Source organism: Apus apus, chromosome 5, assembly GCF_020740795.1.
Source record: "Apus apus isolate bApuApu2 chromosome 5, bApuApu2.pri.cur, whole genome shotgun sequence".
Lineage (NCBI taxonomy): Eukaryota > Metazoa > Chordata > Aves > Apodiformes > Apodidae > Apus > Apus apus.
In genome coordinates, this window is record NC_067286.1 from 33,384,169 (window position 1) to 33,496,705 (window position 112,537).

Below are 112,537 nucleotides of genomic sequence, written 5' to 3' on the forward strand. Positions count from 1 at the left end.
TCTCATTCCTCAACACCTTACACAAATGAAAACTGACCGTATTTAATGTTAACATAGTCAGCAGTCCTATTAAAACAAACTTGAAATATCATGTAGTAAAACTGTTTATTTTATAGGATTAGAATGAAGTGCCTATTATTTTCAGTTATTTTAGAAGAAAATGTAGATGACTAAAACAGACTAAATACACTAAAAAATGAGTACTTAAGAGAAGGCAGCAACTCAGAAGAAAAAATAGGAGAAAAGTTTCTTGAGACAGCTAATGAAATGTATACCTATCTTTACATATATGCTATTTAAATGGTATTTTAAAATGTATTATTAAAATGTATTATTCTCTCTTGCTCCTAAAAATACACGTAAGATCAGCACTCATCTAGGAAATGCAGAAGTTCTTCTGGCTTTTTTGTCTCATGGCTACTGCTAAGTTTAAATTCTTACTGCATCTGAAAAACATTACCTGCCTTCCACTTGAAGGCATTCACACTGGTGTCAAGATGCATCAAGATCTTTTGCTGTGCCACCTCCAGTGAAAGGCTGTCAAGGTGAAAACACTACATGTCATCCTAGCTTCCCACGCTACATCCAATTTTCATTTACTCTTAAATTCCCACAGTACCTTGTGACTACTGTATTCCATCAAGGAAATTATTATAATCCATGTTTCCTTTAAAAAATAAAACAAAACAAAACACAGCAAAATAAAGAAATACTGAACTTTTCAGATTGTGCTATCTGTAACCATTTTCAGCAGAAAGGAGACGTGAAAATGAGACATTTCCAATAGATACAGACTACTAATTTACTAATTGCACATGTTCTTGAAGGAAATTTTGCCAGGAATGGAAGACTGGCATCCACCAGTTCCAGTGTCACAGCTGTAGGACTGCTCTTCCCCTTTTCACAGTAGACAGATTTCCCTTTATACATACTTCTTTAAATAACTTACATTGTGTAATCCTCAGACAAGCAAAACTTCCCTTGTTCATGCCTTAGAGGAAACAAAGTTATTAGCATATTATTGCATAAGCATATTTTTCTTCTATTCGGTTTCAGTCTTTCATAAAGCTCTAAAAACAGCTAAATGTAGAATTAAAAATATTGGAATGTGAAGAAATTATTGTTTCAGTAATTTCTACATCCATTAATTGATAGTGTTATGACATATATTTGGGTAGCTACAGAGATACTTAACTCTTTCCATTGATTCTGCACAAAGCTATCCATTTAAAAACCTGCAAAGATCAAACAATTCCTACACTGGTTATGTTAGTCACAGAAAAAACACCACCCCTGAAGCTGATTTCCTGCTTGAGAAACCATAAGGTAATTGCAGAACAAAATATATGTTTTAAGAGGTCCTCCACTTTCAGCAGTTACTGCATTTAAGTGTATCTGATGCATAGCTGCTTGTAAATGTGCATGTCCTGTCACGCTGGGTATTCTGGTTGATGTACGCAGCTAATACTGCTGGATGTGATGATGTAGCATGAGGCACCACAAGCTGCAGCCTTTAATGTAAAAATTTTCAGTTTCAGCTGCTCCAAAGACCATGTATTTGAGTAAAGAGTAGGCAGCTGCTTTTTTTTTTTTTTTTTCCAGTCAACTGTCATCTTTACTAATTCACTTTCCACCTGCTGCTTTTTTAAAAGATTTAAATCCTTCCCACTCTCTTCAAGTCAGTTACCAAGATTCAAACAGGGATAATGTCTGTTATATGACTGACAATGAAAAGAACAATGTGAAAAGAGCAACATGTAACTTGTGGTACACAGCAGACTGGTTTTGTGTTTGGTTTTGTTTGTTTGTTTGTTTTAATTTAGAATACATTAATTGTTATTTATTATTTATTTTCTGGTGATGATGACTTGTAGTTTTCTACTCGTTTTTCAAAGCCAAATGTTCAGTGTATTTTAAGTCCAATATAAACTCAAGTTTTTCTACAATTAAAATTATGATTAATTAATGAAAATAGCTCAGACTTTAACACCCTAAAAATACATTTTCAGAAAACAGCCTAATTATCTTAATTTTCAGCTTCTCAAAGTATTTAGGCAATACTGTGTTCAGTGCTGGTAGGCCTGTGTGATGCTGATTAGAGTTTCATTTCTGAAATATAATAAAAATGGCCTTAAACCCAGACCTTCTAAATGTCCATATTAAAGGTTTCTAAATCTAATCCCCAAGAATTTTGCTTCATACCAGGGCCTGAAGTCAGCTGTATGGCTCTGCCAAGCTGCCCATCTCCTCCCCACTGTTTGAAACCTTTCTGTATGTGAAGAGCTTGAGCACAGGGAGCCAAGTAGAAGTAACTCCATGGTTTGCTGGTCCTGGCTTCCCTTCCATCCCCACTTCACTTGCTGCACCTCTGAAATACAGGCCTGTGATGGAGGGACATGACTGCAGGGGTGGCTCTATCAGCATTACATGGCCAGCCACGAGCCAGGGTACAAAGGCAAGGTGCACACAGGAGAGGAGAAAAGGGATTACAGGGTTTCAGGTGCTGAAAATGATCCCACCAACAGCACCACTGAGACTTGGGCCCCTAAGTTAAATAGGTTTTATAAAGTTGACTTTAATAGTACTTAATCATTAGAAGAAGAACTGTAGGGTTTTAGGAGCTGCTTGAATTTAAATGCCATTTTGACTGATTATCTCAAAATATCTAGGACCTGATGCACAGCAACAGTCAGCACTAAGAATAGCTGGTGTAGTCACTAATGGGCGCCCCCAGAGACCTCGATTTGCCAATCAAGTGCAAAGAAAAATGAAATACCGAGTGACTGGCACTTTTGAAAACAAAGTGCAGATGTAGATTTAAGGTTTTTAATGCTCTGATTCAATCCATTTAAAGATTTTAAAACCTTGTGGGCATGGATATGAAAACGCTTCTCAGCCATTATCATCAGCACTCTCTTGTTTTTCCTGGTTCTTATTGATTATGTGCCTAATGGAGTTGTAAATTAACAGCAACTTCATTAAAATCCTTCTGGCTTTGTACTGTTCTAATATATTTTTATACATATACATTTATAAGCATTTCAATTTAAGCTAAACAGAACTCATAAGATCTTGATGAAACAACTATAGACTTTAATACTGTACAACCATGATTTTATAGAAGTTATAACACAACTTTTGATACCCATATGACTTTTGACGTGCAACTAATATGGTTGTTTACATGCATCAACTTTAGACACCTTCTATCAGTGAAGTCAGGTAAGTTGGTTCATACTACCCAGGTAGAAGCAGAACTTAAGTAGGCTTATTGGCCTAGAAAAATACAACTCTTAGATGAAGATCTTTGTCAAGTGATGTAAAATCTGCACATTGTACAATAAGTAGAGATAAACTAGGATCTTAATTCAGTCTATTGCAAATGTTTTATCATCATGAGGATTTCCCCGTAACAACTAAATTCCTCGTATACTCTTCTTTATATAGCAGCTTTCCTTCTAAAACATCAAAACATCACACAAATGATGTGCCACTCTTGTGAAAATCCATCCTTCTACAAAACTAAGGGTTGACAGCACAACTGGTGTAAATATTTGGTTCGGGTTTTTTTTTAGATGGATTAAAAAAGGCTCCCTTCTTATCCTTTGGATCTTTCAATTATTTATACTTTGCTGGCAGGACAATCCAAAGAGCTTTTAGGGTGATCAAGGCAATAAAGAGCATGTATTACAAGGGGAGATGAAAGAATTGGCTTATATGGAAATTCAGTTGTCTAGAAAGGCATTAGTTAGAGATACCTTTCAGAGACAAAGTATGTATTATTTAGTTTAAGGCTAATAATAGTCAACAGACTAGTATATGTACTTGGTATGAACACACTTAGATTGTAAATTAGAAGAAAATTTTCAACCATCAGGAAATTAAGCTTCCAAAACAGCCTTAAAATAGGAGTAATGGGGTAAATATCCTCACTGGCTTTAGGATGACACCTTTTTACTTTACATAAGAGATTTCATGGTTGCCTATAAAAGGGAACTAGACTGAGTGACTCAAAAAGTAATTTCTAATGCTATGTTTCCAAATTCCACTTCTTTGTTTGAGTGGGGATGGGGCAGAGAAGAATTTAAGTAGAAAAGTGAATCATTAATATGTCAAATTTTAAAAGGAGAAATAAGGTAATGGGTTTATATTCTCAGCCATCTCAACATAAATACAGAGAACAGTAAGTGAATGTACAGGAGTAGGTACCATTGCAAATAAATACAGTAGAGTAAAATTCATGTGGTGGCTTTAAATGCCTGTGAAACACATACCTATACTTTATTGGTCTTGTAGAAAGAAAATTTAATAGTACTTTCCAATTTACATTCAGCCACATTAAGTTTCTATACAGGTGAGCAGGCTTCCTAAATGATACATATTAATGGGGAAAGATAGGGATCTTCTGTAAGGTGATGCAGACCATCTAAAGTGGGGCAGAAATTTGACTTCTGACACAGATGATATGAACAGCCACACAGAAGTCCCTTCTTTATGTCATTGACTGGAGTCTTCTAAATTTGAGACCTAAAATGGAGAGCAGAAATCATTCCAATTTGTTTTCCTAAATAAAATCTGTGATAAATAAAATCCATAAATAAAGAATGCCGCTAGCCTATAGACCTTATTGTGAGAAGGCAGAGCTTTTCAAATGTTTTGCTACTTTATGGGAAGTTGGCCATTTCCAGTATCATCAGATATACTTTAGGAAAGTGGATCCTATCAGTGGATCCAACAACTAAGATGGAACAGTACAACAGCTATGTAATTTAATTTTATTTCTACTTTCTTTTTCAAATTATCTAGATACTAACGCAATTGATTTCCTTAATATAAGTGTTTATGCTGAGCTTGCTTATGTGCCTCTTCAGTAGCATTTCATGCCAATGTTCACTTGCTAGATATTATAAAATACCCAGTAACTGAAGGGAAACAAATTTCAGTCTTATCAGGAATGTCATTCACATCTGTGTCTAGTTGTGTCATCTGATGCATGGATATTGTTTCTCTGCACAAGAAATAATTTTTTTCTTCTTCTTTCTTGTTCCCTATTGGGAAATGAGCCCCTAGGTCCAGAGCTGAGGATGGAATGGAATTTCCACTCTGCAGCATTTCTCTGAAACCACTCTTGGGCTCTGAATCTCTCCTCTGCTGGTAATGGAATCCCACACACAGCCAGTCTATACTAATGATTTTAGTTGCCTCCAACACCACTTATGACTAAGTGCAAAACCCTTTCTTCTACCTCAGTAACCCCTGACACTGCTCAACCACAAGTCTAACAAGATAACCAAGCTTTTTTCTTCTGAGGACTTCTTCACAGTGGAGCTAATTATACGCAAAGACATGAACACTTCCTTTGAGAGGAAGCAATGAGGACATTGTGTCTGTCTGTATGCTCAGGAGCTAAGAGTGCTGCACAAGTATGTGCATCTAAGCTAGCTGGGAGTTCCTTTCAGTATTTTTACAGTCTGAGGGCTGGAACAGGAGAAGATTATAAACTTTAAAAAACTATACATATTCTATTACTTGATAATGTTACATTTTGCAGAATGTCGCCTACTGTTGTCAGAGTACAGGAGCCTACTCTCAGAAATGTGTTCATTTCAAGCCACATTTGAGAAATTTACACATCTGAGAAATTTACAGTATGAGAGTTCTTGTTATGCAAACTCTTAATCAAGAAGAAAGCTTACCTGTTTTTTAGTTGAAAGTTAATAATTCTGTGTCAACATAGTGCAACCCTAGTTCTAGCCACGAGGTCGCTCTACTATGGGTTTGTCCCTCCTCATGTGCAAGAGCTTGCAAAGTTTCTAAGCATTTCTTCACCTCTCATACATTGCAAGGACAAAGGGTGAGTTGCTTCTATGGAGTTGCTTCAGTTTGGGCATTATTGTACCTTCCTAACCCATGTAACTATACTTGGACTTTTTAGTTGGCTAGGCTAGTAAAGATATCTTTTCATTACTTTTACCAATTGATTTTCCTGATCATTTCCCAAAAAACATTCTTTAGATGTTTAGGCTGTCTAGTTTAATCTATTACTTTGTGTAATAGAACATCCAGTGAATGATGGGCATTCTGATTGCCTTGACTGTCTGACAGACTCCTACACCATTGGAAATGCTCTACAAATCCTTTACTTGGCATGTTCTTAAAAGATGCAAAGCTGCACATACACTTCATGAGAATTCCATAGGACTGGTCTTGGATGTAGCAGCATGTTATCTTTCCAAATATTTCAGCAGAGAATCTAAGAATGTCAGTGCGTAGATCTTCACATTCAAAACTGGAGTTAAGAAAGGAAAGGTAACCTCAGCACATTCTTCCCCTTCTCTTCAGTAATGTCTCATGAAACGGGCACCAGAATCACCCTGATAATACCACATTATTGTGTGACAGTGTGCACAGATATGTTGCAGGGCAAGCTCTCAGTAAAAAAGCATATACATATATTAGATTCTAGGGTGCCTAGCAAGGTCTTCATAGTCTTTTATGTACACATATTGAGATGGTTAATACAAACTATGACAACAAACACTGTAGCTTTTTTTGTTTTAAACAAAAAGGCTAAAGCAAATTATTTCACATATCATGAATCAGCCAAGTTCTGAAAACATCCATTGGCATGAGAAGTATTTTGCCAGGGAAATGTACCAGAAACTTAGCATAAGGTGATATAAATAGAAATTTCTACTGAAATTTAAATGAAAAATTGTCATTATTCAGATAAGTGTTTTTCCAGAAAAACCTGGGTTTAGAGGGAAAAAAAAACCACCAAAACAAAACAAAACCAAAAAGCACCAAGTCTCTCTGTCTCCTGGCTGGTGTTTAACTCATTCCTAACTGATAGCCCTTTGGTCTTGTGGACACTGGTATGGATATACCTTTCTCTCTGATTCCTAGTCTTCCAAGCCAAACAGAATTTTGCCGCTTTTGCTCACTGTGGCATGACCAACACAGATGTAGCTTCTGGTTCCCATACTGCTTGTCCAACTTTGTTCCTTGCTTTCTTATCAAGGTGGAGATGAAGATGTCATTGTCCAAAAGGATGTGATATTCACATTATCCAATGACTTGCACTAGTCTGGTAAAGAATAAAGCAGTCTTGCACCTCACCAGTCACATGTAACTTGGACCTAAACCTTGAAAATATTAAAAAAAAAAAAAAAAAAAAGAAAGAATGAGATTTTTAAGATTTTTTTGTGCAGGCCAGGTATTGTGGAAATGTCAATTCTAATCCATCCAATGAGGTGCATATGCTTAAAACAGCAACTCAAACAAAAAATCAGAACTGAGAACTGAGAAAAACAAAGTAGGAACTTACTTCTTTACATTTGTATTTCTACACTCTACATTGTGTATTGATTTACATCTACAAACTCAATTATTTCATCAAATAATGAAAAAAAAATATTAAAATTTGGCAATGTCTAGGAATAATTAAAAAAACAGCCTCCATTTAAAAAGCTTTTTTTTTCTTTTTTTCTGGCAGTTAATTTACAATGTCTCTATTAACATTCGAGTTATTAATGTTCTGATTTACAACCAAACTTATTCTGGATTACACACTACCCTAGTCCAATATTTAATTTAATACTCAATTACTAATGCAATTAACTGTAGTTATACGTAGCCTATTTTTTAACACACCAAGCTTGGAGTATAGGAGATTAGTAATAGATCAAACCCCATCAAATTATGGTATGCAATATGTAAAACATCATATTGTTGATTAGATATTCTTTGTAACTGAATTTTCCAAAGACCCAACAGGAAAAAAAAAAAGAAAAGAAAAGCCATTTTTAGCATAGATATACAAGAATATACATTGAAAGATTTAACTACGTTCGATAGAGAAGAATACTGTTCAGCAGTAACTTTAAGAAAAAATTGTATAAAATTGTATAAATTAATCTCGGTGTTAAATGATCTGAGTTATTACATGTAAAATGACCTCATTAAAGCAATATGACTAAAAGTGGTCATTCTTTTGTCTAAAATTTAATGAATCAACTTAATTAAAATATTCTCTTATTTACTAAGCCACATGGAGTTTCTGGTGTTTTTACTGAAATGCATTAAAATGGTAGACCTGCTGAATTCTTTTTATCTATATATTTTTTCAGCCTAAAATGACCAGACATTACCTTTGTGCAATATATAAACAACAAATATTATTTTCCTTTAAAAATAATAAAATAATTCAGAGAAGTAATAAATGCTTATCCTTTGGTAATCCTTTTAAAAATAGCTTTTAACTAAAAAGAAAACACCTCGCAGGCAAGTGTTATACATTTGGAATGTTCTACTGCTTTCAACAGTCATCCTATTTAATAGCTGAATATTATTCTCCTCTACATAGCAGTGCCTGATCATTTTGCCATATGCTACTGTCTCCTTTTTAAAAGCTCTTTCTCTAATGGCCTTTGACATTTCTTTACAGAACTTTCTGTTCTTTTCCTCTCCTTCCTTTTTAGTTCCTATACATACTCAGGCTGTAAAGGGAACATCTATTTAAGATCTCTTCAGAGCCTAAGGATATGTATACTTCATTGGGCCAATGCTGAGTGACATAGTTTCTTTAATCAACCATTACAAAGCTCAGAAACACTGCCGATAACTTCCAAAACTTTAAATACTTATCTATAGTAATCTCTGAAAATGGCTTCTTCCAAATCATTACCTCTTTGCACTGCTGCTGAAAGGTATGTAGTAGAAATTGTCTCTTGAATATGTAGTTAAATATTGAATGCAAGGCTCCCTAAAAAGGCTTTTTTTCTGTGTCAAATATATAATTACATTTTTCTGGAGAGGGTGAAAGTAGATCAAAATAGGAGGATATATTGTCTAGTCTTTTCTTGTCTTATTTTTTGACATCTTGTAAGAAAACAATATTCAGGCCCGTGCATTATATCATGCACTCAGCAAGAAATGCACCTAATTGGTTTTGACATTCACCCAAAAGCAAGACAGAGGTCCAGTTCCCTGGTCTTTCATCTGAATGCTTTTGTATATATTAGTGTGGAAATCAGAATACAGATTACTACTTTAGCAGGTTACAGTATAAGGCTGATTTTTTAAATTGAATTTTTTAAGTGTTACTTATATGCTTAGGTGGCTAAATTTAAAGTAATCAGTGAACACAGCTCAGAGAGTTGTGGTCAGCGGGGCTGAGGCCCGTGACTAGTAGTGTCCCCCAGAGGTCAGTGCTGGGTCCAGTCCTGTTCAATATATTCATTGACAAGCTAGACAAAGGAACGGAATACACCCTCAGCAAATTCTCTGATGATACAAAACTAGGTGGATTGGCTGACAGGCCAGAAGGCTATGCTGCAATCCAGTGTGACCTGGACAGGTTGGAGGGTGGGGCAGGGAGAAACCTAGTGAAATTCAACAAGGTCAGGTGTTGAGTACTCTACCTGGGGAAAAACAATCCCATGCACCAGTACAGGTTAGGGGCTGACCTGCTGGAAAGCAGCTCTGGGGAAAAAAAACCTGGGAGTCATGGTGGACAACAGGCTGACCATGAGCCGACAATGTGCCCTTGCAACCAAGAGGGCCAATGCCATCCTAGAGTGCACTAAGAAGAGGGTGGCCAGCAGGCCAAGGGAGGTTATCCTCCCCCTCTATTCTGCCCTGGTGAGGCCTTGCCTGGAGTACTGTGTGCAGTTCTGGGCTCCCCAGTTCAAGAGGGACAAGGAGCTGCTGGAGAGAGTCTAGCACAAGGCCACTAAGATGATTAAGGGTCTAGAGCATCTACCATATGGGGAAATGCTGAGAATGCTGGGTCTTGTTCAGCTTAGAGAAAAGGAGTCTGAGGGGGGATCTCATTAATACTTATAAATATCTAAAGGGCGGGTGTCAGGAGGATGGGGTCAGACTCTTCTCAGTGGTGCCCAGGTAGTGGTCTCAAACTGGTACACATGAGGTTTAACCTAAATATTAGAAAATACTTTTTTACTCTGAGGGTAACAGAGCACTGGAACCAGTTGCCCAGCGAAGTTGTGGAGTCTCCATCCCTGGTGTCATGGTTTGGGCCTAATAGGAGAACAAAGAACCAACCATATGGTCGCTCACTCAGCTTCACCTCACACACACACACACACACACACTGGGATGGGGAGGACAAAGGCCAACTAGAAGCTCATGAGTCAAGACAAAGGGCAAGAAGGGTTCTTCACCAACTAAGGTCACAGCCAAAACAGACTCGACTTGAGGAAAAATAACAATTTAATTTACCACTAATCAAATTCTCACAGGACACAGACAAACCAAAAAGCACTGCTTACATATGTTACTCCCACCCCTCCCTTTTTCCCAGACCCAAATCACTTTGTTCCCCATTTCTCTCCCTCCTTCCCCCCAGTGGTACAGGGGGACAGAGGATGGGGTTTAGAGTCACTTCACACTCTGGTGGTTCCTGCTGCTCCTTCCTCTTCAGGAAGAATGATTCCTTACAGTCCTCCCCTTCTTTCCCATGGGGTCCCTCCCGTGGGAGAGAGTCCTCCATGAACCTCTCCTTCATGAGTCCTTCCCATGAGATCAGGAGCAAGCTGCTCTAGTTCAGGCTTCCCACAGAGTCATGGGCTGCTTCAGCACAGGCTTCCTACAGAGTCACGGATTGCTTGGAGAACAGTCACCTCCCCTGGTGCAGGGTCTTCCACAGCTGCGTAATCCAAGTCCACTGGCAGCAAACACAAGTTCTGCCCTCCTGGTGTCTTCAGGGAATGTTCCACCACATTCCTCCATGAATGCAGGGGGACAGCCTGCCATCTCATAATAGGTTGCAGGGAAAGCTCTGCTTGGGCACCTTCTTCCCCCTTTTCCTCACCAGCCTTGGGATCTTCACCCCGGCATTGCCTTTCACCTCTCCAGCACAGCTCTTTATTACTGCTTCCTCTGCTCAGGTTTTATATCAGTTCTTTCACATGTTAATCGCTGAGGCGCATCTATTGTCTGTCTGATGGCTCCTTGGCTGGTTTTGGAGCTGGGGTAGCTCTTTAGCTTCTTACAAGAGCCACCCATTGGGCCCTTCTCCCCCTACCAAAAATACCACCAAACCAATCCAAACCAGCATACATGGAGACATTCAAAACCTTCCTGGCCATGTTCCTATGTATTCTGCTCAAAGGGACCCTGCTCTACTAGGGGTGTTGGACTAGATGATCTCTAGAGATCCCTTCCAACCCCTACCATTCTGTGATTCTGTGAATTGAGGAGATTACAATGTACAGAACTGTTTAGGCACAGACTTGGGTAAGAAATCTCAATTGTGCCACTAAGCACATATGGCATACCACCTCAGTAGAAGGGCCATATAGTTCCTTCCTTCTCCTCTACTGTCATGTTGTTTCCATCTATTCTTTAAAGAGTGCATAATTTATTTGTTTACATATGAAGGGACACATTTATGACTTCTTAAAAGACAGGAAAACTCTCCCACAGGAGTAGGAGAGCGTGGAAGAGAAAGAAGTGAAACCAAAGCATTATTTCTAATAGGATAAATTTTGCATTTAGAACCAATGCCTTTTACAATAAGAAATGTGGTTTTGTCTTCTCTACTCAGTGATGCATGCCGCACTGAACTTTACTCCCTTCTCTTCCTCAACTAATTTGTTCAATGAGTTAAATATAATGCTTGATTGTCAAATTTCTTAAAAAAAGTGTCTAGACTTATTTGTCAGGTGTTACATGCCATACAAACATCTGCTATAAAAACGTAAATTTTTCATGACACTTTTCTTACTGGCCTAGTGTTCACTTCATAGGGACCCTTGTTTGCACTTGTAGCTAGACTGAGAGGAAAACAAGTTAAGTTTTCATCTTGTGGATTTACTATTTGAAATACAGGTGGTTTTCATTTACAGAAAAGCCTGGTTTGAGAATGGGACTTCAGCTGTCACTCATTTAGAATTCAACTTTCATTATCTATTTCCTTTTATTTTATTTATTTGTAAGGTTTCCCCATTTTCAAACCAGAAACAAGTGCTTTCTAAAGCACAAACCTAGGCTATTCTAGATGTCACAATGTTGTAGCATATAGCATTTACATGTAAGTTAGATTAGTTTGGTTAATTAACTCATATTAAATCCATCTGTCACAGGTGCTTTTTTTTCAGACTCAATATAAGACAACAGATGAGTTAGCAAGTAAGTTGGTGAGCAAAATTTGAATGGACAAAACATAAAAAAATTTGCAAGACTGATTCACCTTTAAGCAGTCATTCCCAGTTTCCATAATTAAAGTAACTTGAAGGGCCATTCTTCATGAAAATATGGGCACTTGCCTTAAATTATATCTATGAGAAGCATATGCAAAACCAAATAAAATTGTTTTACTATAATTAACCCAACTGCTAAAATTTCCAGTGTTCACCTTCTCTTTGTAAGCAATGGTATTAAAAGCAGAATGACCCCCTTGGTTAAAGCATATGACAAAACAGAATACTGTAACATTTAGTTCATGAACAAAACATAGAATACTGTAACATTAAGTTCATGAACACAAAAATTCTGGCTTAAATCCAATACTTCAATAAATATCAGAAAAAAAGCACTTCTTAAATATCTGTGAACAACCTGCAGCACTTCATAGTGTAAGAAAAGTTCTGGTCTGACTATTCAGGAATTCTGACTAAATAGAAACTACTTGCACATGACTGAGACAGTTGAAGAAACTGGTATCTTATGATGAGATTAATACTCTGGTTTTTTGTCAGATTTTACAAAATCACTACCTGACAGGCACAAAGATTTCTCAGAAGTGCACTTTAAAAACACCTATCATATCACAGATTTTAGAAGCCTACATTCAGCTGTGTTAAAATGACACAGCAGACCATGTAAGGACAGAGTAAAACCACAGCTAAAACACAATATTCCTGCTTTTTTTTTTTTTTTAAGTAGGGTAGTAAGTGCAATGCTTACAGGGTTAGCATTTTGTAAGTGTTACGACACTTATAATTTTCCATAACAAGAACTTACTTTTTCTTCTTTCTAACTAGCAAACTGCAACTATTTGACCTGAAATTCTTCATGCCACTGTTTTCCACTAGCTGTGTATTTCTGTAATTTTCAGCTACCACAATGAACCATCTCTGAAAGTAAAATTAAGAGAAAATACATTGCATTGTCTGTGTTAAATAATAGACTTCATTATACTGAGAAGATTAAATAATAAGATCAACTTATGCACAGTAACAGCGGTATAAAAAATATTTTCATGCTTTGTTAAATTCATTGAGATGGTGGTGTGGATTTGCCTGCCCTGATTGAAACTTGATAATTTTTGTAATGACTACAGCCACTTTTACCAAACAGCAATTCACAGCTGAACTCTTTTGTCTGCCTAGGCAATGGTCACTCATCTAAGTGTCCAACACAGACAATTCAGGTTGATTGCTCCTGGACTCATGAGGAACCGCGTGTTTCCCTTCTAGGTTAAGTCAGAGCAACAGTTTGTAAGTCATCCTGTGAACAGGAGGACTTAACTGTGTATGTTGGAAAAAAATAAAATGTGCACAAAAAAGGCAGTTGGCTGACTTAGTTCACAACATAGTCCCACAGTCAGCTGTAGAGGTACAAGGCAGGGGACATGACTGCAGCACTGGAGTAATGAATGTCCAGGCATGGGAAAGACAAATGCCTCGGACTGGCATTACCACCAAAGCCCTGTATAGTGGAATTAGAGCCTGTGGGGACTACCCTCTACCCCAAAATTCAGGGGGATAATAACAGTAACTGGTAGAGCAGCTAACAAATTATACTAACTCAGCCATATTGTCTTGTGAAGTCCTTTGCATAAGTTGCGTAACAGCACCATTTCAGTTTCAATGCTTAAAAGTCACCTTGAAATAAAACATTGCTTGGCTAAATGTCTCTACTTGTTAAGGACAAATCAAGTGAAAAGAAATACGGTCTTTTGCTACAGCTTAAACTAATGTTATAGAATATTATGGAGGGTTTTATATTAAATTGCCTCTTCCATACAGTTCCTCAATCTAAGTATCACTCAAGACACAGAAAAAAAACCACAACAAAAACACCTATGGTCTGACTTGCAGCAGAGCTGAGTTTCCTAATCAGAAGTTAGTAGTAAGTATGATTTTAATATAAATTTTTTAATACTTGGAAAACCAGATTATGGATATCTTTGATGGGGCACCCAACTGATTTAACTGTTTGGGTTTTACTGTTGGTATTTGATATTTCACATATGCATCATAAACACTTTTTATTTCAATCTTTTCTAAAATTAATTAAGTGATAACAACAGAGATTGAATTTTATCGCTTGTATATTATTCCAGTCCTTACAGTCATCCAGGTCTTCCTGGATATTGCAGCCTTCTTCTGTGTTAATGATAGACGTATTTTTTGCTATTGGCAAACTCAGTTATCACACTCTTGTATCACCATACTAAGGTTAGTAATGAAATTAATAAACAAGAACTTTTAAAGACTGACCCTTGAGGGGCTCCAGTAATCATACTGTCATAACAGCACTTTCCCTTTCAATGTCATTGTTGTCTTAGCTAGCTTCCTCCCTCGCGATATAGTGCTTTCAATAATTAGTGAGCATTGATTATCATGTGCACTGAATGCATGGATATTAGGTACGAGTCCTGCAGAAATAGTATGATCTTATTTAGGTAAAGACTGTCTAATGATGTATGCTTACCTAGAGACTAAAGTAAGGATTTATAGAAATCCAGGGATTTTTTTTAATAATTAAAAATGTCTTTTTCTACTATGCTAACATTATTTGCAAATGCCAGTCATATCTGAAATACAATACTAAGATGTGTGGAGTGTTAGACTCTGGGTTTTTTTCTATCAAGGCAAAAGTTTTCCTTTCAGAAATAATGAAATATTTTTGGTGTTTCATTTTGAAAAATCATGCCTTGTTTCATTACTGAGCTAAACAAAAAGCAATTGAAATGACCCAAATATTACATGAAATAAATGAATACAATTCTTAATGACACACAAATAAGTTTTTTTTGGGAATCCAAACCAAGAAAAAAATATTTTCAGGAAAAAAAAATATATTGGATTGGCATAAAATGTACTTTCTGATTGTTTTGATTTTGCATAGGAACAACAACAAAAAGTATTTAACCCACCTCTAGTTTTATAGGCAGCATGAATTACAGTGTCCTTATGTGCTGACCCTATCTCTTTATTGTTCTTTTAACTCAGGTTTTTTAGGACACATTTTAAAATTAAATAGCAGCATGACAGAGGCAGCTCTAGTTTTAAAGCTCAGATTGTGTCATACTATCCACGAGCATTAATTCTGGAGAAGATTGGACTAATGGAGTAGTGATAGCACCTGCAGATCTTTCCAGTCTCTGCAAGCAAACATTTCATGCAAGGACAGCCACAGTGCCATCAGCATAAACAAGCCTGTAGTTCTAAGATGAAGACATAGAAGCATGTATCAAAAGCCATATGAACATTTGAGGTAAAGTTTTTGTATCAGTCCTCAGAAAAAGCTTGGAGAGCTTTGAAACAAAGATAAAAAATTCTTATGGGCAAGCAAAAAGGTTCACCTAAGCCAGTGGGGAAAAAAATAAGTTGAGGAAAATCACCCAGGAAACTATTGTATCACACGCATATGGGAGAAATAAAAAGTTGTTTACTGAAATGGGAAAAAATAAAATAACATGTATTAATTAGGGAATGTGTGCAATATAAAACAATATCTGAAGGCATAAAATGTTTTGGTTTGCATCATTACCTACTGGCAGAAATATTTCCTGAATAAAAAACCCTTCAGATTTGTTACTTATTTACTTTAAAAACTTCTATTTCTAACAGGTACTTTATACGTCAAGTGATCACACGTACCCTAGCAACCAGGATGTTTTTGAAATTCTGCATACAAGTGCATGAGTCATTCTAAAAGATGTAGTAAGTCTAATAATGAGTGTTTAATGAATGGCAGACCCAGTAACCTACGAGATAGATTTTATAAATGTGCAAAGCTTGATAAATTAATTTTGTTCATAAATGTGCTGATACAAAAGGATAATTCTGTACTACTTCTTTTCCAAAACAATGTTAAGTTATATTTTTTATGTTGTCAAGTTATTTCCCTTATTTATAATCTGAAGTGTTTTACACAGCGACTCCTCAATTACAAGGATTTGTTCTAAAAACGTACAACATATCTCTTATCCTGCTCAAAATCTGAAAAAGAGTCTTCTCTACTCCATGTACAGTTGTGTGGGTGCAAGTGTCAAATATCTAAGTTACAGAAAACATTCATGATGTGTGTTTTATATGCCTTCCCTGACACCAGTTTCCTGATGCTTCAGCTTTGATCTTCAATATACAGAGGTATTATCTGTTTCTTAAAACAGAATGTTCTGTAGTTACTGCACACAATTTACACAATGTGCTGCTTCAAAGATCATCACATTAGAAAGAAAAAGGTGGAAACAGAATTAAGCCCCAAAGTAAAATTTCTTTCCACCTAGGCGATCTGAAAAGTCCTGTTTGCTGACAGTACTGTTGCATTCATTACAGAGTTGAACTTGGGATTCTTTTCTAAGCACCCATTTAAGTACAAGACACCCTCTTACAAAGTCTACAACAACACATAATTTAAGTCTTGCTTGAAGTACTCAGTGTATTATATAAATGCAAGGTTCCAGGTTGAAAGGAAAGAGCATTGATACATTCTAGAATGACAGTTCCCACATTCCTAGTACAGTCAACATACCTGCTCCTCCTTACTATTCCGATCTCTATTAATTAGCGTAACTGTACTCATTGCTACTGCATTTCAAACTAATTTGCATAGAGCATCAGTTAATGCCAGTTTAAAGGGGTTTTTTTTAGTACTCAGCCATTAATTCATGCTGTGTATACTAGCTATATCTTGTCAAAGTTTTTTCTCTTAAAATTCTTCTTACAAATGAGGAACAAACTCTGAATAGTTATCAAACAGTCAGGGAAATTAATCAGAAGTTTCTGAACATTGGAAATTCCTAGAATAGTGCATGAAAGAGAAATAAACCTTTGCAGACATACTGTACATAAGGAGACATAAAGTAATTAGAGGAAGGAGGTGGATTTGTCAATATAAAATTTGTTTCTGATTTAACAGAAACAGAGAATGAGAGACATCTACTTCAAACCAACCTCAGGTTTCACTGACAGTGAGTAATTTGCACAGGCTTTGTGGGATCACTGTTACATTAGTCCAAAGCACATAATGCATTTTCCATGAAAAATAAGGTTACATCAGTTATCGTTAAGCCAAGGATGGCTTTTTAACAGTTCAGAACCCTTATTGATAGATGTTAAACTTGAGGCTCAAATCCATTATTTTAGACTGTACTGAAAGAAAAGCAGAGGTAAACAGCATCTGAGAGGCAGTTTGAATGAAAACCTGTCTCTTTTTCAGATGTAACTGAATATAGGGTGTGGTGTGTGCTTACTGTTTCCTCATAGGACCCATCCCTTAGTCTGTTTACAGTAAGGTACTGAGCAAGCTAGCCTTTCATAGCTCTCTTGAACTCACTTACCAGTACTTGCACCACCAGCAAGATGTACCAATTAAAAATTGTCCACAGAATCAACAAACAAATCACCTCTGCAGGAAGATTTCAAGTCAGCTGTGAACAGCTCTATTATCTGGTGTATTAGTGACTGAAGTCCTCAGATGTTGTTTCTGTTTTGGTTAATTATACAGTAATCAACTAGAGGAATGCTGCAGTAAGTATATTAATTGATTTTTAGAGTCTTTCATGGGCATTAGCATGCTAAGCACTGTGAAGACTTGGACAAAGTGTTTGTTCTTGCCTGACTGAACTGTGTCTAAATAAGCAAAAGGGGAAACGGGAGATGAGAATTTGACCCAAATTACAGAACTGATTAATAGTAAACAAAGGAATCAAAAATTCATGCATTTAACCGCAATAAGCAGTAGATTTCCCCTGTAGAACCTGCAGGGGAAACAAAATACTCCGTTTTTTCACTTTCTACAATGTGGATAGGATATTGGATCCTAGGTGCCACAGTTTTGATCTCTCTGGTTTTGCCCCTTGTTTTCAGTCTGGTTTCCTAAGGAAATAAAATTTCTGTAGTCATGGTGGGCATGCATGGGTGCCTGCACATGTGTTGCAAACTGTAGCAAGATTGGACACAAAGTATTAGCCTCAAAGAGAATGTAAATAATGGATTTTGGTCTCAAAGGTACTATAATGCAAATGTGAAAATAGGGGGACAATTCTAGATGCCTGAGGGTAGTCTGAAAGCAAGAAAATTAATGTGATAGAAATAATGGTACCTTTGTTTTGATGTTAACTGAGCCGCTCACTGAACTCTTTAGTTACGTGTTAGAGTTTTTCTCTGCATTAAGAAAATTAGTCAATAAAAAATGTCACAAACCAACGGCATCATAGAGGCTGCCCGAAAACAACAAAATGGAATCTCAGGAAACAATGCAAACATTAGGAACTGGAGCTTAAATGAAGAAAGCCAAATACAGTATTATTTATAACAAAAGAATGAACTAGAACTGCTCGTGCATGGATGGCATGTGGATCTCTTTTTTCAGTCTGTGGGTATCATGTTCTTCATAAATAGCACAAGACAATTCACATTTCCTCCATGCTTCAGAAGGTAAGACTGGTGGTAGCAGAAAGCCCTACTGATACTGTGGTGAGATACCCTGCCAAGAGTGTGGGAATGACATTGGAGAGAGGATACATATATTTCATGTGAGTACTGTTGAGCAGGTCAGAAATTATCTTTCCTTTTCTAAAACAAAGGTTCCAGTATAATTCAGTTGTTCAACCTCACTACTGTGAGCAGCCTTCAACCAAACCAAAGCACACGATTTCCATTTTGTCACACAAATTCATTCAGCACAAGCATAAAACAGAAGAAGAGAAGCTAAAACTCTGACTTTTTTTGCATGGGAAGGGCTAGGAAATGTTTTTATTCTGGTTGCTACAGTTACAAATATAGACAATGCTGATTGTGCAATTACACATTTAAAGCGGGTGGTACTTTCAAATAGTAGCAGTACAACTGCAATGAGAGGAAGTGATGTAATAAAGGAAAGATGGAAGCATAAGTCAACAGCACATTTATGATGTGTTTATTGGATTAGGATGAAATATTTGAGAAAGGAAAGCTGGTTCCTGGTTAAGATATTAGCATCAGATTTTTGACATCTAAATTTAATATTTTGCTCTTCCACAACTTTCTTTTGTGACTTTGACAATGTCATGCAGTCCAGATACAGTGAAACACAGTGTTGACTAAAAGTTATGAGCAGTAACAAACCATTTTAGGTGTTTGGCCAATATGAAGAATGCAGAGCCTTTAGTTACTCAGACAACAGGCTGCATTCTGAAATGGAAGCCATCGAACATTGTTAATAGCAATTCCTTCTGAAATACTATCTCTTAAATTACATCACCTGAGTGTCATAAATGGTCTCTGCTGAAAAGAGATGCTTCTTTCATTTGAGGTTCTAGAATCACGCCTGTGCTGATTTGGTTCTGGTATGGTTTCAGTAGCAGGGGAGGGACCCCAGGGGTGACTCCTGCAAGAAGATACTAAAAAGCTCCTCCAGCCCAGGTGGGGGGCCTCTAGAGAGACAACAGAAGCACCTCTGTGATTAACATATGAAAAAACGGATATAAAACCTAAGCAGAAGAAGCAGTAATAAAGAGCTGTGCTGGAGAGGTGAAAGACAGTGCTGTGGTGAAGATCCGGAGGTTGGTGAGGAAGAAGGGGGAAGAAGCTGCCCAAGCAGAAGTTTCCTTGCAGCCTGTGTGGAGATGGCAGGCTGTCCCCCTGCATTCATGGAGGAATGTGGTGGAACATTCCCTGAAGACACCAGGAGGGGTGAATATGGACTTGCAGCCCATGGACTTGGATCTGCAGTCATGGAGGACCCCATGCCAGGGGAGGTGACTGTTCCCAAAGCAGCCCATGACTCTGTGGGAAGCCTGAACTAGAGCAGCTTGCTCCTGATCTCATGGGAGGGACTCATGAGGGAGAGGTTCATGGAGGACTCTCTCCCATGGGAGGGACCCCGTGGGAAAGAAGGGGAGGACTGTAAGGAATCATTCTTCCTGAAGAGGAAGGAGCAGCAGGAACCACCAGAGTGTGAAGTGACTCTAAACCCCATCCTCTGTCCCCCTGTACCACTGGGGGGAAGGAGGGAGAGAAATGGGGAACAAAGTGATTTGGGTCTGGGAAGAAGGGAGGGGTGGGAGTAACATATGTAAGCAGTGCTTTTTGGTTTGTCTGTGTCCTGTGAGAATTTGATTAGTGGTAAATTAAATTGTTATTTTTCCTCAAGTCGAGTCTGTTGGTGGTGAAGAACCCTTCTTGCCCGTTGTCTTGACTCACGAGCTTCTAGTTGGCCTTTGTCCTCCCCATCCGAGTGTGTGTGTGTGTGTGTGAGGTGAAGCTGAGTGAGCGGCCATATGGTTGGTTCTTTGTGGGCCCAAACCATGACATCTCCTCAAGACAGATTCTCTTAAAGTGCAAGGAAGTCAACACTGTTTTGTAATGCAGTTAAATTCTTGCTCAGATGCCAGGAGCACTCATAGTGCTCTAGCCCTTGTGGTATCATTGTATAAGATGCTGGGTTAATTTCCTTCCATTATCTGTGAAAATTAAAATCTTACCTCAATGGAAAAATGTTCTAAATATCACGCTATAGGATATTTAAAAACAAAGGGTGCTCTCATTCTCTTCTATTCAACAATTAAAGCACCTTGTGTGTACAGGGAATGCACACAGCAAACATTACAAAGCAAACTACAAGAACACTTTCTTGGGAAGGGGAGAAATTAGGTTCCATTTCTGTTATATGTAATACTTAGTAGTCCTTGGATCAAGCTTTTCATAGAACATACCCGGAGGAGCAAACAGTCTGTGGATTTCAATTGTTAGGGGCTTACTATACTGTTCAGAACCAGAGCTTTAGATGCCACTAGACTGAGGAAGCAGATATGTCAGGGTATAACAAATTTTAAATTTGATCTAAAGAATTTGGAATACAAAATACTCTATGGACAACTGAACCATTAGTAAAATCACAATGTTGGTAAGTCCCTACCTGCCTCAGGTTCTGTGTGATTAACTGCATTAAAAGTATGAAAAAATCCAAAATTACCACCATATCACCATGGAAGATAAAAATACAACTGACAAAGGTATAACAAAGACAAACAGCTTCAAACTGAAAGATTCCCTTAAGCAATTTTAAAATAATTAAGCTTGCAAAAAGCATAGCATTTAATCAGTCAAAAGACAGCGCAAGGAGTTTGTATAGTGGGAAGTCTTTGTTGTTTTTCAAGACATATTCCATAAACTAATTGCAGAGTTCTTTGAATAACTGTCATCTTAAATAATTTGCTTTGTGAGAGCCAATGAGAAAGATGAACTACAAAGAAATAAAAAAGGAAAAGGAGATATTTGCACAAAAGATAAAAATAAATTAAAAAAACCTCCAATATCTTCTGGTCTGTGAAAGAGAAGGCACATAATTGAGATGAGCTTGTTAAATGCTTCCAAAACCACTGAGATTGGAGTTCAAGAAACAGGAGAATGAGGTGAATGATGAAAGTACTATTGAGGGATACAAGCAGTGCTTGAAAATGTGGCTGTATACTAACTTAAACTGTATGTAAGTAAACACAGGCAGTTAAAAAAACACATCAAAACAAAAGAAAAAAAATCAGTGAAATAACTATGTGGCCTATGTGGCATACCTAAGCATGTTCTGCAACCTACACAACTCCAAGGGAACAACTTCCTATAGAAGCAGATCAAACACTAAAATTGTATCTCTTTATCTGGGCATCATCACCACAACTATTACCAGAGCAGACACTTGGACATTTTTTTGAACGTATGAACCTACATACTTGCCCAGCTTCTCATGATGATGAGCAATGCTGTAAAGTCAGCATGGCAAGTGAATGCTTCCCGCTGGTGGGTCAAATTGAATCCTTGGTAACTAATGCATAAATACACTGTGTATCACAGAAGTCATAAAAGCTCGGTAAAAGATGCATAAGGTTCTGAATGTCAATCAGCAATTACTCCTACAAGGTGCTACTATCTAGTTTTTGCCACCAATCCTACAAAACAGCTGAGGGATCTACAGACCTATTTTGTTTAATAGCTTGTACTACTTTTTCATTGTCACAACCACAGACCGAGACAAAAGCACTTAAATAACCTTCCTGCCTGAATAAAAATAGTTTGCACTTTGTAAAAATAGTGATTTGAATATCACATCTTAACATGTCCATTTAAGCACAATTTTCCTTCTTGTAATTTCTCTCCACTACGGAAACACACATGAAACTTCATTCGCATTCTTAAATAATATTCTGCAAAAGATGTTGAGAATAATAGTGGTTGGCATGTTCTTAAAAGCGATGTAAAACAATCTCCATTAAAAACACTAGTGCAGTTACTCTGACTCATTAGCTGCACAATTTATTGAAAATGTTTTCCCTTCCTCCTCTTTGTTTTCTGACCTTTTAAAGATAGATACCACTAAGATTCAACTCAAATTTTAAAATGTGCTTCTACTTGACAAAGAAATAGCACACAACATTTTTTTTTAATCTGTGAGTCATCCTGAATAAACATTAATAATCCTTCATTTCAAAATTCCAAGGAAGTGATGAAATTGGACAGGTAGATAGGAAGAGAGAAAACACACCCAAACAACCACTTTTCAGACAGAAATAGAATCTCTGACTTTCACTACCGTGTTATTTTCAGTTTGTCATAAGACTTCACTGTGCATGTTTGTACCACAGGATTTTAAAAGCTTTTGTGTTATGGAATGGTACAGTTAACTCTTTTTTACAGATGATTGAATGGGCAAAATAAAAAGCTGCAAATGATCAATTTTTAAAAAACCTTCTCCTTGAGGCTACAAAAAATTTTGGATACTTTATCAAACCCTCTTGTATCCTGACTACTAGAAATCTTAGCACCAAAGGTGCTCAGCATGTCTTGAAGATTGTGCATCATTTTCTAAGTTAGATGTTCACAGAGACACCTATAATGAGAGATTAAGTTTCTGAACCTAACAATGTACTTGATCTAGGGCTTTACAAGAACCCCTTAATATTGCTCTTCAAGGAGCACTTGATTAATTTTTAGCATATTAATTTTCAATCTGTCCCGGTTTGGCTTTTTAAAATCAGAGTGGGTTTAAATTCACTGAATATTCACTTAATATTCACTGAATTGGTGCATAAAGATCTTCAAATTATGTGATTAGTGATAAGGTACTGAACATTGATTTTGGTATTTATTCACAATCACATTCTGTTCAGTACTGCTATAGCAACTCTCTCTGATTAAAACTGAAGCCAGCAATAGATAACACTTCTAATTCAGAACAGTGACAGTAATGCTTGACAATATTACTATTTTGAGAAGACCTTTGAAACAGAAAACTTTACAAAGTGCTTTAAAGCTGGGAAGGTAAGGAGGTATAAAACTGGGAGAGGAAAAGATCTTAGGAGTTTAGGAATACTTGTTTCATTGTAGGTCTAATTAATTGACATTTCCCTGTATTCATTTTACATCCATCCACAATGGACCAATCAAGGACCAATTGCCACCAAACAAGGTGGTAATTATTTCTTTGCTTATTCAAAATTTTCTTTATTGAATTCATGTGCCTGATCCTGTTACCAACATGAGTTATTACAAAGTGTCTATTAAATCCAGCAAATTGAGGAACAGGTTTTACATTCCCTTCATGTAAGTAAGAGTCTGACAGTACCAATATAGGAGAATTAAGTATTCTCCTATAAAAAGTCTGAGCACACTTTTGCCAGTATTTTAGCCACCCACCTCTTCAAAGTATTTTCTCTATTAATTTTTAATAACCCTAAACTATAGGGACTGACCAGTGCTATCCTGATTATATTCTTCAGGGACAAAGTGGAAATTAAACGAAGTATTGTTGTGTGTCACAATTTTTGTAAACAGCTTTGAAACAAACATTTTTTTCTAACTAGCTTCAAATATTTTATGAAATATCAGTTCTGTTCAACTGTAATGTGTCAAATTCTTCAGTCAACCACCCTTCCTTTTGCAGTACACGTGGAGCAAAATGCCTCCATGTCAAGTCATAAGTACACAGACTAACAGAGAAAGAAGAAAGCACATGAAAGTCATATGGAGTCCTAGAAAGATTAACCTTTCCCTTCATGCCTACACATGGCTGATAAACTTAGTCATTGCAGCCAACAACTAAGACTATATATTTTTTTCCTTTTACATAATGGTCAACTTACTGTTAATTCTTGCATCAACAAAAGAAGACAGAAAGCCCTTGGCAGCCACTGCTATTTTCTGCAGCCACACTGCCTTTACTCTTAGTCCTGTTCTGCTTCCTTCTGATCTCCCAGCTCTGGTGAGTTGCTGGAATGGATGTGAGGGAAGATGATCTCCCTCCACTCTCCTCTCACTTCCCCTCTTCCCCAGATGATTCGCAGACTGAGCGTAACAAGAGAGACAGAGAGAGGAACAAGCAAAACCAGGTGAGAAGCATAAAGAGCATTTTCCTTGAAGTGATGCAAAAGGGGAGTCCCACAGCAGAGGAGTATGGGCCTTGTTTATATGGCGTATCATGTTTGCTTACATTCTCAGCACTCAATCCAGTGTTCACTTCAGATCAGCACAACCTAGCACTTCAGGGCTAAATCCCCTTGGAAAAGATTCCTGCCCTTCAGATGAGATCAGAAAGGGCAGAGAAACACCACTTCCTACACACCCACATCCTGTGAAACCCCTGTCATTACTCCTCATTTCTCCTCAAATAACTGTCACTCCTGCTTCTTCACATAATCCCTACCACTGATTTTGTCACTGCACATAACAAGGGCAGAATCATAAATACTGACCTTCAACACTGTAGCAGCGAACTTGAATTTTGCCCACTCAGTTTGGAAATTTTGAAGCAGCTCTGTCAGAGGCAAACCACTTGGAAATCATGTCTGTTTATTTCCAACTCGAAGGAACACTGTAATTTTAGCTGCTATTTGCTAAATAGAAAAATTCTAAGTATTATATTAAAGAAACCCCCATCCCCTACTTCTGCGAGCCAGCTTTCACCCTGTGATACTTTCAAAGGGATTGTTACATCCACAATAATTGATCTGTGAAACCACTTTTAAAAGGTTAAAACAATACACTTAATACTTCCCTAGTGAGTGGCCTCTTGCTTCTTGCTGCCGACCAAGAGATATCCTGTAAAGGAAGTAGCTAATCACTGTCTCCTTAGAAAATGTTTACAAAGGGAAGTTCGGGATGATGTCATCTACATCCTCTTTAAGCAGCTGGTTTGTTCTTTTAAATTGGTTGGTGAACAAAAAGAAGGATTATTGGTAGTATTGTTATGCTCTTCCTTTCTGTATCTTGAGACTCACTGTTTCTCGACAGTAGTTGATTCAACAGTACCAGATAGTTTTCACCTTATCTATCCATATTTTAACACAGGCATTATAAGAAAGAAGGTGTTGCAGCTGGGGTCTTGAGGGGCGTGGGAGGAGGAAAGGAAGAAGATTAATATTTTGTGCTATTCTTACAAAAATCAATTGGTAAATTGTATGTACACATAAGCATCCTGATGACTGAACCAAAACTGATCAATTCTGAAAAAACATAAAAGAAAACTATTTAACTATGAACTACTGGAGGGAAACAGAAGTTATTATTACAATGCTCTTGGACTTATAGTAAAAAAAAAAGCTTTTGTCTTTCCCTGATGCCAGAATTAAATATGATTTTGGTTTTAGTTATACAGAATACAGATTTCAGTTGGCAATACTGTTGTCAGTTATTATTTTGGGACAACAATACCATTACCTTTCATTGTATACTGCAGTATCATACTGCATTATCGTAAGAGTCCCACTGTGTGCTCCTTCTGAAACAGCTGGACATTATTGCAAGGTAGGCAGATGATCCTTCTAGGCAGATGATCAGTGCTTACTGTATTTCAGCAGTATTCTTCTAAATAGGAAAACATCAGAATTTTTAACCAATAAAAAGGCTGAGATATTACTTGTAGACTTAGCCTCAAAGCCACACAAACCAAAGTATGCTTCTACTCAGAAAAATGTCAGCAGCTAATAACTTTTTCTGACTAACCAGACTAGATGTTTTTATATGTTATCTAGTTATATGTTAATTGCTTTTCTTACTGGAACAATTATTTTAGTCCACTAAAATTTTAGTCTTCCAGGTTAAAAACAATAAAAAACCCCACAACCAACAACAAAATCTAACAGTTTCAGTTACACATAGCTGACAGTGCAAGACTGTTGCCAATCAGCAGCTTGCAAATCATCTGTACAAACAACTAATGATAAACTTAGGCATAGTTCTTAAAGTAAAAGTTACACTCTTCAATGACTTTTAAGTCCACTATGGAGTTCAGGGTAAAAACAGAAAGAGAAATTATTAAAAAAACATAAGATATCTACATTTTCCTGGAATGGCTCACTTCATCTTGCAAGATTTGTATGAAAAAAAGGAAAAAAAGTGAAGAAGAATTTGGCCATTCTGGGGAGGACTCACTTCTACTCAGAATCCTAATCAGGGTTCTGATGAAACTCAGGTACTGATGCACTGTTTGCACTGCCTCATGCATATATCCATCTATCAGAGTCAAATTTCCTGGACTGAAAGTGAAACCTCTCATTTAGGTTGCAATATCATACACTCAGATATACTGTGCATCACTGGAATATATGTGCATTTTCACGAGCATAAATATAGTTACTTCCAGAGCATTACTGAGCAACTGGATAAATTCTCGTCAACACAGCTGTAAGTCAAAAAAAGACTTTATCAATCATCTTCATGAAGTACAGTGAGATTGTTTTTCCCATTTAAAAAGGGGAAGCAAAGGCACAAGGGAAGGCCACAGAAGTTGAGACAATTAGAACCTTTTTCCTCAAAAAAACTAACTAGCATTACTCAGTATTTTGCACGATCAAAGTACACATTTTTCTTTAATTTTCACTAGTGAAAATTCAGATTTCTGCAATTTCTGCAGGTAAAAGAAAGCTCAGGCAGCATCCAAAGCCTGAGGAATACAGCCAATAGGTACATAGAAAGCACTCTTCAGCATTGTTACTGGAAGGGCAAGGATCTAGGAGAGTCCGTAGAAGATGCACAAGCAGTTTTCAAGTATCTCAGCCATGAGATCACAATTTCACTTCTGCAATCCTTCTTCCCTAGTAAGTGCAAGGCATCTGCCTTCTGTAACCAAAGCAGTTGAAAATGACAACGCCAATCACTATTTCTCCTTATTTGCCTCTACTACATATTCATGCTATGATCTGAATGGGAGCTGAGGTGCTAGGAAAGAAACTGTACCATGTTTCATAGTTAAGGGCAATATTGACACCCATACACACAATTAATCTCCTCATTTTGGAGTACCCAGCTCTTCAAGGGCCATCTCTACATGGTAACACTGTCATAACTGCAATGGCCATAAAGACACAGTCAAGACAAGATCTATAGATAGAGATAATACCTTTTATTAGGCCAACTAGTATAATACAGGAAAATGTAGACAGATTTCCAGATGTTGCTATTTTTAAAGTTTAGTAAAGCTTTCAACATAATTTCTTACAACATTCTTGCATTCAGTTTGGGACACTGAGGTCTAGATGGGTGGACAACTGGGTATTGATCTAGTAAAAAGCTGTTTGATTGGTTAGGCTCAGAGAGTATGGGTTGTACTTTAACTGGAGGCTGGCGGTGAGTAACATAGGGGTCTGACCTGGGATTCATCCATTTTAACAGCTATCAACAGTCTGGAGGAGGAGTCACAGCGCACTCTCCTCGAGTTTGCATGCAGCATCAAACTGGGATGACAATGCAGTACACTTGAGGGCTGCCATCCAGAGAGATGCAGACAAGATGGAGGAATGGACTGACAGGAACTTATAAGAAATTCTGCAAGCACAAATGCATAGCCCTGCACCTGGGAAGGAAGAGATCCTTGCATCAGTGTAGGCTGGGGACTTAAGATCTGGGGAGCAGCACTGCTGAAAAAGAGGTGGAGGTCTTGCCAGGCAGCAAGCAGCACAAGAGCCTGCAGTGTGCCCAGACAGCAGAGAAGGTCAACAACACTGCGGACAGAGACAGCAGTCTGTGGGAAGTGATGACACCATCTCTACCCAGCATTCTAGGCTGAGTCCATTTCTGGGTCCCCAGTACCAGAAGGACATTGACAAACTGGAGTGAGTTCACCAGACAGCCACCAAGATTGCTGGAGGCTGGAGTGCTTGCCCTGAGAGCAGATGCTAAGGGACCTGAGCCTTTCCAGCCTGGAGAAGAGATGCCCTTAGTGAGGATACAATAGCAGACTGACTGTGTTTCTGAGAAGGTTACTGAGGAGGAGCCAGGCTCTTCACAGCAGGACATGGCAGGAGTTTGAGAGACAACAAATAAACAGAAACAAGAGAAGATATTTATTGGATATAAGGATTTTTATTTATTTATTTACTTTTGTAAACATAAGAACAGTCAAACACTGCAACGGGCTGCACAGAGAAGTTGTGCAGTCTTCACACTTGGAGGGTTTCAAGATCCAACTGGATAAAGCCCTGGCCTGGGCAACCAGGTCTAGTACCACAGCTGCCCATGCTTTGAGCAGGAGGCTAGACCCTTCCAAATACAGACACCTTGTGTTTATGTGATTCTCTGAAGAAACCCTCTTCAACTCTACTCAAAACCTTGTCTTTTTCTTACTGTACCAGTTGGTCTGACAAAAGATGTTGCCTTTACCTACAAACTATGTCTTGCCTATAATTTCCAGACTAAAAACTACAGATGTTTCATCAAGTGGCAGCATGTTTACACCTACATAGATTGTTACTAGGACTGGATTCATTCAATCCATCCCACAGACCTTTGGCATTTGAACTGACAAAATGACACACAGAAGCTGTAATAATCAGCCTGGGTGTTCACTGCCAAGTGGTGAGGAACCCACAGATGGCAAGTAACCTAAGAAGTGCTCTACCAAAATCCAAAACCAGTGAAACCTAGATATTCCATGCTCCACTCTATGTTCTGACAATTTTCCTAAGCTTTTCCTTTTCCTCTTCCATGAATTCTAGTCCTGCCTCTTTTCCCAGGTTGCCCAGGAAGGTGGTGGAGTCACCATCCCTGGAAATATTTAAAAGAAATGTAGATGTAGTGCTTAGTGACATGATTTAGGCACTGAACGGGTAAATTAGGTTATGGTAGGGGGATTTAGGTTATGGTTGGACTTGATGATCATCAAGGTCCCTTCCAACCAAGATGATTCTATGATTCTATGATGATTGATTACACCTTGTCAGTTCAACACTGACTCCTGGACACCAAAAGGTTTAACAGAAGCAGCCTTTACAGAAGAAATGTCAGTATAGAGGCAGATTGGATAGGAAGATCTCTTAGTAGCATAGCTACTAACTTTGTAAGGTGACTTGCACATAATGTACACCAACCTATGGTCCTTAGACGTAAGAAGGCAGTGGCTACCGGGTGCTCTCAATTCCTTCTATTCTTTCAGAAAAGCTGGAACCTCAGAGGTACCTTATTGACAACCCAAAGCACTCAAATAAGATATGTCCATTCTTCTAGAACACTTAGAGATGTTTAAAAAGAGGATTCACTTTCTTCTCAATTTACTATCCACTCTCTCAATCCTATATTCTTACACTTTCAGGTCCCATACTGCAATCATGAGTACGATTTTTATTACCTCCCAATTAAAATGAAAGCTGTAGTTGTCCAAAAAGTCACACTAGGACATGCATCATTGGAGATACTTGTGATAAAGTCACAAACATTAACACTGTTACAGGTCACATTGCTTCAGAAAGTGGGACATTCCATCCCTGGCCACTAGGGCAAACGTGCATCAAGAGCAATATAGCAAGAGAATTACCATGATAACTCACTGTGGTTATCAGACCAAAACGTTCATTAACACTACAACTTTCTGAAAATAGAAATGTTTGATAAATTAGTGAAAGTGCCCAAAGCCTAGATTATCCTGATCAAAAGTTATGACCTGAGCTTGGAACAAAACACTCAAAATGTTCTATAACTCTGACCTGGTTTGAGCCAGAACGAAGCCAATTTTCCTTTTACTATCTTTTTTTTTCTTTACAGAACTCTGTTTTAACTAGCAGCAAGTCTTCCAGCTAGTGGACTGATAATACTGGAATGTTTATGTTACTACTGAGATGCCAGGGTCACTTCTCTACTTGTTGAATCTGCGGCCTCAGGTGCTAAATGAGCAGAAGAGTCTGCTGTGGCAGAAATTGAGCTAATATCAGTGGCGAAATAAATTAAATAATTAATACTGTATGGAAGAATGTGTTTCAATTTTAGTTGGGTTGGGTTTTTTGCCCTGATTAATTTTTCTGTGCAACTCACCATGTGGTTGTACAAGCTCTATTATTTGGCCTACTGTAAAGAACAGGAATGTGTGACCAGCAGGACCAAGGAGGTGATCCTGCCCCTCTACTCGGCCTTGGTGAGGCTCCACCTTGAGCACTGGGTGCAGGTTTGGGCACCAGAGTATAAAAAGGACATTGAGGTGCTGGAGAGGATGCAGAGAAGGGCAACTAGGCTGATTACGGCTCTGGAGAACAGGTCCTGTGAGGAGAGGCTGAGGGAGCTGGGGCTGTTCAGCCTGGAGAAGGCTAAGGGGAGACCTCATTGTTCTCCACAACTACCTGAAAGGAGGTTGTGGTGAGGTGCGTGTAGGCCTTTTCTCCCTGGTGACTAGCAACAGGAGAAGATGAAATGGAGTGAAGTTGCCCAAAGGGAGGTTCAGACTGGATATTAGGAAAACTTTCTTCACAGAAAGAGTGGTGAGGCATTGGAACAGGCTGCCCAGGGAGGTGGTAGAGGCACCATCCCTAGAGGTGTTCAAAAAATGGGCAGACGAGGTGTTTCAGGAGATGGTTTAGTGGTTACGGGTTGTAGGGTGGACGGTTGGACTTGATAATCTTGAAGGTCTTCTCCAACTTTGATGATTCTGTGATTCTGTGAATGGGGATCCAGGAAAAATGGCAAATTAAATGAGCTTAAAATAGATATGAAAAAATAACTTAATGAAATTATCTTCACTCCACTTCAAGGCCAAGCTAGGTTTGTGGACTCACACTAACTTGGTGGGAGAAAAACAGAACTTCTAAGATCTGGTTTGTGCTGAGGCAGTAAGTTGGTCCTTTCACTTGGTTCCAATAAAAGCCAATTTATAAGTTACTATTGTTGCAAGATCTTCCAGAAATTTGACCACAAGAGTACAAAAATACTGGCTGAGCATGTTCCCTTGGGAGCAATATGGCCCATCCTAGCCATCATCATCTTGCAACTCTGTTAGCACAATTCCTTTGGATCATAAATTGCATTTTTAAGTAATAATCTATGGATTGAAGCTCTGAGAGCAGAGTATCTTGCATTTCCACAAGCAAATCTCCAAACCTCTGATGACAAAAAACAGGCATGAATCTATTTTACAGCAGGAAACCATTTCATCTGATGAATGTCACATTCAAGGATCAGTATGTCAGACTGCTGTGTGGGCATGTAAATCACAACTGAATTTTTGTATGACATTATGTACTCTAAAATTTACATATTTACCTTCTGACCACAAAGATTGAGAGCATTCTTTCTGTCAAACCACCATTTATTTGCATGCGTACACATGCACATGAACTTCTCAAGGAAATTGTGTAAAAGAGGAAGCAAAGATAGCTGGGATGTACTTCTCTAAAGTAGAATGCAGCCAGGAGACTGGCTTAACAACATAATATCACAGACCACATGACCACTGGTCTTGGATCTATATTAATATATGTGTTTCTTAAACCACCATGACCTTCAAGCTCTATGCTAGGAATAAGTTTAAAACTTACTCAGAAGAATGGCACCTGCTGAATCACTGCTGTGATTTCCAGGAGTATGTTGGGTTTTTCCTTTTACTTGGAGGTGTTCAGCAAAGCAAAGGCTGGGTTTGCACAGCTCCTGTTGTGATAATGGTAGTTACCACTGCCTCTGAGAAAAGGCTACTGAGCTTGTCCTTTGCAAAACTGATCATTTTGGAGAGCTAAAGAGAAACGTGCCCTGGTTGTTGGCAGAGAATTACTTTGAATACCTGAACCTTACCAGTTAGTCTTAAAATTACAGTAAGTTTATGAAAACTGTCTGGACCTCAGTGCGAGGCACAATGGCATGATGATGCCTGAGTAATTTTAAGAACATAAAGTGAGCTCTCAAAATAAGCTGTTGACAACGCAGGAGCTGAAGAGCCCTGTGACCCAGTAGTTCTGTACTGTGCCATTGAATCTACTTCTCAACAAAAGACCATGCGGTCATACAGAAAGTTACGGGATATGGAGTGAGTTTGCCCTTTCTGATTTTCTGCCCTGTCATTTCTCATCAGAAGTGAGAAAGTAGTTCTCAACACTGAGTTGGAAGAGTTCCCAGAAACTCGTATTTACGCTAGAAGGATCATGAAAACCAGAGGGTCCCCTTTCCTTGCTCTGAGATTAAACTGGAGGGACAGCGTAAAGTGCGAATAAGCAGAGAGGCTTTAAAATAATCGTTACTGTGGATACCTCAGCTTTGTGCCCCCACCCCAGCATCGCGCCAGCGCTCGCTCCCAGACTCCCGCAGCGAGGGGAGCACGGCGCGGTCCTGCCGCCGCAGAGCGCACCGCCCGGGCTCCCCGGCCGCCAGCCCGGCCCCCCGCTGCGCCCCGCCCGGCCCCGTGCCCGGCGGGCAGGTGGGGGCACGGCGGGCAGCCCGCCCCTCGGCCGGCCAGCCAATCGGCGCGCGGGGCCAGGCACGCGTGGGTCCACCCCACGGGCGGTCACGTAGCCCCGGGTAGGGGCTCGGCGGTGGCCCGTGCTGGGACAGGCAGGGGTGTTGCCGTGGGAGCCGCTGGGCTGTGGCCAAGAGCTCGGCTGCGCCTGTCCCCCGGCCGGCACAACCTGCCCCAGGCGCCCCGGCAGCGGCTGTCCCCGGGCAGCGGGTGGGCGCGGGCCGGTGGCGTGCCGGCTGTCGTAGGCGGGCGTAAGCCCCGGCGGCGCAGCCCGCCGTGGGGAGGGGGTTTTCCCTGAGGGAAGGGAGGGCCTGGCCTGGCCAGCCGGGCAGAAGTTGAGCCGTGGAAAAGTTACGGCGGTTTTAGAGCCAGGCGGTGCGAGCAGGAGAGCGCGTTTCGGTACCTGGTAAATCCGCTGGCTTCAGAGAAGAGCAGCCCCGTAGCTCAGCACTTCCTTCTGCCGATAAGATCTTCGCCTGCGCTCGTCACGGGTGGCGGCTGCTGCTGCCGCTGCCCCACTTGAATTGGTTTCAGACTCCTCCCGAGACGAAACGGGGAGCTGGAGAGCGGCGCGGCGGGAGGAGGCGGGAGGCGATGTGCGGGGCCGCGCTGCACCCCCCGGTCTCCTCCGCCCCGCGTATCCCCGCTCCCTGCGCTGCTGGCAGAGCCGGCCGGGCGGCGGAGCCTCGGCTGGCGCCGACATGGGAACCTTGGGGAAAAGGAGCGAAAACCAGTGAGTTCGCCGTGGCTGTTTTATTCTCCTGTGTCCCCCTGCCCGCGGCGGCCCGGAACGGGATGGTGCCCCGCCGCAGAGCACGCTGCCGTCCGGCGGTGGTGGCCGCCGGGGGGGGGTGTCTCCGGGGCACACGCCGCCGCGCTTGAGAGCGTGAGGTGCCCAGCCGGGGCGGTGGGGTCGGGTGAGAGGTGCTGCCGCCACCGCGGGGCTGGCGTGGGCTTCGTAGTCCGGGCGGCTGGGGCTCCGGGGGGGCCGGCGAGGCACTCCCGGGCGGGAAAGAAAGGGGAAAAGAAGCGCGGGAGGGCTGTGAGGGGGAGGATTTTGTTTCGTACCTTTGAGTGCAAGCGGGCCTCGGTGAGGTCGGGCTGGGAAGAGCCTCACGTTACGGTCCCGGCGTGACAGCCGAGCGGGAGTGGCGGCTCGGCGGCCAGCCGGGCTCCGGGTACCTGCGGCGGCGGTCTGCGGCGAGGCCGGGAGCGGGGTGTCCGCTTCTCGCCGGCCAAGATCCGCCTGTCCCGGGTGTCAGTTCACGGACTGATGGGCCGTTGTTTCTGGTTTCTTCTCCACCGCCAAGTAGTCTGCAGTGGAAGTTCAAGGGGCTCCTGTCCTGTCCCCCCACTCCGTCGCCCCCTCATTTTCCTCCCCCCCAGCTTTAATCTATTTTTCATGTCAAGTAACTGCTGGAAGGGGATCTGTTCTAATGAATGGCTGGTTTCCGACATGTCACCGGCTGCATTTTGCTTGTCCAGTGTTGCTAAGTCGGCCACAGTGTAATTGTAAACTTTTTTTGGGGGTGTGGACAGGAGTTTTTTAGCACTCTTTTCCCATGACCTAAAATACCTTCTTTCCTCAACTCCTACTTTACTACTACTGTATTGTTAGGATCCTCTGCCCTGTGTTGAAGAGGTATTGGAATAAAGTTAGGAGAGGATTTTTAGCTGGTAAAAAGAAAACCCTGAAAGCTGATCAGGCCTCTGTTCTTTTTATATGAGAACAGGAAGTCAGATCACAGAGCTAAGGGGGAAATTTAGAGAAAGGGGGAAGGGAAGAGAACATTCTTTGCATAGCCACTGTCAGGTCAGCTATGGAGGAGCTGAGTGATGGTCACTACTTCTTCAGGGTCAGGGCTGTATTTTCCTGACTTTGAAACTATGGAGGTCTGGGGTTATTGGGTTGTAAGTGGCATCATGTGCAGTTTCACGACTTCCCCAGCATACAAACGAGACAGAAATTTAAGATAAGGCTGGAAATGGGATGAGGTAGGGTCCAGTCTGTCTCCATAAGTCATGTATGTTTCCAACTAAACCTAGGAGTACCTCTACAGGGATGCTTGTGCCTTTACATTCCCTATCAGTATGTAATATGCACACTGGATAAATTTCTATGCCTTTTATTCCCAGAACTGTCAGTTTATTAATAAAATTTTGCATGAAAGTTGTATGAAAGCTTAAGATAGCATCTCAAAGATGTGGGACTCATTTGTTTGGGAAGACTGCAGAGTGTAAATTGTCCCTGAAATAAATCCATGTTTTATTGAAACAGCAGTGGTTGTTGCCATTTCTGAACTGTATGATTTACTCTAAAGTCAATTTTTTAAGTGATTCCTGTTATTCACAGGCAAAAATGCTTTGGCACTTTTCATTTATATAATGATGTGCATATTTACTATTACATACAGAAGAACTTGTATGCAAACAATGAACAGCCTTTAATATTATCTGTAAACATACACATTCTTGAAGGGTAAGACATTATATGATCAAAATACAAGCCTAAAACTAGATACGTGCTTTATTTTGGTCTCTTTTACCTTAATAATAAAGATATACTTTTAGTCATGTATACAAGTTTAAAACAACTTGGTATGAAATAATAGTATTGAATGGATGTAAACTATTTTTTTTTAATTGTGAAGTACTCCACTCTAAAGTTGCAGTGATATTTTGTTTACTTAATAGTAATTTTCCAAATTAAATTAATAAAGCTAGCCTACTGTTTTCCAATGTAAGTGGTATTTTATTCTAGTTCCATTTTTTTTTTTCTCCTTTACTTTTGGGAGGTTGCACAAGAATGTGTTGGTAGATTATGATTATTGCATGACAATATTCCCCTTAAATAGTTTGAGGGTTTGGGGTTTATTTTTTTCTGGTGAAATGGTAATGTAAACAGAGCCCCCCAAAAAAGAAACAAGACTTCTTATAATCTTGACGGGTCATTCATGGAGCTGTTTAACTGTGTGCTCTACGATCCACATTTAACAGAAGAAAAAAAAAAAACAACAACACAAAAAAACCCCCTCACTGAGCAGTCTCTTTGGTTTACGTATTAAGTGGGAGGGTTATGTCTTTCAGCACGCTAGCTACAGAGAGTAATTGTCCTTTAAATCTCTCCTTTCCCATGCAGCATAAGTTTTACCACTCTGTCTTCTTTTACTTAACTTCACTATTCTGCTTTCTTTAGGCAACCTGCCCAAGCACGAGGCACTGCCCCTGAATCTGCACTTGAGCTGAAGCAGATCAGTCATTGCTCCAGCCTTTCAAACCTTACCCAGGTCGCGATGGTGCCGTTGGGGCACTTAGCCAAAGGGGCCACTCTGGAAGTTCTTCTTGAAACCTGCATCCAGTCTTTTGGTGAGTGTCTGGAGGTTTTTAGAATTGTATTAATTTCTGTTCTGGCTATGTTTAGGTCACTTTCTAGTGAATTAGATTTGTTTATTAGAGGACTAGAAAGGTGTACTGAGGTTTTTCTATACTGTAGGTGACTGCATATTTCTATAGGTTTGTGGATCTGTTAATGCATATGTGTGTAGTATATGCTAAGAGATTAGTATGACCACTGCTTTTTCTTGAGAGAATAAGACAAACACCAGTCATCTACACTTCTATGTATTTTTTGTTGTTTCTTCAAGAACCAATGTGGCAAACTTTAGCAAGTAATCTTTATGTTTTACATATTGTGGTAATGTTCTCATAATGTGTGTAAACAAGATGTTTATATTAAACATTTTGAAATTACCAGGGCTATTTTTAAATTAGATGAAATAACACTGGATTGCTTCTTGCATTATTGGTATTGATTTAAAGTTGCTACTCTACAAAAGAGAGAGAACCCAAAGAAAAATCAACTGTATACTTTTTTGAGGCTAGCAGTTATCCATTTGTCTTTTTACAATAAGAATTTTGATATATGGACAAGCATGACTGTTGCCTACGCCTTATATCCCCTAGTCTCCTTTCCCAACTTTTTTGTTAGTAAATGTGTTTTTTTTCTATTATTAAAATATGTTAGTACTGAAGACACTCAAAATGATACTGAATAATTTGCTTGTAAATAGTGCATCTGTTCACACAATGCTGTCTTTCAGTGCTGTGAGCTATTCTTAAAGCATGTGGCAAAGTCTTACTTGCAGAGTTGTCCTTAGAAAATAAATGTACTTGAACACCCACAAATCTCTAAAATAATTAATCTAGATAGTTAAATAGTAACACGTAGTGGTGATCTAATGATACAGCAAGTACATACTGTGTAAACAATGACAAATATTTCACGTTCATTGGAAATGCTTTTTTTTTTTGTTACCTTTAAAGCCTTTTACTCAGCATGTGTAGACAAATGTGTGTCTTAGAGAAGCTGATGACACATGTAATTGTCAGTACCTTTTTTTTCTTTTTGGCTTCTTTTCTCCTCCATTTAATTATTATAAGGAACGTATCCACTGAACTGCTATAAAGTCCTAATTTCTAAATGAATGTTGATTCATGTTTTTATAGATTTTAGTTCTCTAGCAGTGAGATAAGACATCTAAAGCATGTATAAGAACTTTATACAGTTTTAATATTGTGGCTACTTGACCAGTATTAACAAGTCCACGTTTTTATAAAAAAAAGGTATTATAAATGTAGCATTATAAAAAAAATCTAGCAAAATTATTGCATTTTCAAGTAGTGTAGTGAAACCCTGAATGGGAGATTACTGTTGGGCTAATTATTTTAATACTTTTAAAATGCTTTATGTATATCAGCATGCACATGCTTAAGTGTTCTTAGATTCGTGGACACCCATATATCATAAGGACTAAAGTGCCAAAGAAAATCAAGTGTACCTGTCCACTTCAGCTGTATATACATGTGAATCTTTCTAAAGGGTTTCATACTTCAGTTAGAAAGTTTATCGTAGTTGTCTTAATAGGGTTTTCTTGAGCCTTGACAAGTGGTATGTAGGTCTAGCAAAGTGAATTGTAGTGAAACGTAATCTTAAACTCACTAAGGACCTCTAGAATTTGATGTGTGCTGCAGAAGTTTAGACTCTTATTGGGTAATTCATAGCAGTGTGTGTATTTGTACATCTTCTATGACATGATACATGTTCTTAAGCTATATTGGAATTTTCTGGTAAGGTATTTATACAAATTGTGAAGTGCAGCTGTTACAACTATAGATAACCTACGTAATAAAGTTCCTTAAAGAAGGTTCTTGTCGCTACCAACAAAAACACTGTGCAAAACTCATTCACATCATTATACTGATAAAGGAAGACGGAAAAAACTTTAACCTGGGAATTTGAGGAGGCATGGGGTAGGGAGAAAAAGGGTAGAAAAATGCATAGTTGCTGAATGATTACAAGTAAACCGAATGAGCAGGTTTCTTTCCATGCATAGTACTGAAGTAAAGCTATTACCCTGTATTCTAGTAGTTGCATTCAGACTAAGGTTAGGTCTTCAATATCAGATATGCTGACTTATAATATTTTGCATATTATTCTAGAAATTAATTACTGTGATCTGAGTTTTATTAAAATACGGAACCCCCTAAGACATAAGCACAGATTTCCTTTCTCTGTTTTAAGTTCACTTTCTGGAATAAGTCCTTGATTCATTTGCTGTCCAGGGTTAAGGAGAAAAGCAGCCAGTAGAGATGATAATGCATCACATTTTGGAATATATACTGCATCATGTTAATATTATACTGCACTTGTTCATATTACATGTACAGTTGCAAATATAGTTCCTGTATTAAGTATGCAGCTGAATTTATGTTCCTGGGCTCAATTACACAAGTCTGGAAAAAGCAAATAATGTGTAAGAGTGGCTGTCAACAATGGTGTGCAAGGGGAAGTTGGGAGCCTTTTGCCATACTTACAGAGATTATATAATAAGAATGTATAACCAAGAAGGTATTAAGAGTTTACAGCTGTGAAGTTATTTATCTTACAGTATGGATAAGGGGAAAAAGTGAGAAAGGGGGATATGCCAAGTTGAAGTTAAGAGTGAGAAGGCTAACCTTTGCCACAGAGTTGTAAATGGATTCCATGATGTAGAAAGAAAATTTTTGTTCAGAGAGCCAAGTTACTCCAAAATCTATGCTACAGAGATGAGTAACAAATAGGATCTTGCACTTAGCGATATTGTCTGTGAGTCTCTGTGAGTCTACAGGAGTGCTGGGTAGAAGGTGATGATAGATTGTAGACTGAATAGTGTTGTACCTGCTAATTCCAAAAGTAAAGAGTTAGGAAGCTTTTTTTTTTTAAGAAAAGACCGAAAGCTTATTCAGTGTAATTAAATTAAATTAAACATCCACTTTGGGATGATTATTTTGTGCTCTTTCACCTCTCAAATTTAGCTTGTACTGATGAATGATAGGCATGTGCTTTAGAGACAGAAACAGTGAGGGTCATATGAGGTAGTGTGAAGTCATGTAGATGCTCACTAAATCTGAGAGATCAGCATTGCACCCCTGTTTATTCAATAGCACGATGAGAAAGGATTGCTGGAAGTAGAGATTTCTTCAAGTCCTATGAAAGGTTGCATCAGGATGAATAAGATGAATCATCCTGCAAATGAATTGCTAAAAGTAAAGGCAACAGAAAATCTGGATGTAAGCTGGGACAAAAGTTCAGGAAAAAAAGAGCGTGACAAGAGATTGAAGTCAGGAGGTGTCTTAGAAGGGAATATTGGTCCTGAGATTACAAGACCTGTAGAGACTTGAACATGCTCTCATCAATTAAAGAGAAGAGCTTTGGTTATATAGGACAGTGATTCAAAACATGTTCTACATAACTGGAAAGTCCTCTCAACACTTTACCTACAGGATGCTGTTAGTGTTGTGACCTGGATTGATAAGAAGGGCTGTAGAGTGCAAGTCAATGCATCACATGGGGATTGCCTTAGGAAAGAAGGGGAAGTGTAGTGTGTAAGTGGAGCTGACAATAACTTTTCCAGATAAAAACGTGATTGTGTGGAAAGAAAGAGAAGTCATAATAGGGAAGTAGAGGAAAAGTGGAATCAAATAAGGGAGAACAGTGCATAAAGAAGAAGAGCAGGAGCTAGCGTAACATGATTGAAAAGACTAGAAAATAAAGAGTCTGTAGGAAGGTTAGGTTCAGGGAAGCCTCTCCATTAGGTTAATTCTGAACAAAAATGTTGCAAAGAGAAAATTAAAGGTAGATGTTCAGTTGCTAACAAGATGGCTGAAGCTATGAGTTCTTGGCTTGGAATATGACAGCTTCAGGAGGGAAATAATACATTCTGGAGAAAATCTCCATTAGTGACTGTGATTCTGGAGTGGAATTCTAAGTAGAACAGTGACTTTAACCTCCTGTATCCATGTTTTTCCATTACATAGTATATAAAATGTCTGGAAAAGAATGTACTTCTGACTGGCAGACAGTCTTCTAAAAGTCAGTGTAGCTTTGTCTCCTACTTAGTTGCTAGTTGTAAAGACACCTATCAGCTTTGTTGTTGAAACCAGCAGAGTACGGTCTAGTTTGCTGGTCCATGGCTGTGTTGACTACTTAATGCTTACAGTTCAGCAGAACACAGGAAACATCTGCTTAGTAGCACAGCCCTACTTTTTGCTAGCTCTGCTTATAGCAATCTTTCTTAGACTACAAAAATGCATATTAACATATATTTAGTCCAGAAAATGTTACAGATCAGAGAGGGAAAATGTGTCAGCTGTGTTCACTTCACTGGATAGCTTGTCAACTGTGTATCTGCTAACTATAGAAATAATAATAGTTCATAACACTTTTCATCCTAAGCTGTCCTCGTGCTACTATGAGCTTCGTGTTCTGACTTAGCAAGGCAATCTCTATTCTAACAGATACATTTTTCTTTCTATTTATACCTTCACTATATGTTTGTGTATGGTAAGGGCTTCCTGTTTCTTTCCTTTTACTATAAGCATCTGTATCTTTAAATGTATCTTTTTAAATCTTGAGTAAGGTTTAAGTGTGCTTTTTTTTTTTTTTTTTAAATCAATACACCTTCCGAAGATTCGATTAACTATTTTAACATGCGTTCAGGCTTATAGAGCATGTAGGGTCAGAGAGCCTTTTCCTTGCCCACACAAAACATTTGTTTAAAATGTTTATACAGAATCCTAGGGGTTGGAAGGGACCTCGAAAGGTCACCTGGTCCAACACCCCTGCTAGAGTAGGGTCACCTAGAGCACATCACACAGGAACTTGTCCAGGTGAGTTTTGAATGTCTCCAGTGAAGGAGACTCCACAACCTCTCTGGGCAGCCTGTTCCAGTGCTCTGTCACTCTCACAGTAAAGAAGTTCTTCCTGATACTCACATGGAACCTCCTATGCTCCAGTTTGCATCCATTGCCCCTTGTCCTATCACTGGACATCACGGAAAAAAGCCTGGCTCCATCGTCCTGACACTCACCCTTTACATATTCATAAACTTTGATGAGGTTGCCCCTCAGTCTCCTTTTCTCCAAGCTAAAGAGACCCAGCTCCCTCAGCCTTTCCTCATAAGGGAGATGTTCCACTCCCTTAATCATCTTTGTGGCTTTGCCCTGGACTCTTTCAAGCAGTTCCCTGTCCTTCTTGAACTGGACACAATATTCCAGATGTGGCCTCACCAAGGCAGAATAGATGGGGAGGAGAACCTCTCTTGACCTACTAACCACGCCCTTTCTAATACACCCCAGGATGCCATTGGCCTTCTTACCCACAAGGGCACATTGCTGGCTCATGGTCATCCTCCTGTCCACCAGGACGCCCAGGTCCCTCTCTCTCCTACACTGCTCTCCAGCAGGTCAGCCCCCAGCCTGTACTGGTACATGGTACATGCAAGTGTTTAAAAATTCTGTTGCAACTGGGACAAAATGCATCTTAACTCAGTGTCAACTTGCTATCTCCCTGCTCACTCTGCAGCCAAGTCCTGAAACTTTTGAGAACTACCTAGCAAAGAATTCTAAGAATGCACTTGTAAGTCATAATTTATACAAACACTTGTGTCTTCCTAAAAACATCTGAGGGTCATTTAAGAGCTGAGAAATCTCTAAGATCTCAAAATTTTAACATTATAAAGGTATTTCTGACCTTAGTTTTTGAGTGCAAGATCTTACTCATTCACCTCTTACATTTGAGTTCTGGAAGCACGTTTACTGTAGCACACAGAAGACTTACTCTTAAGTGAGGTGTTTCAGTTACTGCTGGGCAAGGTGAATGTGTTCACTGAAAAAAAGAAATCATGAAGAATCATTTTGAAATGCATGTCACCATGCAGTGTCCCTATGTCTGGTTTCTTAAGAGATATGTAAGAAAAGGGCTTTAGGAAAGCAACTGAAATATTTCCCAGAGCATGTAGTATAATTCTGTCTGGAAGCTCAGCCATGATACACTGCTTCCAGTGGAGTTAGTTGTTTATACTGCTATGTTGATCTTCAATTAAAAAAAACCCAACAACTTAAAATAAGATTTAAACCCATGGCTAATACTTTTCAAATAAGTTAAAAATCATAACTTCAAAGATTAGCAATGTTCTTTATAGAATTTATGTGAACCTAGTGCAATTTGCAACTTCTAATGGTCATAATACTCTTAGACAGCCATGTCTAAGAGTAAGTTGTGATGTAAATTGTTCTGCAGTGCCTGATCAGTGCTCAACTAGCTTCTTGCTGTTACGTGTGATAAAGTGAGAAGCCACTGGAAGTCTGGAAGCCACTTCCAGACTGATCTGGACAAAAAATTCCATGGAGTTGTTTTGAGAGAAATCAGCAATCTCACAAGGGTGCTGGTTGCCTCTCAGGTGCTAGCTGCCTAAAACTGTACAAGTTAGTTAACATTTTCTAGAATAAAAATAACTACGTTAGCAGAGCTGTCTGTTTCTGTGAACTGATAATATTTTTATAGCTGACATTACATCAATATCATGCAATAATACAGAGAGTCTTAGGAATTCTTTGAGAGCCAGGCAAGTATTGCATCCATTTTACAAACAACGAAGCTGGCAATTTAGAGTTAACTCATTAGGAGAACAGTATCTGTCTTATCCTGTAAAATACAGAAAATTTGAAAGTTTTATCCAGTTTTTCCCCCTTTTTATCTAGAGAGACCCATTCTACTCTTAACATAAGTACATTCTTCTAGTCTAGTTAAAATGTACAGTAACTAGTAAAACATCACAGTTCAGGTACTGAGTTTATCCATTTACCATATAGCAAATTCTGACATAGAATTCTGACTCAAAAGCAGTTATGTCTTTCAAGGCATATGTGTGCCCACAGAAGGCCAGTTTGGTCATTTACTGATTTCTGCTAGGTTAGACTGAACAGTCATTGTGTATCTCAGACTCCACAAACTTAGAGGCTTCTGCCTTTCACCTCTGTAGCCTTGGCTGAATGTTGAGGTCGCCAGTCCCCCTAAAAGTAGTAAAAATGTTGTTCATGGTGTTGTTCAGTATTAAAATGTTGTTGATCATTGCATGTTAGGTAATCTGGGTGCCAGTTGGTCAAATACAGTGCAGAAACTTTAGTATTACTTGGCAACAGAAGCTATGTTAATGATCAATTAATGACATTGTGGGAACAGAGAAGTCATTACTGCTCTGGAGAATACTAAGTACTGTTTAGCTAACTCTTCAAGTTAATTTGGATTGTACGAAAATGAAAATAGATTTCTTTTTTAACCTGATGTCTCTGGAAAATTTTTTCTCAAGGAAAAGAAACCTTAGATATCTTAGCTGCATTTTAAAGTTCTGTTTAGCTAATTTTACTTCAGTCTTTTCAGTGTAATTTTCCAAAGTCAAGAAAGAAGTTATAAAAGAAAATTAAGAATACTTAGGACTTCTTGCTTTATAAAGCAGTCTCTCATTTACTTGTATTTACCTCAGGGATATGGCAGAAAATTCTGTCTTCATAGCACTAAATATAAACTCAGAAAAAAACCCAAAAACAATATTACTTTTGTTTAGCAATGCAAAAAAGCTTAGATAACAATAGAAAATAATTCTTCTGATAATTTTTTATTAATTATTTCTTCTCCTCTATATAAGAAGTTGTAGCAAGAAGTCAGTCACTTGTTCTTTACACTTCCTCATTCATTTTATTGTCTATGTTACTTGGTTTTCTTTGTGTATGCTTTAGTGTGAAGTCTTTCAGTGTTTTGCTATGTATTCCAAAGTGTGAAGACACATTTCTGCATTGTTCTTCTAAAAGTCTGAAAAAGAAGGGGCTTCCCTTAGACTGTTACATAGTACAGTAGATCTTTCTATTATGGAGGACAGGCTGGAGATTAAAAGCTAAGATGAATTAGATTGAACATACCACTTTTTTCCCCCCGTTACTGAAGTAGGAAGGTGCAAGTGCAACAGCTGGCAAGCGTCAAACATAAAAGAGTACCTGTGGGGGGCTAGTAAGGTTTAGGAATCCCCAAACACTGCAGTTTCAATACTCAAATGTATGTAGAGGTCATGTTAAGAAAAAATCAGTGCCTCATGCCATCTATATTGTGATGAAAGATCATTTAGAAATATGCCATAATACCTTTCTTTCGAAATACAGAACTCCTCTGGCATAAAACAATAGTGTGAGATGTGAATAAGTCTTTTTCTATTTTAACATTAACATTTGGGAAAAGGTTCACCTTCAAAATACTCACTTTGGGTATGGGTGAGATTATCTTCCCTTTCCTTGAGCAGAACCAGTTGTTTATTGTCGATTTAAAAAATAGTACTGGTTTAGGTTGAGTAGCAGAATGCTATTTATTAATAATACTAAGAAATGCCCTGCAACAGTTGCAACAGTACTTAGGGGAGGCATAAGGATCCTGCTTTCTGCTTAGACCACTGGGGCCAATAAAGCTTACACTTAGCACACGTGGGAATGTTTCTCTTAAAAATTCGGCATACTGCAGCTAGCTTGCATCAGCAGTTGGGGAGCTTCTTCTGTATGCAGATATCTGATAGTGCTACCTGGTGAGTAGGTATGTTTTAAGTTTGGAGTGAAGCTGCAGGGTTTTGTTTTTTTTTAAACTTTGGCTCTTTTGATTCATGGTGAACAAGAGATGTTTCAGTCTAAGGATGAACTGTGGTTTAACCCCACAGCCATCAGCCAAGCACCACACAGCTGCTTGCTTACCTCCCACCTCAGCAGAATGGGAGTGAGAAATGGAAGGGTAAAAGTGAGAAAACTCGTGGGTTGACATAAAGACAGTTTAATAAGTTTTTAAAAAAAAACAAACAAAACCAACAACCAAAAACCCCAAGAAAAACATGTGATGTGAAAAGCCCTAATTGCTCATCGCCAGCCAACTGATGCCCAACTGGTCCACAGGCGATGGCAGCCCTGGCAACCTTCCACCTAGTTTTTACTGCTGAGAATGCCATGATAGGGTACGAAGTATCCCTTTGGTCCACTGGGGTTAGCTGTCCCAGCTGTGTCCCTTCCCAGCTTCTTGCCCATCCCCAGCGTACTCCGTGGTGGGGCAGTGTGAGAAGGCATGCCTGAACTGCTGAGGTAGAAGCAAGTTTGCCAAAGAGTCTAAAATCACTAATTAGAGAAATTTATCTAGCAGTTGGAGCAAAGACTAGGGAGCTGAGGTATGTAAGGGAGGGATACCTGAAACAGTAAGTTAGAAGTACTACAGCAAGAGTAGTGATGGAGCATGTATCAGTAGGCCAGGAAATGGGATCTAAGCAGTCTGCAAAGATCTCCAAGTCCCTGAGAGAAAAGCAGCTTGGTTTCTGCTAGTCTGTTACAGATTGAACCTTTGGATGGTGCTGACTTTGTGCTTCCTTGGATCCAATGTGCATGCCCCAGGATCAATTGTACAGTTAGAAGTTGATTAGAAAACACTGCAGTTGTGGGATGAGTAAGTGCTAAGCATGCAGCTGGGGTCATTGGCCTCAGAAGTTTCTGATTCTGTTCTGGAAGTCTTAGTTGTGTTATCTATCCATGCTTATTCCAGCAGAACTGTGTTGCCAGGCATTACGCTTGAATTATTCAAGAGTTACCTGCTGCTCAAAAGCTACATGTAGCTCCAGTATCGTGATTTAAAGCTTTGAAAAAAGTCTTGAATGCTCAAATTATGTTTTGTAGGGCTTGGAGAAAAAGACTATTTGATTTAAAAGTTCTCATTAGATTTGCTAAAATTGGTGTTTTAAACATGCTGTAGAATAAGTATGGGGGGAAGGCATTACCTTTTTATCGTGTTCTGTGTACTTGATCTGAATTTCCAAGGCTAATGGAATGCTTTCCACCCACATTTCATTTGGTTTCTCTCAAAGTACATTTTAATTTCTCAAAATCATCCCATTTCCCCCTGACAAGAGCTTTTATCTTCTTGTTTTTATTTCAAAGAATTACCCACCCAGAGCTCTTTCTGCTAGATGTAGCTTTCCAAAAGCTGTTTCTGAAAAAGGATAATTGCTTTCCCTGGAGATTTTTCTCCCCTAATGTTCTCTACCCTCACACAGAACAGTCTTACCCTTTTCGGATGCTTATTAAACTCACTTGTGTCTTGGATATATCTGCATTGTTAATGCACATTTGGAGGAACAGAAGTGGATCGTGGCTCACCTCCATTCTGTAGGGAGGTTGAAGGGAGAAGTAGAGTTGGAGTATCACCAAGTCTGTAACGTTTCTTCCATCTTCTGTGTTTACTTGGCATGTTTAGGGTTCTTTTGCTTCAGGATTGATCACAAAGTAGCATGATTCTTTTATCTCTGGAAAATACTGATTTGTTCTAATTTTAATTTTGGTGTTTCTCCTCCTAAAACCAATTACTCGTGTAAATAAATTTATGTATGACTCATTTAATAGTATGTATTGGAAATAAGCAAATAATAATAATAAAAAGCTTTAGCACAATTCCCGGAGTATTTTGGTGTTGTCTGCTAAACATGATAGCATTCTTGTTGCATGAGGGGGAACACCCCCATCCTTTATAGAATTAAATGTAAGGTAGAGAACTCAAGACTCCACTTGCTTTCTGCAGCTGCTAAATTAACAGTCATTCTTTTACATAATGAGTGTGTCATCTTTGTAAGGACATTGTAATTAAGTTATTTTTGAAAGATACTAAGCATGTTAAATTATTATATGAAATAAAGAAAAATTCACTAAGGACAAGCGTGCAGTTCTACATGTGGGGTAATCAGTTGTAAAAACAGTACAGTAAAGTCCTTTATATACAGCATTTCTGCACAAAAGGATTTCAATGTGAAGATGGATTTTAGAACTGATGATTTAATTGTATTTAATTATATTGTACTACTGCAGAAACTTTAAGGAGATAAGTGCGTGCACAGAGGGATGTTTGTGCTGGTTTAATTTTTTTAATACATACATTATGTATGTACATTTACATATAAAAAGTATATGTATGTACAATTATTTACATAATATTTAAAATAATACCCTAACTCTGATGTTAAGACCACCTCTGAAGTACTATATTCAGATTTGCTTCATAAAAGTGCAAGCTGCAAAAGGTTCAGAAAAGAACATCAGAGTTGACCACAGATCTAGAAAATCCAGCTTCTGAGGAAAAAAATTACCAAATGTTGTGGGTTTTAGCTCAGAGCAGAGATAAGGAAAGCAATCCTTAAACAGAGAAAATATACTGATAGGGGAAGAAGAATGTTTTTTTTTCTGTTTTCTGGGAGCCAGGCATAATGGATTGAAGCCTCCCAAGTTGCCTGAAGTCTTTGTTTATGCAGTAAGGAGAGCTCTCTAACAACAGAGATGCTCAAGTGCTGGAATAAGTCACCTACAGAGCTCAAGTGCTGGAATAAGTCACTACAGAGCCTGTGAAATCCTCTTCACTGTAGAATTTTAACAACAAATTAAACTGGTTCTGAAGCTTACTGTGTTTGAGGAAGCTGGTTCTGTGTTGGAGCAGGGGAATAGAATACACTAACTCCTAGCCCTGATTTCTGCCATAAACTGAGTTTTCACCTGTCATTAAAAAATAAAGGCTATTTCCAACTCAAAAAGTAAACACTCTAGTTCAGTTGAATCTGCTTGCTGACCCTCAATGATGGTGTTGTAACTGATGAGCAGGATAGTGGCTTCTTAAGAATCTGATTCTGACCAAATGTGATCAGTTTAATGAAGAGAGTTAAATGGCAACTTCTCTTACAGGGTACCAAAGTCCAATGTGGCAATAATAAGCTTGTAGTAAGAAAACATGTGTTTCATAAGTTTTTAGCTGAGAGAGTTTCCTATTTTTGAAAGGAAGTTGCAGGAAGTATCCATGAAATATTTGTGAAATATTTAATTCAGTTTTGGTTGCTTCTCACCATTTTAAGCTTATCTCATAGTACTGCACCTTGCATGTGAGGCAGAGACATTTTTTTATGGCTGTTCCAGTTCAAGTCTAAACCCTAGTACGTACTCTTTCACGTACCTCCATGTTTTATACATGCGTTTCATCAAGATCACTGAGAACTTAAGACCCTAAGAACATTAGTTCTGCCAGTTTTCAAATCACATGCTGCTTTTATAAGATTTTCAAACATTTATAACATCATTCCCACACTATCTTCTTTAAGTCACCAGAAAAAAACTACTGTAGAAATCTTGAAGAATTCTGTGCAGCACATCAGAATAGCAACCCACGACTTCCAGCTTGGCACTTAAGACCACCTGGCAATTGCTTGATGCTTTCTTGCTTTGCATTGTTTTTAGTGCTACTTTTCGATGCTACTTTTCATTAACCACTGGAAGACTTAAGGGAGTTGACAAGGAGTTATTCATGTTCTTAGTGGCTTAGTCACCAATCACATGATGTCAGTGCTCTGTGATTCACTTCAGCTTCATTTCAAATTGTACACTAAGTGATAGAGTTGGAACCTGCTTATGAAATGAAGACAGTGCTTATGAAATAAAGGCCTCTTCTACCTAGAAAAGCTAAACTTTTCTTTCTTGCAAAATTCAGTTCAGTTAAAACATCCTTGACATTCTTCCTGTTACGTTATTGCACTCATGAGTGGGAAGGTCTTGGTACAATGATCTTGTTTACTGAACATACTCTTTCTGTTAAATATATTTGCCACAGGTTTGGTGGCCATCAGGACCTGGTGAAAAAGCAGGCAGTTTACTCTTAAAGCCTTGCATACTGGCTTTTGAGTACTTCAATTCTTTTGGCTACTCTAGGAACAAGTAATACTCGTTATTTCTAAATCACAGATTACAGGGAGCCACAAATAGAGTGGCTGATGGGCCTAGATTAGGATGTTCTTACCCTTGTGTGTTCTGAGTCTCACATATGCAATGGAACTTTTATAATTGTAGTTTTTAATTGCTTTGTGTTACCATATGGATAATAAAATAGCCTTCAATGTCTTTGTGCTTTCACTCATGAAGTTAAACACTGGAAAAGTGTATTCAACTCCTGCTCCCTTATTTCTTTCAGAGAATATTTATTAAAAATCATAGTGCAGTAAGAACACTTAAAGCAGGAAAAGCATGCAACCAGTGGGTTATTTGTATTTTGTTGCAGTGAAACAAAGCTAAGGCTTCTGCAATATTTTGCAGCTATCTTTAAGTAAATTGACTAACTGAAACACACCCATTCCACTTTATTTAGTATTCACTCGGTGGTTTTTTGCTCAGCAGGGTGTGTGGTTAGAAACAGGTATACAAACGGAAATGAAAATGTGTCTCAAAGTTTTAAAACAGACTGCTGGAGGTTCAAGAGAGTGCTGCAGAGGCATTCAGCTACACTCTTGCAGCACAGGAAAGCCCTCTTACTGGCTCCACCATTTGCACAAAGATTGTTTGCCATAACTTTTGTTGCTTCCTTAAAGGCAGCTATGTTTAGCAGGTTAGCTCTCTGAAAAGTGACCTAGTGGTTGGCAAAAGATTTGGTGACAGTTCTGAAACCAAAACTGAGCTGGAGTCTTTTCTCACCTATGGCCCATTTTCACAAGTTTTAACTCTGTGGATTTTTTTGAATTATGAGTTTCAGAAATACAAATGGGAGAGAAATCAGACTCAATTTTTTTTTTTTAATTAACATTTGCTCTATCATGATGTATGCACTTGAAAAGTGCTTCCTTTTAAAATTATGCAGGAAGATTACATTAATTGTTTGATATTATATGTGTTTGTGAAATTGTGTGCTGCTACAATTCCATTTAGGCTTGCCGTTCAGCGCAGAACTGTGCCCAGAACTTTCAGATTTTTAGATGCAGAGTGCTTATTTTAGTTTTTAAACCATTACTAATATAATGTTTTCTTTGTGGAGATGAGCCTTTTATTTGAGTGAGAGAATGGAGGGCACAAAACTTAGTAGTGCTTTCATGAGTGCAAAATAATTGCATGTTGTGGTAATGAAGTCTTTCTCTGTTGTGAGATACTTAGGTCTGGATGTTGTGAAGCATAAATGCACTTTTGTTATGCAAGAAAATGACCTAATCACTAATATTAGGCAGAACATACTGGTTTTCTCTGCATCTTTATGAAATGGAAAAGAGACCTAGAGGACAGAAATTCAGTTTGGAACCTGGTGCCAAGTGGTATCTTTGTTAAGACATGGCAGAGGATTTTGGAATATGCACAGAGGAGAAGCTGCTGGGAGAGTTACTTGCTGTCTTTGTCAGCTTCAGATGATTTACATTGAGCACTTCTGAAAAGCTGGTGATTTAATTAAAGCTGTATATACTTAATAGCAGGTGTGCACATGACCATTTGGTTTCCAAGTTAAGCATATATTGAACTGCTTTTCTGATTAAACAAAGACCTTTTGGATTGAGGCTTTGGAAGAACACCAGGTTTTGTGAAATGGATGAAAATTGATACAGGCTTTTGTGGGTGTCATGGTTTCACTGGGATGGAATCACAGGCTAGCCATGGAGGGCAGGCCATTAGTAGCCCTGAGCCAGCCAGGAACTAAAGCCAGAGCACTGACCCAAGGTGACTCAACAGGCTGTTCTACAACACTGACCTCAGGCTCATTATGAAGGGGGAGCTGTGCTGAGGGTGGGCAGTTCTGTTTCCTTGGGCTCCTTCTTCTTTGCCTGTAGCTCCCTCTGCTAATGCTGAGGACTAGGCTGAGTATAAGCTTATATGTTTTATGTTGGTGCTTGTGTTGGTTTTGATATTTAATGTCAGCTTATATTTCAATTCACAAGACTTCTCTGCTCTTCCCAGTTGCCCTTCTCAGCTGGGGAGAGGTCATCAGGTCAGAGAGCAAACTACTTCAGTTTGTCCCTGAATATGGACTAAATAAAGGCAGTGTGCAAGGCCTAAAATAATTGTATTCTTCCTGAAGACACTAGAAGAGAACAAAATACCAAATACTAAATGCTTGAGCAAGTATTGATTCCTGATGTCTTAGCATTCCTCTGCAATTTTCCCACTTTTCTGGCTGAATACTTTACTGTTTTGTCCTCACTGCACTTGGACAGTTTATATCCTAGAAGGATTCTTCAGGTAAAAAATAAAATTATCTGAGAATATGAAGAGGGAATGCATAAACTTTGGTTCATACTATAAGACTGCTATCTTGTAGTGTAAGTCAAAAGGCAGCTCAAGAACTTTTAGTTACTTGGGATCTATACTGCTCTCATTTATAGGGCTATAGGACAGGCAGATTTTTCGCTTGCCCATATCTCTGTAGGTAGAATTGCTCCTTACAATTTCAGTGTAACTGCAGAAGGTAGATTTAAAAAATGGTTTCTCGTGTTTAGTGTTGAAGATCTCCTGATGCATAAAGTTCTTATTCTGTGCTTGACAGTGCCGAGTTGGTGCATGTTCACCTAGGCTCTGCCAGAATTTACTGATCAGGATTTTTCTGCTTGTCTTCCCTGAGAGGCTGACTGTAGTAAGATATTTCAAGACTGTTTATTGTATTGAGTTTCCTCCAAACCTACTATGCTTTTGCTTGAAGAGTGAAGCTATCCACACCAGCTATATGATACTCAGTAGGGCCTCTGCTTCAGTCAGCTAAAATAGTAACTTCACTTCTAAACTTCAGATCTAGGCCATTCTGAATCACTGTCCTACTAAACTGCGTCTAGTTAAGATGAAATATAGTCAGCCTGCCTGCCAGCTTAAACTAAATTTGATGGAAAGATAGGAATCTCAAAGGATTATTTGGGGAGAAGAGAAACATCCAGATAGGTGCCCACAGGGGTGTCGGGGCAGCTGTGTGAGCTCAGCATTGATTTGATTTGCTTTGCGTTCTGGCCAGTCAGCCTGGATTTGATCACAGCATTTATTGCTTTTGAGTAGCTGATAACTTTAATCATGAGCGAGGAGTTACGGTATTGATGTGGGGAAGAGAAAAAAAAAAGATGTTCAGAGGAGAGTACAGTGGTAAAGGGCATGAATAGCGCTATCGTGGAGTGAAGAACAGAAGACAGAAATCTAGAAGAAATAAGGCTTCTAGTTCTACCAAAAATCCGGTGTAGTGTTGGAAAGGCCTGTGCTCTGGATTTCTCTCTTCACATTTGGTACTTTCCTCTAGAAGAGCATGGAAACTCTTGTTCAGTGACTAACATGGATTATATTATTTGTAAGTGGGATAAGTTTAATGTTAGCTTTGGTGTTGTTCTGTTTGGAAATGTGTTTTTTTTCCCCCTGTAGTAATACATATAATTTTGTATGCTGCAAATGTGCTGTTTCATCTGTCTGTTCTGTTTTGCCTTCTTTTGAATTGCTTTTGTATGTTGTTTGTGTTATTGCTATTTTAAGTGGTAACTACATTTATCCTCATAGACCATGCATTTAATATTATTTGAAAAGGTAAATTTTCTTTTGCTTTTGAAATGATATCTCATTCCAATGCAAACTGTTTAGGTTCTCTCATGGCAAGCTGTAAAAAAACATCATCTGTTAATATTTACAAACACACTCACTACTGTGTTTGTTACAGAAATGGAGACTTTCTGAAATGTTGTACTGCATTTGATTGCATTTGATCTTTTTTGAATATGGGAAAAAACACCACGACCCAGAAGAGAGATGCAGTCTAAAAACTTTCTTCAAGTGAAATCCTTGTAAAGCATAGTTCAAGGAAATGTATCAGGACATTTAGGTCCTCCAGCAGCACTACACCCATGTTAATCTTTGGGCTTCTGCATAAGTTGTATCTTGTTCCATGAGATCCTAAATTATGCATGTTCTTTAGTGTTATGCCTCACAAACACTTAAGAATATCTCCATGCTGTTTGGGTAAGTCTGGTCATGCCAATGACTGGTATGGGCAGTAGCTGAGTTCTTTTGCTCCACAATTCATTAATTTTTTAAAAAAGTTTATACTAATTTACCTATAGCTACACATTTAAGTGCATTGCTAGGCTAAGAGAATTATGTATAATTATCTGGATATTTTGAGTGTTTGAGACACAGCTGCTTTTTTCTTGCCTTATTTTCTTGTTTTGGTAAGGGTCTTACGCATCTTGGTAGTGACGTATGGTTATTGTTATATAGCTTATGTCAGAAAAATGATGCACCTCCTAAGTTAGGAAGTTACTGCTATCTTTGAAATAGCATAGGTGAGCAGGCCTGAGTAGAATTAGCATTCTGAAGAAGCCTCTTGCAAGTTGTTTGCCAAGGTATACCAAGATTTCTATATGCATATGCCTTCTTTTTTTTCAGATTTAGAGGGAAATGCCTATCAAAACAAACAGTTGCTAAAGACGATTCTGGCCATGCATCAGTTAATCATCTCCTCTGCAGACATGCTTCAGAAACTCATTGATCTATATCCTTTGTAATATTCATCTGCTGTTAAGGTAATATTAGATAACTTGACAACTTCGAAATGGGTAAGTAGAGGATATTTAATCAATGGGTGTATTGCTAATTAAACAATATACAATAGATTTTGGTTGTATAGTGTGTTTTTGTTCAGTTTAGGGTTCAGTTGGTTTGGTTTTTTTATGTTTGGCTTAGTTTATGATCCACAGAGAAGATGAAACTCCAGATTTTAAGTAGGATAAATCACACCCCACTGGCTGTGCAGGGAATATCTAATATGTGTTACATTAATGTAGATACCTCAGTTAGTTTGTGTGAACCTGGGCCAAAGTTTCTGATCTCTTTCTCTGTCTTTCTAGCCTCCATACAAGTAGAAGAGCAAAGAACAGAAGTGTAATTTTTGAAAATATTCTTATTGTACCACCTGTAGATTAACATTTTCAATAAGTATTATTTCTCACTTACACACTCAAAATTACAATGCACTGAAGTAAATAAAAAGCTTTTCCTTCCTATTTGTTCCCATTTTGAGGTGACTGCCTGGATTCATACTTGTGTTTTTGGCTCATTAGATTTTTCACAATGAAACTATTTGATCGTACTGGTGCTACTAGCCTTTCTTAGGAATTTTTAATTATTAAATATATTATCTGACTTCTTAGCTTTACAAAATGGTTACTTTTAATTAGATGTGTACAGTAGAGGAAACAGACCTGACATGCTAAGAATCTTTAGCCAGTTTGGTACAATTTAATTTAGATAATCCTTTATTCTGTATCTTGCTGTCTTGTAAAAGGAGCACCAGTTACTACAGAGTTTCAATTGTAGTGTTGAGTTCTGACTGTCCTGCTTCTTCTCCACCCCCCAGTGTTGGATCAAGTGTGCTACACTACAGCTGTGCTGCAATGTTGTATTTAACTTAGACTCATGCACTCTTTGAAAATGGAAGAAAGTAATTGATTGCATGTTTCTGAAAAGTAATATTTGCTACAGTGAGAGAAGTGATTCAAACTTTTATCAGACTGGCATATATTTTGCAAGCTTGATTTTTGACTCTGTGGGTAGATCTCTGTAAAGACATTGAAAGTAAAGACAGTTTTAAATTGATTAGATAGTTGAAAAACATCCCAGTTCCACCATGTTCCATCCCATACATTGTTATTTTAGGCGGTTATGGATGACTTGTCAGCCATCTAACCTCAGACATTCAGTTCAGAGACCTTTTAAATATTTGGGAACTTAGGCCTCACTAGTTGTATAGTCAGCCTAATTAAAGCACTTGATATGAGTGCTTAAACTGTGGATGCTATGTCCCCTCAGTTGCAGTAGATCTAGGCTGCATTTAATTTCAATCATGTTGTGCAAGTATCCAAAAGGTATGTTCACCAAATTATGTTTTGTAGTACTGAAAATATATGCAATCTACAGGAGAAGAACGAAGGTAGGCATAATCATTTTCCAAACGGATTTTCCATGTCTTCAAAGTACATTGGCTACAATATCAAAGCATGTTTTATAGAGGTAGTAGACTGAAAACATGGGTGTGTCTTTCCAGTCATCACAGCAAGTCAAATGAAAACTGTTGCTGAGTTAGAAAATTGAGGTTAGCAAGGACAGACATTTCACATTTTTCTCTACCATTGTATGCAACTGGCTATGTTTAAAAGAAAATAGTATTTTTTTAAAAAAAAAGCTTCAATGAATTGGGATTAACTGAAAAGGATTTCTTCATAAAAGCAGCAATTGATAAATTTGACATTACTCTTTCAAATTTTAGTGAGATGTGCAAGTGCATGAGTTTTATTAGAAATTGTGAGGAATATTACAAAGAAACACAGGTAAGAAGCAGAATCGTTTGACTACTTAATACTGCTCAGTATTTGGGCAGCTATTTCAGTATTACTTATAGTAGTAATGTTTACTTGCTAATGATCTTGGAATATACTTTGTATATAGTTGTGTAAAAACCTCATCAGATAATATATGCCTTCACTAGAATGATTCCTATTGTTTACAGTTAGTTAGTATCAAACATGTTACATTTCCTATCATTTGTGAATGTATGTGGTTTTCCTTAATGGTTTTCTATCTATCTTAATGCTTTGGAAAAAAAATCTTCCACAATGTGTGTAAAGATATGCTATTTTGTGAGGTAAGAATAGTCTTTCTTAGGAGCTATTAATCTGCAGCTATCCATCTGCCATACATAAAAATGCTTTTACATATCTTAAGCTGACATTAGAAAGAGAAACAACTGGACTGATTCAGCTTTTCAAGGGTGCATGTAGATTAGATATTGGAAAGAAATTCTTCACTACGAGGGTCTTGAGACACTAAGATGGGTTTCCTGAGGATGTTGTGGATGCCCCGTTCCTGCAAGTGTTCAAGGCCAGGTTGGATGGAGCTTTGAGCAACCTGGTCTAGTGGGAGGTGTCCGTGCCCATGCTGGGGAGTTGAAACTAGATGATCTTTAAGCTCCCATCCAACCCACACCTGGTTCTCTGATTTTATTGTCTCAAAGCAGACAGTCGGTTAGGTCAGGGTGCTTTGCTGTATGTGATCTGGGAACATTTTGCTTCTTGGCAGATTCATACATATATTCATCCATAAGAATGTTCATTCCCATTTTTCCTACAAGCACAGATTTTTACATGCATGGGTGTAGTGGGTCTGGCTGGGATGTAGTTAGCTTTCTTCATAGCAGCCCCTGTGATGCTTGTGCTTTGCATCTGTGAGTAAGACACACCAACATTTTAGCTATTGCTGAACCAGTGATTACACAGTATCAAGATTTTCAGTTTCTCACTCTGTCCACCCAGGCTCAGGGTGAGCTTGAGGTTGGGAGGGGTCACAGTGAGGACAGTTGACTTAAATTGACCAAAGGAGTGTTTCATGCCATATGGCATTATGCTCAGCAATAAAACTTGAGGAGTAGGCATTCCAAGGTAGCTGTTGCTCAGATACTGGCTGGGCATCTTGTGGGAGATGGTGAGTGACTGCCTTTGCATCACGTGTTTGTTTGGCTTTTTTCTTTCATTCAGTTACTAAACTGTCTTTATCTTGACCCACACATTTTTCTCACTTCCTGTCCTCTCCCCTGTTCTCCTGAGGGGGAGAAGTGGGCGAGCATCTGGGTGGGTCAGGGTGATTGACCCTGGCCAGGATCAACCCACCACAATGGATGACAAGTCACATATAGAAATTGAAATATAAAATGTCTGAATGAAACACTTTGAGTACCCAACAGAGAAAATTGTAGTTCTCTGAAAATAGTTTGTGCATGCGAGATTGAATCACCTGTAAACTATTAAATAGATTTAAATTACTGTTATGTAGAAGTTTGTGAACAAAAATCTACATGCGTATTATCTAGTTTTAATGTGAAACTAGAAATTTTAATATTTAACTTATTGAGAATGTATATGTAGTTTAGTTCTATATAGCATTAAGCCAGGTAGTTTCTAATTCTGAAATTTTGATTTTTTACAAAATCAAGGTAGCCTATCAAACATGTAAAAGCAAGACATATCTCCTGAAGGTGGTGAAGAATAAATACACCTCATAAACAGAAGTAACTATCTGATTTTCAACCTTACGGATGTTAGACCAAACCCTTTATTTTGTGTTTCTGTATTTTCAATGTGCAATAGGTACTGGATTACAGAGTTCTGGGTTATGTTCAAAATGGACTCTAAACTGTCCACCACTATGGAAGAATTTCAAGAACTGGTTAAAGCTAGTGGTGAGGAGTTACACTGTCATCTCATTGACACAACTCAAATGTGAGTGCCAATGTCTCAATGTGCTCAGAAAACAAACTTTTGCTCTTAATTTCATTTATCCATATATATTGTCTCTCCAGTATAGCAAGATAGTGGTTCTTTAGTGGGTTAATTTTAGTAAGTCTTATGCTATCTATCCCTACAAGAGTTTGTACAGTACTATAGATGAAATATGTATTACACAGAGGAACAGACTGACCTTCAAGAATTGCTTAGGTTTTATTTCACTGCTGTGTAGACTTTGTGCTGATTCTCAAGGCTAGATAACTTTTACTCTATCCAGGGAATTTAGATTTTGAAAAATCCTTGAAGTCAGTGAGAAAGGAGAATACATTTTGGTTGGGTAACCCATGAGTTAAAAAAAGTGTGTTTACATATTTAACACTGAACTTAAGTGAGAAGATACAGTTTATTACATTGTCAAGGTCTTGATACTATTTTATGTGATTTTAGTTATAAAATTACTTGTTCTGTAGAGAATATACATCATATAGTTCATTCTTGGGAAGCGAACCTTCCTTGTTCTATGTAGTTGTGTGGAACCATTTAACAGTGTCAGTTCATGCTTTGGTTAGAAATGCACAGGCAAAAGCACAGCAGAATTTGGCATACATTTTATATCTGGTTATGAAAGAGGACATTTAGTTTTTCAAATACAATTAAATTTCATTACTCCATGAATGAATAGCATTGGGGGACACTTCATACTGAGGCTGGTCAAGGAAATCTGTAGGAATTACTACATGGGGGAGCACGGGATGTGTTCAATGAAGACAAGTTTAGGGGCAGCAATTCCAGAAGTGCAGTGTATAACCTCCTGAAGTTTAGTAATATAGCTGTGTTGTACTTATGTACTGCATCAATATAATAAATACTAAAAGTAATGTTTTGGCATATAATCTGTCATGCATGAAAGGAGCTTGCTGTTTAGAAATTAAAATAATTCACTTTGTATTGCAGTAAGGCATGAAAACAATGTCACTTTTGTATTAGGGAGGGAGAAAAAGTTTGATCTTCAGAAAATAACTCTGAGTAATTCTGCTTTAAAATTTGTCTAAAAGAAATTCTAGGGATTGGCCTAGAAAGCTGACACAGCGTGTAAAGGCCAACACTAGTAAGAAACGGAAAGTCTCGCTTCTTTTTGATCACCTTGAGCCAGAGGAGCTGTCAGACCACCTTACCTATCTTGAATTCAAGTCTTTCAGGAGGATATCAGTAAGTTATTTACTTTTATTTATTTATTTTAAACAAAGTTGGGAAGGATGTTGAAAAGATGGGAGAGGGATAGTATTGTAAGGTTAGCTTTGCAGTGCAAGTTGTTGGACAAGCTGAATCTGTATCTAGACTATTTCTGTTTTACTAGTGTTGAAGGTGGCCAGTGGTACTTATTCTGAGTTCATACCTTTTTGCTGCAGTCATTTCAGAGAGGAAGATTGAACCTTTTAAGCAGCTGTGGAGCAGATTTGGGGCAAGGTCAGTAGGAAGAGGAGTACACTATTTTATCTTCTTTCAAATTATCAATTTTTGTTAGAATAAATGGTGACACTGGACACAGGAACAAGTAGTCTCCTTTGGCTCAAATCAGTAATCAGGTTGAAATGAGATGAAGGAAACTTGGAATATTCTCCTGGAATGTTAAGCTCCTGTCGCTGTAGGATACAATGCAGCATTCCTGTGCAGTGACTAATGGACTGTCTATAGATGTCTACTGGATTATGCTTGCCATTTTTTATTGTGTCTAACAAAACAAGGGATAAGAAAGCACTTGAGAAAATGCCATTTTTTTTAATGTAAGGGTGCAGGGGTGAAATATTTCATTAGACAAGCTTTCAAGTATACAAACAATCCATAAGGTTTTCTCTAATTCATGTTTTCTTTAATTTGATTTGTTTTCTCAGCTATGTCGGTAGCTGATAAGATGCTAACTTCCCAATGCACCTTGACTTCATTTGCATCCTTGTATGCTGCAACATTGATTTTAATCAAACTTTATACAGTTCGCACATGGAAAGGAAAAGTTGATATTAGAGACCAAAATCTAAGATGGCTGCAAAGTCAGCATGATGATAACAGTGAAAGCAAAGTGGGTTTATTAGGAATTTTTGTTTGGTTTGGTTATTTACTGGGTTTTTTTGAACACTACAATTTGAAGATGAAGTCTTGCAAGGAAAGGGACTCTCAATAGTTTGTGAAGGATTTCACAGTTATATATTGATGCACTTTCTTTTGAGCTGACAGTACATGACTCCTCATGTTTTGTGTGGAATTCAAAAAGCCACAGAACCAAAATCATGCAAAGATTTCTGCCTGTAATAATATACAAAGCTTATATAACTCTTTAACATTTTCAGGCTCTTTGCAGACATGAAGTAATTAATGATTAATGAGCATAGCAAGTATGATTGCCGTTGGAGTGTCAGATGAGTCATAAGAGTTCCAACAGTACTCTTTTCATGCAGGGTCTCTGCATATGTTTTGGTATTTACCAAGACCTTGGATCAGAAAATTAAGTGCAATTAGTAAATAGCTGTATTAATTAAGTCTTTGCAGAATGTGTTCATGATATGTTAAGCCACAGAATTCTTTTATTATTCTCACATGGCAGCAAATACTGGAAGAAAGGCTGCAAATGACCTGCTGTGTTATCAGTCATTGGAATAACTATTCATAGGTTTGGTCATTTGAGAGTCAGAAAGGGAATACTTGATCCCCTGAACATACACAACACACAGCAGAATCTTCCACGAGACACCATGTATCTTGCAGCAAATAAAAATGCAGGGGGTGTTGTTCACAGAGTAATGACTGCAGGTATGCTGGTATTTGGAAACCATTTTAATTTTTAGTTACAAAATACAGGGAGGCTACAGTCTTTTGTAAGAATCTGGATTCTGCTTTCTTTTTGAGGCTCATAGATTAGTAATTGCAATACCAGACTCTTGCATTATTTAAGTACCTGGACTTCTAGCTGCCTCTAGCCATCTTTTTACAGCTGATCCCATTAATAAATTCTTGCACCAAAATTATTTTGATACTTCTAGTAGTATGTAAGATATACATTTGTTCAATGTTAAAAAAAACCCAACATTTTCTGAAGGAGAGAGCTGCTGAGACCAAAATACAAACTAATCAAACTGATTCGTAATTTTACTGCAACTGCTATGAAATCCATAATTATGCAGTCAGATAGTGAAAAAATATCTATCTGTATAGTGTAGTTGCTTGAATTTCAAGATCCAGCCAAACCTGGCTGGGGTTCAAAATTCAAACAATAATTGTAATTAAGTACCATGTAATCTCAGAGACAGCTCTACTTAATAACGTTAAATTTTCTTCTATTTTTAATTTAATAAGGGGAAAATCCAGAGATGCTGGTGTCATATCTGCTTTTTAAAGTGTTAATAGTTCTTAATAAATAGATGGAGAAAAGGTAAAAAGTGGAGAGAGAGGGAGAGCAAGAAACAAAAGTGCAGCCTGACAATTTATGACCTTTTCTTAAGGATCAGTGCCATTCAGCATACCACTGTGGTCTTAAAGGAATTAACAGCTATGAATGTTTTTGGTAAGATGTTAATGGTCATAGTAGTAGTCATAGTAAATAATGGATGTGTAAATCCCATGTCATGTTTTCTGATGATTCAAATTCTTGTGTATCTTGTTAATGGATAAATCAAGAGAATGGATAATCATTTCAGCAACAAAAACAAATGATTGCTTCTCTTGGATCTTAATGGGAAGAATAGCTTAGAAAAGATCCATTTGTCACATACAAGAGTCTACTGAATAATTTTAGGTTGCTTCGGTTCCATGAGAGATTCTCACAAGCTGTATTAAAACATAAAGGCATCTGTAGCCCTCATTTTTAATGGTCTTACCTTAGTTTCACATTAATCTCATTGAACTTTTTTGTATTAGTGTAGCTTAATTCAGAAGTATGCCCTAGCTATGTAAACTGAACACTTCCTTAAAGTATCACTGAATTACTAGATTACGTTTTAAATTTAGTTTAACCTTCCCTGCAGAAGCCTAGATTTAATGAATGGAGCCCCTGAGGCTGGGAGGAAAGCCCCAAGTCTACTCATCCTAGTGGTTTGTAAGAGCCAAGGCTCCCAAGATACACATGATGCAAATTATGTGATCCAAATGATGGCAAATAGATACTTTCAGGTAATTCAATTATTTGAAGCCTTCTGCTTTGAGTGGAACAAAATCATGACAAAGGAGATATTTCAGTTTTACTGATATTTAACGTGTAAAAAATATAATTTACATGTTTCATTAGAAAAACAGACCTGTATCTGCACGCAGACCATGAGGTACATAAAACTACAGATGATTTTTCATTTACACTTCCTTTGGATTTTTAAGTTCTCAGATTATCAAAACTACATTGTGAATAGTTGTGTGAAGGAGAATCCAACAATGGAAAGATCAATTGCTCTTTGCAACGGAATCTCTCAATGGGTGCAGCTAATGGTTCTCAGCAGACCAACTCCACAGCTTCGGGCTGAAGTGTTCATCAAGTTCATTCATGTTGCACAGGTCAGTTACATTTTGACATGTGGTGTTTGTTTTGTTACCTTCTTAGACAGCGCTTTAGTTGCTTTTCCCACACTACTGCTGTAGGCTTACCTGGAAGTGCTGGCACTGGACTCCTGGTTTATACATGCAATATGCACATCTGTGTATGCTGTGGTTTCCTACTGAGTGTTCAGATACTGCAGTGTCTTGGCACCATGACTTTCTGAAGGAATTGTTTTCACTGAAAAACTTAGGCTTGCTTTTGAATCAGCTGGTGAGATTCCAAACTGTGACTGCATACCTTTCCAGAGCATGAACCACTGGTATGCCTTTGGCCATAATTAGAAGCACTTCTATCAGATATGTCTTACCTGGATAGAAGCAGAGTTATGGTCCTATTGGTAATCTTTGCATTTCAATTCATCTGTATAACCAAGATAATAGGCAGTATTTCCTACCTGTGGTAGACTGTGAGAAGAGGGAGAAGTACTAAGGAAGTATTTGGAAGAATGACTGTATCTGCAGAATTAATATCTGATTTAATAATGGTAGAATAAGTACATGTTACATCTAGTAAAATCACAACTCATTACTAAAATGAAGCCAAATGGACAGTGGCACAAAACTTGTAAGACTTTAGAGGAAGGCAACAGGGGAAAAGTAGAATTTGGATTTGCATATTGAACGTGAGCCTTTAAAAATTAAATACTGATTTTTGTATGTCAACACAGAAGCTCCACCAGCTGCAGAATTTCAATACATTAATGGCAGTGATAGGAGGTCTGTGTCACAGTTCCATTTCCAGACTCAAGGAAACAAGCTCATGTGTTCCTCATGATGTAATTAAGGTTGGTATTGCTCCTCTTAAGTTTTACAGATAACATAACCTTTAACTTTTTTGTCATTGCATACACAAAAAACCAATGTTATTTCATTGGATATGATGGAGAGAAAGAGGAAAAAAAAAATAAATGAAAACTTCCTTTGGTTTTGGAGGGTTTTTCTTTGTTGTTTCAGCTCTACAATATGAGTAACTCCAAGTGCAGGAGTTACAACCCCACTTCCAACCCCACCTTTCTTCAAGATTTGTATATCTTCTCTAATACTCTAATACTTCTCTTTTAATACTCAGATGTGAGAAGCTGCATTTTCATTTACATGCCATAGTACAGATTAGCATTCAAACACGAAAGCAGAGAATTGGATCCTAGAATATTTGAGAACATAACGTCATCGATAGCAACATCGACCATCTTGAGTCTCTGGAAGGCTTGCACAGTGCTCCACTCTTTGAGTTTGAAACTGAAATAGCTGTTTTTCTTCATCTGATCTTTCCCTTTGACAGATTTTATCTAGTTCAGACTTGAACAAACTTAGCCTTAATGCACACACATTATAATACAGTGGAATGTTAGCAATTGGTTGTAATTTCCAATAAAATACTGGTGAAATACAGAGGGATATATTTTTTGCTGAGATTCCAGCTGCTAAAACTGTGAAGGAAAGCGTGTTTTTTTAGCAATTAAATGGCTTCTTAAGAGATTACTTCTTAAGAGACTAATATGCTTTATTATTTTATCTTGTTTGGGGCCTGAAAGATTTCAGGTAGGTATCTAATTAACCTGTTTTGATCACATTATGATCAGCTTGAATGAACAGTGAATACCTGGTGTATAGATCAGAAGTATGACCTCCCACTGATAATGATTGCAGCTGTCAGGATCTATAAAACCAGTTAGCAAGCTTATTTTAGAAGCATGTTGTTTTTTAGATTTTGTCATTATGAGGAGTAGACTTTGTATGTGTCCATCACTTGAATAACTTTTTGCATCAAGAAATTGTATACACATGCTAATAGAAAGCAGGCAAATAAAGGCTGGTTAATTAGTGACTTGACAATACACTAACTTTAACAAACAGTTTGTGAAGCTTAAAACCCAAGGGATTAGATAGGAACTTCCACAAGAAAACATTGGTTCATTGATTTTATAATGTTAAGAGTCAGCTTTGTATCTGTATAGTTTTAAACAAGGGAAATATTTATACTGCTAGCCTTAAGATTCATTTGGCCTTTACAACAAATCCAATATATTGTTTCTTCTTTATTTGCATGGGCAAAAAGTTTTCTTAAAGCACAGATGCACTACTTCAAACTGTAATACCAGTTTTGGTTACACTGTGATGGGACTGTAGCACAGTGTGGGGTTTCTGTGCTAAGACTTTCTAATTCCAGCAGTTCCAGCTGGTGACCTGGAAGCCAGAGAAGTGCATTCCTCATTTTTAAGTGAAGATGGTTGCTTTTATGAAGGCCAGAGAGCTTGTGCTGTGCTTATGCATTAACTGCATACAGATCCCCTTGATTTGAGAGGATCGTATTTCTTTTCAGTGACTAAATAGGGAATGTAGGAAGACCTACATTATAGATTAGGATATAAATTTACTATCTATAATTACATATTGTATTCATAGTTTAATTAGGGGCCATGAATACCTAGATTTCATTTAAAGGCTAAAGTTTTAAAATTTGTGTAATGAATCATTGTGAGCAAACCTCTTAATAATATCAGGGGAAGTTTTTGTGCTGTATGACCGGAATAAAAACAGTAACCAGTTTTCATTTTCTTGTTTTCTTTTTATTTTTAGGTGTTTAATGAAATGACAGAACTGCTTTCATCTTACAGAAATTATGATAGTTACCGACGTGCCTATAACGAGTGCAGTAACTTTAAGATCCCTATCCTTGGTGTCCACCTGAAAGACTTGATATCACTTTATGAGGGCATGCCAAACTACTTAGAGGACAAAAAAATTAACATATACAAATTATACTCTCTGTATAACCACATAAATGAGCTGATACAACTCCAGGAAATGCCACTTCCCCTGGAGGCTAATATGGACCTTGTTCATTTGCTTACAGTAAGTCTGTTAGATAAGATAAATACCTCCGTTAAAAACATATTTCATATATATCTCAAACAACTAAGTAGAGAATTCCGTTAATTGTAAATGCATAATATTGTAAGATTTTTTTTTTCCTTAGGGAAATGTACAATCATAGAAGAGGAGAAAGTTGGTGATACTGATTTCTCTGGCAGTAAGGGTAGAGGTACCAGTTCAGCAGTATGCTTACAGTTATTCCTATAAGGGAAGGAAATGTTTATTCTTGTTCTGCTATAGTAGTAAGCAATCTCTGTGTACTTTCTTTAGGGAACCACTCTGGATCCTCTGCTGATGAGGCCTAAATAGAGAGAAAAGTAGCAAGTTTTCTTAGATGCATCTTGGAGGCAGAAGATTGCATACAAAGCTTCCTTGTGTTGAACACACAAACTTGTCACATAGAAGTTCAGTCCCTCAAGATGTGTAGGGATAAACAAACATACCACATTTCTAGCCAAGTTTCTTCTGGCACTAAAAAATTGTCTGACCTATAGGTTAGTGAAATATAGTTATTGTATTACTCCTCCAGGCATATATTTTCAGTGTCATGTTATTAATAAAATTGATACTACCTAGGACTTTTGTCACAATAGTTTTAGCTTCCCCTAGTAAGTTCATGGGATCATAGAATCATAGGGGTTGGAAGGGACTTCTGATGCAGCAGGGACACCCCCTGCTGCAGCAGGAACAGCTTTTAACAAGGTAAAATACTACCTTTTATTAAAATAGTAAATCTACCTTTCCTCAAAGTGTTTCTCACTTTACATAACTGTTGTTGACATCTAAAGGTTCTCACTAAATTTATGCAAGTCCATTTTTTATGCTCATCTTATACTTCTTAATTCAACGTAGTCACAGCTGGGTTGGATAAATATGACAAGTTTAAACAAGGTTTTTTTGAGAATTGGAGTTGATGGACAGTTTCATTGGAATGATGCTTTTGTCCTTTGTTGCACAGTAGACCACTTGAATATTTTGGGTGTAACAGTTTTTTTTCAGGTTGCTTATTAACTGACTGCTAATTATGTCTACAATCACCTGCTGTGCTAATGACTGTGGCTGTGTAATGTTACAGATTTCCAGATAATGGCAGTAACAGTCTGGAATTTAGATATGTACCCATTTCAAATTACTGGGAACACCTGTGCAGCTCAAGTTCAATTTTTCTAAGTGCAACCTAAATTATACTAATGCATGCCAGGAACAAGTTTATCAAGTACTAGTGACTGGTTTGAAATTAAACTAATGTTGTGTTTGTTTTCAGCTGTCCCTTGATCTTTACTACACAGAAGATGAAATTTATGAGCTTTCATACGCACGAGAGCCGCGAAGTCACCGAGCTGCTGTAAGGGTCTTTCCAGGTTCTTAAAAAAAGGACATTTTTTTAATGAGTAACATAACTTCTGTCTCTCACATTAAATTTATTTTATCCTAAATTCAAAACATTTTAGCTTTAAAGACTGAGCAAAAATTTGATAAAGCATAAATTGTTTTGTTGATGTTGAAGCCTAAGCTAGAATAAATGGGAGACCTAACACCATATTAGGTTTTACAATATTAACACAAACAAAGTTACTTATGTAGAAACATGGCATCAGGCTCAGTCTTGGCAACTGATTCTGATTCTATTAAATTAAGAATTGTTACGTGATTCAAGTGATGAAACCCAAGAGTGTTACATTGTAGTTTTGTTCCTGTTTTATAAATATGGAAAAGATGGTGAATGTACAGGGCTGTAAATGACAATTTAAGGAACAACCATTATTTTGGAAAGCTTCCTCTGAACTTCCATGTAATTATCAACAGTATGATGTTGGGTCCAACAGGCCATTTCTGCAGTGCTGTATCAAATAGTCCATTGTCACAAATGAAAGAAGTGTAATGCTGAAAATATTTCCATGTGGTAATAATGAAGTTCCATTCATTTTATTCTAGCCTTTGACACCTTCCAGACCACCGGTAGTTGCAGACTGGGCCTCAGGAGTAGCTCCAAAACCTGATCCAAAAACCATCAGCAAACATGTTCAGAGGATGGTAGATGTAAGTATGGTTGACCCATTTACCTTATCAGTCGCAGTCTTAATCTCCAGGTATGAGAACATACAAAGAGGGGAAAAAATACTGAACACATTCAAAGCTGTGCTGAATTTGTAAGCACTTCTGTCTTGACAAACAGGTATTTCTGCCTAGCTGTAAGTAGCAGCAGTGGCCCTTGAGATGGGGAAGGAAATTTCCTTAAATGGCTAAGGAGTCAGTAGGGAGTGTGAATGCTAGTTTGTGTACTTGCAGAGTCCTTCTTCCAAGGAGCTGGGGAGTCCATTTCTGCCAGGGATTCCAACATCATATTATTGGTGGAGTCTGAAAGTGGTCCTGTCAATGGCTTTCTTACTAGCAGCCATTGCTTTTTCTCTCTTTTGGGTCACTTGCTTTACTGGAAACCATCAAGTAAGCTCAGGGGATTGATTCCAAAACTGATGGAGAGAAGTAACGAGTTTGTCTTTGCATCCCTGCTTTGTGGCTTTTCCTTCTAAACACTTCCAATATTGCTTGGTATCCTTTGCTAAACACTGTTTTGGAATATGTTTCTAAATTTGGCCTAGGTGTGCTCCTAGCCTTGAGGCCAGAGACCAACAGTAATGTTGTTCCACAAGTGGAAAATAGCTATCTACATGACAATTCTGTCATATAACTACTTTTCACATAACATTGACCTAATAAAATAAGCTAGGCAGCTACACTGATTTGGCTGCAGAGATCATCACTGAGAACACTAATTGAGAGCACTCATACAAGTTTTATATGTAGGCCTGGACATAATGATCTTAAAGCAAAACTTTCAAAAAGAGCTGTCATTGTAGTGAAGCATTTATACTTACAGAATCATTTTGGTTGGAAAAGACCTTTAAGATCACATTCAACTATTAACATTAGCACACTGCCAGGTCTACCACTAAACTTAAGCACCACATCTACCCATCTTTTAGATACTTAAAGGAACTTCCCTGGGCAGCCTGTTTCAGTGAAGAAATTTTTCCTAATATCCAATCTAAACTTCCCCTGGCACAACCTGAGGCCATTTCCTCTTGTCCTGTCACTTTGTTAGTTGGGAGAAGAGACCAATCCCTACCTTATTGTTAGAGAGCTAGAGATGATAAGGTTTCCCATCAACCTCCTTTTCTCCAGACTAAACAACTCCAGTTCCCTCAGCTGCTCCTCATTAGACTTTTGCTTTAGACCCTGCACCAGCTTTGTTGCCCTTCTGCGGACACACTTCAGTGTCTTTCTTGTAGTCAGGAACACAAAACTGAACACAGTACTCAAGGTGCAGACTCGCCAGTGCTGAGTACAGGGGGCAGTCACTTCCCTGGTCCTGCTGGCCACATAATTTGTGATAGAAGCCAGGATGCCTTCTTGGCCACCTGGGCATGCTGCTGGCTCATATTCAGCTGGCTATTGACCAACACCCCCAGGTCCCTTCCTCTGGGCAGCTTTCCAGTCACTCTTCCCCAAGCCTGTAGCATTGCATGGGGTTGTTGTGACCCAAGTGCAGGACTCGGCACTGAGGCTGGTTCAATCTCATACAGTTGGCCTCGGCCTATTGATCCAGCCTGTTCAGATCCTTTTGCAGAGCCTCACTACCCTCAGGCAGATCAACACACCCATCCAACTTGGTGTCATCTGCAAATTTGCTGAGGGTGCCCAAATACTGAGCCCTGGGGAACAGCCACATGTGACTGGCTGCCAATGGTATTTAACTCCATTCACCACAACTCTTCAGGCCTGGCTGTCCTTTTTGTCCAGCTTATGTTGGCTTACCTACATCTTGCTACAAATCAAGAAATCATAATGCTTCTTTAGTCTCAAGCAAAAAAAAACCAGACAGTTTAATAGGTACTGGCAGAAAGTGGAAGAGGAAATCCGTAAATATTGTGGAGACTTTCTAAAGTGGTAATTCAGCCTATCCCTGTTATAAACTATTCTACTATTACCTTGCACAGTCTGTCTTCAAAAATTATGACCATGATCAGGATGGATACATTTCCCAGGAAGAATTTGAAAAGATAGCTGCCAGTTTTCCATTCTCATTTTGTGTAATGGCTAAGGACTGGTGAGTACCTAGTTCTACTTATCAAGTTTGTAGCGTATGTTTTGGGTTTTTGGGTTAGTGTTTCCAAATTTTATTTCTGTCTTTTAGTTGGTAAAATCATCCTCTTCACCCACAATAGTAGTGAACAAAAGCATCTTCTAAATATGTGGTAAATGAGACCTTAATGAGCTTAGAGCAGCAGTAAACAGGTTGATGTAGAAGGAAGAACAGTTAATAGAAAAAGAACATTTTTTTAAAAATTATATTCAGTATATATTACTGAAGAACTTTCCTAAGATGAACCACTCCCTCAAAAATAGAGAATTGGCAGTTTTGGTCAAATTAAGAACATTTTTTCTTAACATATTAAAGAATGCAAAAATACAATAGTAACTATTCAGAAGTTTTCTATGAAGTAGTTCTGAGGTTGCATCACATATGCAGGTATTTCTTTTATCTTTACAGGCTACATTTTAAATGTGTAGATAAGCTTTGGGAGACTTTGGGAGCAGTTGACAAGATTACTGAGATCACTGTAGTTTTTGGCCTACACAACTATTGCCATTATAATTTGTGAGGGAAAGTATGTTTAATTCTCTTTCTAGTTTTAAGAAAATGTATGTCTCACAAACAACTTTTCTTACTTATTTACAGGGAAGGTCTGATTAGCAGGGATGAAATAACAGCTTACTTTATGAGGGCTAGCTCAATCTATTCCAAATTAGGACTTGGCTTTGCTCACAACTTCCAAGAGACCACTTACTTAAGGCCTACTTTTTGTGACAACTGTGCTGGATTTGTAAGTTTACTTTTCAGTAAATTATATTAATGTTGTTTGGAATAATGCCTTTTTTAATCTGATAATCACCATGTGTCATATACAGAAATGGATCTACATAAAACATCAGTGAAGCTATACAGAACACAAGGTTTCTGCCTGTGTAGCTATTTAAGGTACCCTTTACATCCCTCTTGGCAGTACTGTTGTCTGTTTAAACATGGCTCCTGCCTTGTGTTTGCTTGTGTCACCAGAGTCTCAGGCAAGACTTCCAAATCCAGAGCCTTCCACTCCACAGGGCTGTCAGAACTCATGTCCTGGTACAGATATTACATGCCCCAGGCCAATGGCACAGAAAGATTTAGTAAAACTGACTGTCCTCCCAATACCCAGTTTAGCTGGGATCAAACAAGTGTGCCAAGATAGAATATCTACTCCAGCTCCACAAGTTCTCCAGGGGTGGTCAGATCTGCTGATGTGTTAATTTGAGAGCAGTTCAAGGTATTTTGTTTGTGGTTGAGGAACACATTAAAATATTCTGCTTACCTTATGCTAAAGAGGTAAATAGTTCATATTTTGACCTTACCATAAAAAGGGTAGAAAATAGATATTCTGCAGGTGCTCAGATCTTAGAAATTAGTGGAGCTTTTATTGGATTTTTATATCTCAAGGTATCAAATGTGCAGATAAATATATAAATACATAGCCTTTCTGTTTATTTGCATTTTAGATGTGGGGAGTCATTAAACAAGGATACAGATGCAAAGGTAAGGTACTTTATACTTCTTTAATTTTAATCTGTAATTGATGATGAATGACAAAAAATCTCATCATCCTGTGGTCCATTGCTGTGCCTTTGGACCTATTTAATCTTGACTTCTCAGGCAGGAGTAGACTGATTCAAGAAGTTTGACAGACAGACAGGTGGTCCAGAAGAAATACAAAGATGAAGGAACTCATAACTGATAGCTCCAGCCCTTTGCAAAACATAACTGAATTCAGAGGGTTTGCAAACAGACCCTTCTGTTCCAATGGGCACAAATACCAACACTGTGAAAACTGTGACAGCACATTCATAATGTGTTTTGCAGAGTTTTCTTCCTCATACGGATACTTGCTTTCTCTGCAACTCCTATAGTCAGAAGGCTGTTGCCACTGAATGTTGCTGTTTTGCGTTTTCACAAGGAAAATGAGTTCTAGGCGTGTATAGCAAAGCCATGTGGTTGGTCTGTGGAGCAGATCAATGTTGTTACAGGTAGTACATGTAGAGAACACCCAAAAGCTTCTTGTTTCCTGGAGAAACAGCACAGTGTGAGAGCTGATCTTAGATGCTGCAACAGGACCACTGAATGATATAAACATTGTTTTGTTTACAGACTGTGGAATGAACTGTCACAAGCAATGCAAAGACCTGGTTGTGATAGAGTGCAAGAGAGGACCCAAAACTTCAGCTGCAGACAGCAGCCCAACATCTGCTTTTGCTTCAAGCCTCTGCCCAGTAGGAGTCAAAGAGCAATTCCATGGTGAGAAAAGATCACATTAAAAAGATCAAAAGGTCTAGAAAATCTTTCCTTAGCTCCTTTTTCTTTTAAGGCTGAGTTGTATAGCATCATTTGAGGTTTTATTAGCTAACTGCAGTGTTCTATCAACATAGAAATTAGAACCAGACATAAGTGAGCCTGTACCAAGTAACACCATTCCACTTTGTCTGATTAAGTAAGGACTCTCTGGGAGACTTCTTGTCACATTATACATTGTATGGTGCACAAATTCCACAAAAACTGAGTAAATCTTCTGCCAGACTAATGAGAAAAGGATGCCATGAACTGAACAGCTGACAAGTTCCCTTAACTCTCCCATCAAGCAGGTGTTGGTACGCTCCAGTTTTTACCATTGTTATCATATTACATGACTACTGAACTGTTACAATTCTGATTCAGATTTCAATGTGGAGTTTATAGTGTCAGTTTACTTACATATCTGTGTGCAAGGAAAACCAAGAGCTAATTCAGTGGTTTTTTTATCCACTTCAGTATCTGAATCTACAACTCCTCTTTATCCATCCATCCTTCATTTAATCAGAAATGAAAAATTCATCTCTGGTCTTTTCTCCTTATATCGAATAAGCTGTATAAACTGTTACTACTGTCTATTACTATGTAGGCCTCTAAAGGAAGAAGTGTTGTCCTTGCATAAGACCTAAGGCTACTGTTGTTTTTTTTTTCTTTTGATGTTCCAGCTCTCTCCATACTCACTTGGAATTTCTCTCCTGCTCCTGCCTGTAACCTAGTATTTTTCAGATCTACTTGCCACTTTGATATCAATCTTTTGTGTTGTATTTAAGATTCATGTGGCTATCTTAGGCTTCCTGTTGGCACTTATGTGGAGCACAATGCAGCCAATTTATAGCTGACCACGTGCATCTCTATGATTGCACCTGCGGTAGCTGCAGCACTGGACAACAACCATCTTGTGGGATTTCACACTTAGAGAGATTGAACTGTGTTGCCCCATATTCACCCAAGTGTGCCAGAATGTGGTACCTCTTACCACCACACCATGTTGAAGAATCATAATTCATGTTTGTGTTGAAGATGCAAACTTAATCCGCTCCTCTGTATCTTCAGTTACTTCTCTGGAGCCTGCAGCAGCTACTGGACTGACTTTGTTCTTTACCCCCATGTGTTTGAACACATAGCCTCATTTTGTTTTCTTCCCAACAACAGAAATTACTTTATCTTTTTTAAAATCCTTTAATCACATCTTTTGCCCACTGCTTCTAACATTGTGGGTGGCATTTCCCCCCTTCAGTTTTCACTTTTAATTGCAAAATTAAAAGTATTTTAGGATGACCTATACAAAAGCAGTGTAAAAAAAAAATATTCATTGTTTCTCTTTTATAAAGTGGGTAAGTTGTATCTTACAGCTGCAAGTTGTGATAATGCTGAACTAACAGCCAGGTTTAATGTTCCAGCCCAATCACTAAGATCAATAGTCTATATAAAAACTCCTGGCCATATGGAGGTTTTTCTCTATCTGATCTTGATGGTACACCTGTTTTCCTCTTACTGATTCAGATTTATGTTACTGAGGCCGGGCAAAGAGTTCTTCCAAGGGACACAATATTGAGAAACTTCCAGTGACAGCTGTTTTGGAGAGGAATTAATGTAAAAATCAAGAAAAAATAAATGTTTTTTTATTTATTAAAATAATGTTTAATTACTAAGCCTCCTGTTTCTCCTTTCCCGGGGTAAGATCTTGACTCAGTTTACCGTATATATTCTATAGGACAAGAAGGATCATTCACATTTCCTAATGGAGAAGCAGTGGAACACAATGAAGACAGCAAAGACCGAACCATTATGCTCATGGGTTCCTCAGCTCAGAAAATCTCAGTGAGACTGAAACCAGCTGTGGTTCATAAAGGTACACAGACTGATCCTGTACTGCTGGCTCGTGATGTATCTGGTAGGCAGACAAAGAAAGAACACAGGATGCCAGAAAATCTGTGTCTCCAGGCAGCTCCACCATCTCCATGTCCAAGCCCAGTTATAGGCCGCAAAAAGGCATATGTTAAATGGGAGAACAAGGACTCTGGCCAGAAAATTACAGAGGAGCATCACAGCTGTAAACCCTCATACCAGGAACTTGAGCAGGTACGTACATGCTGAAACAAATTCTGTTTTACACAGCACTACTGTTAAGTGGTTGGAGGGTGTTGGGGAGTGGCTGAGTGGGAAGGTGTCACCCTACTCCAGTATAATTTAATTGCCCGACCAATCCATAAGTAGCATTGTAAACTCTTTGCCACACTAACTCCAGTAATGCTTCACTTCAAGTGTAAATTTTAGTATTAGTATAGGGCTTAGGGCACACATTTTGAAGCCCTTGCTATGTTAACACTGATTCCTATCAGTCTTAAAAGTGACAGGCAAGAATGTGAACACAATCCAATCCCTTAGGACAGGATATTACTCCATAAAATGACTAACAGTCCTGAATTTCTTCCTGCCTTTTGTGGTCTCTGCTCCTCTAAGTGACATAATTTACAGGACTGAGAGGACGAAGAGTTCTGCTTTTATTCAACTGGCAGTGAATCTCTTCTATTTTTGGTAACTCAAGAAATTTTGCTGTGTGAACAGCCATGATGATGCCTTTTGCTAGATTTCACCTACATCAACTCAGCTGCAGCTCGCGTTATTCTGCAAGTGTTCTGACAAAGTAGCTATTCATAAGACTGTGTCACCTCAGGGCCATAAAGCTGATCAAAGGGCTGGAGCACTTCTGCTATGATGACAGGCTGAGGGAGTTGGGGCTATTCAGCCTGGAGAAGTCTCTGAGGAGACCTTATAGTGGCCTTCTAATACCTAAAGGGAGCCTACAGGAAAGATGGGGAAAAACTTTTTACCAGAGAGTGTAGTGATAGGAAAAGGGCTAACAGTCTTAAACGGAAAGAGGGTAGATTTAGGTTAGACATCAGGAAGAAATTTTTCACCATGAAGGTAGTAAGATGCTGGAATAGGTTGTCCAGGGAGGTTGTGGAAGCCCCTCCCTAGAGGTGTTTAAGGCCATGTTGGATGACATCTTGTGCAGTCTGGTGTAGTGGGAGCTTGGAACCTGATGATCGTTACGGTCCCTTCCAACTTTAACCATTCTATGATTCGGCCCAAATTCAGGTTTGTAGAAACACCTTTCCAGACAGATTAAAGATACTACCACAGTATCAAGAAAGCGACTGATGGATCCAGATATGATTATGAGGAACAAAGGCAGATTTATTTTCATACTTTACTCATTACTGTCACTATTCTGAGATGGACAAACATGGAAATAGTACAACAGGAACACAGCCTGATTTTTGAATTATCAATATAACTTTCTAAGTATCCTTTACTGTTGATAAAGTGAGATCACATTTTATGAAAGATGACTGGTTTCTTAAGACAGAGATTAAGACAATTAGCAAGAATCTTCCAGTACAGACCACTTTCAGTCAACAGTACATTCAATATAGAAAAGGATGTATAGATATACTTTTAAGAACTGGTTCTTTAAAATGTCCCGTTTGTGAGTCCCACAATTTACACGTCCTTCCTCCCTCAGCAGATCCTGACCTCAGTTACTGAGCAGCAGCTCATGTCATAAATTAATGTCTTAGATTATTGTAAATCAATGTCTGCATTAGTAGAGTGATACAATGTGAGCTGTGTTCTTGTTTCCCATAGATTACTGATGTTATGAGTGGAACAGTGGAGGCTGTGGACATGGCTATCAGATGCCAGCTGCTGGAAAGTTACTAGAGTATACAAAAAGGATAGGCCAGTTGACTATGGAAACATTCAAATAAGTTACTGGTTCTGTTCCACTGATAAGCACTACACCAACTTATGTTTAGGCCAGTCAACCTAAACATACAACCAGACAGTCCTGAAACAAATTCAAACTAAAATATAATTCTCTATTTTTTTTGTTTAGGAACGAAATATTCTAAAGGCAGACAATGAAGGTTTAAAGATCCAACTGGAACATGCACATAAAACAATTGAATCTCTCACAATCCAGGGAAGAAACCATGTAGTCGACAATCTTCAACACAGAGACTGCTCCTAGCAGACAAGAGAGGAATTCTCCTATGGAAGAATCTAAGATTGAATAAGGGGTTGTGATAAAGCTGCTTTACCAAATGAACTAGAGAGAAAGTCTGAAGAGTGTTAAACAGACATGTTCTCTTTACTCAACACATTTCCATATTAAACATTCACTCCCAAATGTAAAAATCAATTCCTTTGACTTTATAAAAGCATTTTAGCATTATCTGTGCAATGAAAATAGTATCTTCTGAGCTTGCTTTTAAAAGGAGTGACATTGCTGCTGAAGTTTCTGTTCATGATGAAGACCATGTGGATTCCCCAGTGACTTGGCTGCCAGCAGCACACCGTACTTTACAAGTGGTCTGACAAAGCAGCTGTTCATAAGACTGTGTCACCTCAGACTTGGTCCAAATTAAGGTTTGTGAAAACATGTTTGATAAAGCTGAGTATTTAAGTAAAACTGTATAGATACTCCATTAAGAGAAACAGTTCCTTCTCATGGTGGCTGAAGCCAATTAGAATTGTGACATGGACAATCATCTTTATTTCCAAAGTTTAACTAGACTATTAAAATAAGTAGTAGAGCTAATGATATTTGATTCGTAGACTAAGATAAACTGACAATTCTTTAAAACCTCTTTCAAGCTTTGTAAGTCTTTCTGATCAAACACTTACCTTTGTTAAGGTAAAATAGATGAGATGGTAGAGTTTACATTGAATACTGTTCCCATTTTTTTGTGTTCCATGCCACAGCTTGGAACACTTAGCCCTACCTATTTGGCTTGAGGGATAACTTGTCCACAGACAGTAGACGTGGGTGGGACAAGGCTGATTATTTTTGTCTCATGTCATAGTGGATGCCATTGTTAAGTAGAACTTCAAGAGCCGTATCATGACTGAAACTGTACAGTAATCCCAGTGCAACAAATACTGTATTCCAGAGCTTCTAACATCTTCTGGTTCTAACCAAGGTTCTTCCGGTTTCTCTCTCCTAGATTTAACATGCACTTTAGGTTATGAGTCAAGATGAGCGTTCTCTTATGTGTGTAAGTTTTGTACAGTAAAAGGTGCTAGGGAGGTAACTTAAGTCTTCTTAAAGCTACCAAGTGTATGTATTTTTAAGAGACAACAGAACAGTCTTTCAAAAGTTACTGATAAAACTACTTGTCAGAATAGCCAATTTTTAAATTGCATTTGTATTTCTTGTACAGACAAGAATCTGTACACTTGTATAAAACTCACATCAAACAGGGATTTGATGTTAAAACATCATAAACTTATGCCTTTGATATATTTATGTACAAAGACTACTTAATACTCCTCAAAACTCCTTCACTTACAAGTTCATTTTAGATTTAAATTTAGTCAGCTTATTTCAATGGCATGTGTACTTTGTGTTCAAAATGGTATAGATGTACGTTCCATCCACAATTTACAGTCCTTACCTAGCATACGAATGCTTTATTTATGAAAAAAGTCCTTTTGAAACTACCTGCTAGTTTAGTAGTTCCAAAGTCTTGTTTTGAACTTGGATTGTGCTTTCATCTCCATGTATAAGTAAATACAAATAGAGGAAAATAGTGGTAGTAGATTTTCAGTTACCTTACTGTAAATAAGTGAGACACATAGGACAAAACGCAGCAGCTGTGAAGGTTGTGCAGCTTTTTTTTTTCCTCATACACTAAACCTGAATTATTAACAATTAACACGGAATTGCACTTTGATCAATGAAGCGATCAGAATGGCTTTCGGGTCATGTCTGCAAACTTGCTTTGCCCATGTTCTGTAAGCTTCTTGATTTTATCCTCTATTCAGGGAACTACAGCAAGGCATATTTCTAATAGGCAATTAGCAAATGTCTGTTTCTGCAACACTTAAGCAAGATGAATACATTTTCACATATTTTGAAAATACCCCAAGAGAGCAGCTAAGACTCATAAATCTTGGGCAGCTAAGGTAACTGCTCGCTTGTGGTCTAAACTCTGGATTCTAATAGAACTTGTGTGTATGCATATACTTTGTCTACACTGGGGGGGGTGGGCATCATGAACAAACTCATATTTAAAAAGAAAATTCCCAAACATCAGCAGCTGGCACAAAGGCTACTGTTACTAGGTTGAGTACTTCATACTCAAAATTGAGTTTTGACCATAGATTTGTACAGTTTGAAATGCTAACTTAATGTTTCTCTGTGCTGTCTTCTTCTTCCTACAAACAGTCTGAATTACTTAAAAAGGATCTGCTTGCAGGAATGTCTTACAGAACAAGTATGTGGTGCTTCATCTATGCTGAAAACTTCTTGCTAAGAAGCCAGTTGATACCTGGAGAATTTCAGAGCTCTCAAAGTACCTTCAGGTTCTCTGTATGCCCAAACCCTACAGTTTTCTTTTTTCTTTTCCTTTTTTTTTTTTTTTTTTTTTTTTTAATGGTGATATTCCCTTCTTTCGTGACTTGCTTTTTGCTGCATGAAAGACTAACGGCAAAAACTGACTACAGGGATGACTACAGGGATACTGCTAAAACTGGCAAAACTACTGAACAAAAATTACAGCTGTATTAATCTCCAACCTGCTTTGGGCTAAGAAAAAGATATAATCAAAGTACATACTGCTGTCTAAATGTCATGTTCGCAAACACTGATAATAAAAGCTTATCTGGTGGTGGCAAATGTAAATGAATAGCACTCACCTTTATTCCTTCTCCAGGCTCAGCTGTGCTTCATGTACATACAGGAAGGAAGAAAAAACAAGTGCCCCCTCACCCCAACTACTGTTTATTTTTTGTGTTATTTCTGATCATTTAAAGATAAAAGTAAATAAATAGAGTGGTATCACAATTAACAAGGCAGGCCCTACTGTTCATATTCAGATTGAACACAACTGCCTTTAAAGTAGCTTATGTATGTTTTGGGAAGTAGTTTTTTGTAACAGTAGCAATCTTTTTGCTGTTGTAACTGATCTCTGTGTCAACTCAAAAAATTTTTGTTTTAATGCTGTGTGAGAAGATTCAAAGTGTACAGACTGTAAAGATTTTATATAAATTGTAAGATTTTTGTTTCATATTTATAATAGAAAAAATATAAAAATTGCACTTCATGTCTCTGAATTTGAATCTCGAAGACATTTAAACAAGCTATATACATCTTGCTTGACTCTGTCATCTGAGACACTTCTGCAGGGATAACCTGGTACTGAAGTCCATAGCCTAGCTTCACCTTCTGTGAGCCTTGGAACATTGCCTGAGAAAGCCTGGAAGCAGCTGACACTGGACCAACACTTTTTCACTCACTATTCCAGGTATTTCAAAGCACAACGTCTCACATTTGTTACAAATGCTAATTCTGAAAAGATTTCACAGCATAACAGCCAAGTTTAAACAAGGCTTCTGCAGTGTCTGCTAATGCATTAAAAACGTGCTGTTCTTTAGCTTGCAGCCAACCTCAAAACCACTATGTTTTTGATATGAGGTAATGAATGTTCATTCAGTCATCTTCAAACATCTGAGGGCAGAAGAGGAGTGCAGACTAACTGCTGAAAACAGAATTCCTGTTTATATTGGCAGACCTGCTCTATGGTCTTGCACATTCAAAAGAAGTTGTGTTTTACTTCATAATTATAGAAATAAAAAAACCCCTTCAAGTAACTGGAAGGTATTTCCTTAGTTTACATGAAGACAAAAGTAATTATCATATAGACCTAATAATCTTCGACGATGATAAGATGGCACTGAGGTTCCTCAGTAATTCCAGACAATGTAATAGGGAATTATTTGTGATGTGCCCTGTCTGTTGAAATTCTCCTATATAGTAATCCACAGCCTTCTCCATTTTGGTAAAAATATAACACTTATTTTTCATTATCATGAAAAGTAAGTAAGTTTCATCATGATTGTAAATCACCAGCAGTAATTTCTCCTTACAAACATAGGAAGAACATGATAGTGGCTCCAAATCACACTACGCAACTGATGCAGGTAACTGTAAATACAGGACTTTATTCCTCAGTGTTTACAGCTGTTAACAAAACTGTCTCAAATCCTGAAAACCATCCCCAATCTATTTTTCAATTCTTGATCAAACGAAACAATACTCAGGTAAGATATTCACTAGGTGTGAATACACACAAAAATGCTCACAAACAGCTATATGAAAACCTTTTACTTACAACAGAATTTTTGAAAATACTTTTTTCCAAGACAAATATACAAAATTTAAGAAGAGGTTTAAATCAATAATTTTCACAGTATTATTGCATCTTTTGACAAATGAAAAGCAAACATTCTGACACGAGAGGACAGAAAAGGATACCTCTATGAAATGTGGTGGTGCTTCAGTTTTCAGCTACTAGCTTCACATTTTGGAATTACTTAAGAAAAACTGAAATGGCCAGATTGAAAAAAATCTCCAACCATCTTTTACATGGTCTACATAAATATAGCTGAAATATAATATTGAGATAATCTGTTAGATTGAAATAATCTGTCAGAATTACATGTGGGCACATAGCTGGTTTACTTGATGGTTTACTTGGTTCAGAACTGTCCTGCCTACTAGAAACTGATGAGTGTAAAAGCACCCAGGCACATCCACAGTTGCAACACTTCAGCTAAACCAGTGCAGCTTCACATCTTAAGGCTAATGAAATCTTTCTGCATAGATAAACCATTTGATTTTCCTAGCCTATTTCCTTGGTGAAGCAAAATGCTTGACTGCTGTTTGGAAATTACTTGTAGGAAAAAGTAACACTGGTATGAACAAACAGAATCTTACATTAAGGCTCTGGTTGTTAAAAACTCCATCCTTTTGCTGACAAACACTTCACCTACAAGATCAGCAGTCTCACCTTGGTATATCATCCATTTGTGAGCTATTACAGAGCACTAGCCAAAAGCCAAGTTCAAAAGCAAGAAAACCAGTACTGTGGTCCCCCATGATCCAGTGAGGGCCTCTCCATAACGACTGCAGAGGCTCACAGCAGTGTAGGCCAGAGGGGAGGGTACAAACAGATTGGTAAAGGAACTATACTGGTAGCAGTTGGGTGAAGTTATTATTTCAAGAATTCAGGCTAATTCAAGAATTCAGGCATTTCAAGAATTCAAGGAAAGGAAAACTGCCCTTTTTTGCTAAGCCCCTGCTAAAGTATGGGCAAGGCCATCTCTAGCAAATCACAAGCATCATTCTCAAGCAGACTATGATCAGAGAGGAAATAATGAGAGAAACATCTTAAGTTTGTCTGGATTAAAATTTCAAATGAAAAGGTTGGTGATTGTGCTAATAAATTAAATCTGGCACTGGCTTTTGAAATAGATCATTTGATTTTGAACTGAGCTTTACATTCATGCATAAAGCTCCCTGTGAAACAGGATGTGAGGCATGTTCTCCTGAAGACAAAACAACCTCTTTTTAAAGCATACCAAATATGGTAAGGACTCGTAACTCTGGAACATTAAACGAAAATCAAATCCTAAAGTTCAATCTGCAGGTAAGTCTATAGCTACACATAATTAAGGTGCTTCAAGGTTACTGTGCTATGCAATAAACAGATACCCTCCGGTTTATCAGATGCCTTCTCAAATCTCTCTGTAGTAACCTGACCCTAACAAATACTGTCATGAGTTTATACATCCCCCTGTTCCACCTCTGTACTCAGGAGTGGCCTCACAGCAAGGGAGCAGATTTAAAAGATGCTGCACAACAGAAACTGTCTTCTTTAAATGACAACTCTAAATTAAATTCTTGTCTACATCTACTTCCAGCAACAATTCATGAAAGCTAACTCCTAGAGTAACACTGTGAAACAGAAGGCACCTATACTGTAACAAGACAGTTTCTTTTAGGTTAGTAGATCAACTGGTTGGCAGAAGTAACTGAGGAAGGATAACTACTGTATGAGATGTCTTACTAGCTGGGAAGTTGGTGATTCCCACATACAGAGCAGGTAGGGGAGAAAAAAAAAAAGAAATGGTGTGTTCTTTCTCAAGAAGCTCAGCTTATTCAACCTTTGTGTCTCAAGGATTATTCAGAAGGAATGCATCAATGAACTCTTACCAGACATGATGGCTGCAGAAGTTTTCTGCCCAATCTAATCTTAAAATATTTGTGTGAAACAGAAATAAAATGGAAAACAGGTAGAATGAAAACAGACTCACCATGATTCTGAGTTTATAGTACATGCTCAGATCTTCAGTGAACACACAAAACAACCTGACTTTATTAGTTTCTGTAGAGTGCTAATTCAGAATGCTACTTTCATGTGAAACTGTAGAACAGTAAGAACTTAATTCAGTAATTTTGACCAAAGCCGTTAGGATTTTAACATTTTATAATAAAATTACTTTATACATCCTACATGAAAACTACATAAAGAGCAAAAGCCTGAAAGCAGTATTCTAGAGTCTTTTAAAAGTGTTTCCACTCAGTTCTTGGGCCTATTCTGTTTTTTGTACACAGCTTTTGGGAGCAGGGGAATGGATATGCAACATGCAATAGAGAGGCCTGAATATCAAATAATGTATTTTTTGTTTGTTTAGAAAGGGTTTTATTCAGATTTCTTAGGCTTATCTTAAATAAAATAACATATAAAAACCCACCATATGAGCAGTATGAAAAACAAGGACTTCAGTCACATTTTAGTATAAAAGTTCTGTTCAGTTAACTAAAATAATTCAGTGACAACATCAGTTGGTCTAATGCCATGATTCATATGGTCATACTTAATTCTAACCTAAACCCAAGTTAACAAACCTCAATTCCTGATACTGGTAAACACCACCACTGTATTTTGTCAGTTACTCTGTTAATATTTACAGTATTTCAATATCTTCGGTATCCTCCCCCTCCTCTTCCACCATATGGATCACCATAGCCTCCCCTACCACCATAACCTCCCCTGCCACCATAATCTCCCCTGCCACCTTGGAAGCCACCTCCACCTCTTCCACCACCTCTGAAACCCCCACCTCCAAACCCACCACCTCCAAACCCACCACCTCCAAACCCACCACCACCTCCTCCTCTACCCCCTCCACCCCCCCAGTTGCCCCTTCCACCACCCCCACCTCCCCAGCCACCTCTTCCACCACCTTCTTGTCTTTTTTGCCAAGGAGGCATTTCAGGAGGAGGTGGTTCAATCTCTGTTGGTCTGCCTCCGCGGTCAGGTACTCTCCCCATCAGAACCTATAGGAAAAAAATAGGTCATTTTTAGTTACTTAAGGGAGACAGGGTTCTTCTCCTATGGACAAAGACATGCTTCCTGCTCTTTACAGGAAATATGGTCTCCTTAGGGACTCTGCTGTCAAGCTCTGCACCATTTCCTGTCCCTGTAATTTGCCACAACACAACAGAACTCTGAAAGTCATCCCATTTTCCACCTGTAAAATTAAAGTAACTGCAGGTAGCTAACTCGTTTTACTGTTGTGAATCCTTTATAAAGAACATTACATGCATGTGTATTAGTATTACAATAAGCAATATACATAATCCACATATATTAATATATAACTGTATATATTAATTTATGATGTGCCTTATGATGTGGCTCTTCTACTTAAATTTCAAGTTGAGGTTCAGACCTAACCAGCTCGCAAAAACCAAACTGGTAAACTGATGTGCAACTCTAAAAGGAACACTTGTTTGCCTTACATAGGGAACTACTGCTGCAGTAACACTTTAAATTTAAAAAAAAAAAAAAAAGGGATCTTGACTTTGTTGGCCATTACTCAGAGTACAAAAAAGGAGACTGTACTGGAGAAAGTTACAGAAAACATTAAGTTGGAGAACAAACAGGTATTGAAGTAGGTCTTTTTGTTGTTGTTTTCATATTTCCTTAACTCTGTGTGATTAATGTTAACATACTCTGGTCAGTCCCAGCTACTGACCTCTCAAGAAAAGAAAAATTCTCTGAGATCCTACAATAACTAAGAAAACCCAGAATTTCTGGGATTAAGACATACCAAAAGGTATCTAAATGAGGCATAAAACTTCAGAAAAACCTGTAAAGGATTAATAAAACCAGGCTTAGTCACCATTTGAATGGTGAAACTACTGTCATTATTCGGAAACTTCAGCTGCTATCATACATAAGAAAGCAGTATAATGTTGATTTATTACTGTAGCCAAACCAAAACACTTTGCTTTGCAGCACAATGATACTTCCACAGAAACTTTTGTAATATACTGATAAACTAAAGATGCAGATTTATGAACTGAACAACATAATCCTGGCAACAGGTAGCCCAGGAACTGATACCAGAAAGACTCACATGTACCTTTAACCTGATGTGGGCAGTTCCAGTGAACTCAGTAAGTTATTTACATAGACACAATGCACACCCTCCCTTCCCCTGCACTGTTCCTTCTCATCTAGACTACTGTTCCATCCTGTTGCATGACTGACTGTGAAATTATAGAAAAGAAGTTGCTGCAATGTTCACTAAAATGCTGCAAACTTTCCTTCCTTAAAGCACCAGGTATTTTGCAAAAAGAAATGAAAAATATTAAGCAAAGAGTGTAACTCCAGAACTACTTTTGATAGGTCTGTAAATACCCATATATTTTTATAGAACCATAGAATCATCCTGGTTGGAAGGGACCTTGAACATCATCAAGTCCAACCATAACCTAAATCCAACTACCATGACCTAATTTACCTGTTCAGTGCTTAAATCACATGGCAAAGCACTATACCCACATCTCGTTTAAACATTTTCAGGAATGGTGACTCCACCACCTCCCTGGGCAGCCTGTTCCACTGTCCAACCACTATTTCGGTAAAGAAATTCTTTCCAATATCCAGTCTAAAGCTCCCGAGGAGCAGCTTCAGGCCATTTCCTCTTGTCCTGTTATTATTGACTTGAGAGAAGAGGCCAACTCCCACCTCCCTACAACCTCCTTTCAGGTAGTTGTAGAGAGAAATGAGGTCTCCCCTCAGCCTCCTCTTGTTCAAACTAAACAATCCCAGTTCCCTCCGCCTCTCCTCATAGGTCTTATTCTCCAGACCTTTCACCGTATCACATCCCAGAAATAAAAAGTATACCTTGTTGATCGCACAGACTGTATTTTCCCGCGTTGAGCCACTACTTGTTCTTATGATCTTTGATAAGTCTTCTCGAGCAGCAAGAAGGTGAGCTAATGTAATAGTTGACTTTGGAGATAATGCATAGCGCTTGGGCTGATAGATTCGTGCTATATCATCTGTTTTTACCTAAATGATAAAACCAAGCATAAATACTTGCCAGGTGTAAAACACAAACACACAACATAAACCATGTATTGGTCTCAGCAAGTTTCAATTTTAACACAAGGATGTCATGCCTGAAAATGTAGTTTATCTTACAAAATATACGGCCAGTTGTTACCAATTCTCTTCATATTGATGGACCTCCTGTACAAAAAATGCATCTGATTATGTTCAATTGATATTGAAACTTAAAACCATTACAAAAGACACTGTCCTTTTCACCAGCATCAGACTCTTTGATGCTTTCAAACATATCCAAAGACTAAAATTTTAGAGTCCAAGCTGCTCTCAAGAGCTTTACATAGCCGTATTTCACAGATCACTTCTAAATGTCATGAAAACAAAGCAGCTTCAAAGTGAAGCAAATTTGTGGTAAAAAAATTTAAATGCATGAATGCAGCAAAACACTTGTGCAAGCCAGGAAAAAGTGAGACTGAGAAGGGGATAAAATCAGATATTTTGTTTCCAACCACACTTTGATGTTTTATTTGTTTAACAAAAGAGAAATATAAATACACTGTCTGGGAACATCTAGAATGATTTTCAGAGCCAAAAACAACTTGACCTTGGATGGACCAGACAACAGGTGCTGCTCCTTTACATGACTGTTTTGCTAGGCAATTACTATACCATTGATGGATCCACTGCAGTCTGCAAACTTACCCCTCTTGGGGACTCAGTAACTTAAAAACAAACATGACACATCAAAAGCAAAGAAAGGTATCAATACCTATTTAATGGTGGGGAAAAAGGGCAAGATAACAAAGTAAAAAGTGACAACAATTTGCCTCTTAGCTTAAAAAAATATGGCTAAATTGTGTCAATGCCATAACATTGTGGCTGTGTCTCTAACTGCATACAATTTTGCGTCAACAGTCTTTATAAGACACGAAAATGAATCGTCTTACTACTTTATCATCATTAAAAAATCTCTTCAAATTATTGTTCCATTCTGAAAGTACATTAATTATTTTTCACATTGTTTGAATGGATTAATATCAAGTGACTAAACATTTTAGTCTAAGTCAGGCATCAGTTAATATCAACTACATTTCAGAAGTACACTTTAAATTTGACAACATATACTTCTATATATACAGCTACAAGGAAGTTACACTCATAGGGACATCTCCTGGTTTCTGTGAGCTAAATGCTCTCCCTTTTCCCCTCTTGTAGCATAAAAGCGCTCACAACCCCTGCAGCAATTAAATAGCCATTCCAGCAGAATCCAGACTCATGTCTTCCAGTGATACTTAGTGAGCTTCATTAAACCAATTCTGTCTGCTGCATGTAACAACAACAAATTCTGACACCAGATAACAACCCATACCTTCATTAAGCTTTCTAAGTTTTAAGACTTATCTATCTTACCCTTTCTACACAAACATTTGGAAGGGAAGTTGACCTTGCAGCTCACAAGCAAAACATCTTGCCTCCAGCATCCCACATATATATTCATCAATTTACAACCCTTTTGCAAATTTTAATCTCCCTACTCATCACTTGGATAGAAACAACATCTATTTCTAGCTCAGAAATATCACACTGGTTAAATTGTTACTATTTTTTAATACACAGAGTGCTACGAAATAGTACAAATGAAATTATTGCAATTAAAATTCTACCAGCAGAAAAAATCCAGGAGTGGTTTGGGATTTTTAGCCACCTGAAGAATTTTCTCATACTTGCTGCTATTCAAATAACCTGTTGAACTGACCATCTGTTTATTCAGTAGCTTTGAAACCAAGACAGGCAGCAGTCACCGTAATCTCACTGACTTCACGAGTTGTCACTCTTTGCACCCAGTCTATGTTAAGGCCCAGTGTTTGTCTTCTTGCATGAGAAATGTTGAGGTTCCCTCCCAGCTTACTTGATCAAAAGGGGGTGGATACAGGAAAGAGGAAGGGGAAATGTGAACTTTAATAAAGTAAGAAGCGCCAATTTATAATTATGAAGCTACAGTCACAAAGGATGGACTGTGCCATCAGGTCAAATCCTTCCCCTTCTTCAGTATCTAGGATTTGGATGTTACAACTCAGATGAGAAACTTGTTGGAAAGAAGTCAACAGCAATGGAAGTGTATTTACATGGTATATATATTCAGTAGGAGGAGCTGGGGAACAGTAGCAGACTTCCACCTACAGGAAGGAAAAAATACAGCAAGCTTACCTTTGCTCTATCAGACCAGCCAAAAGACTGTACCGTCACATCTAGCCTCTTCATTAACATACGTCGACGACATTCATACTCACTCCGAAGAGCATCATTGATCTTTTCCAATCTTTCCTGCAGTGTTACAATAAAAAATCCAAACATAAAAATCTAGCAAGCTATTGAAGTAAATTTAAAGTTAATCCCATTCAAGAACTAACATGTTTACCCCCAGGTGATCACTACAAACTACATAAAATTAGGGGTGCATCCATGTACTGCTACAGTAGTATGGGTACACAAACTATTTTAAAAGTTAACAAATGGATTAATCAAAACAAAGTCTGTTTTATAATATTAATTCTGGAAGTATCTGAGTAGCATTGTCAATATTTAGCAATTGAATTTCAGTATTAATATTTAGCAATAGAAGAGTGACCATAAAATGGACAAAGTTAGGTGAAGCCACATGCATTAATTTTGCCCATCCTGTGAAAGACAGAAAATAAATCAAAAGACGTTTTTTACCACTTGGTCAGAATTCAGAGGTTTTGTTAGCAGTGATTTCCCCACATGGTTATTTTGAACTTTTGAGACAATGTCCTTTATCTGAAAAAAAACCATACACTTATCAGAACACAAATGACATTGACATTAGTTCAGTGTAATTCACTGCAATCACAACTTGCTACTTTTAAGATCAAATATAGCACATTTGTTTTAGCAGACTCCTGCTGCAAGTAGACTTCGGCTACATGACTGACCTCTACACAAAAACCTTTTATGGCACACCACTCCTCCTCCCAAATATAACAGAACAATATCTGTATGGCAACTTTATGAAGTACATAGGCAGCAGGACTAGATAAATTACTTGTTTTACTTATTAACCAGGTGTTGAAACTACACTAAAGAAAGGTAACAATTAGCAGCTAGGAGTTATGTTGCTAAGTGCTAGACTTGACTACAAAAATCTGGTAATGGGTGCTAGTAAGAAAGGCAGGAGATATGATAGGTATGTAGTCATCCTCACTGATTTTCTTCTACTCCTTTAACTGGTTCCATGTAACTCTCTGTTTAAGACTTTTGCATTAGCTCCAAATCAGCCTTGCTTATACATATCCATTAGGTTTTGCCCTCAATAATCAGGGATGAAGTTGAATAGTACTTGAACAGTGACTAGCTAGTTCCTGTAATAATCCCTTCTATTATACTCCATCCACATCAAAAAAGAGGTTACAATAAGGGTTGAAGCTCAATTCCAGGTACCCTACTGACCCCTAGACTCCCCTCTGTCTGCTAATTCTTGCTTCTTTGCAACTTTCAGTTTCTTTACAAAAAGTCCTCAAGATCTGTTTGATTTATCTCTCTTCTATATGTAACCAACTTGTTTTGATTTTAGTGAAGCATGCAACTGATGCCTCTCACCATTTACCCCAAAAATCAAATGTACCTAAGCACAAACTATGCTTGAATTTAAACCAATGTGTGAAGAATCAAAAACTAAAGTTAATAATCAACAGTAGAATAAGAACGGCAGCAGTACAGTGAGAATATCTATGAGAATAAACAAGAGCAACTAATGAAACAATCCTTTATTGATTGGGAAACTGCCCCTGAATTTCTGCAACCTTTCATTTCCGAGTTAAAGAGAATACCTGCGTAATTTTATCCAGTGATAGGTTTATAAATCAAGTAACAATTAAGGAGAAAGGAGTTTTTCACTGATGAACTGGTCTATGTTCACGTTAGTGACACACTGTAAGGTCATACTGAGATTACTGAATTCACTTTATTCCCTCACTCCCATCAGCAGGACTCTGAGGGTGTATCCTACAACTACAATGGTGAAATAAGCTCAGCTGCCTTACAGTGGCAGCCTTGACTGATGACAGGGCTCCGAGCACAAGAGCTCTGACACACAGCTGTCTACCAGAGGACAGGAATCCAACTGATGTGAGAATCTACACTACAAGCCACATTCCTGAACATGACAATTGCTCTGGATTAAGAAGGATAAGGAGCATTTAAGAAAAACAAACCCACACCATGACCACCACAATCCAGAAAGTCTGTATGTTAAGTGGGAACAATACCAAAAGCAGTGCCCAGACAAAACAGCAGTGAAAACATACTCGTAGAAATGTAAAAAAAAAAAAAAAGGTAAAAGGCAAATCATCCTAACGTTCTCACACACATAGCTGTAAAAAGGAACCAAATTAATTAAAAGCTAGAAAGAGAGAAATATATTTGAATGTGCAACCAATGACCTTGATAACATTAAGTATTTTATGGGATTGCTCTGGAAGCCTGCATACCCTCTAAAAAGAGTTTAAAAACAAATAAGCTGCTAAATTTGTTTGAGACAAAAATATTGACTTCAAAATTGGCTGTATAAAGTTACTCTACTGTTACGAAATAAAACATACATTTATGCACTGAACACAAGATTTCTTACCTGTTTTAAAAGTCTGTATTACTTAAAAAAATTTAGCTCATATTTCGCTACCATGTTTTATATATTTATTAATTATCATTACTCTGTCAAAATAGAGCAATAATTTTTGTGTAACACCATTTATACAGATAATCATCATTTATGCACTCCCAAGGTTTCTAAGATTTTGAAAAAAACAGACCTGGAGACAGATGTCATTTTATTAAATAGTCTACATTTTAAGGAAGGAACATTGTCTTAATCATGCTATTTTGTCTGCACTATGTACATATTATCTTGTATGCATTTTGTGTACTACACAAACACAGAACAATCACCTAAAATCTTAAGCACAAAATATTTTTAATCCACCCTCTGCCTCTCTTCCATTTACCTGCAGATCATTTTAATTTCAATATTCATCTAACTTTCAAGACTTTTTTTTTTACCTTTATGTCTGGTGAAAAGGTAAACTCAATTTTTGTCTTGTTCCCTGCAACTAAACTCACATTTAATTTACAGACACCATCATGTCCATAAAATTATGAAACACTCACAGCTAAAAGCAATACATGAATAAATTCTAGGTTGTATTCCCAAATATTTGTAAAGATATTCTTCTTATATTTCACTTAAATGTTATTTTAGCTTAGTTTTGATTTAATTTCTTTGGTAACCCTTTATAGTTTCTGTTCTTTCTTTAGGGGACTACTTTTCAAATACTAGAAAACAAATATTGTGGGCAAAAAAAATTTAGAAGACTTTAGAATAGTATCACATTAAGAATTCCTTCAAATAAACAAGTTAAGAATGTCACTTTGTAATCAGGTGTGAAATTCATGCTACCTTGACTGGAAAAAGCTAGATATGAGCATGAGCTACAAAGCACAACACTGGCATAAACTTCCCCGAATCTTTGATCAATGTTAATTTAGAATTTATGGAGTTTTGGGTACTAAAATTCAGAGTGCCTCCCAGAGTTACCCTTCATACATATACTTTCTAAGGGAACAGGACCTTAAAAAACCAACCAAACAAAATACCCTAAAAAAATACTAGTAGTTTTTCAGCACTTCAGAACAAATTAAAATTTACTTAGTGGTAGGAGGCTGTAATGCAGCCAATTCTTGTTTCACATTTCCTTATATATGCTCGTAACTACTACTCCAGTTTGTTACAAATTTAAAAGGTACCTCCTATGATCGCACATTCAATGTTTGAGCTACTATAAAACATTTTGAATGAAGAAAACATTCCTGTTTTCATACAAGTCTTTTAAATAAGCTGACAAAATATAAAACCACATTCTAACAATTCCATACCAAAACACAATGTGTGATCTGTCCCTTTGGTAGGTTGCTGCTGCACAGCCAAACTATTCTCAGAACTATTCCCACAACTACTGACAATGGTGAAGATGGTAAACCGAGACAAAGAGTAGGCATGTTGAAATGCTACAGCTATATTTACAAATTCAATAAAAATACTAGATGAGTATGTCATTTTCTATTACAAATTATATACTATATAGACAGAACCTAGTTACATCAGAAGCAACAAAATATTTGGAAAAAGAAACGGATCATCAAGTGAATTTCTGTGAGAATCTAAAAAAAGGTAACAACCTGTACTCTGAAAAAATATTTACAAAGCCAATGAATACCAATTGGTGGTATGAGGCTTCTAATGTAGCTACATTGACAAAGGTAGGTGTCTAATGCTATACTTTAGCAAAACAACTCTGAACCTGTATTATATTAAAGTGGAAAAAAAAAAAGGAGGGAAAAAAAAAAGGAAAAAACTAAGGAAACATAATGTAGAAATTCTGTAAAATCTCCTGCGAGGTTGGAAAAAAAAAATCCTTTGTTTGTAAGGGATTAAATATACAGAGAACAAATTACATTATTAGTTTGGAGTCACAGAAGATGAATGAACAAGGTTTGCCACCTTTCTACACTCTCAAATGTGCACAAGTAGTAAAACTACTGTGTAACTGGCAGGCCTGAAAACCATCACAAAATATCCCATGCAGCATTACTTACAAAATAAACAAATACATAAATAATAATAAACCAAACCAAAATCTCACTCTTGTAAAGATTCTGTTCATTTTAGCACTTATGAAACTGTAACAGTTTACATAAACTGTAAGAGTAACACCCTACACACCAATTCAAGCCTGTGATCCTATCTGAAAAGAAATCTTGGGACTTGCAAAAGCTGACATATCCCAGGAGTCTAATAATTGAAATAAAACTTTCTATGTGTACGTGAATGAACTGGTTCATCAGGTCTGGTCTTGCTGTCCTGCCATTGCAGAACTAGATTCCTAGTCCTTTAACATGGGATGAAACTAAATCTGTGTCCAAAAGGGAAGCAAGGAAATGAGCAAAGAAGGCCACTGCCCGTGGCTGCAGCCCACAAACCCCATATAATGGAAAGACTCAATATAAAGATTTCATTAAAACTAAACAAATGAAGCACAATTACTAGTGCAGGAATAAGCATTTTCACCAACACTTGGATGTTGTTTTGTATAAATTAATCTATTAAAGGTTTCATCTTATCACACTAAAGGCATATGAACATAAAAAAAAACCATGTAGGTAACATGCCCTCTCCCCAGAATCTGTAAGTGTCCAGTTGCTCACTATCTGATGAGAAGGGGAGGAGGAGGAAGAAAAAAGAAACATAATCATGTAAAATCATTAAATTCAAGGACTCAGCAGCAGAGAGAGATACATTCCAAGTATTTCCCGTATTTCTTAAAGGGGATCTGTAACCCTCTCTCTCCCCTAATACCATGAAGAAATAAAGAGCAAATCTTTTAGCTGCCTGACAGAGAAGATAAATTCCACCCCAACAGCCTATTTACATTCTGCAGTGAGGAAGTCAGAATAAGGCTCACATCAGTGACAGAAGTTAGAAACTGGTGGGACAACTGAAAAGACCTATCCTGTTGAATAAGGTTTAAGTTGGTTTACTCAGTGGCTTTTGGTAATTCAGACATTTTCATCCTTTTCTGCCACTAAGGAAACAACACTAATAAATCAATACCTGCAATTAAGAAATCCATAAACTAAAAGCAAAAACCCCGAGTTTTGGATATTAAATATAAATAGATACTAGAAATGGCTATAGGTACATAAATCTACTGTCAGTTATTACTCAAAGTCTTGTGATTGCTGCAGCACATTTGAACGGTTAACAGGAAAACTTACTTCAGCTCAGACCTTATATTTGCATGGCAAAGTATGCCTCACCAAGTACACAGGATTCTCATGGAAATGCTGAATTATTTCACCTGGTAACTAGAAAAGTTTAACTTAAAACACTAAGCTGGCTTTCAGAATAAAAATGCCTTTGCACTCATCAAATGGGGCTTTTATGGAGTAGACTGTTGGGCCCTTAACTAAGATGAATGCTGACAGAGATAACGCTTACAGTTTAACACTAGAGAGAACATGTAAAAGCCCATACCTTTTGTTCCACGTTGGTTAACAAGGGAGGAATATCAGAAGATGAGGAGTTTGGCAGGCCCAGTGCATCGCAAATAGCTTTCACTTCCTGATAAATTTCATTGTGCTTTTCTAAGTGAGAGTCTTTTGTTTTCTTGCTGTGCAGTATCTTTAAAGCCTGAAGTTCTGTACTTAGAAATACTAGAGAGAAAAGTGTCATAATGGCAGATTTAGAAACACTTGAATATTGCATCCACATTCTCATATACAAATACAATACATACATTTATAGTAAGACCATGACAAAACAGAGACTGTCTCAGTTCTCTCCTGGACAGGTCAGTGTCAGTCTCCCATTCTTCATCTGAACTCTCACCTAACTTCCTACCTTCAGTCTACATGTCATCGGCTTACTCTCTTCCATCACCAGTCCCATAGTTCCTTGGCTACTTTCCTATCATCACACTGGTTTCTGCTGCTACTTCTTTGTCCAAGTCCAGCTTAAACCTAAATTCTGCTTCTCTCAATTCTGCTTGCAGTACCTTCAAATCATGTAGTTGTTCAAGTTCCCCAGAAATGTCTCAGAAATATGGGAAGCAAGGTCTCAGCTTAAGCTGAGCTGGAAATGGATCAAGAGAAGGATCAGGAGGCCTCAGCAGGTTGAACCATACTTCATAAAGAAATTCCAGTTTCTACTAAAATTGTTTTCCAATAGTTCTCTATCTGCCACTTCTGCACGAGAGAGCTGATGCATGCTCAGCTCGGTTGCAATGATGGTATACATATACAATTTAATGTAAACTGTACAACAATAGATCATGCATGTAAAATACTATATTATAAATGGGAAAAATGGTTGTAACTTACAGAGGAGTTTAAGACAATCTTCTTTCTCTCTTAATCGGTCCTTGATGTCTCCAGATACAAGTGATGAATAGGGACAAGCCATTTCTCTCAGAAAGCCACTAATCTCAAGCTGGAAACTCTCTACATCTTTATCACCTACAGGAATAAATAAATGCAAATCTAATGGCTTTTTCAGAAGCATCAAACTGTAGTCTAATTTTTTTTACTTATACACTGAAACTGCAGATTTAAATAACCCCAACAAAGATTTACAACCTACCACCCTAGTAACATTTTCTTTCTTCTTTACAAAGTCCTACATACAAGCAGACAAGCAGTATTACTACAGCAATACTGTACTCATGGTTTGAACAAGGTGGATGCTACAGCAGCCTTTGAAGACATGAATACAAATTAACATCACTAGGAAATGAACTGCTTATGTCACAAAATAGCACATCAATATAATTAATTTTCTGATGAAGAAGTCACAGGAGTCATGAGCCCATTATTTTAAATGGCTGATTTTAGTTTTACTACTTTTGAAAATATAAGCAATATAAAAGCTCATCCAAGTTCCAGCACTCATGAGGAAGAGGCCAGTGCTAATGAGCAACTCACATATCAATACACAGTGCTGAATGGAATACTGCACTGGACCAACTAGCTGAAAATACCAGTCCATGAAACTTAGACCATCAAAATACGACATATTACATATAACAACCACTCACAGGATGGATTAATATACTTTTTATATTTATACAGATCTAAAAAACCCAGAGCACTTTTTTTTTTTCCCCCTCTAAGAGCTGCATACACACAAATATCAGCCTCAGTTTGGCTACCTTTCAGCTACCTTCTGAACTTCAACACTCCAGTTTCACCATTAGCTGAACACTATGGGTCTAAATCCACTCAACAAATCAGAAACTGCTTTAATAAATTAACAGTCATATACCATCTGTTGAAGTGATGCTTTCTTCCATATTACAAAGTGACTTTATTTGGGAACCTAACCAGACACAAAGCTCAAAAAATTCTGGTGAAGACAATCCATTTTCTGCTGCTTTGTTCAGGGCTTCCTCCTCTAACAGGGGACCTGTGTACCTGCACAAAGAGAAACATCACAGCTAAAAAGCAAGTTTAACATAAAAAAATACACATTTGAAAATTATTTTACTATAAGCTGGTTAGTAACTACACTGAAATAAACTAATCTTTTAAAGTTACTTTTGTCAAGGAATAATTCAGACTTTTTTAAACACACCGAAATATGTGTGACAATTTATAAACAAGGCGGTTTGTCAGAAAATAGGAGGCAAGTATTTTCATGTAACACATACACATGTGAATGCAAGTTTCACATATCAATGCGTGCAAAACAGACAAGAATCCAAGTATTAATTCAAGTATTTAGTCAAACAAATTTCCTTTCAGCATGAACAACTAAAAATTTAATTTTACACAGTTTCTGCTGCTGCATCTGAAGCACCTTGGCTGGGGATGGGCAGGCACGGACCGCCGGGGCGGGCAGCCCCGCAGACCCCATCCCCGCCAGCTCCGCCCCTCTCCTTCCCAGCGGAGGCTCCACTATGACTAAACATCACCGCTTTTACACCCTCCGCACCCCACGACACGACACCACGACAGCCGCGCCTCCTCCGTCTTCTCCCCATTACAGCCAAGACAAGCCCAGCACAGACGCCGGGACCCCGCTGGCGGGCGAGGCAGGCAGCCCAGCCCAGGCCGCCGCCGGGCCTCCACCGGCAGCCGCCAGACCCCGGGGCCCGTCCCTCCGCCGGCCCCCGGCCCCCGGCTCCCCGCTGCCCGCTGCGGCCGGTGCCGCCCTCCGCTCCCCTCCGCCGCCCCCGCCTTCGGCCCGGCCTCCCTCCCGCGGCGAAGGAGCTCCGCTCCGCGCACGGCCGGATGGCGCAGCTGTGCGATCCCCTCGGCCCCTCGCCCTGCGATGGCGGAGCCGCTTCTGCTCCCCGATTACCCCAGGGCCTCCAGCGCGTCCAAGATGTCGCACTCCATCTTCAGGCCGGCCGCCAGCTCCCGCATGCCGGCCCCGCTGCCCGCCGCGCCGCGCCGTGCCCGCCTCAAACCGGCCCTCCGCAACCTGCACCCGCCTTTGCGTTCCGCCGCCTGCCCTGCCGCGGCAGCCAGCGGGCGCGGCGGGAGGCCCGGGCTGCCCCCTCCCCCTCTCCCGGCGGCTGCCTCTCCCGCTCGGCGGGGCCGAAGGGCCGCCCTGTGCCCGGACACAGCGGGAAATGACTTTCGGTAGAGCTGGGCCTTGCTTTCCTGCCATACTGAGGAGCATCCAAGCTCTCGGTCGGCGGGGCTGGCCTTCTGGTCCTACGGCTGTCCCTGCTGCCCTGCTCCGGATTTGGCCCCAAACCACTGCCCGCTGCAGTCGGCTCACCCGCCACGCACCCCCCTCTCCTCCACCAGGTGCCAACGACCTGGAGAAATACGGGTCCAGGAGCCGCCCCTTCGGCCTGTGAACACGGCTTGTGCCTGGGAAGCCAGCTCTGCCCCCCCCACACCCTTACATACCGCACAGCTCGCTTGCGACCTGAGTAAAAAAGCAGATTATGATGCCTGGACCTCTGCAGTATTTCTGGGATCCCTCTGAATTTTGAACAGTGAAACTGTGCCTGAGGCAGTGCAGAGCGGAACTGCAAAGCCCCTGTAGCCTCTCTTTCCCACTGTGGGATCCCTCAGTCCTGTCCTGTGGGTGCAGGCCTGGTGGGGACCAGTTCCTAAAGCCTTGTTGAGCTTAAAATCCAGCTTGTTTATGATTGTTTTAATAAATTAGGGAGGGAAGCTGGTCTAGGTGGTGTGTTGTGTTATGCTGATGCATGCAAGGTACCAGCTATGAGCATGACCAGCTGCTCCTGCCCAAGGAATGCTGGGGATCCCGCTGGCTGTGGCTGTGGCGATGAAGTCCTTGGCAGTGGTGATGCAGACCTTGGCAGTGGTGATGCAGACCTTGGCAGTGGTGATGCAGACCTTGGCAGTGGCATACAGCTTTGTAGCCTGTGTGGGGTTGCGTACTGCATGTAATGGAGTGGGAGTGCCCACTGTGTCTCCCTGAGCATGTCAGTCGTCAGTCCTGTGGCCTGCAGGGATTTGTTTCAGTACTATTAGACCTATTGATTTGAAAACTAGAAGGCACATCTCCGAAAACACATGATTTCATCTGATCTTTGATTTTCTTTTGACTGCTATTTTGAGATGTCTGGATTCTCATTTCCAGGCTTTTCTTAGTGACAGCAATGTTGAGAGAGAGATGTAAAGTAGTGCCAGTTTTTATGTCTGGTCCCAAACTGTTCCCTGTTTTATCCCTCACACACAGCCACTTCTGATGAAGAACTCCCCAGATTTCCTCTGAAACAGTATTGCTACATTAGCTCCTCAGGGTTTTTAATTTCATCTTGCTGAGCTGTGGACTCCTATCTTTCCTATCAAGTAGAAGAAAATTTCTGCTTGCTTTTTTTGTTTGTTGGGTTTTGCTTTGTTTTGGAGGTTTGTTTTGTTTTTATATGGACCTTCAGAAAATCCAACAGCTGAATCAGTGCTGAAGACCTGTAAAGGTGTGCAATCAGATAGAAGTGATTTCAACATAAATATTCTTAAGGAGCAAAACCTCCACATTTTTTAAAACAACTATTTTGAATTATTTCCATTTGGCAGATTATGTGGCTTTATTGGGTACTGAGCTTTAAAAAAAACCAACAAAACAAAACAGGACAGCCATGACTTCCTCGCACACACAGACAGAACCCTCAAAATTAAAAGCATTCTTTATGGCAGTCAGTGAAAAGAAGAGCATCTTACAGCCTGATAGGCTTATGTCAGTCATATGTTGTACCTCAGTACCAGCAGCTCAGTGGTCTCTTTCACAGCTCTCAACTGTCTCTTGCTCCTTATGATGGATCTTTAAGAGGATTTTTGTTTCAAATGGGTTAACACAATAATGTATCTAAATGAAGTAGCATGCATCGGAGAGTGGAGATTCTGAAAATAAGAACTCTTAATCCTATTTAAACAACAATGTTGAATTGAGTGTCCAATTAATACAGAAACAAGATATGCAGAAATAGACCGTTTTCTTTCCCTTTCTTCTTTAAAGTTGTATCTTGATGCTACCTGCAATGAATCATCACTGTACAGTTGTTCTGATAAACTGAGTAGTTTGCACATCACCCAACAGTGCACACTAAGAAAAAGAACTGGGAACAACTTGAAGTGAACCTATCAAAACTAAAAAATAATCTGGTAATTTAAGAGGTAGTGTCTGGTACAAGTACCTGGCAGCATTATCCTCTGGGTTCCTCTCTTTGTGTAAATTTTCTGCATGCCATAAATGTAATTTGCCAATTTATGTTACAAGTCAATACATAAACTAGTCATTTATCCTACTGTCTTTTAATAACATTGCATATATATGATATGATGGCCAAGCATATACTTTTATAATTCCACAATATTTTTTTGAAAAATCCTAACTTTTCTGTAGAGACATTGCATGTATGAGGAAATACAAGTCTGAATTTCACAAATTGTGTCTTGGGACTCATAAGTGAAAGGTATTTTGAGTTGTGCTTATATATTTAGGTTACCTAACACCTTCTCACAACTTTGCCATTCATTCCGTCCACAACTTTCTCCATTCTATTCCTCAGTTTCCCATCCCCAAAGGAGGAAAAAAAATCATTATAAAGCTGGCTAAAAAATATTTGTAGCAGCCTACTCCCAGAGGGGTGGACTTTGCTGTTGCCCCATGCCCTTTGTTCTGTACAAACAAGAACACCAAAGGAAGAGGTCTCAGCCTACAGCCATTACTTGCACATGAAAGTAATGTGGCTTCAGCTGGGTCATCAGCACTCCAGATGTGTTTGTCAGGATTTCTTTTTCACTTCTTTGCCACTTAGCCATCTTCCTCGGCAGTCAGGTAAGTCCCAGTGCTAGCCCAAGAAAGGAGTAGAAATGCACAGATGAGGTTAGAAAATTAAGATAGCACTGGATCAGCACTGACTTGAATCAATTGGAACTGATACAAAATGGCTTCTTAATTGAGCATGCAGCTGCAGCTGTCCACACCTCTCTTAAATATATTGGAAAGTACCCTGAGCAGAAAGCAAGGTGAAGACAGGAATTTGGAGAGTAGGTCTTCTTCCTGTAGTACTCGTATGAAAATGACCAGTCCTGTGTTGTTATGCTGTTCAGAATTGTTCGGGAAGCATTCCTACTGCCATCGGGCACATTCTCATACTGCCTAATGGCAAGGGTGGGGTGGAAGGGTCCTGTTTACAGCGGCAGCAGCACAGTCACCTCCTCCTGGCCTGCACTGCCAACAGAGCAGGCTTTTGGTTGTAAGTGGTGTGGACCATCTATCTGCTCCTAGCAGGGAAAGTAAAACTGCCCACAGGTACACTAGCTGCATGTTTCAAAAGATTTAGTTGCTTTGTCCTTCTCATATGCAGCACAGGAATAAAAAAACCCAGATTTATTTAACTCAACCGAGGAGGAGATAGGCTCTGTTTTAACGAGAAAGAGGTACAAATAATTCGTAGTAGTAAGAAACGGTTGGCAATTATTGACCACTAGAGGGTAACATAGGAGCGGCAAAGGAATAGAATACATCACATAATAAATGCTTTCCTCTAACATAAGCTTGCCTACATGCAGTGTTGTGCTGTATGTGCACAGTTTAAAAATAATTAAGACAGCACTTTATGCATGCTTAAGGCGATATAAGAAGCTAATATAGATTTATTTTAAAGCAGACCAATGACAGGTTTAATTTTAAAAATTGAAGTAAATTCTTTACACAGACTTTTTTTCATCAGTTTACTTTAGAAGGTGTATATGTGGGACCTAAACATTTCAGTAAGATGGTACATTAGAAGAAAAGCATTATGACTACTGAAAGAACCTAGATTTCTTTTTGCTTCAGTGGAGTCTTACACTGAATATCTTTGTGCACAACAATATAGCAAGAAAGCTGTTGACCATAAGCAGCTTTACGAAAGGGGTGAGTGACTTTACAAAAGCTGAGTGATTCAGGGTGAGTGGGTCAGGGGACTCAATTTAATTGTCTTCTTACTACCAGGACAGTCATTACAAGGTGAGGACTATTCTTTTCCCTGGATTTTTTTCTTAAAGAGAAACTGAGAAGATTATTTATTCTGTAGGTTACCAGTGAACATTTGTTTGCAGAAGGGGCTGCTGAGGGAGGCTTCTGGTTGTAATTTTGTGAACATTATTCCATTATGAATGAGACTGAAGCCTCAAACTAGTGTAAGATATTAAGTGAGCAAAAAAAAGACAGACCTGCAAGTAAGTCTGTCCCCTGCTACAGCAAATGTTCAGCCTGGCAGGACAAAGCAATGAATATTCCAAGTTCATATTTCTCATTCTTTTAAAAATAAACTGTGCCCATTTTGCTCTTCATACCATATGGTATGAATAATTTCAGTGAAGCATTCATCACATCATGATTTACATTGACATTATTTCTTAGAAGTTAAGTGGTGGGGCTTCACTATGAGGAGCTTCATGTATTGCAGCCGTTACCTGTTCTCTTGTTTCACTGAAAGGGAACTTTATTTATTGCAGCTCAAAACTAGAATTACAGGATTGAAAAACCAAGCACAAAATGTTCCTATTTTTAGGTTTTCTGGTTGAAATTTAATCTCCTAAAAAATGTACACAAACTTTTATTTCAAGCTTTTATACTCATGTATGATGTAGTGGTATGTGCCTGTTGGATACTTCTGTGTTCTGAGAAAAGTCTTACGGTATTTCTTATGCAAATACCAATTTAATTAAAATATTATAAACATTTAAATGGTGAAGAAGGCATGTGACCAGGTGTGTGAGTTGTCTGAGAGGGATTCTCTGAGTTCAGAAGCCTGCTACCAAGTCCCCACAACCTATGTCAATAACACTGGAAGGCTGCAAAGTTTTGTGTGTGAGGGCACCGCACGACTCAGCTCACGATCTTTTTTCTTTTTTTTTTTTTAATCTTGTTTTTTTATCCACGGATTTGCCCGAGCTAAGTGAATTTTCTGTGTTTTTCCCTCTATTAGCTTCTTTCTGATCAGGAGAACAGAAATTGGAGAAAGGTAGATTCTTTGCCTATAGTAAGACAAAATGATTTCTCTGCCAGTTAGGTACACCCTGTGACCTTGGGAAATAACTTAAAACTCTTTTTTCTTCAGGTGTAAAGACAGTGTTATCTGGGTAGTAAAGACAGTAGACTGGAAGTTAATAAATTTAAGAAATAATAATAATATTTTCCTCCTGATAAAATATAAAGTATCAGAATATGTGTTCTAGTTAAAATAAAAGACAGGAAAACATAGATACAATTAAATTATGGCAATAGTTTACGTCCAAAAAAAAAAAAAAAAAATCCCAAATCAAAACATCATAAAGTGGCAAATGTTTGGTCTTGACTGAAAAGCTGAGACTTTCAAAGTATGATACATCCATTCCACTGGGGCTTGACTCACAAATCATACTTCACAATTTTTAGCAAAACTGCATTCTTAGCATATTGGAATAAAGATTTTTAACAAGCTTCCATCTGTTAAATCAGCAAGTTGGCTCGGTCTGATCATGCTTGCTGCTTTAATAAATAGCCAGCATCATTTTTCAAACCGCAGCTTTCAAATTAGTTTGTAGGATTTCAGTTTGCACTACTTGTGGCCAGTCCTGAAAGGTTTACATAGCTTGTACATTTGGAGGAGCCTACACCACAGTGAGAGCCCAACATCACAGCCCTGTGTCTTGGAAGAAAGGCATACCAGTGCCATTTAGGAAGGGTGGGCTGAGAAGTGACCTCAGGATAGCCACTTCCTTGACTAATGGGATTGCAAATGAGACGTAATTGGTCTCAGACAGGAAGGGAGTGAACCACTGAAGTCCAAAAGCAACTCCCTGTCTGGAAGGTATGTTTGCCACAGAAAAAAAAAAGGTACTCTGTTAGCCCAGGAAAATAAACTGAGGGCATATTTGTCTTTTTGTTGTTGTAGTAATTTATTTATTTGTTTTCTTGGTTTTTTTTGTTTTCTTTCCCAACAGCAGTAATGAAAATGTCAACAAAAAAGTGTGTATGAAATTAAATTCTTGCTTTTCCCTCTCTAAAAGAAGGCATACTTCTAATTTAAAGGCTTCAGTAGTGCTACATGAGCTGCTTTCAGGGAGCCTGGTAATAGAAAATCTTCAACAAGCAAGAATAGAACCTGACATTTTGCATTCTCTGACAGAAATTCCCATCTAGGTAGGGAATTAAACTCCAAATCAAAGTGTGACCTGAATGTAAATCATCATAAACTTGTGATTCTGAAACTTTAAACAGACTACACATCTCTGTATGTACTAACTCAGAAAGCTAATAATGAAGTATCGGTAACAGGTACTTATCGATAACCATATTGTGAGAGAAGACAACAAACATTCCTGCTGACTTACCTGGCTAACACATTATCCCAGCACTCACTTTGGCCAAATTGCCTTTCCTTTCTAATCACTGTATAAGAGAATAGAGAAAATTAATTCAATATCCTAAATGGTTTTCTCTGGACAATATACATCAAATTAATAACCTGTTGTACTTTTGCTCATTAAAAAGGAAAACTGCCAGAGTTTGTGGATAACAAGACTGAAAGAATCTAAAGAGGAGAGAAGCAACGGGAGGCTGTGAGAAGGCAGGAGAAGGGACACTTAGAGTGTGTATATATATGTGTGTGTGTGTATACATGTATGTATTTTATCATTGTATATATTAGTATTAAAGCAAAAGCAAAGCACCAGTAAAGTTATGAATGCTTGTGGTCCAGAATAAAGCATTCAAAAAAACATCAAAGATAGAGCATAATGGTAGAGTTGATTAAAAAAAAAAAAAAGTATTTAAAAAAAATTACTAAATGTTAACAGTTAACGGTGGCTAGAAAGGCTGAGCATGCTTGCTTTATGTCCTGTGCCTCTCAAGTCCTGAGTGCAACGAGCATTCAAAATAGGAAGTGGTGAGGAATTGGAAGCTGACTTCAATCCATGCCATTAGAGGTTTTCTTACAAGCAACAGAAAAAAAATTAATTGTCCAGTCTGTTGTCTCTTCTCTGTCTTCTCTGTTTCTACATTCAAGCTCATCAGTTTCTCATGCATGCTTTCCTGGTATGTTTGGTCCAGACTTTTTCTCCCCTCCATATCAATTTTGTCTTTGTTGCGGTTTCCCTCATGAACTTAAAGAGACTGCAAAGCATGGCAAGTGCTAAAGGTTCAGTGAAATGGTTGCTTAAATAATCTAATCTTCATGAAGCAGCTGAGCCAACATGGCTGAAGTAATAAAAAAATGAGTAAATTAACAGAGTAAGAAGCATTTGAGCCCAAATGATTGAAGTCTGACAACATTAGAAGTTATTAAAAATGTATGGATGACATGGCCTTTAATGCATACAGTCTTCCCCTCTTGCAACATTTAATACAAACACACATACATGTACACATACATATGAAGGTCACAAACTTATGTTTGAGATTGGGGTTTTGGTTCTTTTAGGTTCTCTCAAATAATTCACCAATGTACTGCTTTTGTAAAAAGTTCTTAACCTGATTCTATTGGATTCTCCTAGAAAAAGAAAGAAGGTATTTTTAGAAAGCTTTTTTTGCTTTGCCTTGAACTGTGGGCCTTTATTTTTTTAATGGTAACTCAGCCTTTTGGTTTTCTTTCACCCCTTTCACCCCCTCTGTTTCTATTCCTTGAGAACTGTGGGTGGCCGATGAAGCAGTGAACATCACATGATGTCACTTAGCAACCTGATGTTCATAAATAGCAACAATCATTTTTTTAATGGATATTTTTCCCCGTCAGGAAAAATGCTTAGACCCGGTCCATTCTGACAGTGCCAAATTCTTCCTCTGACCAGCATATTTCTTGCTTATGCTTTCCTTTTGGGGGGTCCAATTCCAAATAATAACATCATGGCTGATGCTCTTAGAAGGCTTCTGATATATTTCTGAGCTTCCTGCTAACATATAATGGCAATAATTGTTAGCGCCCTTGAAACTCTTTAGGAATAATCTCTTGCTTTCCCCAAATGTCTGCATTGCATAAATCTCAGATGACCTCAGCATACTGTTGGTGAGCTGAAATCAGAAGGGTCATCCATAAATTACTTTGTTTTAGAAAAGTATTTGGGGAATACTCAGGAAGCTCAGAATTTTTCAATTATTTCAGAAAGTATCTGGCAGGATTTTTGTGCATCCTCTTAATGTTAGTATAATCCTTTAAAATATTTCCTATGTTGAGGACTGACTTTGTTGCATGGCAGATATTTGCCGCTACCTTCACATGAGTTTTCAAGACAGAAACCAAAATAAAAGGTTATAAACTAAGAAAAGTAGAATTGTGCAAGCCATGGAAAAGTTTCTTAGGAAATACAGCAAAATACAACCACCTAAGCCCAGCCTGTCCCCAAAGAGATGTCTGTGTGAGAGGACAGAAAAAACCCCAGATCCTGTCTGTGCTGCATCAGTTCCTCTCTCCCTAACCATATGGCTGCTCCTCAAAGAGCTGGGGGCTTTGTAAATGAGAAGAGGGAGCAATGTGGGTGAAACAAAGGCAGTGTCATCATGCATGTGTGAAGGCTTCCTCAAATCCTTCAGCTACTCTGTAAACACTCTTCTCCCTCTCACTTATTTGCATTGCTAATTTATTGTCCTGGTTTGACCCAGGATGAAGCCAATTTTCTTTTTACTGATTTTTTTTTTTTCTTCAGTGAACTATCTTCTAAGCAGCACACTTGCTGCAACTAGCAGCAAGTTTTCCAGTTAGTGGACTGATAACACCCAAATGTTTATAGTTACTGCTGAGAAATCAAGGACACTTTGCTCTGCTTGTTGACTCTGGTGCTTTGGACTCGAAAAGAGCAGATCAGTCACATCTACAACCCTCCTGTAGGGAGGAGCAGACTAGACAGATGGCAAAACTGACCAAAGAAATTATTTCATCCATATCTATGTAGCTGTCGGTATAAATTCAGGGATCACAGAAGTCAAGTCCTTCTTTTTTCTTTTATTCTTCTTCCGTCCATGGCCGGCATCCAGGCAGGTCTCTGTCTGTCCATCAGCATTGACCCCGAGGCTCATGCATTCCTGACCCTCACAACTCTCCCCTCAGCTCCTGTCTGCTCTGCCACTCTCTCCAGCAGCGCTCTGGGACATTTTGGGACTGTTCTCAGCTCGGGAGAGTGTCGTGGGAGTTGCTGGGGGTGTGGGGAGGCAACAGGGGTTTGCAGATTTCCTGCACATATTTGTATATATTTGTACATATTTTTTTTTTTTAATCATTAATGGTTGATTAAATCTGTCTAGTTTAGTTTCAATCCAGAAAGTCTTTCTCCTTATTCTCTTTCTCCTTTCCCTACCTGGGTGGGAGGGGATCAAAGGCATTATTGTCGCTGATTTAATTGCCGATCCTGAGTCAAACCATGACATTCACGCACCAAGTAACTAGTGGCTAAACTACACAGACAGGGAAAAGTATCTGGAGTTCTTCCTCCCTTTATTTGTTTTGGGTTTTTTTTTTTGTTTTTTTTTTGTTTGCCTTTTTTGTTGTTGGATTTTTAAAAAAAATTATTTAAAAAAATATTAATAGACTGTGGAACAAAGAAGTAGGGAAGACTCAACTTCCTTTTTATTTCCAAGACATCTTTTTGTCATTCATATCTTCTTTCTGTGGAGCTGCATTTAATTTCATTTCTATAATACATGGGGAAAAAAATCTACATTAGAAACTTCTAGCCTGTAGAGCTCTATACATCTGTCACATAGCTGCACTATCTCGTATCAGCAAACCTTTATTATGTGAGCCACTTCAGGGACACAGGCTTATATGTGGAGGGTGACAGCACTAAAACTGCTATGAGCAGTCTTGAAATTTCAACTTCAGTGCATCTGGTGGAAACCAGTAGAATGGAATAAGAACTGTGAAATACACCACTTCCTTTTGTTTGAGGGAAGTAAGGAAAGCAGTACTTAATCATCAGCTCTCAAATAGTCTACTAAAACCTTTAAACTCAGCTTAACAGGAGAGGCAGATACAGTTATTCTTGTAATACATGAAATATTAGGTATTGAGTGACTTTATATGCCTTTCTGTGTCTGCAAGTGCCTACAGAGACAACTGAGAAAAAAACCCTTGCTCTGAATGTAGCCTCCAATCCCTGTGAGACTCAGCTGGCTGTCCATGCAATGGGAATACTGTCACGTCCTTAAGACCTGGAAGTATTGTAAGGAAATCACTTAGAAAGACTGAGAAGTGTATAAGCAGTACAGCTGTACAGAAAGAGAATGAGGTTAATGTATTTGATAGAATAAACAGTTCATTGAGATGTGAATTTCAGGACAAGAAAATACATTTTCAGCTGAAAATGTTAAATAACTTTCTTCCTAGATACTACAACTCTAGTAAACATTTAATGAAGAAATGACCAACCCTAGAATCAAAAGGAAGATTAACAGCTTTAGTTTTACATGCTAGCAGCCAAAATCTTTTCTCACTTTGTGGAATTCATCCAGGCTTCTACTCTCTAACTTTAGTGAGTTACTCCAGATTTAAACCAGTGTAAGCAAGGGCAAGTTAAAAATACTTGTGCCACAATTGGCTTTGAAAAATATATTCCTCCATGATAGACATTAAACTGACTGCTGAGGCAGACAGCATGTCTTGCCCATAATAATTTTGTATTTGCTTCTTTGCCTCAGTCCTTAAAATGAGTTCATGACTTCATGACTCCAAGAGTAAATACATTATATCATGAATACACTTTTTATTCAATATTTGGAGGAAATTAAAGTAAATGTTGTATGTAATAATACTGCATGGAAAAAGCAATGATAATTATCTGAGGAGAGGGTTAATATGAAGAAGACTCAGTTAATCCTGTGGTCTGAGGTAAATGGCAGACAATCAAGTAAACCTAATTAACATCATAAAGACAAACAGCATTAGCCCACCAGGTCTTGGCTAATTATTATTTTCTTCAGAATACCATTGCATGAAAAGTTTAGGTGTATATACTCAAATAAACCCAATTCCATAAATCGTCACATTGTACTGCTGAAAAAGTGTCAGTAAAGACCTCTTGTTCTACTTTCAGAATCTTGCTTATATGGATTTTCTTTTCATGTAGAATAAGAAAGGGGATTTTTTTTTTGTTGTTGTTGGTTTTAAATGAAGCTATCATGCTTTAGCCATATTGATCTAGACTTTCAATCTGCACTCTTGTAAGCAAGTCCTTACTCATGCAGATAAACTTTGGAAATCAGTTTTGCCTAATGGCACTTCCTCACCATTATTCTGGTAGATGGACACAGGGAGAGGGGCAGTAGCCATAAGAAAGAAAAACCACACAACCATTGCAGTAATAATTATATCATATTTGAGTGCAGACAGTTAAATGAGAGCCACTTGGCTGCTGTAGGTGCACTTCACCATTTGCATCAGCAATCATTGAAAGTGAAGCATCAGCACCTGGGAAAATCACCTAAAAACAAGTATATTTTCTGTAGATTATGTTCTTGGTTTAGGAGAAGATCTGTGACATTTTCCTCAGGGTTTTATAAAGCAAATATGCATAATGTATAATTAAATTTGATTTTGTGTCATCCTGTTGTTTTTTTCTGCTCTTCATTAAAACCTGGAGGACTGTGTCACTTGCATATAGTCTTTCCATGAATGTAACACTGTGGATAAATATTATGAGATGTGTTTTGGATGTGACAAGGGTGGTTTCTTCATAGATTTATACACAGAGACTTAGACAGAATATCAGAGAATGTACAATACGAAACCTTTTAAAAACTGTCTATTTTCCCTAATTCATGTAGAATAGAGTGAATGGAACACAGAAGGGTTTTTGAAAAGTGACCATTTCTTCCTCTACTGAACCAGTCTGAGGTGAAGAGAGTTTCTACTCTCAGATGAGAATTACCAGATTAAAATAGCTACCATTGTGACAAACTAGAAAGTGTTTTCTAGGGAAAAAGGTAATACAGTATTTTAATTTTTATTCTTTTCATACATTACATATAAGCTGCTTAAGAATAAGCACTTCAGTTATTTCATTATGTCAATTACTGAAGAGTTGAAGGAGGGTGCCAGCCCTGAATCCTTGTTCCTCTTCAGTCCTGACCTGGCAGGTGGCCTTTCCCAGGGAGAGTCAGCAGGGATTTTGCTATATATATTGGGAGTGACTGAGAAGGCACAGAGAGAAGCAATTGTCCATCTGCTGGAAGTGTCTGGTACACTGTTCTGTAAACATGCTAAATTTTACCTAGGTGTCTTCATCTACAAATGGAAGAGGGTGTTAGAAGAAGACTGGAAGAGAGAACAGTTTTTCTATTTTAAACACTGGATTTGTGCAAGATATTTGGTGCTTTGACCATGATTTATGAAATTCTATGAGCATTAGCTATAAATTTCAGAATTTTGTTTTGCTTTGCATTGATGTGACCATGACGGACTTTGATTAACCTTTTTTTAACCTCTATGCGTTTTGTCTTGTCATACTTTGTTAACTGTATAGGCTCTTTTCTGTTAATCCTGGATGTTTTTTTCTCCTAATAACAAAGCACTGTCTAGCTAGATTTATACAAAATTCATGCACCTATTAGTCTTATTGGGAATTAATAGAGTTGAGAACTCACTATTAAGAAAGAAAGCAAGTTAAGAGGGATACGTGCACGTAGTAAAAAGGTGGCATGGAGTGACAGGAAAAGGGCAGCAGCTTTAAATTAAGAAAGGAAAATGATGTAATAATGATTAAACCACAAAACAGAACTCCAACACAGTGAATGAGCAAAGAAAATAAGGTAATAAAAAGGACTACTGAACTAGCTCATGAGACATGTTATTACAGTGAGCATTATGCTAGCACTGTTTATTTTGCTTAGCATTATGACCACCTTCAAGGTTGCTATGACAAATGTGTGTGAGCGTTTAGCGGAAAGTGAACATTTTTTTTTAGCTACGAAGGCATCCACCAGCTCTCTGCCTACTCAGTTTCCTAAATTACGTGTCACATAAATTTAACTTTATTGGCACTAGACTAAAGTTAACATTAACTGCTTACAGGTTAAAACAATTTTGTAAATATTCAGTGTTTCTCTGTTGATATTCCTCAATCCATGCATTGAAATCCATGCAGTTTTGCTTGAAAAACGTATTAACTCAAAATGTATAGCACAATAACAGCACCTAAATTAAGAAATTCTACTAGCTAAAGGGATAATCTAGAGGTAAAATGAATTTATACAGGTTCTACTGGATTTAAGGGAAAATAAAGTTGTTCTCATAACTTGCCTTTCAATTACTTTTTTTTTTTTTTGGTCATGGCACTGAAAGACTCTTATTCATGTGTGGCTGACACTAGAATTTATGCAAGCTTCTTACAGCAGAGGGAGTAAAGGAGGAAAAACACAACAGGGTTTCTCCATGCAACTCAAAAAAAAACATTAACAATGTGGCTCATTCATTGAGCAATGACAGACTCAGAGACCCATTGCTAGCTGGAATGGATGTACTGAACAAAGAGGGGAAGTGGAACTCACAGAATCACAGAATGTTTGGGGTTGGAAGGGACCTCAGGAGATCATCAAGTCCAATGCCCCTGCCAGAGCAGGACAAATCTAGGCCAGATCACTCAGAAATGCATCCAGATGGGTCTTGAAAGTCTCCAGAGAAGGAGACACAGGCTTTCTGGAGAGTCTGTTCCAGTGCTCTGTAACCCTTACAGTAAAGAAGTTAATGTTGAGGTGGAACTTCCTATGCTCTAGCTTGAATCCATTGCCCCTCATCCTCTCACAAGCACAAGTGAAAAGAGGTTGCCAACTTGGACAACCACTGTCTGAAAGTGAGCTAAAAATAGAGCACAAGGCCATTGGAACACAACAAGCAGGAGGGTCACACACTGACAGTGCTGCTTTCCAGGTTGTTATGTAGTGATCTCATTTATAAAGATTAACCTAGGTGTTCAGAAACTTTGGTGGCATAGGAAGCAGGTGAGGGGTTCCCACCTGGCCTCTCAGGACACGTAGGGGGAGAAGTAGAAGGCTACATTAGCTTTGCAGCATTTCAGCTGTGTAGGTAGCTGCCAAGTTAAACTCCATCTCAGCTTTCTCATTCTAGTCCATTAATTGCTTGAAAAAATGGAAGCCACCTCATACAGCTGATGTTTAGCATCAGCCTGCAATAACTTATCAGGAGCTCTTTCACTTGAAGATGACTGTCAATAAGCCATTTTAAGACATTGTCTACAGTCTTATCTAGCTGACTGATAAGATGCTGCTTGCTCACTGACGTAGCTACGGGATGTGTCTTCAGCAAGCTAAAGTTTTTTTAAGAAACCAAGACTGTGCACTCAGCAATTCTTTATGTTCACCACATTGTATATGAGCCCAGCTAAATTTTAAAGCAATTTTACATCCTTAATGCCTAATACCCATGACCACTCTAAGTTGCTATATTCCAACATATAATTCACTTGGAGGATGCTACCAAAAATCTTTGCTCCAGTCCTGATTTGACATGACAAATTACTTTCAACTCTGATCTAACAGTATCACAGAGAAAGGTAAGACACTAATTTTTCAGGTATTGTGATGACAAATAATGACATGGCATGAATTCTGCATTCTAGCTATTTCCACAGACCCTAAGATGCAATCTGCTGATACCTACCTCCTCTTGACTAGCTTTTTCTTCTTCTCTGACAAATCAAGATATGAGTAAACTGACAATCTTTCATGATCTTTAAACTGTTGCTGTAGGTGCGTTACTGACAAGCTATTTGCTGTCCAAAAAAGGAAGCAAAAAACTCACTCAAAAAATTGTATTGGCATGTTGTTACCAGCCACATTTTAGAATTTATTTAAAGGCTGGTAAGTGACTATCCAAACATGTCAGTAGCTGGTGAGATTACTGGAAGTAGAGTTGATCTTATAAGCCAGAGATATAGTTAAGCCCTAACTACATAATGTAGTGGAAATACATATAATACACACATATACATATATATATATATATATATATATATAAACATTGCAAGAGGGACTACACCTGATGAGGTGCCATCTGATCATCCATGTAAATATGCAAACTGAAATTCCCGTTGGGCTGCATCACAGAAGTCAAAGTTTCACCACATCCTGGCAGCGTGTTCGCTAAAGGCTCTGACAGCCAAGACTTTCAGCTCAAGTGATGTTGTGATAGTATGTTAGTTGCTCTGTTTTTGCAGACATGAATCACTCATGATGTCAACCTTTCCTAAATGACCTTTGCCACACATGGGAGCAGTTTCATTTAAATGTTCTTACGTCCAGTTACCACACGCACAGTTTTGAACCAGGCATGCTTAAAGATCTTTTCTATAATTTAATCATTAATTACACAAAGTGAGATTTTTCACACATGCAGAATTTTCAGAAGGCACATAAACCCAGAAGAAGTCCAAACATGTAGCAGGACCTAGTTTGACTATTACAAATCTGTATCACTTTATTATCTTGCAAAGGACAGTTCTTGAACCAATAACCTGATAAGAAAGCCTAAATTTGTTAAAGGTTCATTTGTGTATAAATGATAGTAACAAACCAGTACTGATCTAGTACATGCTACTTGTGAACCAAAGAGCAAGCCCTTACGGTGCTCTGTCTAGGTATACAAAAAGATTCCACTAGATTACCTAAAGATCGCCTGCTCCATGAAGGGGAGATCTGCCAAAGATTAAATGCAGATTTTCAAGTGCAGATGTTCAGGAAGAAAGTGAAAAAATACAAATCAAGGGATCAGGGACTTGAAAAAAGCAAATGCCAAGTGCAGGTAGCTTTGCACTTGAGCTGTAACTGAAGCCTGGGGTTATGTTAAGGGCAACGTCTAGATCATGCTTCAGCAGATATATAGTAAATTAGAAATACCTGCACTGTACAAAGCACATTGTAAACCTTAGTTTGGAAGATCTGAAACGAGCCTGAAGTCATCTAGAAATATAAAGCTCAATTGGTTGAATCCTTCTTCCAAATAATAGTAACTATCCTAACAGTCTGCTACTCTTCTCACCCCACTTTTCTCTCTGAAAGTTCATGTGTATGTTAAAGAAACAGAAAGGTAGAAACAGAAAAACTGGAGAAAGAATGAAGATAACTGTGGCAGTGAAGGCATTTCAGTAAATACGTATGGGCCACACAGTCTGGGTGTGAAGCCAGAGCGAGTCTTACCGCTCCAGTGGTTGAAAATCATCACTGGTGCTTATGTGACCTTTCATCCTACCTAAAGTTATATTACTGCAAGACAGGGAAGTAGTAGCATGGAAAAGTACAACCAATGTATCTACTTCCACCTTCTCTCAGCTTACTTCCCACCCAGCTGGAAGGAGAGACAAAGTTGACATACTTTTTTTGGTTTGGGGTTGTTTTTTTTTTTATCTTGGGGCAAAACTCTTCTACTTACACTACTGTAAGGCCTCAAGGCAGTGTTTACCAAGATTTGAGTTCTGCAACTAATAAATATAGGAAGGCAACGCTGTCAGTGGTTAGAACTGCCACCACACTCAAGAAGCCAGCTCAGAGGTATCAGGCTGAACAAGTTAGGGCAGAAAGGAAAGCAAAGAGATGTCAGGTATAAAGGGAAGGAAGAATTCAATAAATAAATAATCGTTTTTTTTGTAAAGACTAGTAGATCAATGGAGAGAAAATCTACAGAGAGCACGAAGTCATCAACGATAGTGCAGGAAGGACTTGAGTCATGTCAGCATGCTACTGAGTAAGCTGATGAGCCAGAGATACCACTTCAGAAGTGACTGGAGGTGAGTTAGCAGGCATCCCTAGACAACAAGATACCTGACAAGCACACAGTGCAGTTCAGATACTTTCAAAGTTACAGAAACACAAGGAGGACTGAAGTTTTTAGAATATTTCATTATTGTAAACTTGTAAGACAGAAACAGTCCTAAGGAATGTGAACTGGCAATTATATAGTTAAAATCTCTTCTAGTAACCACTTGAAACAAATGTCTCTAAAAGCAGTTTGTGTGCAGTAACATCACTTTGATCTTTTCAGGAGAAACATGAAGGGGAATGACTC

General features: G+C 38.4%; 2 protein-coding genes and 1 long non-coding RNA gene across 7 annotated transcripts; 1 reads left to right on the forward strand and 2 right to left on the reverse strand.

Annotated features, from left to right (window-relative positions):
• Positions 1-3,070: 3,070 nt before the first annotated feature.
• On the reverse strand, positions 3,071-33,354 carry LOC127385166 (uncharacterized). The gene is made up of 3 exons (XR_007889610.1): positions 33,278-33,354; positions 6,888-7,145; positions 3,071-4,527 (listed from the first exon to the last, which is right to left on the reverse strand). It is a non-coding gene; the product is annotated as an uncharacterized LOC127385166 (long non-coding RNA).
• Positions 33,355-33,530: 176 nt separating this feature from the next.
• On the forward strand, positions 33,531-77,639 carry RASGRP1 (RAS guanyl releasing protein 1). Of its 3 annotated transcripts, XM_051620666.1 has the most exons (17): positions 33,531-33,607; positions 36,071-36,240; positions 53,452-53,556; positions 55,642-55,705; positions 57,204-57,335; positions 58,397-58,550; positions 61,704-61,877; positions 62,588-62,704; positions 64,500-64,775; positions 66,061-66,141; positions 66,732-66,836; positions 68,795-68,904; positions 69,538-69,682; positions 70,392-70,428; positions 71,038-71,184; positions 72,950-73,317; positions 75,137-77,639. In XM_051620666.1, exons 1-17 carry the CDS (start codon positions 33,576-33,578, stop codon positions 75,269-75,271), a joined length of 2,352 nt encoding a protein of 783 aa, XP_051476626.1. In that variant the 5' UTR covers positions 33,531-33,575; the 3' UTR covers positions 75,272-77,639. The 3 variants fall into 3 exon arrangements, 2 of the variants coding, with proteins under 2 accessions (XP_051476626.1, XP_051476625.1); XR_007889609.1 differs by lacking the exons at positions 33,531-33,607; positions 36,071-36,240; positions 53,452-53,556 and having other exon boundaries at positions 54,567-55,705; positions 75,137-75,669; positions 77,471-77,639; XM_051620665.1 differs by lacking the exons at positions 33,531-33,607; positions 36,071-36,240; positions 53,452-53,556; positions 62,588-62,704 and having other exon boundaries at positions 54,567-55,705.
• Positions 64,468-95,486, reverse strand: FAM98B (family with sequence similarity 98 member B). 3 transcript variants are annotated; one of them, XM_051620669.1, is made up of 9 exons: positions 95,380-95,486; positions 94,342-94,490; positions 93,402-93,536; positions 92,557-92,735; positions 87,168-87,248; positions 86,658-86,774; positions 84,285-84,452; positions 82,333-82,426; positions 64,468-65,097 (listed from the first exon to the last, which is right to left on the reverse strand). In XM_051620669.1, exons 1-9 carry the CDS (start codon positions 95,442-95,444, stop codon positions 65,063-65,065), a joined length of 1,023 nt encoding a protein of 340 aa, XP_051476629.1. In that variant the 5' UTR covers positions 95,445-95,486; the 3' UTR covers positions 64,468-65,062. The 3 variants fall into 3 exon arrangements, with proteins under 3 accessions (XP_051476629.1, XP_051476628.1, XP_051476627.1); XM_051620668.1 differs by lacking the exon at positions 64,468-65,097 and adding an exon at positions 70,624-70,954; XM_051620667.1 differs by lacking the exon at positions 64,468-65,097 and having other exon boundaries at positions 81,763-82,426.
• Between the last annotated feature and the right edge of the window lie 17,051 nt (positions 95,487-112,537).

Coding starts and splice junctions, on each gene's coding strand:
- FAM98B (XM_051620667.1), bottom strand. CDS start 95,444: ATGCGGGAGCTGGCGGCCGGCCTGAAGATGGAGTGCGACATCTTGGAC. Junction 86,775..87,167: donor CTCTGAATTCTGACCAAGTG/GTAAAAAACGTC, acceptor GTAACACTGCAG/GAAAGATTGGAAAAGATCAA. Junction 82,427..84,284: donor CAGTCTGTGCGATCAACAAG/GTATACTTTTTA, acceptor TTTTTCCTATAG/GTTCTGATGGGGAGAGTACC.
- RASGRP1 (XM_051620666.1), top strand. CDS start 33,576: ATGGGAACCTTGGGGAAAAGGAGCGAAAACCA. Junction 57,336..58,396: donor CTCATTGACACAACTCAAAT/GTGAGTGCCAAT, acceptor TTTGTCTAAAAG/AAATTCTAGGGATTGGCCTA. Junction 61,878..62,587: donor AGTTCATTCATGTTGCACAG/GTCAGTTACATT, acceptor ATGTCAACACAG/AAGCTCCACCAGCTGCAGAA.